The sequence below is a fragment of the Contarinia nasturtii genome, unplaced genomic scaffold (genome assembly GCF_009176525.2).
Source record: "Contarinia nasturtii isolate CC-2019 unplaced genomic scaffold, AAFC_CNas_1.1 Cnas_scaffold_533, whole genome shotgun sequence".
Lineage (NCBI taxonomy): Eukaryota > Metazoa > Arthropoda > Insecta > Diptera > Cecidomyiidae > Contarinia > Contarinia nasturtii.
In genome coordinates, this window is record NW_022197885.1 from 4,961,505 (window position 1) to 5,079,054 (window position 117,550).

The 117,550-nt window shown below is 33.8% G+C and overlaps 15 protein-coding genes and 3 non-coding genes across 25 annotated transcripts; 10 read left to right on the forward strand and 8 right to left on the reverse strand.

The window, feature by feature from the left end:
* Nucleotides 1-7,844: 7,844 nt before the first annotated feature.
* Nucleotides 7,845-9,348, forward strand: LOC116339567. Its single transcript, XM_031765521.1, has 5 exons — nt 7,845-7,957; nt 8,121-8,259; nt 8,453-8,732; nt 8,798-9,026; nt 9,110-9,348. The coding sequence occupies exons 2-5, from the start codon at nt 8,121-8,123 to the stop codon at nt 9,146-9,148; spliced, it is 687 nt and encodes a 228-aa protein (XP_031621381.1). The 5' UTR covers nt 7,845-7,957; the 3' UTR covers nt 9,149-9,348.
* A 1,067-nt stretch (nt 9,349-10,415) lies between these two features.
* Nucleotides 10,416-12,590, reverse strand: LOC116339774 (myogenesis-regulating glycosidase). The gene is made up of 2 exons (XM_031765812.1): nt 11,516-12,590; nt 10,416-11,440 (listed from the first exon to the last, which is right to left on the reverse strand). Exons 1-2 carry the CDS (start codon nt 12,550-12,552, stop codon nt 10,534-10,536), a joined length of 1,944 nt encoding a protein of 647 aa, XP_031621672.1. The 5' UTR covers nt 12,553-12,590; the 3' UTR covers nt 10,416-10,533.
* A 1,260-nt stretch (nt 12,591-13,850) lies between these two features.
* LOC116339540 (solute carrier family 35 member F6) lies at nt 13,851-16,294 on the reverse strand. Its single transcript, XM_031765478.1, has 6 exons — nt 15,995-16,294; nt 15,451-15,598; nt 15,274-15,364; nt 14,850-15,037; nt 14,639-14,780; nt 13,851-14,558 (listed from the first exon to the last, which is right to left on the reverse strand). Exons 1-6 carry the CDS (start codon nt 16,069-16,071, stop codon nt 14,062-14,064), a joined length of 1,143 nt encoding a protein of 380 aa, XP_031621338.1. The 5' UTR covers nt 16,072-16,294; the 3' UTR covers nt 13,851-14,061.
* A 179-nt stretch (nt 16,295-16,473) lies between these two features.
* LOC116339790 (MMS19 nucleotide excision repair protein homolog) lies at nt 16,474-20,040 on the forward strand. Its single transcript, XM_031765836.1, has 6 exons — nt 16,474-16,785; nt 16,854-17,237; nt 17,315-19,164; nt 19,230-19,475; nt 19,554-19,721; nt 19,787-20,040. Exons 1-6 carry the CDS (start codon nt 16,716-16,718, stop codon nt 19,970-19,972), a joined length of 2,904 nt encoding a protein of 967 aa, XP_031621696.1. The 5' UTR covers nt 16,474-16,715; the 3' UTR covers nt 19,973-20,040.
* A 747-nt stretch (nt 20,041-20,787) lies between these two features.
* On the forward strand, nt 20,788-26,178 carry LOC116339658 (dipeptidyl peptidase 9). Of its 4 annotated transcripts, none has more exons than XM_031765670.1 (9): nt 20,788-21,156; nt 22,109-22,460; nt 22,528-22,729; nt 22,823-22,933; nt 23,002-23,161; nt 23,233-24,470; nt 24,590-24,911; nt 24,985-25,078; nt 25,309-26,178. In XM_031765670.1, the coding sequence occupies exons 1-9, from the start codon at nt 21,015-21,017 to the stop codon at nt 25,511-25,513; spliced, it is 2,826 nt and encodes a 941-aa protein (XP_031621530.1). In that variant the 5' UTR covers nt 20,788-21,014; the 3' UTR covers nt 25,514-26,178. The 4 variants fall into 4 exon arrangements, with proteins under 4 accessions (XP_031621530.1, XP_031621533.1, XP_031621534.1 ...); XM_031765673.1 differs by having other exon boundaries at nt 21,045-21,267; nt 22,082-22,460; XM_031765674.1 differs by having other exon boundaries at nt 21,045-21,267.
* A 106-nt stretch (nt 26,179-26,284) lies between these two features.
* On the reverse strand, nt 26,285-41,460 carry LOC116339551 (tumor necrosis factor receptor superfamily member wengen). The gene is made up of 5 exons (XM_031765496.1): nt 40,596-41,460; nt 33,988-34,302; nt 33,680-33,872; nt 27,534-27,680; nt 26,285-26,834 (listed from the first exon to the last, which is right to left on the reverse strand). The coding sequence occupies exons 2-5, from the start codon at nt 34,297-34,299 to the stop codon at nt 26,620-26,622; spliced, it is 867 nt and encodes a 288-aa protein (XP_031621356.1). The 5' UTR covers nt 34,300-34,302; nt 40,596-41,460; the 3' UTR covers nt 26,285-26,619.
* Nucleotides 41,461-44,352: 2,892 nt separating this feature from the next.
* LOC116339773 (ecto-NOX disulfide-thiol exchanger 2) lies at nt 44,353-49,770 on the reverse strand. The gene is made up of 5 exons (XM_031765811.1): nt 49,609-49,770; nt 48,161-49,423; nt 46,346-46,452; nt 45,410-45,526; nt 44,353-45,323 (listed from the first exon to the last, which is right to left on the reverse strand). The coding sequence occupies exons 1-5, from the start codon at nt 49,655-49,657 to the stop codon at nt 44,607-44,609; spliced, it is 2,253 nt and encodes a 750-aa protein (XP_031621671.1). The 5' UTR covers nt 49,658-49,770; the 3' UTR covers nt 44,353-44,606.
* Nucleotides 49,771-50,867: 1,097 nt separating this feature from the next.
* LOC116339740 (60S ribosomal protein L13a) lies at nt 50,868-52,513 on the forward strand. Its single transcript, XM_031765774.1, has 4 exons — nt 50,868-50,969; nt 51,385-51,515; nt 51,658-51,767; nt 51,991-52,513. Exons 1-4 carry the CDS (start codon nt 50,949-50,951, stop codon nt 52,341-52,343), a joined length of 615 nt encoding a protein of 204 aa, XP_031621634.1. The 5' UTR covers nt 50,868-50,948; the 3' UTR covers nt 52,344-52,513.
* Nucleotides 52,514-53,966: 1,453 nt separating this feature from the next.
* LOC116339493 (proteasome assembly chaperone 2) lies at nt 53,967-55,054 on the reverse strand. Its single transcript, XM_031765396.1, has 3 exons — nt 54,940-55,054; nt 54,737-54,880; nt 53,967-54,675 (listed from the first exon to the last, which is right to left on the reverse strand). The coding sequence occupies exons 1-3, from the start codon at nt 54,943-54,945 to the stop codon at nt 54,058-54,060; spliced, it is 768 nt and encodes a 255-aa protein (XP_031621256.1). The 5' UTR covers nt 54,946-55,054; the 3' UTR covers nt 53,967-54,057.
* A 2,056-nt stretch (nt 55,055-57,110) lies between these two features.
* LOC116339607 (serine/threonine-protein kinase PAK 2-like) lies at nt 57,111-62,489 on the forward strand. 2 transcript variants are annotated; one of them, XM_031765584.1, is made up of 5 exons: nt 57,111-57,172; nt 58,137-59,145; nt 59,239-60,525; nt 60,599-60,672; nt 60,737-62,489. In XM_031765584.1, exons 2-5 carry the CDS (start codon nt 59,001-59,003, stop codon nt 61,016-61,018), a joined length of 1,788 nt encoding a protein of 595 aa, XP_031621444.1. In that variant the 5' UTR covers nt 57,111-57,172; nt 58,137-59,000; the 3' UTR covers nt 61,019-62,489. The 2 variants fall into 2 exon arrangements, with proteins under 2 accessions (XP_031621444.1, XP_031621443.1); XM_031765583.1 differs by lacking the exon at nt 57,111-57,172 and adding an exon at nt 57,227-57,559.
* Nucleotides 62,490-64,206: 1,717 nt separating this feature from the next.
* Trnag-gcc lies at nt 64,207-64,277 on the reverse strand. The gene has a single exon. It is a non-coding gene; the product is annotated as a tRNA-Gly (tRNA).
* A 414-nt stretch (nt 64,278-64,691) lies between these two features.
* On the forward strand, nt 64,692-64,762 carry Trnag-gcc. Its single transcript has one exon. It is a non-coding gene; the product is annotated as a tRNA-Gly (tRNA).
* A 326-nt stretch (nt 64,763-65,088) lies between these two features.
* Nucleotides 65,089-65,160, forward strand: Trnae-cuc. The gene has a single exon. It is a non-coding gene; the product is annotated as a tRNA-Glu (tRNA).
* A 1,392-nt stretch (nt 65,161-66,552) lies between these two features.
* Nucleotides 66,553-70,025, reverse strand: LOC116339394 (angiopoietin-2-like). 4 transcript variants are annotated; one of them, XM_031765242.1, is made up of 6 exons: nt 69,840-69,995; nt 69,072-69,204; nt 67,815-68,927; nt 67,525-67,720; nt 66,899-67,451; nt 66,553-66,839 (listed from the first exon to the last, which is right to left on the reverse strand). In XM_031765242.1, the coding sequence occupies exons 2-6, from the start codon at nt 69,102-69,104 to the stop codon at nt 66,647-66,649; spliced, it is 2,088 nt and encodes a 695-aa protein (XP_031621102.1). In that variant the 5' UTR covers nt 69,105-69,204; nt 69,840-69,995; the 3' UTR covers nt 66,553-66,646. The 4 variants fall into 4 exon arrangements, with proteins under 4 accessions (XP_031621102.1, XP_031621104.1, XP_031621103.1 ...); XM_031765244.1 differs by lacking the exons at nt 69,072-69,204; nt 69,840-69,995 and adding an exon at nt 70,007-70,025; XM_031765243.1 differs by lacking the exon at nt 69,072-69,204.
* A 316-nt stretch (nt 70,026-70,341) lies between these two features.
* LOC116339396 (fatty acyl-CoA reductase wat-like) lies at nt 70,342-73,617 on the forward strand. The gene is made up of 7 exons (XM_031765246.1): nt 70,342-70,757; nt 70,824-71,440; nt 71,668-71,718; nt 71,808-71,828; nt 71,969-72,154; nt 72,904-73,186; nt 73,267-73,617. Exons 1-7 carry the CDS (start codon nt 70,576-70,578, stop codon nt 73,508-73,510), a joined length of 1,584 nt encoding a protein of 527 aa, XP_031621106.1. The 5' UTR covers nt 70,342-70,575; the 3' UTR covers nt 73,511-73,617.
* Nucleotides 73,618-74,491: 874 nt separating this feature from the next.
* LOC116339395 (fatty acyl-CoA reductase wat-like) lies at nt 74,492-80,652 on the reverse strand. Its single transcript, XM_031765245.1, has 9 exons — nt 80,488-80,652; nt 77,488-77,732; nt 77,331-77,418; nt 76,732-77,248; nt 76,624-76,640; nt 76,476-76,518; nt 76,205-76,408; nt 75,845-76,133; nt 74,492-75,649 (listed from the first exon to the last, which is right to left on the reverse strand). Exons 2-9 carry the CDS (start codon nt 77,712-77,714, stop codon nt 75,397-75,399), a joined length of 1,638 nt encoding a protein of 545 aa, XP_031621105.1. The 5' UTR covers nt 77,715-77,732; nt 80,488-80,652; the 3' UTR covers nt 74,492-75,396.
* A 2,227-nt stretch (nt 80,653-82,879) lies between these two features.
* LOC116339652 (sodium-coupled monocarboxylate transporter 2-like) lies at nt 82,880-86,011 on the forward strand. Its single transcript, XM_031765664.1, has 9 exons — nt 82,880-83,222; nt 83,327-83,604; nt 83,852-83,919; nt 83,980-84,131; nt 84,520-84,660; nt 84,731-85,191; nt 85,255-85,283; nt 85,350-85,504; nt 85,578-86,011. The coding sequence occupies exons 1-9, from the start codon at nt 83,011-83,013 to the stop codon at nt 85,867-85,869; spliced, it is 1,788 nt and encodes a 595-aa protein (XP_031621524.1). The 5' UTR covers nt 82,880-83,010; the 3' UTR covers nt 85,870-86,011.
* Nucleotides 86,012-106,899: 20,888 nt separating this feature from the next.
* Nucleotides 106,900-107,747, forward strand: LOC116339731 (modifier of mdg4-like). The gene is made up of 2 exons (XM_031765765.1): nt 106,900-107,163; nt 107,254-107,747. The coding sequence occupies exons 1-2, from the start codon at nt 106,944-106,946 to the stop codon at nt 107,745-107,747; spliced, it is 714 nt and encodes a 237-aa protein (XP_031621625.1). The 5' UTR covers nt 106,900-106,943.
* Nucleotides 107,748-117,550: the final 9,803 nt, after the last annotated feature.

Consider the following 117,550-nt stretch of genomic DNA (forward strand, 5'->3'; position numbering starts at 1 on the left):
TCAAACTTGGAGAGTCAGTCATTCAAAAAAGGATATACATATACAGCTGTGAAATGCAATGATGCACAGCAATGAAACGACAACAACAATAACACATATTTTTACTCTCAAAATTTTGATGTCAAATGGTGTCGACATTGGTGACGGTATTTTGAAACAGACTGTGTAATCCATATTCATCGTATATGATCCTATGTAAAGTTCTATACTTGATCTAGTTCACATTGACGGTTCAAATCGTTTATGTCCACTAGCGAGGACATGGACTGTGTACACAGGACTGTGTAAACACGTGTTTCTTCTGTTACACGTACGTTGTAATGGACAAGTATAGTAACATGGCATCGTTCAAATAAATTTAAAAATTCGTCCACTCGTGTCGACACCATCTAGCACGGTAGTAGGGATTTCATTGCTGTGCAATAATGTGACACTGGTGTGATCAATTTGCTTATATTTGTTCGAAAAATATCTTAAAAATGACGAATGGACCGTTGCGACTCAACTGTTTTGTTTCCACGTGAAGCTGAATGAATGCACCAAATCTTTCCATAATTTTCTTTTCATTGTCGTTGCATTTGGTAAGTTCGCTGATATCTTTCAATTCTTGTTTAACATCATTGGCGAATGTCTTTAACATCAGACAAGATCCTACAAAAAGACTTACAAACAAAGTGCATAACAAGAATAAGTAATAGATGCCAGCACATTGAAGAGTATAAGCGACCAAATAACCGATCGGTGTTCGCCAATTGAATGGTTGCCTTGGAAAATTATTAAACAAGATAGAACTTAATACCAGTCACGGTGTGAACAAAAATAATAATTATAGATAAAATGGAGTTGGCGAAAACGTAAGACTTACAATACATCATATGGTAATTTATAGTCTTCGGTGTCAAGCCCTTTAGCAAAATAGGTATATATGACAATAAGAAAAATCGGCGACATCTGACATATGAACGTTGCTTGAAGAAGTAAAATTAAATTTTTTGGAAGTTTTTCGATTTTTTCAATCGAATTTGTAAAATGTTCCACTGATGACACATTTTGCGAACCTAACATCAATGAAATATTTAATTTAGTCGTTATTAAAATAACAGAGAGTAATTCTTTAGCATATTTATAAAGGAATTCTCACGTTTTTCAATGGCGTCTTCGAAATTTTTAAATATTTTGAATATTTTTTCAGCTTTTCCAATAAATATAATGAAACATACAAAAACCATTATCATGGTTGAAGAAATATATGACGACATTGCATATTCGGTAAAGGTTTTCGCCCCAAACATGAAAAATGTGGTTGTTGACATGGGAAATTGAAAACTAAGAAGGATACCAACGATCGTTTTAATATTGAACCATTGAAACTTTTGAAATGACTGTGATCCATTCAGTCCAATTAAATTAGACAATTCCCGAACTTTTAGAAAGCTTTTCATTTTTAAGGAGCAATGTTAAAGTTAATATTTATAAAAAACTGAAGAAGAAATAGAAACACTCTTTGGACTCTTATTCACTATGAGTTGTTCGAATTACTTCTGATGTTACCATTAAACTAAGACAAGAATTTCAAAGAGCGGTCAATTTATGTTGTGCAATGTAAAATTAACATATTAATAATTTAATGAGAACATCAGCCTTTTACGGGGATTTTTTAACATAGGCGCTTAGTACATTCAAAAGTGGGCCTTCAGATATTCAACTAATGAATTTCATTCGATTTAAATTTATATATTCATTACCTCACCGTAGATTCTTACCACAAAAAGTTTTAATATTAAAAATTAATTGCTTTCATAGTTTTCAAATATTTCGTTTTATATTGAGACTGCTTATTGTCAAGCGAAACTACATTACTGAGCCGAATTCCTTAATAAAACATATTTTTGGAATTTAAATTTTAATTCAAAATCCGGTAATGGCGAAATATTAATTGGAACTCAATTGATTTTTGGTTACATCTTGACTTTGAAATCCCCGCTTAAATTTATGACCGAAACTACTTGAATTCGTTTTTTAACAAAAATTCGTCAACACTTTTATTTACTTCAATTTGGTTTGCATAAAAGGATAAATGTAGTGAAAATGCGTTTTCATACGAAATTTCCTTTTTTTCAATCACGATTGATCTCCAAATCCCCATTAAAAACCAATTTTTATCAATTTATTGAGCAATTGTTTGTGTTCTGGTAAACAAAATGATATTTAATTTTAACCCTCCTAGGTATAATTAGAAATAAAAACAATATAGTATAGTTACGGTCTAATAGACCGTTCATACAAAATACAGGGAAACCAAACAAAAACCAAAACAAAATCACACATTTTTTCAAATTTTTGCATTTTTTTTTAAATAAAAACATTGAAAAAGGCTTGAAAGTTGAAAATTGAAAAGATTTCAAGAAAATAATTAATTTGAATCATCAGAATAATTTACATGAGAGCGTTTTTTTTTCGCATTTTGCACACAAAACAGCGATTTTCGAATGTTCGCCGCATACATTTTTATTGCATTTGTCGCAACATGTTTTGGTGTTACGATTGATTGAACTTGGACATAAAATCAAATGCTCACAAAATTCTTTGAAAGCCGACTGATTAGATGCATTCATGCCGCGCGCTGTTCGCCGTACGATATGATCGTAAACTAAACCTTCATACAATTCGATCAAAAATGTCTTGCGTTGAAATGCATACTGTTCATGCGTGATATCGTGACTTGGTGTTGTAAAGAACAAATGCTGCAACACCACATACGTTGATGAGATTCATGAAGAATGAAAATGGCCATCGATTGGATCCACGTTGACATGAGTATGAATGGCACATTTGATCCCTAGTTTGATCCAAAACATCCACACCGCCTTTCGTGCTATTGTAGACTACAGATCGATTTTTCTCTGACAGACATTTTGTTGAAATAATAATATGATGTACGCGATAAACAAGAATGATTCAAATTGATTTTTCTTGAGAATTTCAACCTATCTTCTCGTTTTCCAATTTAATTTTTCATTTTTATTAAACGGATATCATAAATTTTCACCAACTTAATTTGTGAAAATGCTTGATTATGTGTTTCCCATACATTTTGTATGGACGGTCTAAGAGACCGTAACTATACGATCAAGTTAGGATTTTCGTCTTTCTGGTTTTTTTTTTACAGAACAGTTTCAGGATTTTAAATGTTAATTTCAATATTTATCCATTATTCTCGTAAAAAGGCGAAAATTTGATGGCAATTGGTCGACGTGTTTCAATTTTATGAGATTTTTTTTTAAGTTTTCGGTCCAAAAGACCGTTACTATACCTAGGAGGGTTAATGGAAGTTTCACAAATGTGTTGAAAGTTTATTCAAAGTACATTCAAGTATAGTTTTTTGCAAGTTTATCATTTATACATAAATATTAATAAAACCATATAATGTCTAGAAATATGTTATTGAATTAGAATAGTGATGCTATTGATTAACTCAGTTGAACTTTCGAAGAACAGTGTAATATGAGTAACCAACGTTGACTATCTGTTTGAACGATGGTTAAGTGTGTATTAATTTCAATTCAAACTCATTCATAGTTATCGATATTACCGTTTTAAATGTGACGTGTGTACATGGAATATTTCCAAATGTTGTAATTTCAACTGGATCTAGAGCATCAATTAGAACGATCGGCAAAATGCGTTGAACTTCATATGGAAACGAATTCCATTCACATTGATAAATCTCGTCACCCAGATTTTCAAAGGCAGTTTTTATTTCTTCACCGGGATAACAATATAGGAATAAAACAGCAATTGTCCAATATAGTTCCCAGCAAACAGCTATGAGTGCTGACCAATTTATAGGGTCTTGCATCTGAAATGTTAAACAAAAAAAAATTACATTTTTAATATTGAAATTTCAAAAGTCAACTCAACCAATTCGATATGAATTTGAAGCAGTGTGCCGCAGACAGTTACAATTCCCCATATAAAGTATGCCATAAGTATATACTCAAAGATGTCATTAAACTCCGATACAAATCTAATAAATGACGAAATATAATTAAAAATTGAAAGAAATTCATCGTAGCAATAAAATTCAAAAATCTTTCAATCGATCCAACTGATTTTTGCTTGACCTTTTTTTAGGTTTATCAAAATAAGAAATGAAATTTCACTCAACCGTTTTATCTCCACGTGAAGCTGTATGAATGCACCAAATCTTTCCATAATTTTTCTCTTGTTGACGTTGGAATTGCTAAGTTCGCTGATATCTTTCAGTTCTTGTTTAACATCATTGGCAAATGCCTTTATCATCAGACAAGACCCGGCGAAAACGCTTGAGTATAACGTGCATAACATGAATAAATAAAAAATGCCAGCACATTGTAAAGTGTAAGCGATCAAATATCCGATCGGTGTTCGCCAATTGAATGGTAGCCTTTTAAAGAAAAAGAAAAAACTTAACAATACTAGTTGATTGAACAAAAAAATAATTAATGTGTATACAACAGTGTATACGAAAACGTGAGACTTACAACACATCATATGGTAATTTAAAGCCTTCAGTGTCAAGCCCTTTAGTAAAATAAGTGTACACAACAAAAAGAAAAATCGGTAACATCTGGCATATAAACGTTGCTTGAAGAAGCAATGTCAAACTTTGTGAAATTTTTTCGATTTTTTCAATCGAATCTGTAAAATATTCCGCTGATGATGCATTTTGCAAGCCTGAAACGATCAACGAAATTTTTATGTTAGAACAAAGAATATTTTTTTTAGAATATCTTTGATTTAATTATTACGTTTTTCAATGGCATTTTCGAAATTTTTAAACATTTTGAATATATTTGTGACTTTTCCAATAAATAAAATCAAAGCTACACAAATAGTTATCATAGTTGAGGAAATATAAGACGACATCGCAAATTGAGTAAAGTTTTTGGCTCCAAAAAGGAGAAATGTGGTTGTAGACATTGGAAATTGAAAACTGAAAAATACGCCAATGATCGTTTTAATATTGAACCAATGATACTTTCGAAGTTCCTGCGACCCATTCAGTCCGATAAAATTGCACATTTCGCGAACTTTTTGAAAAGTTTTCATTGTGAGCACTTGGTTTTTTTTAAGAAACAATATTTAATTTGATAATTATCAAATACTAATGAAGAAATGGGAATATTCTTTGGCTACCACACGAAAATCAAAAGTTTACAATAGCTTTGGTTTTTTTAATCCTTGTTACGATTCAAATGCTATCACCAAACTGAACGAGAGTTCCGTAGGGTGTTCAATTTATATTGTGCAGTGTAAAACATTTATAATTTAATAAGGACATGTGATTTCCAAGCGATTATACCTTTATTCATTCAAAAGCTGTTTAGGTAACGTGTAATCATATTAATATTCGAGTTGATTTCCCACTCATTAATTCCAACTCATCTATTCTAATAGATTTATTATATTCATTGATTGCCTTTTACTGTTTGTAGTATACGTCCTCAGCAGTGGTTCGAGGGCTCTGATTACACCTCCCTGAGGAAGTGTTACTCTCTAAGAATTTTCAAAGGATTCTTTTCATTTTCCCAGAGTTTTTGATTTCAAAAGTGAAAAACTTTTTTTGCTCTTCAGTTTATTTTGATGGGAGAAAATCTTCCGATTTGCTGTTTTTTTTAGCGGAATCAAAACCCCATTTTTTACGCTACATAGAATTGGATTTTTCGCCTCTCGATTTTTTCACTTTCAATTAAAAATCCCCCTAAATTTGTACCTTGAGGACGTATGCTTAATAGTAGTAGCAAAAAAGGTTGTATGCAATATTAAAAATTAACAAATTATTGATTTCATAGTTTCCAATATTTCTAATTTGTTTTCAATGTGTACAAAAAACTTATGAATAATATATTTTATAACATTGGGAAAATTCCATTTGATTTCCTCATGATTTGAAATTACGGCTGCTTTCTTATTTTTTTTTAAACTGTAAATTCATCATTCATTTGATTTATTATTTGAAAATGGTATTTTGTCGTATTCCATTAATCATCATTTGTTGCAGTTGTGAATGGTTGAAAACTTGTTTATATTTGTGTGTATTATGTGTGTGGGTTTGCCGTGAATATTGTATGGATGTCATTTCGCTTGAAACTCAAAAATTTCCGTTTGATTCAAACAAATGACGTTCTATACATTTGGATCAGTGGATGCTTGTGTGATTTCAAAGGATACGAAAGTCGCTCAGATTTGGAACCAAAGAACACTAACGGTTACTAGTCTTCTTGCTGTGAAAAAGATGTAAGTTTTGTTATTTTTTCCTTCTTTGCAACGGTCTTTCTTTTTTCATTTGTGAATTTTACAGTGAACCAACAAACCGTGTTGCATAGGGATGGGGTTATAATCTATGGTCTCAAATCGGCCACAAGAAAATTTAACAATCAGATAACGCTGAATACGATATCAATCATCTTTGTCGATACTTATTAACGTATATTATAATGATGACATTGCATGGCACGATGTTGCTGGTTACCACGAAAAACTAGTTATTTACGGAGATTCCGATAATCTTTTAAACTATGTATTTATCATATAAAATACTATATATACTTAACATTTTACTTCCTTGTTATTCACCGCAAATTCTATCTAAATCCGTTTGATAATTAACTTGTTTTTTATTTGTGTTTTGCATATTTAATTTATTATGGATCTAAATATTGGAATACATACTACGAAAAGCTTGTGTGTAGCAACGCCGTAGCATTATCAAATTTATTGAAAAGGTTCTGCGTCGATAAGTTTATGTTTGGTAATACCAATTTCATTAATCTTTGAAAGTGAAAACTGGCAAGTAACTAACATTACGACATTGCAAAAGATAAATATAAAATGACAAGCGACGCGAACCAAAAAAGCATATGAAATTACTTTATCAGAACTTTTTATGAGTGCCTATCTCATATTATATTTGACACCTACAATTTCTGAGGCTCCGATATATTCCGAGTTTTTAACGGATGGGCTGAGTGCGCCTCAATAGCCTCGTAAACGCTGGTTTGTAGGAGTCAAGTATGTGCTAATTTTCTCAATGTCTGTCCATAGATCTGTGGTTTTTAAGTATAACTCGAAAGAATCTTTAAAATTGTTCAATTACAATAAAAGATATACCGATTCAAATGTTAATGACATTTCTAAAAAAAACATGATATATCTTTTTTAAATGTTGCTTCCTGTACGGCGAGAACGTTGTATAGATTCGTAAAAGAATGTAGACCGTTTATGGAGTGTATTCTATTAGAAGACACAATGAGATATAAATATCGATGATTTTATGATGTCAAGGTCTCCGCTCTGATCAACCATTCATCGAATGAGTCCAATTAAAAATCAAAAACAACAAAAAATAAAAAAAAAATCCTAGACATCAGCTGATATGACGTTGCACCTCTGAATAGTTTGAAATCATTTATGTGTGTACTCAAAAAAATACTCAATGTTGCAAATTCATCACGTGATGTGGAATGGTCTTATGATTTAGACAAATACAAATGAGTGATGAGACTTTTTTGGCGCTTACGCAGAAACACATGAATAATATTAGTATTCTTTCCATGGGGTTTATTCAGATTTTAATAATAAAGATTTTATTATTCGCATTATCTACTAGATTTGTGTATTTTTTTCACTTGGCAAAACTAGAAATCAGTAATTAATATCTGTATGATTGAAATGTTAGTTAATCCCCTCGATTCACTTTGATGTTTTTAGACAATAATTTCAACATGAATTTCTTTCGATAAGACTTTGTCAAACTGATCCCCACTTTGGTGTATGTCTGCGCATAAAATTTCGGTTTCTTTGGATTTGAAAATATAACAGGAAAATCAGTTGAGTGTACGACAGCAATCGAAACGAATTCAGTTCGTAAAGAAGCCAAATTCACTGTGCATATTATTTAATTCTCAGTGACAAGGTGAAAACTAGTGAAATAAATTTGATTTTTTTTGGTTCTACTTCGTTTAATTTTTGAATTAAATGTACATGTTAAAAAAATAAATTTAAAAATTTTAAGTTATGATGTGATTTTTTTTGAAATCGCGAATTAAATTAATCAAAAGCATTATTTCCATTTGCAGATGAAGGTAGTGTTGGTGATAGCTGCATTTTGTGTAGCTGTGTGTCTCGGTCAAAATTCCACCGATTCGGAAGTTCGTTCTAAAAGACAAACAAAGGGACGATTCTTATCGTTCCCAGTACCACAAAAGTGTGCCAGTCGTAAGTTTTTATTAAATAATTTATGTCATAAATTTTTTGTGTCGTAATTTCGCTGAATTCGAACTTGAAACCGGTTGATGAGGTGAAATCGTCCGAAAATTCAAATATTTGAAATATTTCACATGCATATGCTATGCGTGTCTTTTAATTATTAACATAATCAAATACAATTTTATCTTCCGCTGTCAAATAGGTCCAAGACAATTCCAATATGGTGGCAGATATTACTTCTTGAGTAATGCTCGTGTCGACTGGTTGGATGCGCGTAATTTATGTCGTGAATATTGTATGGATGCCGTATCGCTTGAAACTGAACACAAGAATAACTATATCAATAATTTGATTCGAGCGTATAACGTTCCATACATCTGGACATCGGGTCGTTTGTGCGATTTCAAAGGATGCGCTGGTCGTGCATACTTGGAGCCACGACAATATCACGGATGGTTCTGGTCGGCTAACCAGCAAAGAATGTAAGTCATTTTATGTTTATTTTTCTTGATAGCTTTTCATACATTTTTTTTATTGATTTTTGCAGTGCACCAACCTACCGTATACCACCTGGCTTTAGATACAATCCATGGAGTCAAACTGGTCACAAAAGAAGCCCACAACCAGACAACGCTGAATTCGACATCAATCAAACAATTGAATCATGCTTGTCCATACTTAACAATGTTTATAACGATGGCATTAATTGGCACGACGTCGCATGCTATCACAAAAAACCAGTTATTTGCGAAGATTCTCCGGAATTATTGAACTATGTATGTATTTTATCATGTGAACTACGACATACTAACTCTTTATTCATCACTTATATGTTTCTTGTTAATTTGTACTTTCACAGGTGGCCTACACAAATCCAAGTCTTCGCTTCTATTTATAATCATTGAATTCGTCTGATTTTTTTTGCTACGAGACTTTGGAAACGTGAACGGAATCGTGAGAAGAAACAATTTTTGAATGAATGTGTGATTAACCCAAATACAACACATAAACTACAACAATTAAAAAAAAAAAACAAATCAATCAAAGCTATTGTAAAAAATTCAAATAAAAAAAATGAAGCAATCTTTTTATATCAGAGCCAAAGTAACTATTATTATTATTTATGATGGAAGTAACATTTTCACTTGAACCGTCAAATTCAATTTGTTGGTCAAACAAAAAGTGAAATTGATCGGATAAATCGTCGTATGTTCTGTGCATATTCAGTTGACGGTGCTTTTTTGGTGCTGACACAGAGAATGACATTAATCCGATTCTAAAATTTGGTTAAAAACTTGTTATAATACATTAGATATTCAATTCATGGAATGTTAAAGTTGTAAAATCATAATAAAATTAAAATTATAATTTTGGCGATTGCTTTCGCTTTTTCGCTCGTTTTTAATACTGACGTCATTTAATTCTATTACTACTTTAATGAATTTATTCCATTAAAAAAAGAATAGAAAGAAAGAAGTAAAAAAGAAATATGAATAAAAACAGCCGGTGCTGATACATACTTGAACGGGACTTGTTCAACGGGTTTTGTTTTTTGCGTGATCATTGAAAAATTGTTTAGCGATGTTTGGCATTTGATATCAACCATAAGTGGCATACGTGACGCAGAGTTTGATTAATGTAGATTTAAAATCAAATTTCATAGTTTTTAATTATTTTTTATAATTTTTATTATTATTTTTTGCTTCCAAGTGAATTGTTAAAATACCAATCCTCGTTTCATGAATGTCTCTTGTATAAATACCAGCAATGGTATTGGTCGTAGGCTATGTAACATTTCATGCATATACCCGTGTTTCTGATTCTCTTTGATATTATGTATGATATACATAATTGTTTATATCCGTGAAAATTTATTCAAATGACTGGAATTTAAGTCGGAGATTATTGAAATTTCAATGTTTGGACAGTGTAAAATATTTTTTGTGAACTTAGTCACTCTAAGTCTATTCGTACCAAACCATCACAAAAAATGGTGTCGATTCGTATCTAAAAAAAATAACTATGGGAGATTTAGAGGGATAAGACACTCAATGATTGTTGACATTATTTGACTTTATTTGTCGCTTACAAAACAAGCCTCTTCACATTTTCTTTATCAGTAGCTTGGACAAGCCTTCGAAAATATCAGAATAATGATAGATAAATTTTATTGTGTGAGTTTCAAGTGGTTCTTTTATTTGCTTTTTTTAATTGAAATGTTTGATTTATAAAAAATAATTGGAGTGAACAATTTTTCAAATACATATATCTATGATACTTTCCCTATGATTTTTGTCTTATAAAATATGGCAAAACATCAATTGGTGCGGGATACTCCATTAACCAAATTGGTCCATCGTAAGTTTTGTTTAGATTTGGATCAAACCAGTTCCCCTTTGGCAAGTATATATGTCGGAAATCTTCGCCCTTATTTATGACCGGCGCTGCCAATATTCGTTTTCCCAACAAAAATTCGTCGCTAATGCCCAATGCAACTTGATCGTTTGGATCTAACCACCAAATAGGCGGATTTACTGGTTCTCCCAATTCGACTGCTTTTTCAAACGCCTTCATAATTTCGTCGGTGTATTCAGCGTGTAAATTCGTAAATTTACGACAGATTTCGATTGTGTTATTCGAATAGTCCCATGGTACGTATGAATACTGCAAACTAGGCATAAAAACGTTCGCCTGAAGCCATCGTACAAACAATTCCTCAGATGGAGCACCTTGATAACCATTTCCACCAATCATATCCGGCAGAATGAATCCATAGCCCACCAAATTCATTTGAAGCAACGATGTGATTAAAGTGGGCAGACCATTTCTGTATGTCCACTCGGAATCCTTGTCGATGAAACGAACAAAAATTGGCAAATCTTGTGTGCCTTGACCACTTCGCACTTCGACAATCGGACCAAATTTGCTCACGGCGCGAACGTATGTCTTTGTTATGGCCAGTGGATGATCTTCCAAGTCTGTATTCAATTTGGGATCCTTTGGCGACCATGAAGTTTCGCCTGCATCGAATTTAAAGCTATCAATGCCCGCTTCTTCTTCCAAAGTTTTTAATCGGTCTTGGTACCATTTGACAGCATCGGGATTTGTGAAATCAATGTATGCAGCATCATCTACTTTACTGTTCCACCACGTAGTATCTGGATTATCTTCATAGTTCACCACTAAGTATCTATATTAAAGTAAGCATTTATTTTTGATACATATAAAATTCGATTCAGAACTTGAATTAGAAATGTATAATTACCCTTTTTCTTTTGCTTCTGAATACCACGGGTCACAGCCTTTGTTGATGAACGGATGAATCCAAAGTGTTACCCGAAAACCTCGTTCTCTTAAATTATCAGTGAGTTGTCGAATGTTTGGAAATTTACTCTCTCTAAATGTAAGAGCCCCATAACAAATCTCCCAATCGTCGTCAATTTCCAGTTGGCTATTGTTAAATCCATATTGTTCAATTTCGGAAGCAAATAGCTTGACTGTTTCTTCGGTAATATTTGCTTTGTATCTTGCCCATGTCGACCAAATGGGATGTTCAACCATTCGACGGTCAGCAACTGCCGTTGGTTTTTTCAAAAATAATTCGACGGCTTTTCTCTGTGCTTTTTTAGCATTTTTACCAAAGCCCAAATTGTATTTGAAATCAATTGTTTCTCTTCGGGTATTATATGGCAATTCATTTTTAACGCTAAAACAGAGCTTGTTTCCGTTTACATTTTGATCCAAAAACAGTGGCACTGTATCATCGATATAAATGAAACCGCCTTCTGAATTCAACCAATATCGCTCGGCCACGCCGACATTATCAAGCTGTTTTGGAACGTACGAATAATCTTCAAATCGAAGCTTCTCAACTGGCCAGTATTGATAAAAGATCTGCGGTCCACCAAACCACGAAATTTTACCCGTCACCAATTCAACGCAATGACTGTCTTTTTGGTTTTTTTGCAAAACACTGGAAACCTTGACCAATGTAAAATCGTCGCTATCTTCGACAATTTTAAATTCAACGTCGCGATTCAGCCCGTGCAAGACAAATCCATTGTTTGTTTCAGTTTTTGAGAAATTTTTTCCAAAATTTTCACCCAAATGAACGCGTTGAATAGTACGACCGAATTTTTGAACTGTATACACTGTATTTTGTTGAATATTATCGACTTTAATGATAAAATCACTTGAAGTAATATATTCAAATGAATAATAAGAATAAATGGTTTCGTACTGTTTTGATAAAGAAACAGTAGTGCACAGCACAACTAAAAGTAACCGTATGCTTTGACACATGCTTACAGTTATCGAATGCAGTCTATACAAACTCTGACAATCACTGCGGACGGCAGTTGTTTTATACAAGAGAGATTGTTGACATTATCTCATGTTTTTAAACACATTAACTGATTAGCAGGCGTTTTGTTCGTCTTATCAAAAAACACTATGTCCGCAATGAAAAAAAATATCTTTAATTATCAAAAAATACTTCATTGGGATTGGGACATTTTTTCGAATATCAATATAAATAAAACTCTTGAGATTGGAACACAAATAAATCAAATGGCAAGCGATTATATTCCACAATACATGAATGAATTCAAATAAACAATTTTTCAATTACAACTTATGGCGTCAAAATCACAATACAGTTCGATTTTACAAATTGGGATCATACAATGTACATGGATAGATACACAGATGACTGATTCGTCTAACGTGTTTGCTAATTTGTTTTTAATTTTAGCCGCCAACCCGCAACATACATGCATACAAACTTTCGGTTTTGTAAAACTTCGATCAATAAATCCCGCGACTGACATATAGGTGGCACTAACTAAAAATTCATATGGTTTTTCATGTCATTTCGATCATTTGTTTACATTCGTATGGCCAAGTAAGCTATACCTCCTACGCATATGTTTGTTCGACTGGACCATCGACGACAGTCGAACAGAAACCCTTGGTTTGCTGACGACAATCTATCGATGGTGTCGCCCAAACGCGTTTATATGGCGGTAGGTTGTTGCACCGTATATGCCGTTATGGATTTAACTATAAAGAGTCTCTAAGCACTGTGCAGAGGGACGCAAGAGTATAGCCTATACACTATATATTATATATCTTCATAAGATATTGAAACAATATGCCGAAAATCATTGATTTCTGAGAATAAAAAGTATTATTTTTGAAACCTCGAAAAATGGTATTTTACGCCATTTTGTATGAAAAATACATAGGTGGTCTCAAACTTTTGCACGGCACTGTATATATAATACAGTGAGACGTCCAATCAAGTTCCCCCAATAGTATATGCATTTCAGAAGCTATTTCAGAAGACAATGTTCTAGTGAATTATAACAAGTCGCAAAGTGAAAAATGTGGTTTGTGTAATTTTGAGTTCGCTCATTTAAAAGAGGTGCTTACACCAGAAAACATAAAAAAATTCAAAAAATTATTCTCGACGAACGAAAAGTTGCATTTTTTTTTCATGCGGTATGGGTCGCCCACTACATTCCCGAATCTTTTATATTGTAGATAAATTAAAAAATATATAATAATTATTAAGAGGATATATAAAAATTCATTTTAAATTTATTAGAAGCGAATTGAATTTTTTTATTGAAAATTGTCAAAATAAATCACAATTGGTTTAAAATAACAACAAATTTGACATGTCACAATTGAAAATCAAGTACAAAAATATGAGAAGACTTTGTTTTTTTTTTTTCAGAATAGTTCAGACTTTGTTTTTTTTTTTAATTAAATCGAGATATTTCATCTAATAAAAAACATGTCTTAAGCTTAAGCGGAAGTATCATCGGCGGGTCGGTTGACAATTACATTCGTTTCATTGACGATGTTACCGTAGTCACGACGTGTGAACATATCACAAATTTTACGATATGTTTGAATCACAAGCACATTATTGTACAGACACATGCCGAACAAAAGGAAAGTAAAGCCGCTCAATTGTAAAAATTGGAACTGCTGCCAACCGATGGCCATCGACACTACCCAAATCACCATTGTACGAACGGAATCCAAAACCATACGGGTTGTGGCCGAAATCTCTTTTGTCACACTGATGCCAGCATAATTGAAGAATGCAATTGATACTACTGTACCCAAAATCGATACCAAAATTTGCCAACTATTTCTGATTTGAATGAGGGCGTCAAAAACATTTTCCAATGAACCGGTTGTATTGTTAGTGAACGGTGGGCCGACTTTGATATAGTAGAAAGGTACCAATAGTGCGCCAAGTGTTGCAAAACCAAACAAACCTTCGTATCCAACAGCTGGAAATGTATACAAACAAAAATACGAGGAGTTATATAGAATGATTTTTCACGTAACATTTTTAACGTCAAATAATTACCTTGCAAAGCCGGGATATCCATACCAGCAACGTATTTCTCCTCATAAACCATTTGAACAGCAGTTATAACTTGCGCAGCCAAAATTAACAAATCACCGGTGATAATGTCATTTCGTGATTTACCAGAATCACCAGATTCCAACTATATTCGAAATATCAATATTAAATTTAGATTCAAGCATAATAGTTGTGAAAAAAATATATGTATTACCATATCGGCCATGCCAACCATTGCCAAACCAACGACAATGATAAAGATACCGGTCCATTCACGTGCAATAAGGCGACGCTGCAAGAATGCCACACTCAACAATGCGACAAAAATGATAACAGCACCACGGAACATTTGAAAACTCGACGCAAATGTTAAATTCAAACCAATATACATGAGTGACGTACCTAATGCATAAAAATCAGTCATATAAGTAACATGTGATAATGTAGTTGAAAAAAAAAATCCATAACAAAAAATGTGCACTTCGAATTGCATTGAAAGGAATGAATCACTACTAAATGGAATTGTTATTTTAATTTGTTTTTTGCTTCCTTGATGAATCATCATTGATGATACGTATCAAGTTCCATTTAAATTAATGAATTAGATAATTAGCAACTCAAATTTTGCATGTACATACCAACCATATCACAAATAGCTGGAACGTAAAGGGTAAAAGCACTGAATTCTCTTGCTCCTTTGGTCAATGTATTCTGATCTTCTGAACCATTCTATTTAAATAAACGACATGAATATCAAAAATAAAGAAGTATTTTTAACAAATATTTTTCGACATTAATTTGTAACAAATACTTACACGATTGCGACGCAAACTATAGTAGACCGCTTTGAATGTGAGCAAACAGAGAAATTCACCTAAGAACATGGCACATGCTTGAACAAACGGATGTTTAAATTCTTTTTTTACACCACTTGAATCTTCTGATTCCAATGTATCAGCCCATCTGAAATCATCACCAATACCAAAAAATTAAATGAAAATCGCCATATATTCTGAATGGACATCAAATGGATATGAATGGCATGTAAATTAAAATATCAACAAATAGGGGCTAACAAGATATGCTGGCAATTAGTCATATTCTCCGCGTAATCAAAAACCGACGCAAGAAGAAAAAAAGTGCCTTTTGCAAGGGAAAAATTTACAAGGCATGCAATTTTTGATCGAAGTAATGTAATGATATAAATATCGAGCAGATCTTTTATTTATTTTATTCATTGCCACCACTTGATTCATTTGTATATGGTACTTAAAATGTTATTAACTCCCGGAGAAATATATGATAAGAAATCTCAGCTCATCGCAATATGATAATTATTATTAAAAAAAAAATACTCACTTTGTGCTGAGTGTATTAATACTGCCTGTTGTTATTTGCAACAATGCTAAGAATATTTGATAGTTTGTAAATGCCATCACACAAATTATATTTTTCTCACACAAAAAATCAAAAATTTTATCACGCAAAAGTGATCCGCCTTAAAACGTTACCAAATCGTGTGATGCTTTGGTTCGGAGTTCAGTCAATAGAAAAAAAAAACAAATACAGTGAACGAAACAAAAAAAAAACAGAAGCTCAAATAAACACACAAAAGAGATAGAAACAACAACAGACGAACGCAGAATGAGTTGCAACTGTTACGAATGGCAGTGATACAGTGTGAAACTAATGAATTAGGAGCACCAATGACACACCGAATACATTCAGTTGACGGCATTGAATGCATTAAACGCACTCACCATCAAACAATAAAAACCTTGTCACAATCGAACAGTGTAAAACTGTCATACACACATATGGACTGACAGTTGATCGTTTGGCATTATTTGAACACATGTGAATGAACGAAGTCAAAGTCAAACGAACTCACACATACACGCAATCGAAAACATTGCCATACCGAATAAAGAATTTCTTTGCTTTGTTTTCGTTTTAACCTGACAAAAAGCAGTTTAGATTCGAGATATTGATTAAAGTGCGAAACGTTTAGATAATTCTAAGAAAAATTGAAAAAAAAACTAAAATTTATTTTGGGTGAAAAAGTGTTTTAACCAATAAAATGAAGGATATTGAGAGCTGCTTGGAAAATGACGAAATCATCACATCTTCTGCAACAGAATTTGCAAATGGTTTGGATTACAATTTTTCTTTATTTAAATGTCATGCGAAAGTCAAAGTGGTCATTTTTATTGTACAGATATCGGCGGGAAGAGGCTTGATTTGAATGGTTTCATCGAAGCATTGGGGCCATTTTTAACATCAACCGATGTTGGTATTCGAGAAAAAACAATGCGCTTGCTGTCGGCCACTCTGGCCAATTTACCAACAGACTTTCTAAATCCGGTCCAACTCAATTTTGTAACAACATTTTACTGTGATCGCTTGAAAGACCATCATTCGGTGGTGCCGAGAACATTGTCGGGCATCGAGGCTCTGACCAAAATGAACAATTTGCCAGATGAATGCGCAGCCCGATTACTACAAGCCATGTTCCAGAATGTTGCGTGTCAAAGTCAAGTCAAGGGTGATCGAACCACGATTTTCAATATTATTTCAAGCCTTTGTAAAACCAAAACGAAAGGTAAATTATTTTTCAATTAATTTCAATTTTTTTGAAGAAAAAAAAATCATGTAATTTTTTTTCTTTCACACACATAGAACTATTGAGTATGGGACCTGATTTCGTATATGGTTTCATAAATGCAATGGACGGTGAACGTGATCCTCGCATTTTGCTATTTTTGTTCGATTTCATTCCGACATTTTTGGAAACATTTCCATTGGACCATTTGAATGAAGAAACATTCGAAGTGATTGCATGTTACTTTCCCATTGATTTCAATCCATCGCCAAATGATGTCGGCGTTATAACACGTGATCAATTGGCTGAAAAACTTGCCAACTGTCTCTGTTCGCACGAATCGTTCACAGAGGATTGCATCAATTTGCTAATCGAAAAGATGGACAGTCAATTGAATGTCGCCAAATTGGATTCATTGTACTTATTATCAAAGGCGTCACAGAAATTCCAACCAGCTGCAATTGAAAAACAATTTCCAGATATTTGGAAAGCATTGAAGAATGAATTACTACCGGGCAGTAGTAAGGATATAACGATAGCAACACTAGATGCATTGCAAGTGCTTTTAGTGAGTCTGGCCAAGGATGAAACGGTTATAACAAACGTACTTACAGTCATTGTGTCGACGATTTTACCATCACTGTCGGATGTGAACAGTCATCTCTTCGCTCCATCGGCCGCCATAGCTTTAAAATGTGTTGAAACAAGTAAATTTTCGGCCAAAATTGTGACCAAGAAATGTCTTCCAGCATTTTTACTTCAAATTAACAAAAACAATGCCGAACAACAGATACAAAGAGGTACACTACTAGAACTATCCGCTCAGCTAATCGCAATTTGCATTGAAAACGAAGTGGTTAATGAAATCGATACAAAACTCCTGGAAACAGCTCAATTTGAATTCATCAATTGCTTGGTACCGCGAACGGGGGACAGTGAGAAATTGATAAAAATCGCTTTGCAGGCGCTGGCATTGACCGCACCGATAGTTGTCGATTCAAATCGTACGCTCGTTTATCGTGCTCTAAATTCGTACATGCTAGAAGTGAACGCCGTAAATGCAACGCCGATAAATTGTAGCAATGTTTTGAGTGCATTTGCCGCACGATATCCAGATGAAGTATCGACTGAAATTGTGAATCATATTCTTAACATCGATTATATTGCACAGAAACTCGAGCCGGCCGCTATTGCTGAATTGTTTGAAAATCTGTGCTGTTTGATTGCAATTCGAAAATTCCGCGAAGAAATTTTACAATTTTTATTTCACAACATTTTCGAACAAGATGCTTCGAAGATTGAATATCGAAATCAAATCCGTTTGATTGGTGTACGTGTCTTGCGTCACATTCTTGAAGATGATCAAAATGAAACACTTCACGAGGAAATGTACACAAAGTACAATGTTTTTGATCGATTCCTTGAATTGATACATTCCAAGCAATTGGATGAAACAAATGCCGACACACTCACCGGCACCGATGACTTTCTTTATGAAATGTCGCAAATTTTACGAATCGTCATCAAAGACCTGGACGCGGCAACGCAAAAGCAACTCGTTGAAAAGTACTTGACATCGCTTAAATTGCAATTGAAATGCGATTTGTATTTTGCATTGGGTTTGCTGGGTTACTTAGAGGAAACTGTTGACTTGGAAAATCATTTTGAACGTCTCGTTGACGAGCTCACACAATTGTCATTGAAGACTGACGACGAAGCGATGACGAAGATAAGCAATCAATTGCTATGCAGTCTGTTTAATAAGTGTCCGGATACAGAGCACAGCACGGGCATACTGAAAAAAATCCTGAAACTTATCAAAGACGAACTGAAAACACACAACAAGAAGGCAGTCGAAGTGTTGTCATGGATTTCAAAAGGTCTCTTGACTCGCGGCCATACCGAAGCATCCGAAATTATTGATACGGTACTTTTTATTGAATTCTACTCATTCTCAATCAATTTTTCAATTTTTTGTTTATTGGTTTGCAGTTAATCGAACTATTGGAGCATCCAACACTTTCTGAAGCGGCCGTGGCGGCCTTTGACGTAATTTCAATTGAATTTCCTCAATTGCATTTGCCTGTTATAAAGCATCTTTTCAAGCAAAAACTGTTTCAACTTTGTTTGAAAGGATTATGGCATAAATTGGAATCATATTCCGAAAAACATTTATCGGCATTTGTATTCATACTGAAGCTGACGCCGCATCAGGTGCTCAAGAACGAAATACAAAAGGTGAACAAAAATATTATTATCTCATCTCTTATATATTGTGATAATTTTGTGTTAACATCAATGTAAAATACATTTCAGATTGGTCCAGTTTTGCTGAATTGTCTTAATTTGAAGGGAACCAAATCGATACTAGCAACTTTGGCTATTATTAAGCGTTTTGTTACCGAACAAAATGAATTTTTCCGTGATCATCTACAAAATATGATTCCGCAATGCCTCAAATTGACCACTTCTAAAGAATCGATGGTAGGAATACTGAAATCGAAATTTACCCGTTTTTGTTTCAACACTTTGTTTTGTTTCTCTTTTAGAATATTCGTGTCGATGCGATAAGTATTCTGTCATCCATAGCCAATTATCCGACATTCGTGGTTTTGCCGTTTGTACAAGATGTTTTAATTGGTTTGCAGCCAGCACTCGATGATCATAAGCGCTGCGTTCGTGGTGCGGCCGTTACTGCACGTAATAAATGGTTTATGGTGGGAGCCGAAGAATAGATTTAAGCGATTCAAATACATTTGTTGGGAAAATCCAAAGAATAAATCAATTTTATATTTCAATGTAATATCTATTGCCTTTTTCAGCTATTTCGTTATAAAATTCGACTTCCCTTTCTTCTTTGATTATCTCTCTTGGTTTTCACAAATTACTTTTCTTCGCAAATCTAGGATTGTCCCAATGAAAATAAATCGCTATCAAAATACCGATAATTAAAAAACAAATATGGGCTCTACGTGTTAAGAGGAAATTTATCTAAGTACAATCCATCCAAATAAAAAATTATTAACAAATACCACCAAAAATGTATGTTTTGTTAAAAGTTCAATGCACAGATTCTTTCTAATAAGATATCTTTGGATAAAAGATAAGATATGAAGTTAAATGATTAAAATGCAATAAAAATTCATTTTAATTATATTTATTACATTAGACTCTATTAAATTCGCAAATTAGAAGATAACTGTCCCTGGCCCAATTAAAGTTTTTGAGAATTTTGATTCCAAAGGTTTTATAAAATGTTATATAGTTGTTTTCATTAACAAAATAAAGCGCCATAAACAAAACGAAATATTCAAATATAATTAGAAAATTAGCAATTAAACTTAGTTTTGATAAATTAAGAAAAGAAAACTGAAAATACAGCAAATTACACATAAAATGTGCAAATTTCAAATGTTCAATCGATTCAAAACAAATGTCATGAAACGCATCCATTGCCGGACTTGACGCGTGTTCAATATATATTGTACAAATACATGTAGACGTTTGTTTCTGGTACACACACATATCATCATCTGATTGGTGTTCTCTCTCTTTTGCTCCGAAATCACATTTGCCATTTCAATTTGGATTCGGTGCGGTGAACTAAATATAAAGCAATTGAGAACGGATTTTCATTTGGGCGAATAGAAACGACGACAACAAATCGAGCAACAAAAAAGATAATATTGTTTTGATAGTGGTCGATGCATTGTCGTGTGTTGATGTTTAGCAATCAAAACAATACTCGAATTCAAAACATTTTGCGATCAAAATTGCATGACGACTACCAAGATTTCATCATTTCGAAAGTCATCGACACACCAAAACAACAACAACAACAACAACAGTAACAAAAATACAATAAGCAACAGCAACCGTAACCAGAGAAAAGAGAAAGAAACAGCGAAACGACACCAAGGTGCAGTAATAAAAAGAATTTAAAGATATCGTCATCGCGTCATACATTTTTTTGTTTTCGATTGGTGCTTGTCATTCGCCAGAATAGCACAATCAGACGCCGCCGAAAAAAGTAATTATGAGATAAATTCATTACCAATATGATAAACGCGTCTTTGGCTTTCATTTGACCCAGTGCATAGTCGAATTTTGTATTTGCATTCCGAACCGTAATCATTTTATACGCGCGACGGTGTTTGAGTGTTTGAACCTATATACATATATAGATGTACAATTGTACATATTGCGGTTGTTCATTAGAACCCTGATGTCATGTCGTTGTACAAACAAAGTGCATGAAAATAATTGTGTGAAAGATTTTCAATTTTCTAGTTTGTCATTGCCGTTCTGCCGATGTGCATACATTCTACATATGTTTAAAGTGAAAAATTGCGATGACATTATATCAATGATTTAAACAGATATTTGCAACACAAAATTGGAAACATTGAACGCGCGCGTATTTCATTTCCACGCCGCAATTACATTAAATTGTGAAAATTTATGGTGAATTTATCGCTCATTGCAACAGAATTACTTCGGAATTTGCATTTTCTGCATAAATTGGTTTCAGGTTTTTTTCTCTTGCCATTCTTTCTTTAAATGTCGTTTTCAATAAATAGCTGAATGTTCAATCAATAAAAGTAAACAACATGTTGGAGCGAACAACAACAACAACAACAAAAAAAGAAAAACACAATTGCCATAATAAAAATGCCGTTAAAGCGAACCAATTGAAGAGTGAACGAACGGTAGTGTCAAAATTGAAGTGTCATTCTGGACACCCTTTTTGATGTAGAATAGGGAAAAAAAAGAGTCGACATTCATTGTGATTGGATGGAGCCAAAGAGCAATTGAAATTCGAATGTCATGTTTTTTTCCTCAAGTGAATTTATCTTGGTTTGATTTTTTAGGACCCGTTATGGATACAAATGTTACGGCAAGTACAAGTATTTGGCAGAATCATTGTAATGGAAGTCCATCGTCACAATCAACATCAGTACAACAAGCAACCGATATGGAACCAATTCCACGCAAAAAAACCTGGTCAGAATTAAAAGAGTCGGTCACCGAATTGCGAAAACAATTATCAAGACTATCCACGATGGTGCCGATGAACATACAATTTCGTAAATTGAGCGATGGACGTGTACGGATTTATTTTCTGGGTGCACCGCCCAACGGATGGGAAACGACATTACTTTGCACTGACATTACGCCCAATATGTTGTCATCAGAATCAAACGATGATTTACACAATCTGAGGTACTTACGAATGGTATATTTTATGGATTTATTTACTTATTTCTTATTATTCATTTTCTTTCAATAGATTACATTGGCAATTATTGCTCGAGCCATCAATTCCCAATTTGGCATCGAATAATTCGTGTGTTAGAGCTTTTCAATTGTTATTGGAACGAAAACGACTGTCAACATTTGGAATAACATCATATGAACTGCATAAAAAAAGTGGTCGCATGATTTTTCCCGCATCCAGCTCTCTATTCCAATGCCTTGACACCGGCTACAATGTAAATATTACGAATTTCCGTACCGCTTTCAAGTAATTTCATTCCGTTGTTTTAAATTAATGTGATTCGATTATTTGATTTTTATATTGACAGTCGAGTCCCTTGTATCCATCGGAGTTAGTGCAATTACGTGGCGCTCTCGATCCACAAATTTGTCCAGATAATTCAGAAGTCGTGGCATACATTTCATCGGGTGATATTTGGGTAAATAAAAAATATACTTTGCCATTTTATTCAACAAAATGTTCCATTTCATTTTGATTGTCGCGCAGGTAATAAACATGGTTAGCGGACACAATATACGTTTAACAAATGCACACGATGAAAATAAATCGTTCAGTGATAATCCTCTCAGTGCTGGTGTTCCATCGTATGTAATGCAAGAGGAATTCAGTCGATATCAAGGTTTTTGGTGGCAACCGAATAGCGATGGTAATTTCCAACACCCCCCAGAATAATTGCACATTATTAAGAAAATATTTTCTTTACTCATTTTCACACAGATGGTATATTTCGAATTCTGTACGAAGAGGTTGACGAAAGTGATGTGCTGTTGTTCAAGTTTCCATCATCACAACCGGTTGGCATTGATTATGAAGAGTATCGGTTTCCCCGTGCAGGTTCACCAAATGCCAAATCAAAATTGAAATTAGTTCAATTCGAACTGTCGGAAACGCTTCAAATCGAAAATGTTTGCATAAAAGACCTACAACATCCGCTCACCTATCATATACCTTGGTTGGAATACATTGTACGCGTTGGTTGGATGCCAGATTCACAGCATATATGGGCACAATTGTTAAATCGTCAACAGAATCGTTTGGATTTAATTGTGATACCGTTGAAAAATTTCTCCGATGTTTGCAACAGCAACAGTAATAGCACAGAAACAACATCACCGAATGGTTCGGCCATCGTGGAGCATAGCTGGCAATCCAGCCTAACCAAACAATCGGCACCGATTCAAGTAATTTGGTCACAAGTAGCAAGTACCTGGATAAATGTTAACGACATACTCGAATTCATTGAAGTAACTGACACACAAGTCACATTTATTTGGGCATCGGAAGAAACTGGCTTCAGACATTTGTATTTGGTGACATCACTTTTACAACAGCAGCAGCAGCAGTCAGAATCGAATCAATCCAAAAATGGAATGGTGAACAGCGGTGACAATATGAAACAAGCGCTATGGGAACCATGTATTATTTCGAAAGTAGCGCTCACCTCAGGCGAATGGGAAGTGTTGGGTCGCAATTTATGGTACGATCGTAAAAAGAAATTAGTGTATTTTTTAGGTTTACGTGAAACACCGTTGGAGAAACATTTGTATGTGGTTAGCCTATCACAACCGAATCATATTCGTTTGCTTACGAAACCAGGAAATTCGTATGCAGTTGAATTCAACGATGAGTGCAACATTATTGTGCAAACATATTGCAATATTCATCAATTGCCCACGTGTGGTGTATTTGAAGTTTGTGATACAAATGATATGCAAGGCGAAATCGTTGAAAACATTGAACTACGATTACTTGGATACCTATTTGAGGGTGGCATTCCAAGTACGGTACAATTACAGAAATTCAGTCCATCCATTTATAGTCGACAATTACAGTCAGGCGAACAAATATATGCAATGGTATTTAAACCACACAACTATAAACCGGGTCAACGATATCCAACCGTCGTAAACGTATACGGGGGACCAGAAGTCCAAACGGTTAACAATACATTTAAGGTAGATTCATCATTGTTTTCAATACGTTTTTTATGATACAAATGTGTCATTTTTGTAAGAATAAGCATTGTTAACGATGAATAATTTTTTATCACATTTATAATCTTTATTACTCTCAGGGAATGCGTCAGTTGAGAATGCACATGTTGGCCGCACAAGGTTATTGCGTTGTTTGCATCGATTCAAGAGGATCGAGGCATCGGGGAGTTGAATTTGAATCTCATTTATGGCGACGCATGGGCTCTGTTGAACTAGCAGATCAAGTTGAAATACTGACACGTTTGGTGAATGACTTGGGATACATTGATATTGACCGTGTGGCTATACATGGTTGGTCATACGGAGGTTATCTAAGTTTGATGGGATTAATTCAGTATCCATCCATTTTCAAATTGGCCATTGCCGGAGCGCCAGTGACCAACTGGGAATTGTATGACACGGGTAAATACGGCAAATGCAAATTTAACCACATTTATCATGAATATCATGACCATTGCTTTTCATTGGAAAACAGGCTACACTGAACGCTACATGGATTTGCCAGAACATAACAAAGAGGGCTATGCAAACGGTTCGGTATTGAGCTATATTAATCAATTTCCAGACGAGTAAGTGGAACAACAAATGTATAAATGAACGACAGTAAATCTTTATAGTCATTTTTATTACGTACTGAGTAGCGAAAAAGAACATGAACTCAAAAATTATTTTATATTCAACGACTGTAAAGGTTTACTCGAATGTCTACTTTTTTCATAAATTAATTTATCCTCGATAACGAATTCGACAAAAAAAAACCTCTTTTTTAATGATAAATTTAAAAATGTCTCCATTACAGCGATAATCGACTGTTGATCATTCATGGTTTAATCGATGAAAATGTACATTTCTATCACACATCTGAGCTTATCAATCTCCTCATCAAAGCCAATAAACCGTATCAACTGCAAGTTTATCCACGTGAACGGCACTCGCTGCGTAATTTGGAAGCGAGCAAACACTATGAGACGACATTACTTTCGTTTCTGCAAAATAATTTATAAATCCATTTATATATCTTTTCACACTAATCAGCGCCTTATTTACACGTTATGTGCTATCGTTTTACCCTTTATATATATTGCCTTCGTTCTATAGACATGCATACGAGATTTAAATACAGCTCAATCATTTTATTTTAAACTAAGTTCACAATAATCGCTAATATTTTCTCAAATTATTTCACTTTTAAAATTCGAACATCATCTTCATTTAACGTTAAAATAACTTCCTTTAGTTTAGATATTAAATATTCGTAAAAAAAGCAATACTGTGCAAAAATGACACAAATGTTGATAAGAATTTTTTTTCTTTTTAAACTTTTTCTGTGAGTTGATTTTGTTCGCGTCTTTAAAAAAAATCTCGATTGTTGACCTGAGGTGTAGTGTGTTAGATTTTTTCAGCCCAATAAGTAAGATAAATAACATGTATTGAAAGAATAAAATATAAAAAAAATATTAGGGAATAGCTTTTTGAAAAATTGAAGCGGGATTGTTCTTTTTTTCAATTAAAAAGAAGTATGATGAAGACAGTAATTATTTATTGAAGAAAACAAATAAAACGATTTGATCGGAGAGTCCAAAGTTCACATATACTACAAACCATGTATTCAATATATTTCGGAACAAATACAATAAACTCCATTTCTATATTTTGCGTTTGAGAGAAATTTTTTGTAAATATTATTTGAAATAAAAAGAAAGAGAAAAAAAAACAAAAATGATAAATAAATTTGAGATGGAATCAAAAGTATTCGATTTTATTATTTTAAAAATTCATATAACATCAATTTTTGTTTTATTTAATTAATAGCTCGTATGGATAATAATACATTTGTCAAGCACTGTTTTTTTGCACGTACACAACTATACTATATGTTAAAATATTATGAAGGGAAATCTCTGATTTGCATTTTGTACAATGTGATGATTATTATATATGTTACATTTTTTATTTGGTTCTTCATCTTATTCTTTCGAAAAATTGGACGCTAAATAATATACAACGAGATTTGTATTGGTATTATGTGGTTGCCATTTCATTTTCTCGCTCGGCTGAATAACGAATGACAATTTTACACACACGCACACAAACCAAACAAACGGACGTTTTATGTGATCATATACAATTCGGATGTGACACAATTATTTTGGTGCATTGGTTCGATGTAACAATTGCCACGACCTTTCTTTTGCACCGCATCATCTTCAATCGGTCGCTCTTTGATTGTGCTTGTATCAAGTTCAACTTTTTGTTGTTCGATTTGTTGTTGCTTTTTCGGATTTGTTTTAATCAACGGTTTTGGCATTGGCGCACCATCAGTATCTAATGAAAAAACGAAAATAAATAAGAAAAAAAAATCAGTATACATATTGAACAAGAGAGAGTTTTCGTTAAAATATAAATTCAAACGAAGCCGACCGGCTTAAGGCCATTCATTTTTTACTTTCGATTGTAGCGCACCAATAAAAAGGGTGCTTCTTCAAAAATGCTCCAATTAAAAATGCATGTACCGTAAACTAAATTCGAAGTTTTTTTGTAAAACTTTAAACGATCCAGAAAAATGTAGGTGCTCCTATTCTGTAAAAGCCTAAGCAAGAAGCCTTCGACTATCATTTAAAAATTGGCCAAAATTAATCAGTCTACAAAATTATGGCGATGGAATGCAATAAATGAATAAGTAAATTTTCAATGAATTTTCAACGATTGGTGCGTTGTAAATATATGGGCTATTAATAGAAATAAGTCGAGTGCTTAAAGAAAGCAGATCTATCGTAAAAACGACATTAGACAATTTTATTGCTACAAAATTACTTTCTACTCGTACTATTTCGATTGCATCGAACTATCATAAAATTGTATATACATTGTACAAAAAGTCATCCATTCCATTTGAATGAAACTATTTTCGGGTTTGCCATAAAAAAAAACATTTGCCTAAACTATCAATGTGGCCATAAAATTGTAGTTGGCTTCGTTTTTTATTATCTAATAAAATAATGATCGAAGTAAATCAACACTTACTTAGTAATTCTTCGAAATAAATGCATTGCAAATCGAATGGATTTGTAATTTTATCTTTTTTTGCCTCTTCCAATACAACTCGGCCGTTGTCATCATTCCGAATATCGATGATTGTGTGCATCAATCGTGATGATAACTCTTCCGCTTCTGAAAATAGAAAATAAAATATATGGTTTAGTAATCGATTTGATGTTGAAATTAAATTTGTCACTGTCAAGAGTCAAATGCAATCAGTAAATGTGTAACAAATCGTTTTCCTAATTTCAAGCGATACAATTCATTTGTCATGTCTGGAGTGTGAAGGAATGGATTTTGGCGCGCAAACTGAATGCACACATTTTTTGATTTAGCCGAAAAATGATTAAATTACATGCATGCATTGAAAGCATCACATGGAGAGAGAGAGAGAGAGAGAGAGAGAGTCATCAGAGGCCGACCCAAATGAAAAACAAAAACAAAAGTATCATATTAAAATTTAGTACGCTTAAGCGATTTTCCATTTTGTTCTCGGTCATCATTATCTACTGTTGCACATGAAGATGATTTAGGAGTGCTCCTTTTCTTCTTTTTCAACCTCTCTCTTCTTCTTCTTCTTCTTCTTTTTCTGTGTCTCTTATTTTTGCATCCTAACTGACGTTATTTTTAGGAGTTTCATGTGTATTTTTACAATGTTTGCCTGCTGTTATGAATTGTCGTTTGCCTGCGTTCGGTGTTTAGGGATTCTGTTTTCCATCGATTTTCTTCTCTTTTCATTTACATTTTTCATTCTTTCTCATTGCGAAAAAAAACCCGCTCAGTTCAGAATGATTTTAAAAATATACCATGTCAAATATTGTAAATAGCAGAGAAGCGATGCAAGTTTTTCCAAACCGAATGAAAAAAAAAAAAAAAAACAGGGAGAAGAGCAACAACGACAAGTCGTTTGCAAACAGTTGGATACATAAGTCAAGTGCCATGTCTGCCATATCTGCGTTCGCCATACATTTGGATTCGTTCACATTTATGAGGACATATGTGCAACATCAACAGATGCACACACCACACAATCGTTTATAAACATTGCATGCGGAAAATCACGTATGTATAATAAGATGCATACGAAATAAACTGGCCATTTTATGCGACAACGGCACAATTTGCAAACGTAATGCCTTTTTTTTACTTCGCTCGAAAGTTATTCAGCTCACGATCGTTTTGAAAATGATTCTATTTTTAAGGAAAACAAGACAAGCATAAATCACGTGCAAATCGTATATACCTTTTAAAAGGTCAAATTTGAAAGTAATTTTTTCTACAATATAGTACGATATAGTGACATTTTTTTTTTTTTTCAAAGAATTAACATCGAATCCTAATGAATTGGTTTTTTCATTCAATGATTTTAAACCAATTTAAAGATGGCTATTGTGTTTAAACGACAGATAATATTTTGATAGTATTCCCCTATATTGAACGGGAGTCAAATCAATCTGTCGAATGGCTTCAATAAAGACATCGAATGAAGTACATAATGAATAATCAGTTTTATAGCCGCAGCGAATGTCATTTCAGTATTATGACTTTGTCTTTGGTGCATTTGATCATGGTGAAAAACAAGTCAATGAAACATAATCTTGGCCACGTTGACCCGAAACTGTGCAGAGTGATGCGTATTTCATCTTTTTTTGTTCGTTTCTCGATCTCTACATTTCATTTGATTAAGATGATGGTACTTCATATCGTTTTTATTATTTTATTTTTTACTTTCCTGAAATGCGAACAAAGAACTTTGTTCAAACAATGTGATGCTTGTTGTGCCTAATTCATGCGATTCAATCTTGTAAACGAAGATCGACTTTATTTTATCAATTTAATAAACTTACAAGTGTCTGTGATTTTTTTTCTTCGGTGAATGCGATTTCAACATATACTAATTTATTGTACTACACCATGGAACGATGCATACAACATTGACCGATTCGAATTGAAAGAGAAAAAAAACTGTAGAGATGTGTATGAAACACACATAAATCATTCAATCGTCTTCAGTTCAACTCAACGCTTAAGTGGATAATCGCGTACAATAACATAAAAATGACTCAAGAACCATGCCGGGCGACACAAGGATAAAGAGAGAAAGACGAAAAGGCAGACATTGAGAAAGAGAGAGTAAAAAAAGAATCTCCCATAGCAGAAAAAAAATTATTGAAGAGGCAAACATGGATTTTATGCTGTTAATGTCATAACAAGCCGTACATTTTTGCCTGTATCGTTCATCTTTATAGAATGGCCGCGTAATCACAAGTCAACGGGGTAAAAACAAAACAACTTGCTTCTAAAGCAAATCAATGAAAAAAAAACATCAGTCAGTTCAGCGGTCCTTTGTGAAACTCCCATTTTAAATAAGATATTTTGTTTTAAAACGAAGCCGTTGCTTGCAAATGATTCCGTTAGCAAAAGAGATAACGATGAACACGCCTCAATTTTTTGTGTTCATCTCTCTTTAGTGAAAATTAGCGAGATTTTGTTGGAAATATCAAAGAGCGTTCCGTTATCGCTCATCGAACAAAATAACAACAACGTCCGAAACGAAAAATCAAAACCCGCGCTGAAGCAATAATGATGCGCAGCAATTTATGACAGATTTATCATGTTGGGTTAGCCTTGTTCTCACATATGTATATGGAATTTTGATGTTTATGAACGAAAATTGGCTTCATTAAGCCATTCACTCGGCATGACCCCATGCGAATTCAGAGATACTTCACAATCGAATGTGTTTCGAGTTTAACATAAAAATCACCGAATTCCCAAGAACAAAAATATCCTAATGATAATCTGATGATCGTCGTTTTGTGCAGGAGAAGAAAAAAACGAGACACATGTTTGCCACTTTGCCGAAATACCATCATTTAATTAATGAATATGCCCAGTTTCGGTGTTAGCATTCTGAGAACATTTTTCATTTCATTTTTTCCAAAACGGTTGACAAACTTGATAATCATTAACGGTTCGTTGCCTTTAGGCTCTGCGATGAAAATAAAACTAAAGGATATCATATGGATTTGGTTTCGGTAAAGAGAGAAAATAAATACCTCTTCATTAGTTAAATTTCTCTCTCTATCTCCGTTTTAATGGAGAACGAGAGATGTTTTCAATTATGACTGTATTATGAAATGGGAGGTGATCGTTAGTTAAAATGAATGCTTAATATATATTGGTGGTATACGTGGTAAAATGTTGTATTTCCAAAGTATATTTAATGTAAAACAAGTGGGTGCATATTCTCTCAATTGGTGATCATTGACAACGTTATCGATCCGTACATGCTATGCCAACGAAGGAAATGTGATTCACATAAATTATCAATTTCACTTGAAAATTTGTGTGTTCCAACACAACTAGGCCACTTTAAATGTAATTTAAGTTCGTTACTCGTTTGAAACGGTTACATTTTTTTCCTGTAGAATTAATTCAATTATGTTCATTAGATTAAAAAAAATACCAACAGAACCAACAAAGTACGATAAAATATAATTGGAATATACCCTTGAGACTTTTTTCTGGGATTTTTTTTTATTTATGTACGTTGGTTATTTAGGGTTTTATTCAGAACAAAAAACTATTCCTTGCCAATAGATTTCTTATTTCGAAGTCAGAAAAAAATACGTTTAAAAATGCGCAGTTCAGACAAAATTCATCGAAATATGTTCAACAGATTCGATCAATTCTTGTAGCCAGTCGAATTTTACGATGGCGACTAAGTAGTACCATTACCACTGTTAAAGTTAGTTAGTTTTTAGAAGAAAAAAAAAACACCATAAATGAAAACAAAGGATCAGAGAAGAACAAAACATGCACTTGTTATACGAACAGTGTCGTTACTTTGTTTAAAATATGGTTAAACGAGCGCATATGGCAAATTCAGTGCAGTAAGAAGCATGCGACACCAGATTGGGATAAAGTTCAATTTTTTTTTTTTCATTCTAAAAAAGGTCTCTTCTCGAGAGTAATCGCATATAAAATGACTGTGCAGCACACTTTCTCTGTCCGAAATGAATGGCTTTTAAATCGACGCCAACGAGAGAATGAATAACAACAGCAGCATTCTCGCTGAAAGAATTATGCATTCATATTTACATGAACAGTTCATAAACGAAATTTATGACTTCAGTCTCACTTTGAAATTTGTTCTTTGTTTTCATTTTCGTTCTCCATTACAAACAAACATTAAGAAACAAATAGCCCCGAATATTAATTCAAGTTGACGAGTTCAAATAAATACAATAATTGACTTGGGTTAAATCATAACAACCGTAAAAATTCGCTTAAAATTTTGTTTGATTTCATTTTTATTAACCGGGTTAATTATATCAAAACAGTAGAAACTTCAAACGGCTGGAAAATGGATAAAAATAGAATAATTCGTTTGAAAAATTACCGTGGCACATGAAACAAGTAAGATGATAACGATCAAAGGGATCGCAGTTGAGTTAAAGCTCAAAAGGGTGTTGATTAAAAATGAGCTTCATTTAAATACACATTTGTTGTTTTTTTTCCTCATTTTCCGTTCTAAATCGGTCTATTCTGAGCATTTTGAGCGTTGTGCCATTCAAATTTAGGAGACGTGTGGTAAAAGATCCAACATAAAAATGTAACATTTTATGTAAATATGTTGAGTGAAATGTAAAGCGATCAATGCTTTTGAAATCGACAATTTTCTGTCTTTAAAACAAATTATAATTGTTATTTTGTCGTGTATTTAAGATAAAAAATGTGTTTTTCGTTAGAATTTCGTGAAGTAGAAAAAGTAACGATGTGTCGAGGCTCGAGGGGGAGAAAGCAATCGATTGTAAATGTCCAACGATGTTAAAACAAAAAAAAAGTGAATTCATAATAATAATCAAACACATGCTATACAAAAATGTTGTTTTTTTATTTCGTTTCACTTCAAAAATCCAACATCTGTAATGCACTCTTCTTACGATTATGACACAACCCAATACTACCCAAAAAAAAAAACATTCAAAAGAAGGAAAAAAAAATTGAACGCGGAACGCGATTCTCGCCTCCAACATTTTAGTAATAATGACGTCGTGCATTGACATCGCTCAAATTTACGAGTTTCTTTTCATTTTTGAACATCTATGAAACGTGTACGGTTTTGTTTTTATTTCATCTCTTTCAACGTACGACATACAATGTTTTAATTTTCTGTTATATTTTCTCTCTTTCTTTTGCCTACTAAAAGTGTGTGCACACCGCGGAATGAATTTGTTTTTCGCACGATTTGATTCGTCTGTCTGTGGTGGAGCATGCATTTAGTCGTGTGTCGAAGCGATGATAATAACTGTCATTTCAGAATGAAACACAGACGACATTTTTAGAGCATTTTCATTTTGTTCGTTTCTCGTGTCGATTCGGATATGTCGTGTTGGTGTTGCGATTACTGTTGCGCAAGCCACTAAAAACAACATGCAGTCGAACGAATCTTTTTTCGCTTATTTTTATATGCACACGCACTCAATATAACCGTATTAATTTGTAAGTCGCGCTCTTAATCACAACCGAGCGAGCCTCTCTTTTCACACACAAAAATCGTGTTAAATTTGTTTTTTTGTCGTTTCGAATTTATTTCGAAGCACATTTCTTGTCTACTGAAAATTGTTTTCACACACCATTTTAAGACAATAAATTTGTTCGGCCACATTGTTTGAATACCTGATTTATTTCGGAGAGTCTACTAGCGAGTGTGGAATGTTAAAGACAAACAAAAAAATGCACTTGGTTTTAGTGATGGATTTAAAGAAGAATTCTGGCGCTTACTTCATCGAATACAATGGGCCGAAAATCGGATTTCGTGGATTCTTTTATAGAATATTAATCACTTGTTTTAAACATAAAAAATATAAAACCATTTAAATTATGATTCTAATAGCTAATCAAAATGTTATAAAAGGAAGAAGACCTGTTTGAAGGGCCATGAGCTTCTTTTTAATGGTTTTTTTATCTATCGTTTTGAATATTCAATTTGGATAATGTACACTTGAACATTTGACTTGATTGTGAGAATTCGATGCGATGAGAAACATCGTCAGACGAACGTTTTTAATTTTTCGATTTTTAAATGAACTTCCGCAATTAAAAAAAATCAACTCTTGTCTTACCTGCATTATATCTTCGTTCCATTTGTTCGAGCTTTTTCCAGTAATGTGAATGTTGCCAGTAAATGCATGCGGCAACAATAAAAAAGAGTAAACACATCAAACCAGCCAAAGCAAGTGATAGTGATTGCCAGTCCCACATTAACATTGCGGCAGTTGATTTTTCAATGACTCCCAAGTGCTGACGATTTTCAATCTGATGACAAATATGCAATACATAAATTATTTGTTCACTTGATCGCTTTCACTGTGTGTCGTATCTTAAATCGACCGGAAAAGGAATTGAAAAACTTGAGAATGGAAAAACTTACTTGTTTATGGTGAGCAGCAGAGGCAGCCGCTGTTAGCCAGTCCAGTTCCAAATCGACGTCTTTAAGTGTACCACAAAATGTGTCCGAATATTTTTGACAGGGTCTCAATACAATCGATTGGCTTGCGTCACAAACTGTGCACGGTATGCATTCACCAATTTGATCTTGCCACCAATGGTGTTCGTCGCAAAATGCATCGATCAACTGAATGCTCATCAATAGGATTAGTAAATAAATAAGAAATTTGTTGTTTGCACTTGACAACGACGATGGCGACAATAACAGCAACTCAGACATCGATCGACTGTACATAATCTGTATTCGGAACCAAACGAAAGAGGAAATAAAGAAAGATATAAAAAACCAAGCACACACACACACCGAGAATTTATTAATGTTTGTATTTGCAAAGTATTGCGTATTTTAACAGCAAAATGACATGCGATGATTTGTATACATCAAAACATTTCAAACCTTTTGTTTGCGTTTTACACAACTCATTATAATTGACAGTAAACAAAGAAAATCAATCGAAAAGGAATATTCAAAGAGAGAACGTCACTTGTCAACAGTGAACACAAAAAGAGAAAGAGAAAAATGAAAAGCTTAATTATAAAAACTTCCGATCATAATCAATCGAATTAAATGTCAACATGTTGCCCAACAGGCCATTTCAACATATGTATATTCAATTTTCAATTCGAATAACAAACAATTATCATCATATTGGCTTGCATAGAATTGTAAGCATTTGTTTTTGTACGCGATAGCTGTACAACTTAAAAGGTACACTGGAGAAGTGGCCGATGGCTTCATTCAGTTTTTTTTTAGCATTTGTCAATGTATCGTTCTTTTTTTCTTTATTTTAATCGATTTTCGTTTGATGATGCGTATAATTGTTTTTTCCGGTTTTGCCATTCAATGTTTCGCTCTTTGAATGGACAATTCCATAATTATCCATATGCACGCGTACACTCAAACCATTACTATAAGCCGAATAAGTGATAGAAAATGATTTCAGAACAATATTTAAATATGAATAATTCATGACGCAGGAAAAGTGCGTTCATTTTTTTGATAATAAAACACCAATTAAAAATCCATAGACAGTTTTAAACAATCAAATCGTTCTTAGATGGTTTTACCAGTGTAACCTGCCAAAGAGTTTGTTGAACCAACGGATAACATGCCATAAATGGATGCAGTGTGGGAAAATTCAATTCGATCGAAGAACCGTTAATGTTTTACTTCCGTATTTGAATGCATTTTTAATTTATTTTTTTTCGTTTGGACAGATTTACTATTTCGAAAACTTGTCCGTAATAGTTGTCCAAAGCATTGACGAGGTTGGAACAATCAATTAAAGAACGAATTTGATGGCTTTTTTTTGGAGAATATAATTGGGTATTCCAAATAGAAATATTTGGAAATATGAGAATACCCGCATTCATTTTAAAGGGACAAAAAATCATTAGTGAGAAGAAAAGAATCATTTTTTTCTGGTTATGAGATGTAAATCATCATTAGTGAAAAAAAAATGTGAAAAAGATGCGAAGAATCGGCATCGAATTACAATAGAGACATCGAGGGCTGTTGTAATTCACACCAAATCATGTAATTCCTGATATTTGAATCGCCTTGATGTTTGACGAAAGGAAAGAAGTTCTTTTTTTAACGAATTCACCGAAAAAAAGGGCTCCACCGGAATTAAATTCCACGAAAATCGACGCGGGATCTTTAAATCACCGAAATTCAAATTTGAATTGGTGACAGGATCGTGACAACTTATCAAACACAAAAATTACCACATCAAACAGGATTTAGATATTCGTATAAGAGTCTAACATCCCTTTTCTTCTTCTTCTTGATCGTTTTTCCTTCGTCAAACCGATCAAAAAGTACTCACCGATTCCAAATGTGAAATCCTCGGATTTGATTTTTATTCAAGACAAAAAAACAAGAAGAAAATAATCAATGCAAGGGAGATTGAATTGAAATGCGTGCGATGTGTCTCTGTTCACGTACACCTCGTATGCACAAAAAAAGCTGAAATAAATTATGCATTCAAATGATCTTCGTTGACGAGTAAAAGCCACGTAGAACAAATCGAATTAATTAAATATGCACGAGACAATACGTATTGAATTCCTTTGATGGAAGTTGGTAGTGTGTGAACATAACGTGCATTGCCAACTAAATCCAATCTACTCGTTACTATGTTCACTGTTGCGATTGTCCACTCTCTCTCCCTCACCATTTTTTTTTCTTTTCTTTCAATGAGGTTCTTAATTTCTCAATCCGGAAAATATTTTGTTTCGACAATATTCACGGCAACAGAAGCTTGTGTGGGTTGCTCTAAGCACTGAATTCCGACTCTAATCGTGCAAACGACACAAAAGAATGAATTGAAGCATTTTTATTGAGATCAAAGATGCAATAAAGTGAGTCAAGTGCATTTCAAATGGATACTACGTATGGAGTTTTGTTTTTCTAAAATCATACTTTCGAATGGAAAAGCAATTTTTCTCTTTCACATCCAGTTCTTTTTATGAATAAAGTGGATTATAAATAGAAATTTAGCAAATTGATTACATTAAGCAAATGGTGAGCCCATTCAAATTAATTTTCGATGCGAAAAATGAGAACATCAACCGAGTAACTTCAATGCCATGGCAAACAAGCAAATTAAACTCGATCTTAAAATGAAAAACTCCTTTTCATTATTTCATATTCGCCTTCGTTTTATTTTTTTCGCAACGACTGTAGTTGGCTGAATGGCTATATATTTCATGCCGCCAAAATGGGGCCGTAAATTTGGCTTTAATAATGCGTAACCTTCGGCTGCTTCGACGAAATACAAAGGCCTTCATTGTAAATTCACAAAAACGAATTTAAATCGAACGATTCACTTTGGGAATAAATTAAAGCATTTGAAATGAAAAGAATTGTTTTGTCGCCTGATTCGATACACTCTAAATTGGATAATGAAGCGTCATGATGTTTGGGCAAGCGTTTTGAGTCGAATGCGCTTCAAGTCGCCGCATAGTTTTATGTGTTTGTTTTGTATGGCGTTTTCTTCGAAACGGGAGTGATTTTTTTTTAAACAAAAACTTATGATTGGCGCGCGAAATATAAAAATGCGGCGTATCACTTTTGAAAGACGTTTATGAGATCATATCTTGTTTAGTTTGTGTGTTTTTTTTATCTGTTCCAGCATTTCGTTCGCCCCAAAACATTGTTTATGCATTATGAAACTTATGTAATGCCTAACTCAATGCTGATTTTCAAGTCAGACAGAGAGATGACGCCGCACGTCCACTTTTTTCGGATCTTGAAATTGTCTGTTTATGAAAAAAAGGCGGAAAATCACTAAGCGATGAAAGTGTAAAGACCTTTTTCTGGCAAAATCCGCAGATGTTTGCAATATTGTCATAAAACATATATCCTTAACAAAACACTGAAGAAGCCAACTGTTGAACTATCATATACACATTGAGGAGGCTTCTTTGAATGGAATATACAACAAATGACCGTTTATGTCTTGATAACCCAAAAAAAGAGAGAATCAGTTTGGCATGTAAATAGCAACCAGTTTCAATCAGTTCTAAATGCGTTGTGCAACAACAATCGTGCATTCCAAAGCATACTACCGAACAGCTACTGACTGAAATTTTTTCGCCTTTGTTGATACGCAAAAATGCGATTATATTTCAAATTCAAGTCATATTTTAAGATCCAATATTGGTTGTTGTTGCAATGAGGCCATTTCATATGTTGCTATATATATTTCTTTTTCAGACGCTAATTTTTAAAATCAAATCGCAAATAGCTTGAGCACAATTTCAATTCGAAACACGTATCGATTTATTGATACAAAATTTAAAATGAAATTCAGCATGGAACATATCACCCACACGTTTGACTATTTCATTTTCAACGATCCAAATCCATCCATTGCGCGCAACACACACATGATAGACATAAATTATAACGACCACTTGAATTGCTTTTTTCCATCCTTCATAAAATAAAAACACGATTGTATTGTTTATTTGACATTGTTTATCAGATCCTTCTGTTTCACACCTTCGTAAAATTGTGCATTGCAATAAATGCCATACTGATTCCAGGTAGAGAAAGGTACTTTTTGGTAGATGTCTTATCTACTTTCTTCAAATTGATTGCAATCAATGCGGTTTCCAAATGCTACAGACTTTTCATAAATATTTACCAATAAATTGTCAATCGATGGTTTATTCCATAATTCGATGTGGGAGTGAATATAGTATCACGAATAAATGTTAGCTTAATATATCACAAAAAAGGACTGTAAATATTCACAAGAAGTGAAATCCCGTGTAAACAATATTTTTTCAGTACAAACAGATCGACGAAAAGGGAGGAGAAAAAAACTCACAGGGATCAGTGAAATCTAGTATTTTCTTGACTGAAGCAACAACAAAAAAAAAGTAGTTGCGTTTGTCTGACACAAACCAAATGCTATTTTCCAATGTGAGAAAATGTTTGACGTACGTGTAAAAGTTGGATCGTATTCACTCGGAAAACTTATGATAAACATAAATAAGTGCGAAAATAAACTCTTCGCAATTTCAAATATATATTCTTTATGCGAAACAAAACTCTCGTCGAATAGAATACGGCGAACAGCAGCCAATTGCCAAGAAAATTGCTTTTCAATGTTGTTCGATACTCAATCGAACCGATTTTCAACGAGAATAGAAAATTGAAAATGTTTTTCGTTGTTTTTTTTTTCTCTCAAAAGTTATTTTTAAACTCACCAGTTGCGAACTTTGATTTTTCAAGAAAAACTTTTTTTGTCTTCATAAATTTTCATTTTCAAACGCGAACGAATAAAGAAAACATTAGTTCAGCACATTTTGAACGATTTGATGAATGTTACGCTTTTTTTACGAGAAACAACGAACCATTTTGAATGAAAATTAAATTTTATGACAGCCATTTAAGACTAAATTATTATTGCGAAAAATGAATAATGCAGTGTGGTAACCTCTTGCCTCTTGCGATTTATTTTTTGTTTTGCATTTAGCCGAGGTGATTCGTTGTTTCTGTCGAAAAATGGATTTTCGTTCGAATTTTGTGTGAAATGTGATGGTTTCCTCGACATCGCAGTCTATCACACGTTTCGAGCATTTTTGTTACTTTTGTCTATACAAACCGAAAAATATAAACAAAAATCAGAAATCTGAATCTGATGTAGGTGGATCATGTTCGTGCGTCGAGAGAAATATAAACATACACACTATGCGCACATAGCATTAGCAAATGACAGCCCCGAATTTTCAACGAGCATTGCAATAACAAAATGTTGGAAAAATTGAGACACAAATATGAATCTAGCCAAAGGATGACGTATTTTTTTTTTCTTTGGTTGAACACCCGTCGTGCAGGTCATGAGGCTTTTGTAGATAAATTGGAGATTTTCTCTCTACCTCTCGGTTGTTCCTACATTTTCGTCGTTGTTATTGTTGTTGTTTGGGTTTCTTTTAGCTCGGAATTTATGATTATGATTTTATGATACGTTTTTATGACAAGCGTATGATATCACACATCATTTCAACTGATTTACAACATGCTGCTGTTTAATCTGCTGATTATTTAAAGAAATTTCAAATTCAAACACAAATCTAGCCTGTCTAATCTCTATAAAATTGTTGTTTTTTTTTACGATGGCAGAAGCAAATGAGAAAGAAATGTTATCTGAGTGAAAAAATCAAGAATAAAAAATCCTCTCTATATATATTTTTGGCAACATAAAACGAACATTGGTAGTCGAAACATATAAAAAACCGTATTTTATTTGATGTTTTGACAAAGCAGATGTGATCATTATTCAAATTGAGTGACCGCAAATGTGTTTGCTAAATGTTCGAATAAAATGTAAAATAGGGTAGCCAATTACACGTCGGTTGACTTTTTGCTATCAAACTATAAATTTAAGTAAATCGCTTGATTTATTTTGTGGTGCGTTGTTGCATTTGAAGTGCAGTTTCAACATTCATGCGTGAATTCACTCGTAACCTGTATTCATTGCGGGTAAAATGCAACTCAACGAGACCACAACAAGTCTCATCGCCCATATGCAGGAATATTGAGCACTAAAAACTAAAACGAATTAATGTTTCTCTATCATTTGTTTTACGATCACGTGCACAGTAGCATATAATCGGCTCATAGAAATGTTTTAAACCACAATCACGTTTCAAATATGTTGAAATGCTATTATTATGCGACCGCCAGCCAGCATATCAAATTCACCACAACAAACGAGAGATAGATTTTTGGATGGCATCGGAAGTTGTGGAATTGAATGTATAAATATAAAAAAAAAGAAAATGTATTCTCTTCGGTTGTGGCTCGTTTCTTGCTTGTGGTTGTCACAAAGGCAGAACATGTTTTACGACTTTTCCATTTCGTTAATTCGATTACGATAAAGACGAGTGTTGTCGACACTTTTTCTCATGCTTGCATCTGATTATCCCTTTTGATTGATTTAAAATTCGACGAAGAGGAAGAAGATTTGAAAGAAAGTCAAAAGAAAAACAAAAAACACAACGGATGTTACTTACCAATGATTTAACTTCTTCTACGGATATCGAGACAGTAGCTCAATGTTTATCAATTTTCGATCTAGGTTGAGGATCGCACGTGTGATCAATTCATTCTCCTGGATTCAGGTAAATACTCAAATTCACTCTGCACACAATTCGTATTTGTTTTCAATCAATTCACGCTCTTATCACATTTAAAGTCGTGAGCTCATTCTCTTATGGACAAATTAATGTTCATGTGATTTAAATGTTTTTAATTGTTTTACGATTGTTTCACTGTGATTTCTAATTAAGAGACGAAATAAAATGATTTAGCCTTCAGTTCGAATTTAAAAGCGTTGCTGCGTTGATGAGTTAATTCAAAATCCAGTTCAAATGTTGGAATTTATGGCGCACTTTAACCGACTTAAGCGATATCAATCTCACATTCATCAAAAAAAAAATTCCACTCGGACATAAAATGCACTTTACTTCTCTCCGTCCAAATGCGTATCTAATTTATTAATAGTTTCTCTTTTTTTCGTTAAGCCAAACGAGAAAATTCTTTAAAATGTCCGAATTCACTCTTGAAACTGTTAAAAAAAACACTTTTTTCTGTCCGTAAAATGTGAATCTAAACCTCCCGGCAAATGTACGGATAAAACACATGTATTTTTATAACACTCGGTGTGCCCAAAGAGGATGAAAAATTATCAAGCGTTGCAAATTTGTTGGGCAAAAAAAGCAGTGATCTAAACAATATCGTTACTAGTTTTCTGACACAAAAAAAACAAGACGAATAAACACTCATAAAAATTCGTTTTAAGCAGCACATATGCCACACGACCGCTCTCGCAGGATATCAAATCTCAACTGTTTACACATGCTTCTACTGTCGACAGTGTACACTGTTTGACTTGAGCTCTCAACGCATATTTTTCTTGTGTTGCGCTCTTCGTTCATTTATGCTTCGTTGCTTCGCTTGTGCGCGATCATCAACGAGCATGCGCTTCTAGTTCTATTCTATGTACGGAACGTAAACATGAATGAATTTATTGTTGTGGATGATCGTGTGCTCAACAGCAATGACTAGAGAGAAGAAAAAAACCATGATGTACGCGGAAATTACTATGATCTACGTACAAAATTGCGAATTGTAAAATTGACCAGTTCAATTATATCAATCTAAATCTTTCATCACTTGCATTGCGGCAACCAATGCAAGTCCATTTCGTCTTTTTTTGTTGTTTTTGGTTCGAGAACTTGATGAACAGTTTAAATTCCATTTGAGACAGATGTCGAGCCAAATATCAACACCGACTATCGAAAGTTCACATTTTTGTTACGCGATCTCGGATTCGGTGTAAAAACATCATATTTATCAGACGATGGGTCGGTAGGTGCATCTCTGCACCACATTCTCTGTGGCTGTGTTCAATTTGTTGCATCAAATTCATTCGTAGTATATTTTAAGAAAAGTCAAACAAAATCCAACCAAAACAAATCAAACAAAATTACTGAATATCTAAACAATCAACACAGATTTTTCTGTTGTTTTGAATTAGATACGATGAATGATTTGAGAAGAGCTCGTGCTAATACATCACAGCACCGAACCACGCAATTGAATCAAATCCAAAAACAGACGACTTACGAGCTCGAAATTTATGTGAAACACATACAATGTGCGTGCAATGAGAGCTATACTGCATGTTGATTTCGATTGAGATTCTGTTTGCGCAATTGAATACTTTTCTTTCAACTGTGTGTGCATTTCATTTGAACAGTCGTTACGTTTTCTTTTGGTTTCGAAAAATGTAATTGTATTTCTTCTTCTCTTTGCTCAAAAGGTTGATTTTTATTTGTATTTCAAATACAAAATGCGTACGCATGTGCAAGTACAACAGCGAATAACGTACGCTCATATAATCATAATTTCCATGGTGAGTTCATAAAAATAGTGCATTAAAAACAACACCAGGCAATTGTAATTTGTTTCGTGTATTTTACGTAAACAGATGTGCGGGATGTGGTTGTTGCAGCAATCGGTGAGCTACATAAATTCAGTTGAATCAACATGAAGAAAATTGAGAGTGAAGCGTGCGCGTTGCTACACATGTACACCCATTCAACGGAGGCTGTGTGCAATATAATTTTTGCAAATAAAAAGATTTTTCATGCGGTGGAGTTCTACAACGAAACTAAAAAAAAGTCACCATTTTCATTGCATATTTCACATTGCAAACTGATCGGCGGTAATTTACGACAATGCCGATTGAAAGATCTACCATCATTTTGAAAAAAAGTCATCGTTCGATGGATTAATTTGTATTTTGGTGCTTGCATCGAAAGTGCAACGAGATTTATGAGACGTAATGAATGAATTACCATATCTCTTTTTTACATCTCAAGTGTATCAATTGAGTTCAGAGGAACCGCCTTTCTTCCGCGGAAATCATAGTTCAATTGAAAAGCTAAATAACGCCGATTGAGTGTTTATTCCGGTAGTTCTTTATCTAAATCTTGAAGAAAAACGAACAAAAATCGAACGATTTTAAATCACTTGAGATGAGAACTATTTCAATAAATCATCTACAAAAATGATAATAAACACAAATGATTGAAATAGCATGCATTTAATGAGAAATAAAGGACGAATTTGAAAAAAACAACAACATGCTTACACGATGGAAATCGAGCATAACATGTAAATTACACTTAAAAGGAACATGCTGTAGTGTTGTTGTTTTTCTACCGTTTCGCGTTTCACCGTATTTTGATTTTCGTCATTGGTTTTGTTGTTGTCTTTTCTGCATTGAATTTCCGTTGGAACGGAATTTGCCCATCTGTTTTTCGAAATGTGACTTGCACATCTTTCCAATTCCATCATCGTGTAATATATTATATAAGATCACCATTTGGCCATTCAATTTATACACCCATACGGCGCACATACGTGACAAAAGTGTCAGTGCATACGAGCAATGATTTTTATTTGGCTTGAAGAAAAACGATATGGCTTGTGCCAACAACTTTATATTGATGGAGATGAAAAAAAAACAATCCAGCACTAAAATAACAAACCACCAAAAAAAAGTTTGATATCGCACCGCAAAGGAAGCGAAAATATTTTGGAATTTGCCGGTATTCCTTTAAAACACACCAAACCAAAACAAACACCATTCGTAATGCATTTCAAATCGGGAGAAAGAGGCGTTGGGGAGAGAAAGAGACGTTGAAAATCGCTTGCGCACAACCATTTGATGATGTTTTTTTTGTTCCATGTTTCATGTCGATTTTTTGGAGAGAAATCAACGGTTTTTTTCTTCGTAGATGAAAACATACATATCCGGTTGTGAAGTATACTTTCGAAATATCGTACATACCGATCGTGTGTCGTTCATTTTATTCTAATAAATTTATGACGCTCTGTGAGTCTATGACACAAGTCACACTTGCGCCTGTTTTTAAAAAAAATTACCTTTTATAACGTTATGTCATACCAGATCATCGGAATGTTAACTAGATTTGATTGCGGAAATCACTAGGGAACATGTACTATTCGATGTAAGACAAGAACCTACCAGAAATGCACCGCACGTGATCCAATTAGGTGAGAGAAATATGATGGATTACCGTCATTCTGATCTAATTTCGAATATCATATGTTATGGTTTCTTTCTAAATGAGGGTCGAATGATAAATTACATCGATTTCCGTTAATATTTCAATTAAAGTTTTTTATTTATTTGCCAAAAAAGGAACTAGACGAAAAAAAAAATTCTGATCATATATGCGATCACAAAAATGCTTAATGTGTGACAAGTTTTAGCTGTGGTGAATGTGGGAACGATGAACAAAACGAGATTTAACAATATTCCTAAATAAATATATAAATATAATAAATTTTTTGAAATTGTGTAAAATTGATTTGGTGTCGATAGTTTGTTTGTTTGTTTGAAAAAATTAATTCCATTAGTTTTGTTGAAAAAATTGATGTGAAAACTAAGGTGGATCAAAAAGCACAAATTGACTATTATGAATTGTTATCTAATCATGTATTACAATTGTCGACGAATTTGTCAGATCAAATCCACAAAATTTCCATTTTCGTTCGACAGCTATTGGCGGCTCATCAGCATTTGGCTGACTATCCATTTCGATGAATACGCTCTTATAGCGACGCAAAATGTTTTCAACATCTTTGTCGTGTATCGGCATCGAAACTTGTTGAACATACGTTATAATATTTTCCAGACTAGCACCGAACGGATGTACAACAAGAAATGACGAAATCAATCCAATTAAACGCGCCGCATCCACGTCAATCATTTGATGATTGTCGTCGTCGTTTATATTTTCATTTTCAACCGATTCCGATGGTTTCACACCAATGGTATATTTAGAATCAATGAGTTTTGATGGTTTTTCCGGCACATCACAATCACCATCATCAACATAGACTACGTCTTTATCACTAACACTCGATTTGGAAGCATGATCGGTTGAGATTGAGGTAACTGGACCCTTTGATGCTTCTACAATTCGAGTTTTTAACAGCAATTCCTTAACATTTGCTTGCTTCAATTTATCTTCCAATTCGCTGATTTTTGTGAGATTCTCTTTTTCTTTGGTTTTATTTTCAAGCAATTGCGTTTGAAGATTACGTATTGTCTCGTGCAACACTTTTAGCTGCTGTTCTCTTACATCTAAGGCTTTCGAGCTATGTGCATAGGCCATTGTATCAGACTTTTTACTTTCATTTTCCTGAAATCGAACATTTCGATTAGAATTCCTATCCGTTTTTATTTTGCACATTTGATTTTTTGTTACTTTTTTTGTGTTTACCGTACCTTGGAACTGTTTTTTGGTCGTTTACCGTAGCGTAAGCTAGCTGCATCGTCTTCGTCAGACATGTCCATTTCATCCGTGTCATGGCTTTCAAGTGATTCCAGGGGCACTTGTATTTCCTGTTTTATGATCACGAACAAGAAAATAAAGCACCAAATTAATCAAATTGCTTTCGAATCGGAATGAATTTTGCATTTTTGGCAAGAGAATTTTTAATTTGGGCTAAAACGGAAATTTTTCATTTTGAAAAGTTGAATATTTGTGTTCGATCAACGAATATTTGGATCAAATTACTTTTTTGTTTGTGCTTAATTTCAAAATATGCGATAAAAAAATCGCAAAAATTTCCTTAAATTTAAAGAAGAATACATTCAATATTTCAATAATTGTCTAATTTGCACGAGCAAAAAAAAATGAATCAAAGCTGCTGTTTGGAGCTGTATCAACAGGATACTAATTCAAAACTTACCTTGAAATTTAAATTTTTTTTTTGTTAATTTGGATTTAAAAAAGTATGAAAAACAAATCGCTATTTATATGTTTTTTTTTTTTCGGAAATAGACTGAGGTAATAGAATACAATAAATGAAAGCAATTTTTTTTAACTATTCAAATAGGACTACGTGCATGGCAAAAAAGCAGCCCGAATTTTGTACTGATTTTTTTTTTTTTTGTTTCAAAGTCTACGTTTAATATCATTGTTTTTGACTATGAAATGAATGCACAAACACACAAAAAAATATTTAAATTCAACTACGATCAAAGTATATTTCAAGCACTATTTATTTATCGCTAATTGTTGTTGGTGAATGAAAGTGATGAATGTTTGAGATTTGAAAAAAAAAAAAAAATGACAAACGAAAAATGATGATGAAAATGAAATCGAAAAAGAGTGAGCAAATAAAAATGAAGATAGTTGTTGGTGTTTTGTGTACATACCAGTGATTGTTTCTTCCACACATCGATATTCTTTCGCTGAGCTTTCGTAAAATGATCCCAGACCTTCTTGTGACTAGCGGCCCCAAACACTCTTTCTAATGTTAATTCTATTTAATTGACCAAAATATCAATATTTGATTTATGGTTGTGTTTGTGTTGTAACTCTTTCGATTTGAGAGACTAGACCCATAATGCATATATGTATTTGTTTATTCATTCGTTTTTTTAGGTTTTTTTTTTGGTTGTTTACAATTCATAAAATGTATTAAATATTTCGATAAATTACATGTCTTTTTGTAAAACAAAAAATAAAAATAAAAACATTTAAAAAAAACAACAAAAATTCTTTGGCTTAACAGACATAAAATTGTTAAATCAAAATCGTTTGAATGAAAAAGTCGCACTTTTCACGACTGGAAGCGATGTCGCTGTCCATCGTAGAAAGTTTGATGTCTTTCATATCCCAGATGTAAAAAAAAAATCAAATTAGCATCATTCAAAAGCATTAATACGATGTGTGAAATATTTCAAGAAATTCAGCTTTGGCAGGTCAACAACGAAAGCAAATGTTCAGAAAAACCGCAAAGCATTGATACGTTTGACAAAAAGGCAAGTGATGAACACAAAGCGATATTGCACGTGTATTGATGGGCACGACTGGGCAAACAGCCTTTTGCAAATGCATTTCAACAACAATCATCATAAAAACTTACGACACAAAGAACATTTACGCCAAATCAATAGTTTTGATTGCATCAGTCGTATCCATCAAATGTACACTGCAGCATTTTACCACACCGTTTGACTACATGTCAAATTCACATTACAAGTCATGAACAATTCGTGACTGCAAATATTTACCGACCCCTTTAATTTATTGCCCACTAATAAGCCAGCACCTCCAAAAATTTATTACAAAAAGAAACCAATGACTGAAACACATCTACAACTTGGTGTTTTTATGATTACACAAAAATACATATTAAACTGAATCGCAATGTGATTTGTACGTGATGTGAAAACTAACTGAGATCTAAACTTAAGAAAAATATGAAATAACTGAGAAAAAAAGAGCGGTGTATCCCCATTGCGCCATTTATTTTTAGGAAATTATGCGTTACCTTTTCAAACTATTGCAAATACATGTTCAATCCAGATGTAAAGAGACGATTTTGGATCGTGTGCGATTTTTGAGTCTTTTTTTTAATTCAATGTACGTGAAAATGTAATTTTGTGTTTGTGTGTGTTTATATGTGTGAGAAAGAGATATATAGAAAAAAGAGTATTGTGGTGTTCAAACGAAGACAATAAACCAAAGAACTTTCCAAGGAAATGTGAGTGGTTGAAAAAAAAGGGGAAGGGTCTGTTTTGTAGAAAAAGTTTTATTTTCTTTTTCAATTTTGTATACGTGTGTGTGTGTTTGTGTTTTTTAATTAGGTGCATAAACTAAATGATCGAATTGATTTATTATTAGCATGCATTAGCTCCTTTCATTTGTTCCTCGTCCAATGAGCGTGACCTCATTGCAGAGGTCAATATACTCATCAATAAAATGTGTTTGATTTGTAGTTGTTGTTTCATTCAAAAAAAAAAAATCCTCACCTGATAACTACATAAAGGAGCTCATGTTTGCTTATATTCTGTGTAATGTGTATGTTGAGCTTGTACTCAATTATCGAAACGATTCTAACATTTTAATTTACAGTTAAAAACAACCACGCATACACACGCTACACTGATTCATTCAAATAACATCGCAACGAAAAAAAAAGAGAGAATAAACTCAAATAAATTTAGATGAATTGTAATACTTACGTTGTGTTGACAAATTTTGCATTTGCTTGCGATGAATTTCTTTGGCTTTGTTCAATTCATCTTCGTACACTGATTTTTCGCTCAATAATCGACGAATATGAGCATTTGTACTCTGAATCATCGAATAAAATGTATTTGAATTTTTCTTATTGCAATCGCCCCGTTCAAGCCATGTTATAAATATTTGCACTGCTTTCGAAAATGTGTCATCTTGTTTGAGTTTTTCAGCAATCGCGGCGGCTTCATGTTCGCTAAAGTAAACAATCGGTGGCGATAACTTTGAACGATCACGTTCAAGACGTTCGCGATGTCTTTGCTCACGTTGCCATTGTCGTTGTTTGCACTCAAATTCGTATTGATCGTCTCTGGCTTGTGCAAAGTCCACATGTAAACGTCCACAATTCGGTGAGTCTGTTAGATTATTGATGCGAATACGATAACCGCTTAAGTAAATAGCCGAGTCAACCGATGCTTCAAACACGAATCGAATGTGACAGAAATTCTTTTTCGATAAACGTAATGTGGTTATTTCACCGCATCGTTCAAACACATCTTTAATTATCTCTTCGCTGATGTTCTCCGGCAAGCCACCAACGAATACCGTTCGACAGCCGCTCGGACGTTCGCGTGTCGATGGCGGCGGTGCATTTGGATTCGGTGGCAGTAGCACACACGATTTACATGTTATCGTTTCTTTAACAATGCCAGACGAATTGGTGGATGACAATGTTGTTGAGATTGCCGATGTGGTATTTGTATCGCTTAAATTAGCCGTTGATACGGTTGATGTTTGTACGGATTGTAATTGATTGAGAAGGGAAAATTGTGGGAGTGTTTGTACTATAGATGATGCATCACGCACCATATTCATAACACCAGGCATCATCATAAGATTTTGTGATGGAATTCCCATATTGTACATTATATCACATGGATTAAATGTTGAATAATTCTTTTCGCAATTCTCATCGATTTTACGAACACTTTGTGTTGATGCCAAACTCAATTCACTGCCAGACGGACTTTGAATGAACGACTGTGTATCACGTTCATCGTTCAATGTTTCCAAATCCATTGGGCCAGAACCGATTTGACAAAGTTTCGTTGTTGTTCGATTGAATTCCAAGGCATTTTCGGCTAGTGCTGTTGTTGCCGCAGCTGCTGCATTGTGCGCGGAAAATAAACCAGCTGTAACAGCTTGATTGGCTGCCGCCAAAGTTGGAAGAAAATGATTTCCATTTGCCAAATTGGTTAGCAACGGCACTGAAACAAAAATAAGAATACACACAATATGATAAACGTCGTGTTAAATGAGGTACATTTTGTTTAATCAATAAATCATTGAGCGTACAAAGCCAATTATACTTAATTATCATTTCCTTTGGCATTTGAGATAGTGACTTTTTTTCGCTCCTCAAAATGAATTTAACAAGATGATTTTCACTTACGCATTGCTGGCAATGCATTGTTTGCTATTGTCGGATAGTTATACGACATGTTTTAAATGAGATCTTTTAAATATTTTTTAGTTTTTTGGTCATCGTCATTCTTTTGCCTTTGCAAATTTTTTGTCTGCACTGTCACTGCACAAATTTTTCGTTCTGTTTTTTATTTCTATTTTTGTTCTAATTGTTCGATTGACAAAACACATGACAGTTGTTATGACAGTATACTGTTATTGGCCCCCTGGCGTTAGTATTATGTAGTCTGATTTGAATTCAATTACAATTTCTGTTGACATCCAAATTGCAAACATTTAACACATTTTTATAGAATTTAGAATCTTATATTCGATATTTCATTGGAGAACGAAATTATCACATTTCTCATACTAAATCTGAAATCGGAAAGCTGAATGTTGAACTTTACATGAAATTTATGCAAACTATAGGTGATTTCTTGGCAAAACTTTGAAGTTTCTTTCTCTTTTTGGGAATCAGTGTCCGTGAAATTGAAACATTTCCTTTGGAAAATGTTGTGGACATTTCTTTTTCGCTCAAATTTAGATATAATCGACCTCGACATACCCTGCTCACATTTGGCAAACTGAATCGGGTTGAGTTTGGTTTTCATGCTGTAGGCAAATGCCGCCTTGCATTTCAGGTTTTTTTTTAATTTAACATATATTATAAATGAAACATGATATAATTGTGTGTTCTTTCCACATTGTTTGGAAAAATTAATTTTCAAAATACGCATGAAACTGTTAAACATTGATATTAGTTGTAAGGACAAGCTATAAATCCGTAAAAATGGTATAATTTTTATGGTTGAAAAAAGTAATATTGTATCGAATAGTCGAAGCTCCAAAAATTCCAATTCATGAAATGAAATAATAAAAATGTTCAATCATTTTCGGTTTTTTTTTCAAACCTGTCCGTATTTTCAATTCAACAAACATAGATGACATATACAAACGATAACATGATCCCTCTGGTGTTAGTAGTTTGAAGTATTCTAGTTTGAATGAATTTGAATTGAAATAATTGAATTTTAAATAATTTCTGTATCAATAGTTCGTCTTATTTGTAGAAAAAATGTTAAAATGCAAAAACTTAAATTTCTATGCAAAAATCTCTAAAAATAATTAAATATTTATACCAAATTCGCCTATTTCGCGGCACATTTTCAAATGGTCAGCTGTACACTTGGCAATGTGGTTGCTTCAAACGCATCCATTGTTGACAGGTCGCAAATATCATGGTTCGCCATATTGAATCGGCTATATTTCCGGCTTCATAAGTCTTTTTCGCCTTTCAACCATTCTTTTTGTATTTGCTGCGTAAACATGCCAGGTTTAAACAATAAGGTGAGTCGTGAAATAAATCGAAAAAATACCGAAAAATTGTGAAAAATTGATTAAAAACGCTCATTAAGTGTACAATAATCATCAATCAAGTGAAGAAAATAAAAAAATCCAAAAAAATTTATCGAATTTTTTGAAAAATGTTCGGTGCTAAAATACCATTAGACAATGCCTTGCACGTGTATATAGTGTGCTGAACGAATACGATTTCATTGATATGCGGTTTGACTGAAATCATTTGCCTATCAAATAAGAATTGAATTTGGATAAAATTTTGTTTTTAATTTTAAACCCGAATAAGTTGAACTTTTATTTTCTTCACATTGAATTATGATGTTGGAGAAAAAATCGCGTTTTTTGTGCAATGCAAACATAACCTCAACATATTCTAAAATGAAATTTTGTATGAATTTTGCAGGCAGTAATCATTGACGGTCGTGGCCACTTGGTCGGACGTCTTGCTTCAGTAGTTGCCAAAAACCTTTTGCAAGGTGGCAAAGTCGTCGTTGTACGATGCGAAGAATTGACTCTTTCCGGTCACTTCTATAGGTATGTACGATTTTTGCACCGTTTTTTTTCAACGCAGTTTTATGTTTTGCATGACGTTTGTCGTTGTGCATGGAATTTCACCATATCAGTACTTGAATTGCATCATGCTAATCCATTTATTTTTCTTCTTCTTCAATTTCAGAAATAAAATCAAGTATTTGAACTACTTGCGCAAGCGATGCAACGTTAACCCAGCTCGCGGACCATTCCACTTCAGAGCTCCATGCCGTATCTTCTTCAAGGCTGTCCGAGGTATACATTCGAAATAGATTTAATTGTTTTGTGCATTTACCAGTGAAGTTTTCTTTTTGGTGATGATTACACTTTCTTACCTACATTATATGATTTGTATGTGATATGACAACTTAATGCATCTGATAGATTCTAACCTCATTTCAATACTATGTTTTTTTGCCGTTATATCGTTGTTCTAATAAATGTTGTGTTTTTCTTTTCATTTTGTGCATCGTTTTAGGAATGATCCCACACAAGACTCTCCGCGGTCAAGCCGCATTGAAGCGTTTGCGTGTGTTTGACGGTATTCCACCAGCATACGAGAAGAAACGTCGTGTCTGTGTTCCAACTGCCCTTAGAGTGTTGTGCTTGCGATCAGATCGCAAATACTGCAAAATTGGCCGTTTGTCACATGAAGTCGGTTGGCAATACCAAGATGTTGTCAAGAACTTGGAACGTAAACGTAAGGCTAAGTTGGCACTTCATCTTAAACAAATGAAAGTCAACAATAAATTGACGAAACTAGCACGCAAAAACATCGAAAAAGTTGCTGCTCCACACACCGCCGTCATCCGATCATTGGGCTATCAATAAACCAGTTTAACAGCACTTAATCTTAACATCAACATTAAGTTTGGCAGTTTTTATTAAAAACAACAACAACAACATAAAACAATTCCCAGATACGAATTGATTACATTGAAATAATGTAACTGTTAATTCTGTTTTGAAAGAATAAAACCAATTGTGAAGAAGACTATACGAAAATTTGTTTTTGTTTTGTTTAAACCAGTTGGATTGGCAAATCGGCGCAAAAATTCATTGAACCTTTTCTTTTGTTTTTGTTTTCATTACTTATGTTTTTATTTACTTTCTTCTTAGGCGCATTCTTGTTTATTTGGTTTGTATACTTTTTCAACAAATTTCGATCACAATGAATGTGAATATTTGCCCATCTTTAATCCATGCAAGATAATGGTTCTATACCAAAACTGAAATCAAAAATCATGTAAATCGAAAGAAACTAACTCCGACATCGATTTTGTTTCACATCTATGCTTTATTCAAAATTAATTCAATGTTGGTCTCTGACTTGGTATTTTCAGTTTTTCTTATAGTCTATGTAAAAGAAATCCATACATTTTCTTTATTATTCTTCTTTATAAAGAATTTCATTTTCTTTATTATTCTTCATATATGCTTCTGATAATTTTATCTTAAAATAAAATACTGGCAAGTACTTGTCAATTAATTAGTTTTAAAAAAGATCATTCAATGCCTTACAATAATTATGTTGCAAAAGAGGTTTGTATTATTCCATGAACTCAATTTGATTAATTCTGTATTTGCCGGTTTTTCCATCGTCAAATTTGAGAGTGAACATGCGATTTTTTTCAATCGAATCAATTATTGCTGTTGAGCCGCAATGTAAACCAACCAAAACGCGAACCATTTTTCCGAGTTTTCTATTATCGTTCAGCCGCTGCGGTTCGATAGCAAATGATACCATGTCATTTTTGTTTTCCAAGTGCTCGTCATTTTTGGCACTGTGGACGTCTGGCTTCACCGCATTGCTGTCAACACTGTGTGAAATGTTCAGAATATTTGGGCTGTGTTGACCGTTCGTATTGTTTAGATTGTCAAACTTTTTGCGTACATCTCTACAAATGTCGTGGATTTGAAACGTCAAATGGTTGCTGGTTTGCATGTCCAATCCATCATATGTATCGCGTAGAAAATCAACGAGCCGATCAACCTTTTCGATTTTTTGTGTGATTGGCGAATACAATGCATCCAATATTTTATTCACACGATCACATCGTTCATTCAGTGGTGTTTTATTTAACTTGGCCTCAACAAGTTTTCCAATTTGCTTAAATGATTCTTCGTTCATTTCTTGTATCAAATTATCCATTCCGAATTGAAAATTTTAACACGATGAAAATTGAGAACTCTTTCACAATCAGTGCTTAACAATACGTTCAGTTTTGTTGTCCTTCGCTCAATGTGTTTCAGTCTACAGTTTAATGTCAAAATGTGCCTGTATATTGTTATGCGATTAAGTTTCAATATTGTTTATTTAATTTGTATGTGTTGGTGCCAGTCCTAAAAATATGTCCTTTGACTTTTTTGCAGACAGAATTTTGACGTTTGATTTTTTTTTTGCATTTTTAGAAAATAGAAAAAATTAAAATTTAAATTAATAGAACAAAAATCTGAAAAAAATAATAATCTGAAAATTGGTTCCACCATAATTTTATTAATCGAAAAAGCTGTAAAAAAAAACAGAAATATTAACCAAATTCACTTAATATAATTGTTCGGTTGGGTCATTGCCGAACATGGCATTCCACGAACATGGCGACACCAATTTAAAGCCACCTTGGTCCGAACTTTGTGCCAAAATTCCACCGAGAAGTGAATTCAAATGATAAACCATTTCAGCTGCATCATTTCTATTATCACCTTCTGCTGTGTACTTGAAGAATATACAACTGGACACCGATTCGCCGATTTGTTTGTACAATTTCAATGCAAATCCGCCGCCGTGAATAATTTTGTTATTTTCATCCCATTTGATCCAACTGCCATTTTCAAGCTGCGCCTTGCATTCTTTTTGACATTGATTATTAGCCAAATACATGAATTTCGTCGTTCCAATTGCATGTTGCTCGTGTGAAAACATTCCAGTTAAAATGACGATTTGTTGCACCTGTTGATCTTTCAGGAGCTCAATCAATTCGCCAAAAAACGCCGTTAGACATTTGCCTGCCACGAGCGGCGATCGTAGTTGAAAGCATGCCAAGCGTTTTGCTTCACTAACAAATAGTTCACAGGCAGTTGTTATGTTTGCAGACGGTGATGAGGCATCCGATACCGTTTTGTGGTCAAACGCACGTGGACCTAGTATTGGAATTATCGCCGTCTGAAAATAATAGGAACGACTTTAGAAATCGGACAAGATGAATGAATCCAATTGTACTCACATGCCATACGGTGGCAACCTTTTTCATTTCTAATGTGGATATCAGAAAATCAACAGCCAATTGAGCCACATTTCCCACACATACACTTGGAAACACAACTGAATATCCATTCAAGTTGATTTTCTCATCAAACACAAATGTTTTCTGAAAATTGATAAAGTTTTTATGAAAAATTCTCTTTAAGGGGCAAAAAAATCTCTTACCTGCATTTTTACAGTCGTTTTTTCTTCTCTCGATTGTTTTTATTTGAAATGTTTGCGTATTATTCGTCTTCGCCGGTTTTACAATGACTTGACATTTCATATGAACAGTCAAACGCAAATACATTTGAAATGATTTGTCAATGGTTGGCAGCATTGCGCATTCATTTGAAGAGAAGGTTATGTCGTTGAAAATATATGAAATTTTTTTCGATAAAATTGTAAAAATATCGACCGTGTCCCATTTGAAATTGGGAGTCCAGTAAAAAATCATGAAATTTTCAAAATATCATTTATTTTTTACAAACAAAAAGTGGAACAAGGTAGATGGAATTCAAATTCGAGTCTCAGAATTTCATGGCAACGAAGCATAGTAATAAAAATTAATTGTATTGGAAGTATAAATTAAAACGTAAGGATTTTTCACTGAAATTAGGCATTTATTTCAAGAGAATGGTACACATTTTTTTATTCAAAGTATTGTCCTTCGCTAGCCACTACTTTTTCCCATTTTCCAGGCAATTCATGGATTCCGTGCCAAAAAAATGGTTGTTGTTTTGAACGAAACCACGAACCGACCCAATTTGCGATTTCCTCCGAAGAAGTGAAGCGTTTGCCTGCCAATTCGTTTTGCATCGCTCGAAACAAGTAGTAATCAGAAGGAGCAATGTCTGGTGAATACGGCGGGTGGGGTAAGACTTCCCACTTAGTTGTTTCGAAGTATTGTTTGACGACATTCGCAACATGTGGCCGAGCATTGCCATGAAGAAGAATTAACCGGTTGTGTTTTTCCCTCCATTCTTTTCGATCTTTGTCCAATGCTCGCTCCAATCGCATCAGTTGTAGTCGATAGCGATCTTCTGTGACTGTTTCACCCGGTTCCAGCAGCTCATAATACACGATACCCTTTTGATCCCACCAAACACAGAGCATTACCTTGAAACCATGAATATCTTCCTTTGCTTGCGATGGTCCTGGTTCGCCGCGTCGAACGTATGATTTTTTTCGCTTTGGGTTATCGTAGTGGATCCACTTTTCATCGCCCGTAACAATTCGATCCAAAAATGACTCGCTTTTTTGTCTTGCGAGCAGCATTTCACAGATGGTAAAACGCCTTTCAACATCTCTCGGTTTCAATTCGTGCGGCAACCAGTTTCCAAATTTTTGGATGAACCCTAATGCTTTTAAACGTTGTGAAATGGTTGCTTGAGTTACTCCCAATGATTTAGCGAGTTCTCCTTGCGTTTGGCATGGATCTTCATTGAGTAACAATTCCAATTCTTCATCCTCAAATTTTTTCGGCTGGCCTGGACGCTCTTTGTCTTCCGTGTCAAAATCACCACTTCTGAATCTTCTAAACCATTTTTCACATACACTTATTGAAATTGAATATTTGGGATACGTTTCCGACAACAAACGATGACATTCAGCAGCACTTTTCTTTTGATTAAAGTACAAAAGCATTTCTTCCCGCAAATGCTGTTTTGTTGGAACGTAATTCGACATTTTAATCGCAATAAAAAACTTGTGTGTGCAGAATTGTTTTCACTTTGACAGATCGAATTTAGTAAATTTTTTGACGCTCTTTAAGATACAACAGCTTTCACTGTCCAAACAATTGCATGTGTGATAGATATGAAGTTAGATACGAATCCTTACGTTTTAATTTATACTTCCAATATTAAAAATTGATACGTGATTTTCGATCAAATTTTTTTCTGTTTGAAGAATGAACTTTTGAGTCGCACATTCCTTTGGTCGCCACTATCAATTCTATTTGATATTTTTCAATATATGATTGATATGCGATCGAGTTCAATTGACAATTTCAATGCGATGGTATTTTAAACAGTTGGTACTTGATGCATTATGCATACATGCACATGTGTGTTTGTGTGTATAAACAAATCAAGCGTTACGCATGTGTGAGTATATGCTATCGAACGCATGTATGTGTGTATTGGTTGTCTCGAGTGACTCATTCATTTACAAGAATTGCCGTGTCACAGTAGTTATTATCGTCGCATATAGTGTTGCTCAAAAATCGAATAAAATGCCAGTATGTTACCGACGCACACATGCAAACACCAAAATTCCATTCAAAGTTGAATTTCCATGCACGATCAAGGCAGACACATACACAAACGCACAAATAAAAATAAAACAAGAAAAAAACAACTAGCACGATTGGCCGTTGAAATGAAGCGTTGTGGAGACAGAGCAACGATAGATATAGGTTTGTGTTTTTTTTCTCTTGTCTGTGAGTTGAATTTATCAATTGGCAGCAGCGATTGTGTATCGTTTGTCTTGATGCCTTGATGTGTGAGTCAAACACACTATATACATTGTTCTGTGTTGTTCAGTCAATATGTTCATGTCTTATGTTCAGTTTCGTTTGTTGAGGGCAACAGAGCCATTTCATATTCATCATAACTTCGTGCATTTTTGATATTATTATTTAATTAAAAAGTGTAATTTTTTGTTGGTCGTTTGGTTATTATTTGGTTCGTGTTTGATAGACGATCTCGAGTTGCGATGACATATTTTTGTGTACATTAAATTTCTATCAAGATGAATATTGTGCTGTTGTAGGTGCCACTCCTTTGTTGGATGATTTATTTCGGTATGTTTTTCCACAGTCGCTGCTCTGATTTTTTTTCCCTTCATGTTGTTGTTTTTATTTTTTTTTCGTTTGTTCGATGTTTGTCGTCGTTGGATAAGTTGATTTGTTGTGAGTTTTGAATCATAATTTTTCGTTACATTGGAACTTGAAGTGCGTGTTGCGAATAAATTTGGCATTTTTAATTCTATGTCGACCGTATTTCGAGTGGCACTAAGCCAAAGTGAATATTTGCATAAACGTTCGTTTCATTCTCGCGTTCGTTGAGCATTATGTGCGAGAGTCGTTGTGTGTCACGTTCAATGGACTATTCAAGACAAGAAACTGAAGCACTTCAATTACATAGACATTCGATTCATTCATTCATTTAAGAATTTCTTCCTTTTCGATGTCGACTCACACATAAAATACTCGTCAGTTTTATGATTATTTTATTTTGCGCGTCCAGTTTTTGTCGTCATCGTTGTCTGTTTTGTTTTGTGTTGTTTTTTTTATTAATGCTTGTGCAATTCATTTGACGCTTGATTTTAATTCCGTCTTGTTTCTTTTCATTAATTATTCTTTCTTTCATTTGAACTAGATAATGAATTTCGAGTAATGATGTTAAAAACGAAGTTCAGCTGTGTTTCGCGTGTGTTTATATGCATCGAGAAGCATCAGTAGCTGTAGTTGCGGCAACGAATCAATTATACAATTTAACCTGAAACGCGTAGAAGCATACATACCATTCGAACAAGAAAAAGAACGTGAAAAAGCGTCAAGCTACCAAGATAGACAGTGACAGAAAGTGAGAGAGACAGAGACAGAGACATTGACACATACACACATATACAATCGCATATCAACAACAGTCAAAGCAGAAAGAGAAATAAGTGCGAAGATCGACAACGATTTGCATTACGGAATTGGGATTTTTTTTTGATTTTATTTTATTCTCTTCTTCTTCTTCTTCGGTTTTCTCTGCTAACTGGCTGGCTGGTTTATATCAGTACGACTCATCATAACATTATACTTATCATACATTAGTGATTTTAATTTAATTCGTTGATTTGAATGTTATTGTGCTGTTTTTTTTCTCTCTCTCATAAATTTCATGTGTGTGTGTTTAGTTTCGTTTCGTTTTCGGTGCAGTGTTGAATGTTTATGCTGTTTAATCAGCAGCGAAAAATCGAAAAACATAAAACAATTATCAAATTGAAGAAAAATATTTATTTAAAAAATAAAATAAATCCACAAATTAAAACCTGAATCGACAAAAAAACCAACCGACCGAAACCGAAAAACTTATGAATACACAATTCAAGTGAAAGTTTAAGTGGCTGGTGCGCGCATTGTTGCTACATTTTCACAATCTGCTGCGATATCGAAAGAGTGGCATACAAAAAAAGAGAGAAATAAATATAGTGTAGATTGAAGTTATTAGATATTGCACAAGATCAGCACAATGACGTCATTTCAAGGTCTGAAGGGACTGTTTGGCAGCAAAAAATCGGGTTCGCACAATAATCGACACATTGCCGAAATTGGAACACCGACAAATGTTGTGCATGACATACATGTTGGAAAGAATGCACATGGCGAACTCGAAGGTAATTTATATAATTTAAAGTGACAACAACCGGCATTGCAAACCGTTTTTATCAACTCTTTCTTTTCTTCTTCTTCTTTCTGAATACGATTAGGTTTGCCAAAGGCCTGGGTTCGCATTATGAATTCACAAATCACACAAGATGAACAACAAAAGAATCCAGATGCAGCCTATCAAGCGTTAAAATTCTACAATTTTTCGATATCGATGAAAAAACGTGATGAAGCAATTTTCAAGCCATTCGTCACCGAAGCGGACATTGAAGATGAATCGAAAGATTTAGATAATTATGTAAAAATTGGCAAAGTGCATACGAGTCATGATTCATTCGAAAGCAGTGAATCAGAGAAGGAATCGAATTCATCATCATCGGAACCGGCACCGCCACCATTGCCAGCCAAAAAATCCACCGCCGGACTACCGCCAAAGCCAAAAATTATGCCAAAACCGAAACACATTCAAATGAATAACAAACTAAATCAAGCCATGCACGATTTGCGTGTCATTTCCGAATTACAAAAATCCAAACAATTACTTGCCCAGCAACAAAAACATCAAAAACATGAGTCAACCATTATACTACCGGCAAAAGATGAACATCACAATAAAACCGAAAGTGGATTTGATGTGGAACGACCACAAACAACCATAATCAATGTACAAGATTCAAATTCAAATAATAATTATGAAAAAACATCGGTGTTGGATATCGAACAAGAATTAAAATGTATTGATGATATTTTAGCAATATCCGATAATATTGAACCGGAAAATTTTTCGCCAAATGAAGATGATCAATTAATATTACGGCGAAAAGATGTGGTGCGTCAACCGAAATCCGACGAAGAGGTGTACGATGAATTACGAAAAATTTGCAATTTAGAAGATCCAACATTACGGTATGAAACGAAATTGGAAGTTGGCAAAGGTGCATCGGGTGTTGTGTTCATTGCATTGGATTTAAAAACCGAACAAAAGGTCGCAATCAAAACGATCGACCTGAAAAATCAATCATCGAAAGAGTTAATTTTGAATGAAATTCGGGTATTGAAAGATTTCAATCATAGGAATTTAGTGAACTTCCTTGACGCGTACTTCCTTGAAGGTGAAAATCATTTATGGGTGGTCTTGGAATACATGGACGGCGGACCATTGACCGATGTTGTTACCGAAACAATTATGAAAGAACGACAAATTGCAGCTGTATGCCGAGAAGTATTGAATGCCATTTGCTTTCTACACGGACGTGGTATTATTCATCGTGACATCAAATCGGACAATGTGCTGCTTGGTATAGATGGTTCGGTTAAAGTGACTGACTTTGGATTCTGTGCCAACATTGAAGGTGACGAAAAACGACAAACAATGGTTGGAACACCATGTAAGTATATATATATTTCCAAAACATGTGTCGGAACGATTAATCACCTTTTACTTTTTTATCGATCAATTAGATTGGATGGCTCCAGAAGTGGTGACACGTAAAAAGTATGGCAAAAAAGTGGACATCTGGTCAATTGGCATAATGGCAAGTTTTGCTTTACTTCAAGTTGATAATATATAAATTAACATTTATTAATTGTCAATTTCAGGCAATAGAAATGATCGAAGGCCAGCCACCATATTTGAATCAAACACCGTTGCGTGCACTATATTTGATTACGGCCAATGGTCGACCGGAGATAAATAGCTGGTCAAAATTATCACCAAAACTACAAGACTTTTTGGATCAATGCCTGCAAGTGGAAGTTGATAAACGAGCAACCGCCGAAGAACTGCTAAAACATCCATTCCTCGATGATTGTAGTGAACTTCGTACATTAACACCATTGATCAAGGCGGCTCGTCGCATCTTAAAACGTGATGACATTTAAGATAACCATGAATAACACTATAAATTCAACAAAAAAACATGAAAACTATAGCTAAATGCACACTCACACGCATACATACAATACAATTTTATACAAATTACCAAAACCGGTTCGATGCTCATCGGTAAATTAGAAAGAAATAGCTCACAAACAGAGAGAAAACATAGAAGTTTGTTAGTATTATAAAGAAAAATTAAGTGCACGTTTCTGTTTTCGAAATTATTGTTATTATTTGCTTTTGGCTGGAATTTTCGATTACATTTTTTTACACCTTCAAAAACATACATTTTAATGAGATATAGAGAAATTAAACGAAACAAGTAAAACAGGCATTGCAACGAAATACAAACAGACGCAATACAGGAATAAAAAAGGATAAATTTTCGTGTTGATGGCTGTGAAAACAACGACGAAAAAAAATGGAAGAAGAATAGAAAAGTATTATCACAGAGACAAGTGACAAAAACAAACATTTTTTTTTATTAATTCATTGCTATTCATCGAATGTAAATTAAAATTCTGCGCTTTAATTGATTTATGGGAGTTTTAATAATTTAAACTATGCCGCAGAAAATTCGCTTCAAAGATTGTGAATTGTGCCTTTTTAAAATTCAACAATTTTTTTTTTGTATTCGTTTTATCTCGTTTTTAGTTTGCTATTTTTGGCTTTTATGAAGCAACAATTGATGTGTTTATTTGTATGTGTGAATGTTGTTGCGATTGGTATTGTCATGTGAAATGAAACAGTATGCTTGGAATAGTCATAAGATGTGTGGTTGGAAAAGACAAGTCATTATTATATTAGAATAATTATCATATTGAAAATAAGCTTGAAAATTGTCAAGAAATTCATTTTATCAAGTCAAATGAAGCACGTGCATTGTTGCCTATCAATATAAATTTAATATCTTTGAACACCCGAAAATCGGCACATGCAACGAAATGTTCTAATTTGCATTTTATTTCATTCATTTAGTTCAATCGCTCAATTGTATATTTTCTTTATATTTAGCAAAAGGTTTTATTTCCATTCTTTTTATTCCTATTTTTCCCCCCTTTCATCATTTTCGTACATTCGATTCATTTTAGACTTTTCCATTAGATATTAAAATTGTTGATATTTTTGCCTTTAATTTATTTCTATGAAATGCATCAAATCAAAATGAAAATTTTGCTGATTAATTTTGGATACGAAATCACAGGTGCAGTCAATGAATTTCCCTGATTCGGTTCGATGTTACGGTTTTTTTCTTTGGTCAATCCAAAATTATTATTAATTCTTTTTTAGTGCAAACAGTACGAACACAAAATAATATAAATCAAGTACAATTTGATGCAAATAAAGGCAAACGAAAAACAGAGAAGATAAGCATTTTTTTGTATAAGAGAATTCTTTCAATTGAAAGCGTATGTGTATTGTCGACTGAATCGACTGAATTTGATTGAACAAAAAAATATATAAAAAAAAAAACGAAAAATTAAATGAAATTGCCGTGTTTTAACTACAAAATAACAGAGGAAAGCAAATACAGTGTGGGAAATAATTCTAAATCAAACAAAAACCCTCTAGTTTACTGATTGAATTGTAATTAATTGTGCTGCTGTTATGATGAAATCACAATAACATGACAAACAAAGCCGATATATATTTTTCACAAGCGAACCGTAGAAATTATTGTAATTTTTCTGCTCTTCCCAGTGATGATCATGATGATAGCTGTATGAACGCAGGAAACAAACACCTGATCAAACACATTGCAGCTTCACACAAGTCATACATTGCATTTTGTGCCTTTGTATTTCCATCGACAGCATTTACATACATTTTTTGTATTGTATTTTATACATTTACTACATTTACAATGTTTTTTGACGATGATGTTTTTTGACGAATTTTTCGAACAATTTTGCTCTATTGCAAAGAAGAATTAACAAAAAAAAATACAACTACATTTAAGCCAAATATAGACGTGGATACGCCAATCATATTCTCTATCGGTGATAAATGACCGAATACATAAAATACATACAAAAATTAATGAGAAAACTCTTGATCAAATTGAATGCATGCAAAAGACCAATTTACGCACTTATTAGATGAGGCAAATAATTAGGCATTTGATATTATGCCGCCCTCCGGACAAATTATTATAAACAATTTTAGCGATTTTTTGATATTTTGTGGCCAGAATAAATTAATATAATTTATGGAATGAAGCACTCAGCTATCATGTTTAATGAATTTAGTGTGAGAATTTTAAATTCATAAATATAAGATACAAGTATTGATTTGTCAATTTTTTTTTATTGCATAAACTAGGAGATTAGCTGAATGTGTATAAATTTTAATGTCTTTTAAATTTAAAAGGAATTAAAGGAACAATATCATAGTTCTTGAAATAAATGAAGAAAAAATCAGAAAAACAACGATGACTTTTTTTGTGTTTTTTTATTTTGATTTTTGACACCAGCCATAATACTAAACAGACTCATATTAGACTTTTTTCCCCTTGAATTATTATTATTCATGAACTGAATGTTTACTAATGCCGATGCGTCATATCAGGTCAAATTCGGCTCAAATTTCTGCAAACTCATTTCGGTATAATTATAACTACTAACAATAATCAGAATTACGGTTTTGCCATATGACTCACTCGTGACGTATGATTTACTTGGATATAACATGGGTATGGTTGCGCTTCAAATTGTTCAGCAAATCTCATATTCATTCTCCGGCTATATCCCACTTATTTGAGTTTTTTTAAATAGTTGTTTACTATTGTTCTCAATAGGTTATGCTAAATATTTATGGAAGCATTCTTATCTTTTGAACACTGCTATGAACTTCAACTGAAAATGGTCATGTGTCAAAGAACAGATGAGTACATATATGGTAATCTTTAGAAAGTCCGAAAAAAACTATAATACTATGATACCGCAACGCATACGTTGCACGGAAATGTGATAAGTATAATGTCGTTGTGATAAACCAAACATGGAAAATGCCGTTTGAACAAATACGACATCCGAAAATTCTTATTTCGAATATTGAAAATATTTCAATGCCTTCAGGAACTAATTATGAATAATGAAAATAAAAAAAAAAAACAGTCGAATGGAATGCTCTCCGACAATAGACGGATAACTCTTTGAAATGAATTGTTTGAAAACGAAAAAAATATTATTGCATCGGCCGGGAATCGAACCCGGGTCGCCCGCGTGGCAGGCGAGCATTCTACCACTGAACCACCGATGCTTGTGATAGAAACACCATTCATTATCAACAAGTCACCGAATATGATCAATAGAATAGCTAACACATGCCTGCCATTCTCTTGATTTTAATCATCTTCATAGCAACAGACGCTGCTATTATCAACGCGTGCTTCTACGTGATCGATGCTCACTATTTCAACAATTCATGTAGAGGACTGGATGACGTTTAAGTCTTTCGAAGAGGCAAACAACGACATTCTCTTTAGACAAAATACTAATTAAAATTTAAATATTGCATATTGACAATATTACCGTTTACTTTGTTCGTCAGCCGTTTGTGTAAGTGGCATTTAAAATGGTTTGTCATTATTTCAGTTAAAATTATTTCTCATGCAATAAAAGGCCAGGGAGAATCTTCGAAATACCGCGATAAATAATGTTTAGTATATCACAAGCATCGGTGGTTCAGTGGTAGAATGCTCGCCTGCCACGCGGGCGACCCGGGTTCGATTCCCGGCCGATGCAGTAATATTTTTTTGCTTTTCTTCATTTTATTTTTAGACCTTTCACGGATGTAATTATTATATTCAATTTTTATGTTGGACTGTTTTTTCTTATGGCTTTTCTATGTACCAATGGAAATTTCAACACATATTAATTTTGCATAAAACGTTAGATGTGTTTGATGCGAAACCATTGCTATAGCTTCAATGTTTTTATACGTAGCAGAATTGTTGTAATTCAATACGAATGGCAAACAGAAAACATCATCTGGTCTAAAATGTAAAAGTCAATATGAAAACAGCTGATCACAGTGATATATGAATGCGTTAAGTGGCTTAAAACTTGTCTCCTCTATGGTCTAGTGGCTAGGATATCTCGCTCTCACCGAGAAGGCCCGGGTTCGATTCCCGGTAGGGGAAATTTTTTTTTGTTTACATGTGAGATTTTTTTAAAATTATTTTTTAAACCTCTTATTCAAAAATTAAAAAAAAAATTAAATATAAATAAATAAATTGAATTTAAAAATGTGTTTGTTTTTGTTATTACAGAAAACGAATTCTGATATGAGAAGATTTTGAATGAAATTCGTAAGTGTTCTATTTTTGTTGATATTATAAACGTTTAGACACTGCTGTGTCAAAACTTTTAGGTTTCATCTTAAAATGAGTGGTTCAACACACTCAATTTAGATTAAAAAAATGTTTTCTTTGTGCATAAAGAAGTAGGAATAAAACTGTAGTCAGAAATCAAAATATATTCATTTTCGCATTAATTCTTACCAATGTTCTCAGTGTTGGCGATTTGAGCAAGCAAAAGCAACAGACAACAATAAAAATATTTGTCTGCTGTAAATTTCGATTGAATAATTCAGAAAATACAACAGCGCTGAAAATTCAATTGAAAAGAATTCGTTTTGCCAAAGTTTGCATAAATTCCATTTTTTATAATAAATAAAGTGTAAAAATGTCATTATTTGCGTATTTAATGCGTATTTTATTTGTAATACTTGTTACCAAATACATTCAAAATACTTATTAGAAAATGTCAAGCTTTCTACGATAACTTTTATCTTATATTCAATTAAAGTGATAATTTCGGATTTTTAGTTCATTGAGACATAATATGGACTCTCCGAAGTAATCCGCGAGTGCTGGGTCATGGGTATTCGGGATCAGTTGGTGTGTCTACTATAACTTCAGGAGGCACAAAAATTGGTTGATCTCCATCATCGCCATCATCGCCATCATCCTCGTCATCATCTATGTTTAAATCTGTGTCAGTCTGATCATCTTCATCAAAATCTGAATAATTTACAAGTCAAGAAAGTTAGATCAATTTTGAAAAATAATTGAACTAAACCTTCGCTAAGCACAGTCGAATATGAAAGAAACATCAAGAAAATTATAATAAATGTCTTCATTTTAGTGTATTCATCGATTAACAGAATTGAACTGACATCTTGGCGACTATAGCCCATTTATATATACTTAAAAAATAAAAATCTAGCAAAAAATCAGACTTGCATTGACTTCCAAAATTTCTTGAACATATTTATTATATTTAATTATAATAAAACTAAAACAAAAATCCGATACGTCGGTGAATGCACTTGGTCTGTTCATATGTATAATTGTTTTCAATATTTTGTGATAATTTTTGTATATGAAATTAAGAACTTTGCATTTATTTATATAATTCAGTGTAAATCGTAATGTTAAGGAACTTCTCATTTGTTTCAAAGTAAATTTGAAATAAATCGACAAATAAACAATTCTTATAACTTATGACTGGATTCAATGTTTATTGTTATTGCTTGTACAAAATAAAAAAAAACTATCAATTGCACATATATTAAAATGCTTATATTTAGATTTTGCTTATAAATTGAATCGTGCGCTATAAATCTTATGGATCATCTTGTGGTTTCATATTGGAATTATCGTGTGATGTACTTGGTGACCAAACCACCTTTGGTCGAATCATCATTTTGGTTGACTTAAGTGAGTAATCTCCGAGCCATTTCTCCCAAATAATACCAACATAATTATTATTCAAAGGATTAAATCGATAAACACCATTCAGGTTGGCTTCGATGCAGCTAAAATATTTAAGATTAAAAATCAGTTTGAATTAAATTCAATTGCAAAGTGACAATACTTATTAAACCACCATCCGCTGGCATAGGATTGTGAACATGAACAACACTTTTGACGTCCATCGATGCCGGTCTTGTCGTTTTGTTGATCGAAAGTGCTGAAATCTTGATTGTGATGGTATGCCATTGCGTCCAAACTCTTATCGCTTCCATTAAAACCACTAACAAATAAATTATATCGATTGTCTTCCGAATCAACGCGAAATATTTCATAACGAAATTCAGTTGAACGATTGTCCCACGTGCCCAATACGATTTTCAATTCCATGTCATCGTCGTATGTGAGTTTATGTAAAAGATCATTGCCATACCAAAAGTCACCGCTTAAATTACCAAAGCCAATTTTATAGTCATTCCAAGAGCGATTAAAGTTCTCCGGCATTGAAATGCCATTGAAATGACCTCTTGATTGAATAACAGTCCAAGCCAAACCAATTTTATCGAATGAACAGAGCCGCTCCGAAAATCCGTTTGCGATTTTAAAACGATGAATTTCATCGCCACTTTCTAAATTTGTAAGTGCATGACATCCGTTGCGTGTTGGTTGACCGTATTCTGTGCACAAAATCAATTTAATGAATCATAGATGTGAAGAAAAATGCTCGAATTGTCCCATATAAATATTTACTTGCACTGACTTGTGTGCCGCTCTTAATTGCACTGTAATCCAACTCAACATCCGTTTGGTGGTTATCCAAATTTGGCATCGAATTGTAAATGCGGTCTTGTCTATTGCCATGTTGTATCACATCCGCCGAATGGTTTGAAGTTTTCAAATGAAATGCATTTTCAATGATGCCCTGGTTTCGTTTGGACCGATTTCTCTGCGAATGAGAAAATTAAATTGAATTGAATTCAGGTCAAACGTAATAAATTTGCATGTCAATTCTGAGTCATCATCGTCGTAAGTTAACTTACCATATTTGTCATTCGTTTGCGTTTGCGAATGAATTTTCCATTTGAAGTGGATAATTTTCTGTCATCGTTCAAATGCAATAATGTCGATGGCATTTCGGGGGTAGTTTTTAGTTGAGACTCTGTTATCACATCACTTGAGTTCAATTCATTTGCATCTTTTGATATAGTTGTGCTATTTACACGTTTTGAAAATTGTATGTTATCATCCTTGGAGTCTTGTTTTATCGTATCGTTAGTATTTCGTTGATTAAAATAATTTGCGTCAAAGAATTGGATCAATTGTGATTGCATATTCCCAAGTCGATTTAAAATATCACTACTCTCCAATCGATTCAATTCGGCAAAACTATGAACGAATCCAACTAATTGCTCAATTTTCGATTCAACATTTCGAAATTGTTCATCATTTTCCGATGGTGTGTCCTTGTCCGGTTTTTTATTTCGATTCGTTTGCGTGGTGCATTTTCTCTGTTCCAGCACTAATTCATCGATTCGTGCATGCAATTGTTGCACAGAGACTTCCAATCGATCTAATTTACCATTTATTGATTGACTTCCGAAAATTGCCTCTTGAATCACTTGTAATTTTTGTTCGGCCGCATTTTGATGATTCATTATTTGATCGATGTCATGATTTAAAATCTCAAGAGTATTCAGTTTGTCTTTCAAATTGTTCAATTTCGTTGTTAAAAATGTCATTTCGCTGCCATAAATGTTTGTGTATCTTTCCATTTTTTCGTTGAATGAGCCAAGAGTCATTTCCAATGTGTCAACGGCACGTTTCATCGACTGATAACCATTATCTGGAGATGTGAGATCCGTCATTTTTTGTTTCATATCATCGTTGATTGGCTCTTTCGTAATTTCACTTAATGTGCTTGGGCGTACCGTGACTGACGACGGCAATGTCGACGAAAATGGCAACGACGATGACGAAAATTGCGATTGTGACGAAAATACGAACGGCGATGATACTTCATTTGGCGGCACATTGTATAGCATTTTTTCATTATTGTTGCCCATAATTTCTTGGAAATGGATGTGCACCCCCGGTTTTTGACCGTCATTCATTGAAACCACCATGTCAAAGACGAGCACCAACAATACGGTCACCTATTAAAATCAATCGATAAAACACAAACAAAAGAATATTACAAATGGTCTTTGGGTTTTGAGACTCATTAAAACTTCGTGAATGGCAACAAGTGTTGGTAAAACTGTTTTTACATTGAACAACTGCACCAGTTGATACATTACCCACAACATTTTTCCATGCAAAAAACAACACATTTCAAATGCACACTGATTGCTCCTTATTGCTAGTGATGTTCAAACAATAATTAATACATAATACACAGACTAATTGCACTGACGCAAAACCGTAAGTCGACTGAAATTTACAACGAAATGCTTCAATTGATTACGATTTCAGTGGAAGAGAAATTAACTCCGAACTCATGATTTCGAATAAAAAAAAATAGGAGTGTAATTGAATTTCGATTCTTTCTCTGAAACGTTCTGGCATTCGTAACAGGAAAGAGATACAAGACATGTAATCAGTTCTCTCAATTTATTATCAGTACAATACTTTTATTCTATTAATAATTTCGGTACGTTTCGTGCATGTGAAAAATGGAAGCGATACGATAATTTCAATAAGAAACTTTCACGCACATATTCAATTGCGTATCGACAGATTGATGTGTGAGCATTGATAAGAACTTTATACATTCTTTTCGGTGAGTTCTTTGAAACAAATTCAGGTCAATGTAATTGAGCAATGCTTTCATCTCTGATTGAAATGAGAAATATCTGATTTTTAATTGAATTAATTTTCTGTGAAACAAAAATCAACCATTACATTCAACATCGATTTTAAACTGTTGCAAACACTGTCTGTTTCATTAGAGAAGATCTCCAATTTTTTGTGTAATATAAACTTATTCATTTGAATTTGATGGAAAAAACGCCCAACGAATGCGTAGTAAAATCATTCAATTTTTTTTTATTCAAACGAACACACACCAAAATAATTTGCTGTCCAAAGCCATGATTTTGAAAACACCATTAATTGAATCAAATCGAATTGGAAACAGAGCAAAAAGTAACCATTTCCAACAAAATTCCATGCACAGTCATTAAAATTCAATGAATTTGATGGATCTTCTGATTGGTGTTTTTTTTATGTGCACCTCAATGTCCACTTCGATTTTCGCTTGTTAACTATTCATTTTGATTGCACTCGGAACGAAGTGCGTAAAAAAAACGAACAACAAATTATTTATGTAAATTAAATAAAATTCAGTGTCACTTTGGATCGCATGTCACAACTGATATTGGTTGAAATTTCATTGTCATTTGAAATGGAAAAATGTTGAAAACAATATAAATCGAAAATGAAAGGCAACCGAATAGATTAAATATGCATTGAACAGAATAAAATGGCGAAAAGAACTGATAACATTTACATTTTCGAACAAAAAGGGGTTACAATGCCAAAAGGCTTGAAACCGAAATTAATTTCAATGTTGATTGCCATTTGATTACAAACCACCACACCAGTTCACCAGAAATTGCTCGAAATCTGACACATTATTTACTTCCTTTATTTTTGTTGTGTCACCAAAAACAGGAGGATAAATTATTTTTTGCTCAACATCATCAGGCATCACAATTTAAAATAAAAAATTTGCTTTAAACTACAAGTGAATAAGTGATTTTTGAAGTTGTCAATTTTTAAAAAGTGAAAAATACATTAACGATGAATCCAAATGAAGTGATTACAACCAATTCGGATTTCGCTGAATTGACTGAACGTGAATACGTTGTTTATCCATCGATACCAAGAGATTCACCAATAACTGAATTTTATGCTGGAAAAACGGTGTTTTTAACGGGACCGACTGGATTCTTGGGTCAGCTTTTGCTCGAAAAATTGCTACGGTAAATGTGTGATTTTCACAAAGAAATAGCAAATGATTCAAGTGAAGAAAAAAAATTCAATTTTAGGATAGGCACAAAACACATATATGTGTTGATGCGTTCGAAAAAGAATCGCGATTCGCGTGAACGACTTGAAAAAGTGTGCAGAGGACCAGTGTTTCAGCATTTACATAAACATGTACCAAACTTTTTGGATCGAATCGAAATTATTACGGGTGATTTGAGTCAACGACAACTTGGCATTCACGACAATGCAATTTTAACGAAACTCAAAGAAAATGTTGAAATCGTAATTCATGCTGCTGCCGATGTTCGTTTTAACGAACCATTGTACAATCTAATATGGTGCAATTTGGTGGGAACACGGGATTTACTTGAATTATCAACGAAAATGAAAAAGTTACAGGTATTCGTGTACATGTCAACGGCATTTTCCAACACAAAGGCGAATTCAAAGAACCATATGAAGGAAGAATTTTATGAACCGCCGATGAATGCTGATATTTTAATCGATTTCGTTGTAATGCATCAATCGGAAAGTGATAAAGAAATGCTGAATATAATTGCACCAAATTTAATTGAACCGTGGCCCAATAATTACACATTTTCAAAAGCACTGAGCGAATCAATGGTTCGACGATACGGCATCCATTTTCCAATTGCAGTGATTCGACCAACTATTGGTAATGCCAACATTTATTTGTTGTTAAAATACTAATTAGTGTGTTGACTTGTGTATTCAATATTCAATAGAAATTCAAATGCGAATCAATTGACTATGGAAATATGTGTGAAATTTCACACGTTTGAGCACTTCTCGAGTCAACGCGTCGTTTCAACTTTCAGGATGAACTATTGTTTTTCGTCTTCTCTGATTTCCATTTATAAATTTTTCTCAAACTTTTCACAGTAATCTCAACTTTCGCCGACCCAATTGTTGCATGGACGAATTCGTACGGAGGTAGGTTCAAATTAATTCAGAAAACTTTTAAGTTTACACTTCAAATGTTTCTATTCGTTTTATGTACGCTACAATTCACCGAAATATAGGAATGAATGGTGTTGTGGCAGGTGAGTTTTTGATCGTTTAGCACATCATGTATAGATACGTGCATTTAGTTTTCGGTTACATTTGAAATGCGGTCATGATTTATTTAGTAGATGAAATGTTATTTGTGCTTAAAATGCTTTTCATAAAATAATAATTGTAGGCATTGGCGGTGGTCTGCTGCGAAATTTATTTTATAAAAGCGTCGAGTTGAACATCGTGTGTGCTGATTTTTGTACAAATGGCGCTCTTGCAATTGCATGGCATACATTCAATGAATACGGACGTACACAATTCGAGGCGAAAATCTATCATATTAATCGCGTTAGCGATTCAGCATTGATATTTGGTAAGTTTTTTTTTGGTGTCACATTTATTTGAACGCACACGCATCAGCGATAGACAAAAACCGAAATTAGAAATGAGCGATAGAAAATATGAAGTATATTTCAATGTATTAATATCGGAATATTGCTAAATTGGTATGCCGAGAAATTGTGCATTTTTGGTTGATTGCATTACGTACATCGCATCATATCGTTGCTTTCAATTTGCAAATTGTTGTTCATCTGGTGACGAATTCGCATTTAATATTTTCATGTCTGGCTTTCGGAAAATGCAAATGCACAAAACAAATGTGAATGTTGATACACGAACGGTTAAATAGTACATGATAATCCTGTTGAATATTGTATGGCAAAAGTGGTGCATCCGATTATGATATCCTAAAATATCGTGTATGCCGTTTGGTTTGTGTACGGTTTCAAGTCAAATAACATGATAATTGTTGTGTGCCATTTGCCAAACTCATTTTCTAAACGAATTACGAATTGCATGCGCAATGCGCAACTTGTCTCATATTTATTGCACGACACACATTCAGAATTTTATATGCCAATTTGTGTTCACACACCAAACACACACGGCAATCGAGACTTATTATGGTTGAGATGAAAAAAATGACTTTGAATTGTTTTCAATAATGAAATGTCCCACATTTTTTTTCTTCTGTACAGAACAATAGCCATTTAATAATTATGCGATGATGTCACCAGTTTATGTGAATTTTATATTTGTTTTGTGGTTATTTGTTTTCAGATAATACTGTGAGTTATTTAGTGGAATGTGGCCGAAAATTGGTAGCTCCAATGAACTGCGTATGGTATCCCGTTTGTCAAAAGACCTACAGTGATTTGCACGATAACTTACTCATCATACTCTATCAAGCGATCCCGTCGATGATTATGGACCTATTCATTAAATCAAAGTACAAGTTAACACCAATTGTTCGTAAGATGTTGATGTTTTCCGATGTCATCAAATTTTTCATTCATAATGAGTTTGTGTTTGATAACGACAATCTATTTAACGTAATAGATAGGTAAATTGAACTTTTTCTTTTGTATCGCCTTCACAATCAGTTTCCGGCAATCGATTTATTTACCCTTTTTTGCGCTATAGGATGACGGAATATGATCGAAAATATTATATTTGTGATCCGCGCATTGTTGACTGGAAAAAATACTACGTTATCTATGTGATTGGCGCTCGTAAACATTTATTGGACGATTCATTCGATAACTATAAACAAGCGTATAAACGTATGCATCTCCTGAAATACTTACACTATTCAGTTAAATACACATTTATTGCGGTCATTTTGTTTATTTTTTACAAACTATTCTTGAAAAAGTACCTAATGTAAGACAATAAATTAATGGTGTAGATAGAGAATTTGCAAAAAGGAATGTCACCTTGTATTAGCAATTAATTAATTTTTATAAAATAAAGCATTCAAGGCAGATGGAAGAACTACTACTCAATTGAAATGTGTTTTATTTGATTGAAAAAAAAGTGCTCAAAATTGAGTGAATTTCTTGACACTCAAAATTGAGTGAAATTTTATGCGATTACTGTTTGTTCGCAAATCCACTTCCTGAGGCAAAAAAAACTGTACAGTAAACAGGTCCACGGGCAATGGTCCAAGGCCGTCGTACTAATGATAAATATACTTCGACACTGTTTTGAATTCGATAGGCAAAAATTACGTTTGCTGAGATGAAACATGCGACTTCTGTTTGTTGTTGGTCTGTGTAAATCGTTCAAACGCTGCTTATCAGTGGCACGACATTGTTTATGAGTTTTTAACACTTCATTTGTAATTGCTGTGCTACCACGTACAAATATATAATGAGAGTAAAACTTTCTTCGCCATTCATTCCAAGCTGCGGTAGACTCAGTCAAGCTCAGTTCAGAATATTCAAACCGTATATCGATATAAAAAAAGTATTGAACCACACACTTTAATTGGCAAACAGAAAGGAAGATCAAAATCAACTACGATGTATTTTCGTGTGAGTTCAGTTTTATTGATTGTTTGCGTGTTTGTGATTGCTGTGCACCATGAGACGGAGGCAAAACCGATTCTGGAATTCTTCTTTGACAACAATTCAAACTTTGGAAATAACTATCAACATCGTCATCGTGCGCACGTAAAACAACCGCAAGCACCAAGACCGGTTGGTGGAAAGGAGCGGTATAAGCAAATTTGCAATGTGATCCATGGCATCAACGACTGTTACGCCTGATGAAAACGATTCACATCTCATCTACTATAAAATACCTGTTAAGCTAGATGTTTAAAAACAAATTGTTTCATCGAACTTGAATAAAAGCAATACCGTGATTGTTTTTGTAAATATAAGCAATATGATCGTGTTTATTTGTTTGTTTTTTTTATTTGAACCCAATGATGACTAATATAACTTAATTTGTGTCACAAGTTGATTAGATGTGAAACCATGTTACTTTTAAATGTGCATGTGATTGTGTGTATGTCTCGGTTGAAATGCGATATGTCTCGATTTAATTCTGTGATTGCATTTTTTTTCGTGTGTTCACTGTTTTGATTTAAATGAGTCCAAGTTTAAACATTATAATAGCCGAATTTAAACAGATATTATGACACACACATAATTACCGGAATGAATAATTAAATTATGTTGTCGTGCATTTTTTGTGCAATAATTTGGAATCCGTTAGTTTCGATGATGCACACTAACACACAAAAAAAAAAAAAAGAAATTCCAATCGAAATGAAATATAAAAAAAAAGTTGACAAATAATAAACTTTTGGCTGAACACTCATCGCATTTCAACTGAACACAAACACGCATACACGCACATGCATTTACAATATTCAAAACATTTACATGATTTTAATTGAATGTTTATTGAGTTTTTGCGGTATATGGTCAGATTTTATTCACAAAACGATACCAAAAACACAAAACACGATTTATTATTTCAACATAATGCCCGTAATAATAGAGAGAAGAAAAAAAAAGAGTGACGATACATGGTGCATGAGTGTGGACTGTGGATATTGAGCGAGAGAAAGAGAAAGAAAAGGATACAAATCGGTTTGTGAAGCGAACAGAACACAATTATGCTTAACAATGGAAATTATTGTAATTAATTAACTGAACAAATGCGGTTACAATATAACCAACATGATGGAGAAGCGTACAAGCATTTAAATGTTCGTTACGTTCTTTCTCTCGCTTTATCCACATACACAAAAAGCACATATCATAAAAGTAGATTCAGTAACCTTTTCAATACATACGCATACAGTATCAGGACTAAAATGGTAATGAATGAATATTTTAGTGTGTAGTGAATGTATTTTAATTTGCGTAATTTCAATTTCGATTTTGGAAACGTTTCTAATGGATCCATAAGCACATAGACACGCATTCCGGCAAAGTATGCATAAATGAATTTATGCCATTCAAAATTACGCGAATCGGATGGGAATAGTTTTTTATCCACGTCCGTCATGCTGTTGTTGTTGTTGTTATTGTTGTTTTTACGCAGTAACCGCACCGTGATATCGAACAAATTTGAAACGAAAGAATAAAACAAAAACGAAATCAAACTTAAAACCATAAATTAACTAGTTCAAATGTGAAGAACAATGTAAAACGTGTGCACATTATCAATATGTAAAACAGTAGGTAAGTGCCATTTAACATACCGGTCGTAAACTTCTCGCACGACATTCGTATTGTCAAAGTGTATGCGCTTGCTCATGAAAAATGAGATAACGTTTTTCATCGATTTGATTTTACGTGAAACGGCCAACAATCGAATTTTTTCTGGATTAAAAAAGTCCATGAAATAGCACGGTAGCGCCTGTAGAAATAGTGTTGCCAACGAATCTTGCCATCCATAATGCGTGAACGTAATAACCGGATAATAAATGCATTTCATCGAATGCAATAGCTCATAACGGCGAAGTGTAATCGCATCTCGTCCCAATTGTTCTAAAATTTCAGGTAAAATGCACAAGATTGAAGGCAATGCGAACAAGAACAGAAAAATGTGTTATAAAAACCTGATGTTAGCATAAAGCCTTTGCTTGAACAATGAAACACTTCTGCTTCAGGTATCTGCTTATGAGATCTATGCTTCTCGTTGCATAGATGAATTGCCGCAAGCGTTGTATTTACCACGAAATCCGCACAAATGATATCGATGACAAAATCATATTCAACATGCAAATGACGCAAAAATCCCACGCCAATACCAACACACAAACCTGCATTATGACACAAATTAAATGAAATTATGAAATATACAATTTACTTCTTGTTATTATAAAATACCATTTATGCCAGTTATATTGTTCGTCCATCCGGGTACTGGATCCTGCAGAGAAAAAAATTCGTAAAGTTAATGGAAGGCCGAAACATTTCCTGAAAATTTTGATATCTTCGCGAAATGTTCCGGCATTCAAGTCAATGACCTAATTACCTGATACGTGGATACAACTGTAGAAAAAAATAACAATCAATTAACGTATTATATATACAAAGTTAACGACTTAATTAGCAAACAATAGCAAAAAAATATATCACATACTAATTGATGGCCGAATAACAATGGTTGGAAAATGAACACTGTAACGTTTCACCAAACTCTCGCTGAGTGCTTTCGTATAGGTGTAACTGTTCGGCCAAGGATTCATGATCTGCTGTTCAAGTATATCAATAATTTCCTTATCGGCAGCGCTTTTACAACGGTCCAACATCTTTAGCCAGAATTCCGGTTCCATTGGTGGATCATAAAATTTTTCATCAACCACATCGCGTGGACAATGTGAATAGGCCGTTGAAATGTATGCAAATACTTCTAAACGTTTCATTCGTTTGGCAATTTCCAATATATCTCTCGTACCACGAACATTCGATTCCACCAATTCAAGCAACGGAATATTGAAACGAACATCGGCCGCTGCATGAATTACAACTTCAACCTCATTACACATTATATCCACATCTTCCGGCGAGATGCCAGCGCCCACCATTTTTAAATCACCGGTTATCACACTGATTCGATCATGAAAATTCGGATCCATATCGCGTAGACGTTGATATACCTACGAAAAAACACACACACACATAGAGATACGATGCGATTTAATGACAAATCATCGGCGAATTCTGTTCAAAATGAATTACCGGTCCGGAGCAGATGTTCCGTACACGTTCTTCCGGCGTTAGATTCTTTTTTGGTCGCAACAAACAATAAATTCGACTAACACCGATTCTACCAAAGGAACGTATGGAATTTTATGGTCATTCATTGGATGAACATTTTAAAAATCAAATATTTTACCGTAGTAATTTTTCGATGTAAAGTTGTCCCAGAAACCCAGCACCGCCCGTTAAAAAAACACATTTTCCTTTGAAGAATTGCACAATCGTTGATTTTTCATAGATATCATCTTCGAAATCCATTTTCAAAATATTGGTTCGACGCACACATGCTTCAAACTCCTCTTCAACCGTTTCCGGCTTCTTTTCACGTATCACCAATTCTTCCAATGTCACATCCTTGGTCATTGTGGCACTTTAGTTTCACTTTATTTCCAAAAAAAAAAGATAAACGATAAAGCAAACAAAAAAGTGATTACACAAAATGTGGTCAAGCGTTTTCTACACGAGTCTAACTGTCTGAATTCACGTTCGTTATGGTTCGATGCCAATTGATCGGAGTTGAATTGGAAACTAATTTATCGGACTCACGTAACGATAATGAATCTAGAAAGTCATTGCTATGGCCATTCGAAATGGTGGTAGCAAATGAGCGGTTTGATTCAAATTAATCGATTTAACGTTGACACCAAAGTCAAATGAGTCAATAAATTACGATTTGTTTCTTTTGAGCTTTGTGTTTTGAACTCAATTTTTTTTCATTCAATTATTGTTGTATGCGACAGAAATTCTGGTCGCTTTTGAGCATTTACTTTGTTTATTATTATTATTATTATTTTTATTTTGCGATATTTCAAAATTGAAAAAAAATGTCTCGTTAAAATGGAACCAGAGTGTCAGTGTTGATGAATTTGAAGAGAAACTACGAACGGTTGAATGGGCGCGGGGTGGGGGAAAGTGTGTAATGTGTAACATTGATCGTGCAATTGCAACATAGTATACAATAAAAGCATTTTTTATAAAAATTATTCAAAAAAACGTACAAATTAATCAGAAAACCTATTAGCGAAATCAAATCGACGCGTGAATATTGTCGACTATTCACTATGCATAAATACATTTTTATCGTTCTGTTGCTAATGAATCAATGCGCATATAATTTCACAGCGAATCACATTTGTCTTGTTTTTAGTTGGTTTGAACGCTCACAAAGACAGTTTTGTTTGTTGCCACTTTCATTCAATCGCACGTGCACATACATAGCCGAAGCGAATGTGGTGGTAGTGTGGCGCATGGCTCACTCATAATTATTTATATTCCCGGTCGATTGCCCTAGTGAATGAGCAATTTTTCACAATTATTTTCTCGTTTTTTTCTTTTCTGGTTCAACTGTAAATGGTCATTTCATATATACATTCGACGATCTATTCATGTTTCCGCATTCTATGTGTTAATTTGTTCGAGAACGGCTGGAAAAAAATTTGCAACGATTTTTATCAAATACAACTGAACACAAACAATGTAATTTATTAAATATCAAGTTTCCGGGTGAAAACAACAACAACAATTGGTATGAACAACAAGAATGTGCTACAAAAACGAATAAAAAAAGTACTCTGCATGGATATCACAACTGAAAATGTTCAACGCGAAAAAAACCTTTTGGCATAACGCACAAAAAAGTGCGATATTAACATCTCTATTGATTCCGTATCGAGTGAATAGTATTCTGTATACTGAATACATGTATTATATATTTATATTCCAACCTTTTTTCCAGCACAAACATTCATTTTCACGTGCAGCATTCATACAAAAAAAAAACGAAGAGAAACGAACAACGTCAAAAAATACGTATAAATTTTATTAATATTGAATTGGTGCAATCGAATGAAATTGCAGCAAACCAAATGTAAACAAACAGCGAAATAAAAAAAAAATTCAGAAAAAATAGGTTGCAAGTGTCCCCATAAATATCGATGGAATCATACATTATATGTTGCATAACATTCACCGACTTTAATATTTATTTATTTTTTGTAACTTTTCTCTTTCTCCCGTGGTGTGCGTTTTTGCGTACGCACATAAAATGAACCAATTACTAGCTATCTGATGTGCTCGATATCTGTGTGGTAATTGTGTCAGAATAGTCGACAATTAAATTCATTTCAGTGACCATTGCATATGCAAGTGACGGCCAAACTTTTTTTTTCTACCACTCAAATAACTGATTATATAACGATTGTATCTCTTTCATTCTTTTAGAAAGCCTTCTCTGCCCTTTTCCCAGTTCATTTTTTAATGGGATTTTTTGTGATAAAAAAAGAGTACCATTAAATAATCGTTTTCCCATATCCTAAATCTGATGCAAAAACCATGTACAATCGTTAATCAAGTACAGGCAAAAGAAGTTATTTTGTTATAATTGCGATTCTGACAACATGAAAGAAACAAAAAACAACAACAACAATAACGGTAAAAAAAAACCTGAACACGATATCCGACTTAAGGCTTGAAGGTAAAAAAATGCCACTGGATGAAAAAAGTACGATTAAAAAATGAGCGACTAAAAGTTCTCGGTTGACTGCAAATGTCGAGTATTTGTTTTTTTTGTTCTACGGACGTTAAATGGATAGAATGTTGTAGGAAAAAAACCAAACTCGGATAATCGTCTTTCATGTTCCTTGGTCCGTGTTCGGTTGTCCGGCGATGCATATGAAAAGAAGCTTGAACGAATGGAATGTTTTGAAAGGGATGATGAGATGAGCGAACATATAAAAAAATAGCAACAACACAAAGTTCCATCATAATCTTAATGATTCCGCTTTAAGCACGCTCGCGATTTCATTATAATGGAGTAACTCAGGTTGTATGCTGATGCGGCCGAAGTGAACAAAACACGACATGGATCTCAATTTTATTATCTATTTAATTATGGCACACCATATAACTAACGCATTATTACAATTATCGTGCTTTTTATGCCCAATAATAGACATTCTCTTGATAAAAATGGTTCCGTTCTCTTTTCCACACTTTTATTTACGTTGCGGACGATTTTCACTTTCATAAAATGCAAAGGTCGCTCATTTTAAACTTTTACGGTAAATATAAATAAAATTTGGTGGTGTGTGCGTGTGTGTATGAAATGTTAATCGTAAATATTTGTTTACTGACTTACGTAATATGCAAAAAAAGGCCCAACAATTTTGCACTGAATGTAAGTACGACAAATTTCTTTAGAAGATTTTTCACTATGGTTGTACACTGTTTGATATCCAATTGTTTAATGGTATTGTTTTTGTGAAGGTCCACAAAATTGAACACCACATTCTACATAGGTAATTATATATATTTTTGGTCAGCATCGTGACAAAGTCTCCGTATTTGTTGTCGTTGCAACGCAACACAAAATGCCAATATAATTATCAACAAAAAGGTAAGATTTTTGTTCATAATATTGTCTCTTTTTTTCACGACGTAAAACAACGAGTGACCGACACAAAGTGGTTAGGTTACATTTAAATTTGGATACAATCAAATTCTGGCGTGTGTAAATCGTAAAAATCCAGTTGAAAGTGGAGACGGAATTTTTTTTCTGAGAACAAGTTTTATGTGAATAAAAATAGAATTTCAAAATTATTGAGTTGTACAACTCCAAGCTATTTTATTAATTAAAGTCACATGACCACTGATGCTTCTTAGCATATCCACATTTGAATACGGTCGCGAGCGCACACATACACAAAGCAGAAAAAACTAGAGAGTCAATTATTAGTTATTTGTCTAACGGAGATATTTTGTAGATTAATGTTGTTCGTAAGTCGTGTTCATTTAGCAAATAAGCTCAAATGAATGATGATAAATAACATCTGATGAATTTTAACATTCATTAGTTCCAATAATAATGATTACAGCATTATTGATAGTTATCTATGACTTCGCCCTCATAAGAAAAAGACAAGAAGTTGAATAGTTTCGCATAAAATTGATTGTCAATGTTGAAACTGATAATCAGTCGATTACGCTTCACCTCTGTTTGCTTCGACCACACATTGGAAGATCTTATTTGTGGTTACTGTTTGATTTCATTTTCAGACGGGAATGCCATATGTGAAAGAAACGGTATATGCAACACTATCACGGTTTTTCAGTCAAGTTCAAAGCATTTGATTGTTTACCTAAAGTGCTTGAGATAATGCAGTGATTTATAACGAACAATTGATGAAATTGTAATGCACGAGACAAATGCTGTGATTGTTGTAATAAAAAAAATCACGCGATTTGAATTGGATTTTATGTCTAACTGTAAGTAATAAACAGTGTATACCAATTTCATTGACAAATGAATCAAATCAAATTGAGATTATTTGTAAATATTCATATTTCGAAACACTTCCATCGATTTTCATTTTTGACATTTTTATCATGTTGATTGCCATTTACATAAATAAAAATAATTGAAAAAAGTGTTAAAACTTATTCATAATAATGAACAGCAAAATGGTAAAACAACAGACTAGTGTAGTCATCCCTGCCCAATTGTTTGTAATTCTGCTTTTTCCTCCTAAATGCACGTAACAAAATGCTACCTACAAATATGTATGTATATTACTTTTAATTTTATATGACTTTTCTATTTTGTTCAATATGTTTTGTTTTTATATAAACTGAAAACAAATATTCAATAAATATTTTTGTCAAATTCATTCCATTTGCAACGCAATTACATACACACAGAGCCAACAATTTGGTTTGTGCGAAAAAAAATTCAATCATACGTGACTACAAACACAAATTTAAGGAACTTTTGATGAGAGAATAATGTTCCGCTTGGTTCTAGAATAGCCGAACATGAACCCGGATGAAAATATAAACAAACAGGTATGAATGAAACAATTATTCATGCTAAACAATTAAAATGGGCAACTATGAGCGAATATTATTTTCGAAACAATTGAAAAGACTGAAAAATTGACAGAAATGAATTGAACAAAATTGATGAATTAAATTACTGCATTGCGTAAATTTTCCCATTGATGAAAACCAATTTAAAACCCATTTGTTTAAAAAAATCTATCATAACGACTTTTTTGAATTAAAGGTCAGAACATCGAATACAATTCAGCCAAACCAAGTGTTCGAAATCATCGTTCAAGAGCGAGCCAGTACAACTAGTTTTTTTTCCCTGCTTCGTTTTTGTCTTGTTTCGTTTTTTCAAAAGCAGTGCTCTATGTTCGTATTGTGCACTTGGATAGACAGTCGGGTATCAATTCTGGTTTGAAAACTCACGTGACTCTTAAACATAATATATTGAATTTTTTTTGAATATGATCACAACAAACGGCACACATTTGTTGGTATAACGTGCCATGTATAATGAAAAAAAGCGATAGCTTTTTTTCGTCATTTTTTTTCCTTTTCGTAATCACTTTTCGCTTGTCTGTTTAAAATTTGCAAAACTTTGAATGTGAATCGAACGAGTGGAATTTCATGTGTATTGGTTGTTTTAGATGAGCATTCTGTTAACGGAGATATATTTATAAATTATGGTCCTCAGTCGATCAGAGCACCTTTCACTAAACAGTTTACTTCTTAGCAGTTTTCACATCAATATCATATATTGATTTGCAAGCATTAATTATCATCTTAGATTTAAACTAATTATATCGTGTGAAAATAACAACTTTCCGGCGTAAAAAATATGAATCAAACAAACTCAATGAATGAAGCTGTTTCGTCGTTTGTTCAATTTACGCAGATCGATTATGCGATCATTTTTTCATTACTATCATTCTCATTATTAATTGGCATAGTTATCGGATTTTTTTGTAATGGTGGACGGACGACGGAAGATTTTTTATTTGGTAGCTTTAAAATGAAAAGCCTTCCGGTGGCTCTGTCATTGATAGCCAGGTGATTCGAGTGTTTTTTTTTCAAATGCATCCGATGGATTTTTTATTCGATTTGGAATTTTCTGAAGTGACAGTTAATGTAATAATGTGTGATTTATTTTGCAGTCAAATTTCACCGCTGGTTATTCTAACAATGCCGGTGGAAATTTATTCATATGGATGGCAATATATGTTGTTTATACCAACACTTTTTCTAGTTATGTTTGCATTGTGTTACATATTTTTACCGATTTTATATCAAAACAAATTGGACAACTGCTATACGTATTTAGATTTGCGGTTCGGCCCATTGGCCCGTAACATCAACATCGTTGCATTTACAATAAATAATTTTTTATATTTACCTGTGATAATGTACATACCATCATGTGCATTTGCTGAACGTAAGTTTCATTTGAGTTATTAAGAAATATTCGACACCCATCAATAGGAGCCGTACCGAATTACAAACAAACAGAAATTCATCGTTTTGTTGTATTCGAACCACGTCAATTGTTGTGTTTGTGCAAAAAACCACATTATATATGGTTAATATTCTTACTACGTGTAGAAACGATGATTTGCTGTTTTGTGAAACTACTTATTACTTTTTTTGTCTCTTTTTCAATCTCTAATGTGTCTCTATTTCAGTGTCTCAATTCGATGTGCATGTGGTGAATGTGATAGTATGTTATATTTGCGTTTTGTATACGGCTCTAGTAAGTGAGATTAGTGTCAAAATAATTGTTGGTGTGTATTGTTAAAATGTTTGATTCCAGGGTGGCTTAAAAGCAATCATTTCAATTGGATGTGTGCATGCAATAATTTTGACATTATCAATTGTTGCTATTGCATCGCTCGGAGTTTATCATGTGGGATTGGATGAGATATGGAGCCGATCTGTAGTTGGAGGTCGAATCGATACACCTGAGTAAGATTTTTTTGTTTGTTTTAAATTTTATTTATCATCAGACTTTAGTAACGTTAGCAGATTCAACTCAGGAAGCTAATGCCAGGCACTAAAATGAAGTGAAAACAATAGAATTGTTATGATTATAAAAACACTTGCTATCACTATAACAATCAGTTGTATTGTTTTCACTTCATTTCAGCGCCTGACGTTAGCTGCCTGAAAATATCTCAATATCATGTCTGGCTGCAATTGTGTGAGTGAGATACATATAAAACAAGAAGAATCAATACTGACAACACGCCGCTTCATCTCCATGTAAAAAAAATGCTTTCACCATAGTAAAGTATTTGAGTAAAAACTTCAACTTCAATTTATTAAAATTTGTGGTATTTCGCCGTGAAAATAGTTTATCTGTGAATTTGACGACGCGAACAACTTTATGGAATCTCTCAATCAGTACATTTTTGGTGTGGGTTGCACATTTAGCCTTCAGTCAGAATAACATTCAGCGAATTGTTTCGTTGCCAACGTTGCAGGATGCAAGAAGGTCTGTGCGCATATTTTCTATTATGACATTCCAGAAAATGTTTTAATTCTTCGAGTTTTCGGTTTCTTAGGACAGTTGTGATATTATTTACTGGCGTTGCGGTAATGTTGTTCATAAATTGTGGCATTGGCTTGATTATGTGGGCTTTTTACTATCATTGTGATCCGGTTAAAGCCGGCATTCTACCAAACTATGACAAATTATTGCCGCAATTTGCACAAAGCATTGCTGTCAACATAGCTGGCATGCCCGGCCTATTTGTTGCCTCTTTATTTTGTGCATCGTTCAGCGTTTGTGCGCCCATGTTACACTCATTATCTGGCATTTTGTACAGAGACTGTATTCGCCCATTGAATTTGTTTGCCGACAATGATGCCAACGCCAATCTTGTGATGCGTATATTAATCTTTGCCATTGGATCATGGTGTGCGATGAGCAGCACATTGGTGGAAACATTTCATTCAGCTTTTCATGTTTTAAATGCTGTCACCAGCATGACAACGGGAGCTAAAGTTGGTGTATTCACAATGGGTTCGCTAAGATTTCATTCTTTTTGCTTTCATTTTTATGTAATTTAATCGTTTTGCGGTATAGGTTTATTTTGGCCTTGGACAAATATTAATGTAAGTTCTTTTCATCAATTTTTTTAATACTTTGTTATGTAAATCTAAAGAAAACTCTTTCAACAGGGCCTTTTAACGGGAACGATATTAAGCATGTGTGTTGTATTTTCTTTGATTGTTAATGCTCAATATCATATGGCAACAGGTGAACTTCAACACACTATAATGCCAACATCAATCGATGGATGCCATAGTGAAAATTTAACACGTGTTCAATCATTGTAAGTGTGTTACATGCATTTCATTTGAAATTTTCCAAAGAAAAATCGATGAAATGTTGGCTCTTCCTTTCAGTCCGGAAGAGATACTTTACGGTGAAGCCGACGAAGAGTTTGGACTCCATGATATTTCATCCCATTGGTATACTTTGATTGGAGTAATTTGCGTATGGATACCAGGCGTATCAATCTCTTATCTTACTGGCGGTCGTGATTTAAGCAATTTCAATTTTCAACTCGTTTCGCCTCTGATCCACAGATGGATTCCCAAAAAATGTTTACATACTAAACTAAAAGTGATTAGCATTGTAAATGACAATGATGAAAAACACACGTTAACCAAAAGAAATACACATATAATTCAATGAAAGTTTGAATGAATTACCAAATTGTGTACAAATTGATATACGAATTTAAAATTATTATAAATGATATGTGCATGTTTATAATATAAAATACTAGCCATACAGATTCTTTTACAAATATGTGATTTTTACTCGCGAGCTAATGACGGGCAATGTAACATAACTTAAAACGATTCATTCGTTTTTGTTATCGTACAATAAAAATTTTGAATGTGAGATATGTTGAAAAATATATAACAAATCCACTCTTTTCGAACGTTTTTTTCTCTCATATTTCACCAATTTAAGTTTTCTTTGATATCCATATTATATGAGGCATTATAACTATGTTAGACCTTGATGGACCATGATTTCCGACCTCCGACATTTTAGTAGGAAGACCATGATCTGCTCGTCCAATCTGCTTCAAAATGGATGGATGTCACGCAAGGGTGAGGGATATACCTTTCCAGCCATGAAAAGAATTGTGAAGCTCCTTGCTTTAAAATGCATCAGTCACCTTCATAGTTGTCCACAATAGGATGTTCAAATGTCTATATAAGCTCTTCTGGTTGTTCATAAAAGTCATCGTAAAGTACATGCCAGCGATTCATGTCCATATCAATCACTGTAAATCTTCATCAGAATAAAAGTGCACCATGGTCAATAAAATGTCGATTAATCGTTTTCTATACGAATCGATCCAATGGAAATATTTGAGCTTGTCAATAGATGCTGCAACAGATTATGTCAAAATGAGCGAAAAGTATGTTCAATATACGCTATGGTGAACGCTATATAGATGGAAAACATTCGCATTAAGTCAAAGTGGCAATATTATTGTTGATGAAAATAATATAATAATGTTCAAATAATGCGTCAATCAATATGAGAATTTACTTAATTTCCAGTATAATGTAGTCGCTCATGGCAGTGTCATCATCATAAATGGAATAGACTCTCGAATACTGTATTTGTTAATAATAATTCAATGAATAAATATGAAATATAGAATATCATGATTTATGTTGGACTATATCATTGCATCAGAGATTTGAAGGTTCGGAGATAAGTTATTATAATTTATTGAGATGGACTAACCCGATAAATCAAATTAACTGTTGATAGACGCAAAAGGCGAATATGCCCTATCATCATCGCTCATCAGATAGCTGATTTTAACGAAGTAAAAATAAATACTATCCGGTGTATGTTTACCTATCTTTATTCTGTTCTCGCTTTCAATTCTGATTAAGAGTAAATATAATTCACACTAGTGAAATTAATAAATTGAAGTGAAGGGGCTTTTAAAATAAATTTCCAAAACTCTGAATTCGATTTTGTCGAAGTTTTGTATGTAGTGTACTCGCCCCGAAGGCGATATTGGTGTTATGTATTAATTCCACATCACATCTTCCAATGCAATTTCAATATACATTAAATTTAACAGAAGAAGAAAAAAAAGGAGTAATAATCGTATCGAAACAGTGGCTGGCATTTCATCCATCACAAAGTTGAAACACGTACCAAAAACCTTCTATATAAAACTAAAACTATGTTAGTTATTTTGGTATACTGTTTGCGTTGCGGCGGATGAACGTTGCACGTGCATTTATTTGGACGTATGAAACACTTGCAAAACTTTAGCAAAAGTATAATGGTGTATATTGAGCAGTAGTTTGAGAGATGGCTCCGTTGACGTCGACTCCTGTCGAACAAAACTTTGTGAACATGACTTTTTTTTGTTGTTGCTTTGGCATCTTTTACTGAGATATGACTCGTTCAGTTTTTTTTTCTTTTACTACCCGTTCCAAATTTGTACACGTATTCCTTTTTGGTGGGTGGATGTGTTTTTTTGGTCCGTTCTTTTGCCTTGTTTGTCACATAAAACAATTTTTTGTGTTCGTTCTCTTTTGCGGTGTTTGTTTCTTCAGCGAAAATAGTTAACTTTCTTCGAGTCAGAGTTTGTGTGTCGCGTTCTCTCTTGGCACTTCAGTTATAAATACATATTTCTCCTTAGAGAATTATCAAGTTATGCACTAAGCTATATAACATACATCAACCAAAAGAAAAGAAAAGGGAATAATATATTTTATGTGCATTGACAAAACAAAGAGAAGAAATATTTACAAGTTGGGTACGGCGCATTGTTGCTGGCATTAAAAGCAGTAACAATAAAGCTGTTGAAAGTTACTCATGAAGAAGCGAACTGCACAAAAAAAAATCGAAGTAACACACATACACTATCTTTCTTTTTGAAATCGGCGTTTGGTGATTTGAATCATGTTATAGTTGCAACGCAAATGAAATAGCACAGCTCAACATGAGCATTATATTCAAAAACTTTGTTTTGCCAACAACAAAAATCTGAAACACTCCATTTAACTTTATCGGTAATCAAATTTATGAGTACATAAACGTCATCGATCTTAAATTTATTTAAACACAAAAAATTTCCACTCAACGGGCAAGAAGGGCTTTGACACACATATACACAAAAAAATTCGCTTACTTCGTACTATGATTTATTTTGCATTTTTCGAGATATTATACTTCATCTGTAAATGATTTAATCTACACCATATGGATTTCCAGCAAATATTTGAGTATTTCCGATTATTTTCTCGGTATTTCACATATAGGAAATAATATTTATTTCTCTTACGGCAAAGCCAAACAATTAAATGAAGAATCTATCCCATTGTATCGTATTTCACATGTAAATTTCTTATAATTAGAACGTAATTTCCATGAATTAGATATGGAAGAAATGTGCTGCAGCTCATAAGAAGAGCACATTTCAAATGCATCATTGCAGTAACAGTTGCATAGGAAAGCAATGCACCGTGGGATTCCATGTATGATTAAGTGCATGAATGAATTAAAATATTAAGTAAATATTACCTTTTCGGCATGTAAGCACACATTAAATAGCAAAAGTGTGTAGACGAGTTAAGCTTTTCAGCACAGTAATTATTGTCATTGTGAATGAAGTAAAATGTGTGTAATATTTTATGAATGACATTGCGTCATATATTCTGACATTTATGAGCTCATGACATTTGGTAAAAGAGAAATCACAACACCATTGATACAATGACGAGTAAATACTATTTGCCAAACAGCCGTATGAATGAGTTGTTATGTTTTTCATAACATGTCTCAACATGTCAAAAGTTTGAATGCACCATCGTCAGAAATAACCAGTAAGTCGCTCTAATGTTTTAAAACTTCGGACTTTTGGTTGACCCCAACATATTTGGACTGGATTTTTGTAAGTCGAAAAATACATTTTGACTGTATTCAAACTGTTGACCTGTGGTGTATGTACAGCATCCAACATTGCTACGTGCACTATCTCCTATATAAAATACACACTGCTGTGTGCACATAGTAATGTTGGATGCTGTACAATTTCCACGAATCACTACTTGATGACGATTAATTTTTCAGTCTCATTCTGTCTCAGTCATTTTTCGGAAAATTTTTGCGTGACAAAAAACCGGACGCAAAATGATGAATCAAAGCTGGTAGCTCATTACTGTTTGATAAGATTTTTTATCGCGTTGCCATTTGTTATCATTTCTCAATCATTAGTAATGATTTATTACAAATTCAGTTTATCCTTTCAGCTTAATTTGATTATTAAACTTCTTTTACGCTCCTTTTTTCGTCTAATTTCATTTCGATTTTCATGTCTACCCAGTGTCTGCAACGTTTTAAAAAATTATTTCATTTTTGTTTAATAAGACATATTGATGTTTAGATATTTTAGAAATCTGTACAAATTTTCGGGATGTATGCCTTACAACTTACATTTGGGCGTATAAATACTTTTTTTGTCCGAATTTCAATTTATTTATTTTTCTGCTTTTACATATAATAAAGTTCATTCGGAAGCACATCGTGAACCGATGAATAATAAATGATGTCGGCGTTGTTGGCATTGCAACCGTCATCCAACCACTTAAAATCTACCCCTAAAAGCATCTTGCAAAGAGACGAAATTGAAATGTCTACTCTAGCTATTCAATAAATTACTGCTTCTATCTTATCATCCATTTGCTGGAGGTATTTTGATGCAATTCAAGTGCGAATAAATAATAAATTATACGGTAAAATCTACAAGCATTTCATCTCTGCATTTGAATAAATGTATATGCGAAAGACAGTGGATGAAACGACGTCAATCTCTCTCTCTCTCTCTCTCTCTCTCTCATTCTGTGTGTGTAAAGTGTTTTTGTGTGAATTATGTGAACCGCTCTGTAAATCGACGCAAATGAGTAAATCTGTCGTAAATGTGTGACAGTCGATCATGGTAGATAGTTTTATTTTTACCACATAATACTAATTGAACCATTTGCTTCGATGAGCAAGACAACATAGATATGCTCTTGAATGTTTCGTGTGCATTGAGTGGTTTTGCTCCTTTTGGATTGGATCAATCTTAACATAATTCAACCTGTATATTTGTGCATAAACAAAAATTTGCGTGTCACTACATTACCAACTTATTAGTGGCATTTTCGTTGATTATTCCTCTCCACTCTGTGGGATGAGAAGATGTTTGCTCATCATCAAATCGTTTTATCAATTCAAATGTAGTATTCATCGTTTGAAGACAAGAATGCTGGTTTTCATTTCGTTTGAATGTGTTCGGTGCGTCAATTTATGCAAGGTTGGAAATAAATATTTAAGTGAAAATTGGCTCTAAGAACATCAACACATACGCATCAAATGGCTGAATATCAATTTGAATAGAATATTTGCCTCTTTCGCTAGCTGACACATTATTTTAGCCGGTTATATAGAAGAAAATGATGATTCAGTAATGCACTCACTTGCAATCCCACATCGGATAATTGAGTAATAAAGATAACGATAAAGCAAATACACTTTGTCGTTGTCGCATGCTTTGCATCATTTTGGTCTTGTATTTAGAGGGTTCGACTATAGCGCACGCCAAAATTCAACCAACCAAATTGAAACGAAGGCATAAAGAACATTTTTTTTCTCTTCAATCTTGATAAATATCTCTTTACATAAGACGGAGGGAGAGAGCGAGTGAAAGACATAAAAAAAAGAAATTTTCCAGATCAGTGTCATCATCACCGTTGGTAGAAGCAACTCTATCTATGTAAAATGTACATGTATTAAAATGGAGGGGATTCAGATAATTATCTATTCATAATAATGCATGTATTCGCGATTGTATGCGATATGTGAAATATGTCTCGTATAAAATTTAACCACCCGTAATCATTGCACTTGGCTTTCAACACGAAATGGGATTGACTCGGCGACAAGCTAACGCATGAATAAAGATCGTTCTGATATCTCTGAATCGCTACAAAAAAAAGCAACAACAACGAAAATATACGACGATGAGCAAAAGCTGTAACTACTATAGGGTAACATCTATTGTTGACACGACAGAACAGCGTCCCACATTCAAACACACATACACTTTCAAATGTTGATTATTACATACACGAAGAATTTACAAGAAACTTTCAAATATATTCTTTCGACATTCAAACACAATGGATCCTATGAGATACAGTAAAAATGTATGTTCATATTTATGAAAGCAAAAATAAAGGAAAAACTCGTGTTTTCCTATAATCTTTGCTTTTGGTTGAAGTCAAACCGTTTGTAAAGAATTGCAACCAATTTGCTTGTACGTTGTCACAGTGATGACGTGAAATAAAATGTTATCTATGGTGCCGTTGTACTACGTAGCATGCCAAGAGAGGAATATGCTTCAACATGTTGATCAAATGAATGAAAAGAAAAAACGAGAGCGTAAGAGAGAGAGAAAAAGAGAGAGTAAAAAAATCGTTTTGTTTTCATTTTACCGTTCTTTTTATTATCGCCGTTGTTTTGTCAAAGCGTCTATCGTGCATACAAATACACAAATAGACCGAATACTTACGAAACTCAAGGCAAAAGAAATGGTTCTACCTTTGGTTTCGTACTGATTCTGCATATTTCCGCACACATTCCTAAATCAAGTGTGGTGTTCAGTTGGTAAATGTGTAGGCTTTTATTAAAGAACAGTAACGCATCAAAACAAAAACTCATTTCATTTGTGTACACCCGTAGACATGGCGATGGATGCCATTCACTATGAATGACTGAATGAAGACGAGCTCATGCTTATTTTGCCTTTAACAACATTTGACGAGACACTGGAACGAAAATAAGCACGACTACCGTAGAAAAATTCACGGGTGTCAATGCGCAAACGCATTCCTATACACTTCCCGTCAAAAAGAAAATGACTACCCCTCAAAAATGTGGAGACTTTTTGCCCCGCACTTCAATGAAATCGGAAAATTGTATTGGAATGGATTCCGATTCACTGGAACTGATTCGAGGGAAACTTTGCGCATTTCGAACGCGATTCTGCAGGTATAATGTAAGCGGAGTGGCAACTGTGTCCACAGTGCTTCCACGAATTTTGAGTTAAATTCATTCATTCAGCTCAACTGCATTGCGTATTTTACTCAATGGAAAGGAAAATTTCAAATTATATACTTGATTTTATCGGCAATGGTTTTTAACATCTTGATACATCGGCATACATATAGATGTATCTCCACACTTTATGTTTATACATTTACAACATTACATGAAACTGTTGATCTTTTGTTCTTGCTTCAATTTAAAGTTTCTATAGAATGCCTTCAATGTTTTACATCGTTATCATGGAAATAATTTTTCGCACAATTTTAATCTTAATCATTAATAATATTATTTAAAAAAAAAAGTTTTCGTTTAAGTTTTTGTGATGATTGCATCTTCAAAGTTTGCGAAAATTTGGTGTATTCGGTCGTAAATTCTCTGTTTAGTCAAGGAATTGCAACGATATTGTTGAATTTTCTGAAATTAAGGATTTTTGCTCTTGAAAGAGTTTATAATTTTACATTATTGAGGCATTTGTCGAAGAAATTATGTGAAAATGATTCGTGTGAATCGCGGTATCTGTACTTTTAGCATCAAGGTAAACTTGAATGCATTTTAATTAATACATTGCTGAAAATAAGTTTTTCGAACTACGAAATTTGCAACAGTGTATCGAATACAATGTTGAATGTGCTACAACTCAAAAAAGTCTCATACAGAGTTTGTATCAAAAGCAATACTTCATTAATTTGCTCTCAATTTTCCGTGTTTTTTTGTTGCTGAAAGTGGCTCACGTTTCGCCTTTCATGCCAATTCACACACTGAATTCGGTCATGGGTGTGAGCGGTGTGCATGAGCGTGTCTGTGTGAATGTGCTTGTGTGTAAAACTGAACTCAGCTTAATTAACGTTTAAACCATCTGCTTTTCATTTGCATCACTCTGCATTGACATTGTTCACTGTGATGAAACCAATGCATGTTTAAGCTTGGCTTTTGTTGCTGTTACTATAATTTTTACACTTCCCATTTCATATCGATTTTCAAAGTGTGTGTGTATGTGTGTATATGAAACAATATAGTATAAAATGTGAATACAAAGATGATTGCCATGCCACACCATGTTCATTTCCCGTCTGAACCTGAAACTCAAAACTCTCGCTCTACTCTCTATCTCTCTCTGTGTCTCTTTTTCATACACTCTTTTGTTCGCTCCAACTCTCTTTCTGAATTTGTTTGTTTCGCGACTTCGTTGTGTAATTTAGCGCGAATCTTTTTTCCACTCGAACAGGCGGAATACTCCGTAGAGAGAATCATGCTCACTGGTACAGTTTTTCTTGTTTATGTTTATTATTTGTTGTTCGTTTAATGTTGTATTCGCTATGTGTATGTATCTTTTGGCTTGTTTTTTGCTCTCCCAACTGATTACAAATGCACTGAAACCGCTCACTCTCTCTTTCCGATGAAAATATTTATTCACACACAAAAAAAGACGGGAAGCAAGCGCAAGCAAAACGAAATAAAATAGTAATGAGCATCAGCAGTTCACACGCAGTGACGTGAATACAAACCACACAAATTACATGCGAAAATCAATGAAATTAAGAAAAATGAATGTTTCTGTAAAATTACGCGAAATTGAATTTTCGGGCAAACTACATAAAGGAAACGAATTGCAACACAGACCGCATGAAGCCGAACACTACCGAATACTACAATGGTAACATTGCGAATCATTTTTATCTGTTTGACACACGCTATCAAGCTCTGTTTTTCAATGCTCAACTTTTAAAGCTCCCGGGAAATTTCGGAAATTGTTATCCATTTCACAGCGCATATTTGCAGGCAATATTTACATCAACGATTTTTATCGGTGCAGTTTTTTTTCTTGTGGTTGCTCTTTTTGATTGTTCAAATAATCCATTTTTCATACAATTTAACATACGAATCACGTGATGTATTGATTTTAAGAAAATGATACAACATTTCCAATTTGAAAACCAATCTTTTATTTTGTCAGTCAAATCTCGATCTCATTACAAGAATGTATACCCAAAAGGGAACGCTCGTATTCAAATGAATTTGAACTTTTAAAAGAATGAAAACTAGTTACATTCTTATTAATTGTTGAATAAAAAGAGTAATATTGCCTCTAGACCAAAAATGAATTCCTGTAATGTAATATCAATGCAATAGCATATTAATTGACTGCCGGAAAGCTTACAAATGTAAATTGAAAATGTTGTTTGTCAGAAACATTTTTAATGAATATTTTTACAATGACATGAATGAACACAAAAAAAAAATAGAAATGTGATTGAGTTGTGAACAATTTTGATGTAATTATAATGACCTTTTATTCTTTTGTTGTTGAAAATTCATTAAGTTTTCATTTAACACGGTTTGACTCTCTTTTTCTGTTCTTTTGGCGAACCTTAAGAATTTCTTTTGTACGCTTCCCTGTACAATTTTTAAGACTCATAAAAACGGAATTGAGTGTGCGTCGGTGCATAAGAAAAAGGCATGACATCCCATAAAAAATCCATATGGTGAACTTTTTTATTGTCTCTTTTCTCAAAACAGAACATATTCCATTTGAATAAATTCTTTGAAAATTCCATTGGATTAAAAGCTTTTTACGATAGAAACTAATTAAACTAAACGTGCGCACGATTCTCGGTATACGGCTTCTTGTTTTTATGTTGAAATCTGAATGCTGAAATGAATATAAACTCACAAAACTAATTGCCAGTTGGAATTGTTATTGAGTTTTTTTTTCTTCTTCTTTGTCAATTTTAAATGTTGAATTCTTTGCTTCAAGATGCGAATGGTATCAAACGACAAACGATGACAAAAGCATTCCAAAAGTAATTGAGTTTCGACCCACGTCGATTTTCCATTTCCATTTCCTGGTTCTTACATCAATTCTATCAAGCAATTCGATTCTCATGTGAATGCGAATATGTGTATTTGAAATCATTCAAAAAAAAGAAGCGTCGAATGTAAAAAATATTCGGTGACCGAGAAAAAAGCGAAGATTTTGAGCATGACAAAATGAAAATGATTTGCACAATTCACATTTCTATAAAATTGAAGGTGAAAATAATACGGAACTGTGTACACTTTTACGATGAAATAACACAAAAAGTCCGATGCGAATGAAACGACACTTGACATAGTCAAGCACAACCAACTGAGTGAAATTGTAATTGGATGTGCGCAAATTAAACGAGAATCGGGCAAAAGAGAGCATTTTACCAGCTCACTGTTGCTGTCACCTGCTGGGTACAGCGTAGGAAGAGAGAATTGTAGAAAAAACTTATTCTCGGCATGAAGGTTATCCGTTGCCACAGTGTTCGTAGGTCTTGCTCGATATTTAAATAATTTGGAATGAATTTTCCAGCATCATCCACCGAAGCGTAATTAATCAAATTATAGCTGCACATACACCCGTTTTGCTCGTCGTCCATCGCACGACACTCGCACCAATTCTAATACCCGAGAGAGAGAGAGAGAGAGAGAGAGAGAGAGAGAGAGATGGGGTTAAAAAAATAAACCGTTACACTCGATTGAGGTAACATTTACAACAAAATGGCCAGACATACGGAACAAATACGATTGCGAAACGACTTTCAAAAGTTCAAAATCGTTAGAGTCACTTGAATACAGTGAATGAGCGTTTAATTGTGTTGATTGTAGATTGTGTGGGTTAATAAAGTTGACTGTATGAAAATCCACCATTTCTATCGTTCGCACCAAACATGAACGATGACGAAGCGAAGAGACAAACTGACTAGAAGTAAGCATTTTTTCGCTCTCATTGAGCGCACTTATTTTGTGGCACAGATAAAGTTAACAAATGACGTTTTTTTCCGCTGCTGTTGTTCTGTTGTTGTTATCATCGTTACCTCTTTTTTTCTCTACAATTTTTCGCTCTCAATGCACTAAATTATTGTGATTCGTCACTTGCTGTTGCTGGCCGCATTTTTTCTATCTCGCTTCGCTCTTTATTGTTGTCAACATTTCCTTCTCTCTATTCATGTTTTTGTCGTTAAGAAGTTTTTCCTCAATTTTATCTCTTGAGTTTCTTTTTTTATCTTTTGTCCAATGGAGAATGGCAAATTTAAAGCTGGATGGAATACCGAGAATTTGACAACAAATTTCACTTCACAGTGACAAAAAGAAAGAATTAAATTTGAATTCATTGCGACTTTTTTGAAAGAAAAAAAAAATTAAATCTACTGAAAAGTTTGTTAACCTAATTGCACAAAGTGGTAGATGAATTTTCATTTTGTGATAGTTACTTTTTTTCATCATCTTTGCGCTCGTTCTAAAGGGCACAAAATGACTGGTTTAGAAAGTTTTCAAGGAATAAATTGCATTTAGCAAAGCGAATAATTTAAATGGGGTATTTACAACAGCTTGGGATGTTAAGCATGAGAATACAACAATTATATTTTATACATTTCTTATCGGAGCGAATAATGCTCTTCAACCCTTTTCGAATGAATACCATCTAGGCACTTGTAATGCTCCATTTTTACTTTTGCGCACACCTAGTGTAGGGAAGGTATTGTATTAGGCCAAAAAATTAAAGTCATCCCAAAACATGTTTTCTATGCATATTTAATGTAGAAAACACGATTGGAGATGATTTTGGGGCATATTAATGTGCGTCGCTGTGTGTGATGTGTCCTGTGTCCTGTGTCCTGTAGCGTGTTGCCAAAATTTGTTAACTCGATAAATCTTTTTCCAAAAACTCAATTCAAATTCTGACTTTGCAGGATGATTTGGGACTACTAGGAGACGTGCTGATTAGTTTTTGAACAATATTTGTTGACCGGTGTAATTTTTTCGGGGTCCGAATGGACACAATCCATACATTTTACTTTTTTGATCATTTTTCAACCATTTTGGTGACACGATGGTTTCGTGCTCAGAAATGAAATTCAAAATCTGACTTTACGGGATGATTGGGCGTTACGAGGAATAGATCTGGTCAAATTTTCAACGACATTGATTGATCGATGTAAAACTTAGACTGTGAAGAGGCACTTATCAGAAAAATGCCTTAAAATGATATTCTTTCAATTTGAACGCTGAAAGACTGTGAAGTGGGGGTTTTTTGGCACGAGAAACCCGAATCTGATGTTAGTTTTAAGATGCAATCAATTTTTCACAGACTTTTCATACAAAAATCGAAAAAAAATCATTTTTGTATGAAAGACTTGCCTTTGCGGTACTGTAATGATGTGAAACTTTGAACAGGCTATTTTTTGGATTGATATTTCTTTAGACTTAGTATGATTATTTATTTTGATAAGAAAATAATATTCACAAGTTTTCACGGTAATTTAAGTTACTGCAACCATACATAGACCATCATTTCTGTTTATTCCCAAAATTTCGGTTCCATGCGGAAAAGTCAGCTTGCGTACGTAAGCCTCTTTATTTTTAGCTCGTTAGTAATGTAACATAGAGAACATTTGTATACCTCAAACATAGTCAAGAGAGATAGTTAGTCAAGTAAATAAAAATAGGATACGCCCAGATTGCCAGCACACAAGGAAACGAATGTAAAATTCATTAATGGGATTCGCAATCTGAACGAATAAATGGTCTTACTTGAAATAAAATAAATCCCAACAAGAGTTACAATTTTCCAACACTGCGAATAATTTTTCATTTTGATTTTTATGAAAAATATATAGATTTTTTTCCAGTCGAAGATTTCCACATGAAAGATGAAGAAAACACACATTTATAATGGTAAAAAATTGTCGTTGAAAATTGACATGATCATTGGATTATCACGGTTGCACTTATTTTCACTTGAACGCACACAACAATGACCATATTACGAAATAATGAATCTAATGGAAACATGAAAATTGCACGACACAAAAAAACTCCGAATAGATGCTTTGTAAAATGAAAGTTGAATACGCTCGACGATTGCTCGTGTTGCAAGATTTACTTTGAGTCACTTTAACCTTGACCCCCATAACAAGTGCCTGACCGATGCGAGGGCTTTTCTGCAAATTCAATCATAAATCAAGATATCTATTCAGACGAAAAATCGTTAGTTTTCTTCTAGATTTGAGAAAAGGCAAAAAGAAGCCAAGCCTTTGATGCTGAAACAGATTGTACAAAAAAAAACACTTTACGAAGCATCAAAGGTTTCTGCTCTATGTACAACGGCATCGTATTGAACCAGCACACCATTACTCATTTTCCTTTGTGGAAAACCTTTTATATATGAATCATACGAGAAATCATACATCAAACGTGAACCTCTTCAGTCGATGAAAACGAACAAGTGGCACAGACTCTTGTGGATAATTTATTGATGTCGGCATAACAAATAACCTAAGTGTAAGACTGAATGTCGATTCTATGCATCGATAGATCTGGTTCGACGCAAAATAAATGCAACACACATTGTTTTCATCATGCACACATGTTATCAACGCTGTCAATTGTGTTCGCATCTTAGCTCATTCGCACAATGCACCCAACCACTGATAATGAACGAAGTGATATATTGTCGATTTCATTTTCGCTTCTAGTGCTTTACTCAACGAACCAAAACGATAAAGCCCCCGCAACCGATAAATGTCTGCACGAGATTTTTTTCCAATTGCTCTTTGTGTGTTTTTTTCTGCTTTTCTTTTGCGAACAATGTTGTCCGTGTTTTAATGGTCAAATGAACGCCAGCTAAATGAAATTCCATTGCAAAGCTGAAAAACACAATGAGAAATCAGCCTCGAAAAAAAAACCCAACAACAACTTAAACACAACACAACACAAGAATAAAAATTAAATCAGTATCACCAAAACGACAAGATTCCTTACAAAAGGAAACATGCTTCAAATCAATCGACAGAGTTATCGCCGTAAATCTTCTTTTTTGTACCATTCGGACTCAAGTTTAAGGTTTCTTTTATTTACTCTATTTGTCAGAACGTTGAACGTCTTCAATGAACCGAACTGCTGACCCAAAATGATTCAAATCAACGCAGCACTTCCACATTTTGTCAACACACTACTAACACATTGAACGGTATCGTCGATGTCGCATCGGAAACGACAATACGAATGAAACAAACAGAAAAAAGCAGCTCTTGTCTAATCAACACATTTCACTTAATTCAATTGGGCAAATAAAAGAGAGAAAAACAAACGAATTTGGAACATTGAGTTGGTTCGGTTAACTTAAAAAAACACTGATTGCGAGCGTTGAATTTATTTCTATTATGCTATGCTCTTGTTCTTGTTTCGGTTGTTTAAGCAGTTAATTTAAAACAAGAGGAAATTCCATTGCAAATCCCGTCCAAGATGTTGTTCAATGAAGTGTTTTACGCATTTTCATTTAAAAAGACCACTTGGTCATCCTTGAATGGTGAATTTTGTTATTTGCTTTTCTGTAAATAAATAATGCCATTTTTATTTGATTGTCATGTAAAAACAAACCACTTTGACCATTGAACAGTTTTCAAGCACCAAGAAAAAAACGAAGCCGTAAAAACGACCTACAAGTTCACGACCGATAAATTAGACGGTGTACGTTTTGTTGTAGAGAGATGAACCCCAACAACAATCCCTCTTTATCTGACACCATGCGTTCAATCATATAACCAATCCGATGCGATAATAAAATGCGAGCGAGAAATAAGAGTAATAGAGAGAAAGAGATAGAGAGAGAAAGGAAGAGTGAGAGAAAAAGAAAACAAACAAAATCTCATGTCAGACAGAGAAAGAGAGAGAGACTGATGAATCGACAAGATTCGGTGAACCATTATGATGACCTTATCACGTTCGTATGTGAGTGAGAGTAGTAGTGATAGTTGTAAAAGCAACCACTTTCTATCGTAAATGAAGAAGCGAGGGCTGCTGTTCTACAAATATGCGTGTGATCGGATTGAGTGTTGTTTCAGCTATCGATGTATGTTCAGAGGAAATATATCTGCTGCTGCTATTTTTTTTCGTCTTCATTTTGATGTGGTTTTAGGGTTGTGGTTATGCTTCAGCCATTTTCTTATGGCTTTGAAATTAAATTGACCTCTGTGCAAATTCAGTAACAGCAATAACACCAGACCGTTGACAAATTGTAACGGCCACAAAGGGAATAGTGAAATGACCTTAGATTTGGCAATAAAACTAAAACCAACATCAATCTATTGATTGTGGTTTTCTTGTATGTACATTTGTTATTTTCTACTTTGTTTCGATGTGATGATGACGATGATGATGATGATGACCAGAATTCATGCTGATCTGCTGAATGAGCGAACAAGTCTTATAATTTAAGAGGTATCAAACGGAATATTTTTACTGCTCTAACCCAATTTTCGTTTTATTTCAATCATATTGCTCTTGAAAACATGTTTGCATGCATGCTCGTCTTTTTCATACCATGAACATGGAACTCGTACACACACACATATCACAGTTCAAATTTTTATACCTTAATTTCGATTCGAATGGTACTCGACATGAGTCATGACATGCTCTCAACCGTGCCTAACACCGTAAAAATCCCGTTATTTGTTTGCTTAAGCTTGTGTAGTGTTTAGCAGTTGCTTCAATTTGTTCCTAAGAAAAAACCTTTTTCACATCACCAAAACAAAAGTTCTTTTCGAAAGTTTTGTGCTACATAAACCAAACGATTGCAAACTGCACCTACCACATACACACACGAGTGTTTAAATTGTGTGCAAGTATTTATTTGTTCACTTAAGCTTTTGTTGAAAATTGCATGACGCTCATACTATGTAATTCTATGTGAAAAAATGTGTGTTCGGGTGTTGATTTCATTTTTCATTGTATATCGTGGTTGAAATGAATACATTTCCCATGCAATTTTCATTACCGCCAGCAAAACTATACTGAGTTGTACCGGTGAAATGTTTAACCCTTCGCATACTCTCTCACTCTACACACACACTCACAAAACTTTTTGAAAAATTGAAAAATAAAGTGAAACAAAAGATCCAAATAAAGCGATGTGAAAATTAGAAGTTTGCACATTTTATCATGGAAAATTGTTTTTCACCTCGTTTTTCCTCACAACCACTGGTTCGTTTGTTCTTTATCTTTTGTTCGGTTTGCTCCATTGTTTTATATTTACGTACAAAGTGCAGTAATTACAATGCGGTTTGATTGCATTGCGCACAGTGTAAAAATAGTTTTGCCTTTGGCCCGTTTTGCGTTTTATTTCATGTGTTCATTTTCTTGTGGCAATTGTTTCAATTTTAAGTCCTTTTTTCTCTGGCTTTTTTCACTCTTCATTTGATTTTATTTCATTTCATTTGGTTTTCTTTGGTCAAGGTGATTTTTATTTGTTCACAGGCCAAGTAATCTATTTCGCTTTGCACGCGGATCACTTCGTTTGATTGCAATTCATGTAATGTTCATTTGGAAAAGTTCCGAACCGACAAAGCGCTCACTATTACCTATTTTCAACACCCGGTTTTCATGTATTCAATTCTTTTTTGTCTCTCTATCTCTCTGTGAGCACAGAAAAAACTATGCATTCCTTCAACGTTCTTTTGATGTCTGTCTTCATGTGTGTTTGTGTTGACCATCGTGTTAGTTTATTCATTCATGAGCTTGGAAAAAAATCTTCTTTTTTAGTTGTTGTCCTTATGTTTGGATAAGCTTGTTCGATCGGATCAGATTGGGTCGAATGGGGCAAGTTTTGCCGACTAATAGCATCTCGTTGTGCTTGAAATGTGATTTAAAAACAAAATAAAAGCAAAAACATGAGAAAAATGAAGCGAAAAACAAGAAAAGGAATAAGAACACACAAAAAAATCCAGCAAGTTTTGTTTCTACTTTTGTCATTTATACGACAATTCTTTTAGTTGCAATCACTTTTGTGGTTGAAATTGAATTTTCCATTGCCCATTCCTCTTCGTTCCTCAATCGCATCAAAAATAGATCTGGCAATGTCTTCACTGTAATTCCTATAACGAATTTAGTCTTACAATTCGCCGAAGCTTTATATTTCTTATATGGTCTTATATGAATGCCTCAGAATAAATGCTGAACTTTACTACCAAAAATAAAAATGTAAACGAGTTTTCAGGTTTTGAGTTGAAGAAATCTATACTTTATTTATGTTGTCTTATTAGAGAAAAACAAGCATTGTCGTTTGCACATCAGAGCCACTAATACAAATACACATTCCTTTTTGTTAACGCTGCGTTGATAATACCACGATAATTCCAATGTTCAAAGGAAAAGTGTTTTTACGAGGGTTGCTCCATAATTTTTTTTAAAAACATATATAACACAGTTGTTTTTTGTCGAAAATGGTTTTATTGTTTTTCAAAATATTCCCCGAGATGATCGATACACTTTTGCATTCGATGAAACCATTTGTCATAGCATTCGTGCCACTCCGAAACTGATATCTCCAAAACGTGTGTTTTGAACGCTTCAACTGCTTCTTCTGGTGTCGAAAATCGTTGACCACGTAGTTTTTTCTTCACGCTTGGGAACAAAAAAAAGTCATTGGGTGCCAGGTCAGGACTGTACGGTGGATGACCCATCAGTTCGATGTTTTGACCGGTCAAAAATCGAGTAGTTTGAAAAGATGTGTGAGAGCTCGCATTATCGTGATGAAGAATTATTTTGCGACGGTGGTTGTTTTTTCTTATTTCACCAAACACTTCGGGCAAACAAATGGTGGTATACCAATCAGAATTGACGGTCTTACGATCCTCTAGTGGAACGGTTGCCACATGACCACTTCTCCCGAAAAAACAGGCGACCATTCGCTTCGAAGTGCTTCTTGCTCGAACAAATTTCGTTGGGTTATCTTCATTTTGGAAGACCCATACAGTCGACTGCTGTTTCGTTTCGGGCTCATAGGCATATATCCACGATTCGTCACCAGTGACGATTTTATTAACGTCTTTTGAAGCACCACGATTGAATTTCTTGAGCATTTCTTTACACCAACTCACACGAGCCATTTTTTGTTCATCGGTCAATTTATGTGGGATCCAACGAGAGCAAATCTTTTTTACGGCTAAATGTTCATGCAAAATTGTATGTATGCTGTGGGATGAAATGCCCAAAGATGCCTCAATCTCACGGTAGGTCACATGACGATCTTCCATAATCAGTTTTCTGACAGCATCGATGTTTTGTGGCACAACAGCCGATTTTGGACGACCTGTATGAAACTCGTCTTTGAGCGAACTACGACCGCAACGGAATTCTCGGTACCAGTTATAAATTGTCTGAAGGGTTGGTGCTTCATTGCCAAAGGCCAAATGAAGTCGATCGAAACACTGTTGTTGAGATAATTTACTTCGAAAATCGTAGTAAATCATTTTACGAAAATCTTCACGTGTAAAATTCATTTTTTTGTTGAGTCGCAGTTTACCAGTCACTGTAAACAATACAAATAGCGTTCGTACGACAAAAGGTTCAGGGCACGAATACATACCAAAACATCAAACTTTACGAATATGACAATGGTTTACATCGGGCAACACTATAAGTACCATTTTAAAAAAAATTATGGAGCAACCTACGTATGCTCGACGAATTAAAAATGTGACTTCCATGAACAACTAATGTCCAGCATTTATTCTGAGAAGGTCATATGTAATATGGTTTAGGTGAGCGTACACCGTACACCGTACTTGCATTCCGATTGGGGTGAGCGAGTGAGCGTAAACGCATACAAACATACACTAGCATCCATTTGTTACAAAGTTTATGTTCGTTAAACTCTTAAAAAATATACTCGAAAAAACGTTGGAAGTAAGCAAAATCTTGGTAATAAAAAAACTGCAGCAACGGAGATTCGGAAAAATAGCATTAAACATCGAATGACGTTATTATGAGAAAAATTGTGAAAAATGCACAATACAAAAGTTAGATTAAATCAGAAAGAGAAAACAGAACCGAAAAAAATGCAACAATAATCTCTCGTTCTATCTGAGCGTGTATATAGAAAGTACGCTGTTGTATGTGGTAGAAAACAATGGGGCGAAAAGTATTGAAAATTGTGAATTTATATGATGGTTTGCTTATGGGGACCTCATTGACGACTTTAACAGCGGAGATGAAAAAATGCACTTGAACGAAAACTAAAGCTGTGTACAACTTTTATCTGGCAAAAAAGTTTTGAACTTGTTTTCAAATAAATCGCTTGCACCGTTACCATGATTATAGTCAAGATAGCGAGAGAAATGAAGATCCTTACCCGTCCTTACCACAGTGCAAAATAATGTCATTGTTCAGTTTCTTATTATTTTTAGTATGCGCGCAGTATGCGAGTATCTGCTGCTCATTTATTTTATCACATTTCGCTGTGAGCCACTTTCTCGCTCTCGCTCTCGCCCGCCTTCAACTTTAGTTACACGGAAAATGTTGGATGATATTCCCATCGCAAAAATTTATAAAATAATCCACGGCTTACATTGGCTTTTATTCACTACCACGTCATCTGCAATCAATCCACTTGCATTTCAACACTGAGTGGTTTTTGCCATGCTTCATATTCACGAGTGTATACACGTGCAAAACGCCACGTCATCAGCAAACACTTCAAAATCTCTTTAAATTGAACCAATGACGGTTCATCACAACAACATTGCATCACTCTTACCGCTAATAGATAATAATAATTCAGCAGATGTATGAATTCCAGTATTACACAAATCTCCTCGAATTTTTTAATGTGTTTCTATCACATTGACTAAATCTACTGATTGCGTTCCCAAAATCTGACGATTAATAAATTTAATTAGTATACACATGTGCATCTATTATGAACAATTATGAAAGTTGTTTATTATTCACTTTTCAGATATCGGCGGAAAAAATCGATTGTGATTTTTGGCTAAAAAAAGTCAATGGATTACATTTCGATGACAATTCCCATATGAAACTGTTTTCAACATTTCGTTTATTTTGTGCATGTGTTTTGCGTGTTTTGTGTGCTTTTCCATGAAAATTGAGAAAAAATGATAAAAAATACATTTGTTAAAGATCAACCTGATTCTGATATATCAATGAAAAACAAACTTAAAAATTCCAAGTATAGCATATGGTTTTTTTTTATTCCTATAGAAATTATATATATGTATAAATCTATTGAATAAATCGAGAAGAGAGTATGTTATAGCTGAGTAATGTCTGAATAAAAACATATTTAATCGCCTCTCGATATTTTCAATAGAAACGTAAATGTTCAAATGACAAAAAAATGTTTTGGAAAACTCGGTTTATTACAGATTCATTTGTTTCCAAACCGAAAAAATTAGGTCAATATAGTTGCTGAATTTGTTTCCATACTATACCAATATTAGTGATGCAATCGATACCCAATTTAGGTGCATAAATAAAAACGCATTGATTTTTTTTTTCATATTTTGTGTCGAAATGAAGTTCAAAATGACTGTATTTATTTAGAATGGTGCACATTTTGTGGTGTATGCAGAAATAATAGGCTTCATTTGTATCAAATTTCAAGCGTTACAAAAACTGATAATTTTCAGTATTTGTCGATGAGATTGAAAATTGTTTAAAAAAATTCAAATGCCGCCTTCACTTATGAACGTTTTGTTCATTCTCAATAACTCAAATATGTATTTTTTTGCAAATATTCAGCTTAGTTCTTTTTAATTTGCGATTTAAATGAAAACATTATCCAACAATATCATTCTGAAATATGAAACTCATCAAATAATTATTGGAAATCTGTATGAAAGCGTAAATTAATATGGTGTGTTAATTGATAGCATTATGAATAAATAAAATCGTATATGAAGGAAGGAAGTTATAAAATAATCTACAGTCCATATTGGCTTTTATTTACTACCAAATCGTCTGCAATCGATCCGATTTCTTTTCAATACACACAAAAAACTCCTAACCTCAGTATGAAACGATTTTGACATTTTGAATTGTACATATTTTGTACATTTTTCTACAATATACTTCGTTATAATAATATGGATAGTTAAAAAGTTGGCCATTATCGGCGAATTCAAAAACTGCTATAAAAATTGGACTGGGTAAAATTTGAGTACTCGATTGAAATTTTGCAAATCTAAATACAGATTTGAATTGTACATATTTTGTACATTTTTATACAATATACGTTGTTATGATAATATGGATGATTAAAAAGTTGCCCATTCGCGGCGAATTCAAAAACTGCTATAAAAATTGGACTGGGTGAAATTTGGGTAGTACGAACGACGCCGAGGCTATTCAATCCGACGCTGACCGGTCTCCGACCGGTTCGGCTCGGATCGGATCGGAGTTCGGTACCTTTTCGGTGATCGGAATTCGGACCAAATTTCATAAAAAAATTATTTGAGTGAGAAAAAAATGATGATTAAATTTTTTTTCGAAAAATACATTCAATTTTTTAAACAAAAATGTTTGATTTATTTTTTTGAAAAAAAATGTTTCATTTTCCTATACAAAATATATGTAAACCGATGTGAACAAAAAAACACGGTGAGAAAATAAAAATCCAATAGATGGCACCATAGAAGTTTATTCGAATTTTGTTTCAACAGAACTGTCAATATTGAGTCTTTATTATTTGTTGCTAACTCATAGAGTATAGTCGCAATATTAATTATAATTGTTATAAACTCCCGAACAGAAATATTTGAACATTAAAAGTACAAAACAAACAACAAAACAAAACAACCATGGAGTACGGTGCAAACGAACAGTATTCTTTACGTTGGAAACATTTCAACGAAAATATTTCAAGTGGTTTGTATCAATCACAGCGGCAAGGTGATTTTGTCGATATAACATTAGCCGTCGAAGGGCACACGATGCAAGTACATCGTTTGGTTATGTCAGTATGTTCGCCATACTTTCAAAAAATGTTGACAATAATGCCGGCCAATTATCATCCATTCGGTAGGTGTTTAGTAACTTTAGCTGTTTACTGTTTAGAAATTCTAAAATTCGTTTCAACATTTTCATTGTTTATTTCATTCTAAAAATCAGTACTTCTGAAGGATGTATCATACGGTGTGCTCGAAAAATTGATTGAATTCATATACAACGGTGAGGTTACTGTGGATAAAGAAATTTTGGCTGAATTCATGAGCACAGGTGAAGCGCTACAGATCAAAGGTCTTGTAGACAATGATGATTGGCAGCGTCATGTTGATACGTCGACAAAAAATGTTCAAAAGCAACAGTCGTCCACAGTGCAACAACAACAACAACAAAACGCCAATATCATGAGAAATAGTGCGTCACAGTTGACACGATCGCCAATGACTTCAAACCAAACTTTCATACCAACCAGAGCTGCTCCAACATCAAGAAATGTTGACCAACTCCAACATTGTCGCGCCTTGCAACAACGAAACGCTGATCTTATGGCAAAACATGCATCGTATTTGGCACAGTCGACTAAATGTGAACAGTTCGAACTGACAAACAAATACAAAACAGACGGTACAACAATTCTAAAAACGTGTGCATGGTTTTAGAATTTTGTGCATTACATATTGTGAACCGTTCACTATAGTACCATATGCTTTGTATAGTATAGAGTTTATAGTGCATGCTAGTCTTTTTAGTAGAGCTTATCCAACTAATTTTGGTATATTTTTTTCAGATTAAATACAACGTCGAAAAACTGTTTAACGAAGAAAAGCTAAAATTGATAACACAAATTAAGGTTGCTCTGGAAATATCCATTATATGTATCGCCGTTGATATGTGGCAAGACGATGTGAACAAAATTCACTATTTGGGAATGAATGCTCATTATTTGCAACGCGACGCTAAAAATAAATTGATTCTTGTCTCAAAAGTGATGGCGCTTAGATCATTCGATGCTGAAGAACGCAAGACATCCAACAACATCAATAGAGCGGTCTTGGCTATTATTCACGAATACGAGTTACATTCAAATCTCGATTCAATCGTTTTCATTACCCAATGGGTACACGATGATAATTTCTCAAATCTGATGGTTGATTTGAATTGTACATATTTTGTACATTGAACGACGTATACACTGGAGGTGTACGAAATTTAAAAAAAAAAATCCGTAAATCGAACTTTTTTGATTTTTGAACTTTTGGCTCCAGATAGTGACCCGATGAAAATTTTTCAAATCTGATGGGTGATTTGAATTGTACATATTTTGTACATTTTAACGACGTATAACTTTGGTGTTGTACAAATTCGGGTAAACATTTTCCGGGTTTTGATATTTTCAATTTTTAAAAATCCAAATTCTGAAATTTTTTTGTTGGTACATAATCATAAAAATTGTTGTACATAATTGTACATAATTAGTACATTTTAGTAGTATATACGATTTTTCGAAAATTGACATCGACCGGAAATTGACTACCTATCCACATATACTAAATATGATAGCATTATAAATAATTTAAGCAAACATTTTAGTTTGATAAACAAAGCATTTCTGCCAAAGGCAAACCATGCGAAACTGAAAACTGCATCCAAATGCGTGCTTGACTTGCTTGTCCATTTGAATGATGTTTGCACTTCAGTTGATTACATTTGTAATTTGCGTTAGATTATAACTCTTTAAATCATGGCTCACTATTTATAGCTGCAATATTTTTTTCGAAAACGCCGCATACTTTCCCAAGATAGATAATTTCTTTTGAGTTTTTTTCTTGGTTTTCTTTTGAAAATAAGCACATTACTCTCGCTTGCGCTAGTGAAGATGCTTTGAGCAGAAAAATAGTACTCTTCTGTGCGTCAATCGAATATTAGAGAAATAATGGTGTATTGTGGCTAGAAAATGATGGACGGTGTCAAATTCTGACAATCACATCCATTTTATGTATGTCATTTGAGTCCCCAAAATGACTGATAGCAACCCACTTTTCACAATGTTCATCAGTGTTTTTGATGATACATCAAACCAAATAAATGAAGAACAAAGAAAACGTGAGATAGGTGTCATATGCAGTATGGTGCATGTAACTCGCCTCTATCAAGACTTAAGTACATGTCTATGTGCAAAAAATAAAATTACTTGCTTCATTGTGCTATTATGCGAGCGGTACGATTGAAAGGCTTCCCAACTATTGGGTTGATATATCGTACAAGCAATCGGCAATTCTCTAGTTTTTCATTGACGTCATTTCGGTTGTTTATTTGCTACTTCAATTACATAGAAAACGACGATGGGAAATGCACATCAGAAGCAATAGCAACAAAAACACAACCAAGAAAATCAGCAAAAACACTCAAGATGAAAACTTTGCTCGTATTCTATCTCATGCTGGTGTTTATGTTTTAATCACGAGTTTTTGTTTGTCCATAAAGTAACAGAAGTGCAGAGTTACACAAAATGCCACTTTTGACCGTACAAACAGCAATCGTAATATTTCAAGTGTGTTTTGTGCCATCGCTTGCACGACATAAGAGCGTGTAATAATATTTTAGTCATTTGCTTTTGAGCACCAGTACGAGAGAGAGCGGGAGCAAAAGACTATAGTGTGCAGCATTACACAAAAAACAGAACGACAAATATCTCCACAGTGAGAAATCTAAATATTGCGATGTAACGATACATTTAAGGGATGTAGTTGCATGTTCTCTCTCTTTCTCTCTCTAAGTTTCTAGATTGAACAAACTACTGGCAACTAAGAAAGTGTAAGTTTATCGAGTGAAAATGTCTGTAATAATTGTGGTAAACACGAAGAAAATTATTGCATTTGAACTATGCTTTTTACCGTGTTTGATGGCCTTGTATTGATATCAGTCGGTCGAGATGCAATTCCCTTCGGGATGTTAAATGACTTCGTTCTGTTTTTATTATCGTAACAAACGGAGTCTGAACACGTAAAAGAACACTCAACGCTTACCATGACGTGTTCGAATTGAAGAAATTGCGTATTAAATGAAAACCATCGGAACAGATTTTTTCGTCGTGTTTCTCCTTATTTCAGCATGACTGAAATCATTTGTAAATGGGTTTATGTTATATCGAAAGACATTTTTGCTTCGTAAGTTACGAACTACACAGACTGGGGCGACACATTTTTTTCTGTCATTCGTTTGAATCAAATATACCAAACTTTTTGCGTCTACTGTGTTTCCTTATTTATTGTCAAAGGCGCTATGGTTGAATCGGTCGAAAACATAAGATACAGTCGAAAAGGGTGTGCAATAATTTGAAAATTTACATTATACTAACGATCCCAATGGTCGTTTCGCAAAGTGTCAGAGAAAAAAACGTGATACAAGGAGTTACATATTCGTTACTATGGTTTTATCACAGTTCACCAGTTGTGAATCACAACCAATTCCACATAAATATGTATATTAGATGCATTTTTATTTTTTTAGGCCAACGCCAAAAATGCAATAAAAGCAAGTCTCGTGTCGCTGCCATTCAAGCGTATCCAAAGCGAGCCATAAACAATCAGTACAAATAACAAAACGAACCATTTGTTCATGAATTTTATCTTTGGGCCATTTTTTTCATACTCGCATGAATTTTCAAAGAAAATTGAGACTAAGAAAAGCTTTACATGACACTTTTGACATCAGAAACGTTGACGTCAGAATAAGATTTCATATTCCTTTTTCTCTCTCTGTCTGACAATTTTCGTAGCGACGATTTCACATTGTGCAAAATTTCGAGTTTGAAATGAATCGTTATTATGCTTATTTTGTTTCGTAACAATGTGCAATTTAATAACTTAAATTGGCCTTTACAAAACTTTTAAAATGGAAATGTAACAAAATTCTGGAAGAAGAAGAAGTTTTTTTATTTCATTTCATGCTTTTTTCTGTTTCTTGCTCATTCTCGCCAGGAACGGTGAAAAACTACTGGAAACTAGAAAATGGTCGTCACAAGCAAACGCGTACAATTAAATATTCTCTTCTGTTTTTCACCATTTTCATGGTTACTTACGTTCCCCATGCAGAGAATACAGAGGGTAAAAAGGCGAGCAAAAGCGAGCATCCATCCCATCTTTTGCCACTAATTGCATTTAGCGGTTATCCGGGATAAGCAAGTTGTGCGCAAATTTGATAAAATTCTATTTCAGTTCGAATTAAAGTTTTTTTCTCTTAATTTCTTCGATGGTACGCTGCTCAAACACACTGTGTGCATCTACCACTGGACCACATTCATGCGAACCAAAACATCAAATTCACTGACTATGTAAATTGGATTTAATCTCTTTTTTATGGCAACTTTTTATCCCAACGATTCTTGCTATTCCAAGAATTTTGGATTGACTTAAAATTAAAATGCTAAGTAGTAAACAAATTGCCCCATTTATAAATTATTACCATAAATTTCCATAGCAAAAATATTGTGAAATGTTTTCTATTCGCATACTCTACGGTCCCAAATCAAATCGCGTTCAAAATGTTATTGTTATCGAAGCCTATCCGCGTTGGTGTACGGTTCATAAATTTTCAACAGAGTCTTCCATTTCGATGATTTATTATTTATTGATGTGTACACATCGAAATATTCGTGAATTTTGACGATACCAAGCACCGAATAAAATGAATTTGATTAAAAAGTTTTATGGTTATTTTATTTACATATTTGATCATCGTTGTTAGAAATCGTTCGCTGTGCGTAGCATCAGAAGTGCTGGAAAAGCCGCATTCACACGACCTTAACCGGCAATTGTGCATTTTTTATTCGACGCAAAATGAAAGAGAGGGCATGAGAGAGAGAGAGAGAGAGAGGGACAAAGACCACAAGTGTTGCACATGCTACTGACATACGAACGACACAAAAGACGTCTTTATCGATGTTATTAAGAGTGGCTGTATAATCATCATTGAACAAATGAACTAATTTTATTCGCAACTGGTGCTTTTCTCTGTCATTTGCCGAAAACATTTTGACTCGGTGGCCCACGTTCATCATTATACATCATGTTCATTCAGCCCATCAACACTGAAATTGTTTATGTATTCTACTAAGTGTATATAAATTGCAAATCATAATCCGATTGGTACGAAACAGTCTGATAGCAATTAAGAACCCGTGAAAAGGAACAACCGCCACAAACAGATACGAATAATCATCGGGCCATCAAAGGTGGAGTGAAAAAAAGAGCAACAACTTCGTCTGTCTGAAGAATATAATACATTTATTTACATCAAAAGAGAATTTCATTTGTTATATTTCGTTGTGATGCATACAGGATGGCTAGGCCATGGCATCCAAAAGAACAATGTTCATTTTCATTGTTAGTATAAAGACATGCACACAAATCAAGCAACCGAATTAAATTACCAAATATAAAAGGCAATGGAATGAACATTGGCCAAAGCATATTTGTCGACAATTAAGTTATGAGAACTTATTACGACCATACGGTACACGCACTGGAAAGAGAGCACCAACCAAAAATCGTGAAATCCAGCATTGTAAACGGGAGAATAAAAGACCAGACCAATATAATCTACAAACAAAAGAGAATAGAAAAAGAAAGAAAAGATAGAGAGAGACTGAGAGAGCAAAAAACACAACTCGACTGACTGAATTGGAAGAATAAATGACGGAATGAGATAAAAATCGCACCAATAATGTTTCATACAATGCAGTGAACTGCTCTGATTGTTTTCAGTCAATCATTATTCATTATTATGTGGCGTCCCCTAAGATACCACACACTGAACTCCAACTGACTGTGTAGACAGTAGAGAGACAGTAGGTTCGATGGTGCGCCACTTGCAAATGCACAATGGTTAGTTAAAAAAACACATATTACAAGCATAAAGTGTTTCCATATGTTGGGTTCATATTCTTTATTATTGCCAGGCAAATGTGTCGCTGCTCATTTTCGATGAGAAACGAAATTGACGGGACCATATGTGTTTGCTGCATATTGGATATGTGATTGTGTGCTCGTCACTTGGCCATTTGCTAACATGGTGCACAGTGCTTCTGTCGAACATAAAACGAATCGAAAAGTAAAAGAATTCGAGAATGAGAAAAAACTGCGTCAACACTGCGTCCAGCAGCAATTCCACAAAAAAAGAGGAGGAAAAAGAAGCCAAATACAAGAATCGTAATAAAATTTCGGTGCCATTTGTGCCTTTATTTGACAATTGGTAATGTGTTTGGCTGTCGCTTCTGTTGCGCTTTTCATAGGCAATCAAACTAAAGAAAATCACGTATTTTGACCATAAAATGTGAGTTTGTCAAACTTAAAGCATGGAGCATACAACAACAACAAAAAAGAATGTTGTTCTAATAATGTTTTCAAAGAAACACACACTGAGTGCACATGTGATGTGTGAGTTTGTTTCGATTGTGTGTTGAAAATTTCGCATATCCAATTTGTGATTGTTTTGTTCCTGCCATTTCGCGCGACTCACACTCAAACGTTCTCGGTTGCACGTTGGAGCACATCGAGAGTGTGCCGCAAATCAAATGAAATACATGACCACATTATCAGTGGGAATCGCCTTGTTTCCACTTTAACAGTAGCAACAGTGGCACAAGCAATAATAACAAACGTAACACAACCACCGCCGCCAACAACGACACAGAGAAATGAACGCGACACACAACTGTTTCACATATAAGAGAACTTTAATTACGAAAATTTTGCCAGAATAATATTGATATACGGTTTTTGATAAATGTATCGCCATTGCTGTGTGCACTTGCCATTTGTTTATTGTGTCGGTAAAAGCGGTCGTGCAGAATTCATTGCAGAAATAATACCAACGAATCGCACATGCAGAGCATACAATTCCTCCTACGCCATTCATGTTTTATTATATAAGTTTTATTATTAAATTTTAAGCCACAAATTGTATATTGCCTATCTCAATTGTGCCAAGGCACAACAACTTGATGTAGGGCCAAACAATGAAGTGTGCACGCCAACACAAACAACCAGCCACCCACCCAATCCACACCATTCGGAATAAAGTGCTTAGCGTTCATAAGTTTTTAAGTTTTGTTTTGATTCAAAAGACAACAATTTAATCTCTTAAGGATTTGAAGGGATTTCGCCAGTGTTTTAATGTCAACATCTGCATATTTCATGCGGCGTACCAAACTTTAATATTTTATGAGCATCGGATCTTAAAGCATCGATTTGTATACATTTTAATGAATGCCAATGAATTGAGTTGTTGATGTGTCCACTTTATGTTGAATCCTCAACGGTAATGGTCTTACCAAATGGCGTGATATAGCTTCGTGGAAATCGGAGAGTTCATGGGACATTAACTTTATTTTAACTCGTCAAATAGTTTTATTGAACTTAAATGACTTTGCATTATTCAAATGGCATTGCCGTTCTATTGACTTGACAACGTTTTAACGCCATTGATTTGGTTTAATGCCTTTTTGAACAAATACACACTTTCAATAAAATGATCTCATAAATTTGTTTACATACCATTCTGCCATTATCAATTAGATTTTGTAATTTACATCCCATAAGGGTTTTCTTCAGTTTTTGAATTTCAAACATTTTTTGTACATAATCCTTAGTTTTTGAGATATGACCCATTGAAAACACAAATACATATTAAATATGAAAAATATTCGGTGATTAAAATGTCATGGTCATCAAAAATTGGTCAACAACTTCGCTTAACAAATAAATTTCATTTCGAATCGAGATATGAACTTTGATATTTGGAATGATTAAAATGACAAATTAAACGTATTTCAGTAGCTTTTAAATAATAAACAGGCACATCAATTTTAATTCATGATTGTAAACGGTCTGGTAATGCATTTGTGGTATGCACTTTTGCGACTCGTAAGAGTATGGGATTTTTAGTATATCGAATCTTTCTGACCACATATTAGAAATGTTGCTTTATAAAATAGTAATATATTGACTTTCAGATCAACTAGAAAAATTGCTAAGATGTCTACAAATATATATCATTTAAGCAAATTGGAGTATCATTTTATTGAGTTTCGATGGTATTTATTTGAGCTAAAAATTCATCAACAAAAATGTTCAAATGAGTCGAAAATTCATTAGTTTGCCATTTAAACAAAATATTTCGTATAAACCGAAATCGGTTGTTTGCCCCAAATTTATCACACAACAATTTATTTACATTGATTTCTCGGTTCATCATACCACTGCACATAATGAATTTCGCTTAAGTATTCTTCAATCGAATGTTTTCCATTCGTCGCAATCAATGGTTGACTGCCAGCAATTTTTACCACTTTTGGCAAGCAACGAAACGGCAGCGCAAACATTAAATTCAATTTGCTAAAAGCCGTTTGTGAAACAAATTCCCAATAATGGCATTTTGTTTGACAAAATGGCTGGTCCGGCGGTGAGTTTGTCGATTCCACTGAATGGCATGGTCAAAAAATGTGTAAAATTCGTTATTGAGTCTACAGCTATAGTCCATAAATGATCAATTTGTTAGGAATTTATTGCAATACTGAATCGAAATGCGCTTTTGCGACCAATTCTCCATCAAAGTCAATGCGAAACCGAAACTGTCAAACATTTTTGGCTCGTTTCCAATGTAAATTAAAAGTAATTTCGTGTGAATTTAATGTATTCATTTAAATGAATAGAATTCATGTAATGCCAATCAATTTGAAAATATTCATTTTAAATCGCATTTCAACTGGATGATTATAAATTATAATTTATAATCATTGTCAAAATTGGTCTTTTTTTGAAAGTATCTTTTGTACTTTGCTCTCTGCTCACCGACATGACAAAAACACGATGGAGATGTTTTACAAAAAAAAAAGAATCCGAGTAAAATTATGCGAATGTTGGGAACGGTGATAAAAACCGAATACCAAGTGGAAAAGGTTTTTTGGTATTTTTTACTCTTAATTCTGGTTAACGGATCTTTTTTTTTATATTTTCATTCATCGCATGCTTTTATAATGGGAATCCAGGCTATTTTGATGTTTAGGCTATGATGTTTGTTTACGGGTTTTTCTGATGGTGAAAATGCATGGAAAATTCGGCAGCTTTTTTGTTTCATAAAGTCGTTGTGTTTTTATACGAAAATGTTTGAGATTCAAGTGAAATCCAACAATCTTGTAACAAAAACAACGTTGGTTTTGGGTCTTTCGATTTGGTCACTTTACAAGTGAGGCGAACCAAATTGTGTTAACGTTCTACAGTATTACTCGTAAAGATTTTTTGATTTTTTTTTAATTTGCCGTTATTTATTTAACTTTTTGCTCTAATTTCCGACTAATTTGATTCGGGTAAACTTCGAATGTAAAATATCATAAAAAAATACGACTGTAGCGTTTATAAATAAAACAAAAGAAAATAATGATTATACTTATTTGAACAACTGACAGTCGGATCATCATCCCATTCAAATTTGTTTGTGTATTCAATTAATGGAGCTGCTTGTTTACACAATCCTCACCGTGTTCTATTGTATTCGAGCATATTCGAGTATTCACTTTAACGGGAACATCGAAATTCCCACACAAAATGTAAGCAAATAAAATCGACAAGAAATAAAACAGACCACAAATTTATTGTTTAAATAAAATCCTATTACTAACTAACGATTCTCTTTCAATATTGTATTTCTTTATTTAATATTTACTTTGTTGTACACCTATCATTGTTTTATCCTCTTCTCTCGCTTTCACTCGTTGAAAGTGGCAGTTGTTTATCATCTTATTTTCTGTTTGCAAAATTGCAATGCCATTTCAGAATTGCTTCTAAATTATTGAAACAATATCATGATTGAAGTGCACTCATAGAAATGACTATCACAAACAGATGTCTTCTTCATCAAATACTTAATGCCATATTGAGTTTAAACAATACGTAAGAAGTACACCGAATTTATTACGTTGTCATTTGTCTATGTACGGTTATCAATAAAAACCAAATGCGATAGAAAGCTTAGTGTTTCTGTTGCTTTTAAAGTGTCGTTTCGAAGAAAATTCTTGTATTTCGTTATGAAAAAAGACATTGTTTGTCGCTGTGTTATTTATTTATTGTCTTTTTTTTTATTGAATCGACATTTGACGCCTAATTTGAATCGTGTCTGAGAACATATAATTATGGGAAATCTGCAGCAACTCATCGACAATATTTTTTATTGTCTTTCTCTCCTACTACGGCAATATTTGATTTGTCGTATCCATTTATCGAATCGGAACAAAGAGATGGCAAATTCATTATTTATATTGATTAGGTTTTCATTATTATCGTTAAATTGATTTATTGACTAGCTGGGCGCCGATATTCGTCTGATTTTATCTACAACATACATGGGCATGGTCAAAAATTAAGAGGGGGGTTCATCCACCAATGGAAGGACCCTAGAAAAAAAA

What these genes read in the sequence shown, in the direction of transcription:
- LOC116339567 (XM_031765521.1), top strand. Translation starts at nt 8,121, where the DNA reads ATGAAGGTAGTGTTGGTGATAGCTGCATTTTGTGTAGCTGTGTGTCTC. An exon ending in ACCACAAAAGTGTGCCAGTC is followed by an intron (nt 8,260 to 8,452) that starts GTAAGTTTTTAT and finishes GCTGTCAAATAG; the next exon opens with GTCCAAGACAATTCCAATAT. An exon ending in TCGGCTAACCAGCAAAGAAT is followed by an intron (nt 8,733 to 8,797) that starts GTAAGTCATTTT and finishes TGATTTTTGCAG; the next exon opens with TGCACCAACCTACCGTATAC.
- LOC116339774 (XM_031765812.1), bottom strand. Translation starts at nt 12,552, where the DNA reads ATGTGTCAAAGCATACGGTTACTTTTAGTTGTGCTGTGCACTACTGTT. An exon ending in TCAGAAGCAAAAGAAAAAGG is followed by an intron (nt 11,441 to 11,515) that starts GTAATTATACAT and finishes ACTTTAATATAG; the next exon opens with ATACTTAGTGGTGAACTATG.
- LOC116339540 (XM_031765478.1), bottom strand. Translation starts at nt 16,071, where the DNA reads ATGGCATTTACAAACTATCAAATATTCTTAGCATTGTTGCAAATAACA. An exon ending in ATTAATACACTCAGCACAAA is followed by an intron (nt 15,599 to 15,994) that starts GTGAGTATTTTT and finishes TGATGATTTCAG; the next exon opens with ATGGGCTGATACATTGGAAT. An exon ending in GGATATCCCGGCTTTGCAAG is followed by an intron (nt 14,559 to 14,638) that starts GTAATTATTTGA and finishes ATACATTTCCAG; the next exon opens with CTGTTGGATACGAAGGTTTG.
- LOC116339790 (XM_031765836.1), top strand. Translation starts at nt 16,716, where the DNA reads ATGAAGGATATTGAGAGCTGCTTGGAAAATGACGAAATCATCACATCT. An exon ending in TGCAACAGAATTTGCAAATG is followed by an intron (nt 16,786 to 16,853) that starts GTTTGGATTACA and finishes TTTATTGTACAG; the next exon opens with ATATCGGCGGGAAGAGGCTT. An exon ending in CCACTTCTAAAGAATCGATG is followed by an intron (nt 19,722 to 19,786) that starts GTAGGAATACTG and finishes TTTCTCTTTTAG; the next exon opens with AATATTCGTGTCGATGCGAT.
- LOC116339658 (XM_031765670.1), top strand. Translation starts at nt 21,015, where the DNA reads ATGACGACTACCAAGATTTCATCATTTCGAAAGTCATCGACACACCAA. An exon ending in GTGGCAACCGAATAGCGATG is followed by an intron (nt 23,162 to 23,232) that starts GTAATTTCCAAC and finishes ATTTTCACACAG; the next exon opens with ATGGTATATTTCGAATTCTG. An exon ending in ATTAATCAATTTCCAGACGA is followed by an intron (nt 25,079 to 25,308) that starts GTAAGTGGAACA and finishes TCTCCATTACAG; the next exon opens with CGATAATCGACTGTTGATCA.
- LOC116339551 (XM_031765496.1), bottom strand. Translation starts at nt 34,299, where the DNA reads ATGTACAGTCGATCGATGTCTGAGTTGCTGTTATTGTCGCCATCGTCG. An exon ending in CTGCTGCTCACCATAAACAA is followed by an intron (nt 33,873 to 33,987) that starts GTAAGTTTTTCC and finishes ATTTGTCATCAG; the next exon opens with ATTGAAAATCGTCAGCACTT. An exon ending in TTATTTCGAAGAATTACTAA is followed by an intron (nt 26,835 to 27,533) that starts GTAAGTGTTGAT and finishes TTTTTTCATTAG; the next exon opens with ATACTGATGGTGCGCCAATG.
- LOC116339773 (XM_031765811.1), bottom strand. Translation starts at nt 49,657, where the DNA reads ATGTCGTATAACTATCCGACAATAGCAAACAATGCATTGCCAGCAATG. An exon ending in TGTGGAAGAAACAATCACTG is followed by an intron (nt 45,527 to 46,345) that starts GTATGTACACAA and finishes ATCATAAAACAG; the next exon opens with GAAATACAAGTGCCCCTGGA. An exon ending in GACCAAAAAACAGTTCCAAG is followed by an intron (nt 45,324 to 45,409) that starts GTACGGTAAACA and finishes GTTCGATTTCAG; the next exon opens with GAAAATGAAAGTAAAAAGTC.
- LOC116339740 (XM_031765774.1), top strand. Translation starts at nt 50,949, where the DNA reads ATGCCAGGTTTAAACAATAAG. An exon ending in CTTTCCGGTCACTTCTATAG is followed by an intron (nt 51,516 to 51,657) that starts GTATGTACGATT and finishes CTTCAATTTCAG; the next exon opens with AAATAAAATCAAGTATTTGA. An exon ending in CTTCTTCAAGGCTGTCCGAG is followed by an intron (nt 51,768 to 51,990) that starts GTATACATTCGA and finishes GCATCGTTTTAG; the next exon opens with GAATGATCCCACACAAGACT.
- LOC116339493 (XM_031765396.1), bottom strand. An exon ending in AGGTTGCCACCGTATGGCAT is followed by an intron (nt 54,676 to 54,736) that starts GTGAGTACAATT and finishes TATTATTTTCAG; the next exon opens with ACGGCGATAATTCCAATACT.
- LOC116339607 (XM_031765584.1), top strand. Translation starts at nt 59,001, where the DNA reads ATGACGTCATTTCAAGGTCTGAAGGGACTGTTTGGCAGCAAAAAATCG. An exon ending in TGCACATGGCGAACTCGAAG is followed by an intron (nt 59,146 to 59,238) that starts GTAATTTATATA and finishes GAATACGATTAG; the next exon opens with GTTTGCCAAAGGCCTGGGTT. An exon ending in TCTGGTCAATTGGCATAATG is followed by an intron (nt 60,673 to 60,736) that starts GCAAGTTTTGCT and finishes TGTCAATTTCAG; the next exon opens with GCAATAGAAATGATCGAAGG.
- LOC116339394 (XM_031765242.1), bottom strand. Translation starts at nt 69,104, where the DNA reads ATGTGTTGTTTTTTGCATGGAAAAATGTTGTGG. An exon ending in TGCATGGAAAAATGTTGTGG is followed by an intron (nt 68,928 to 69,071) that starts GTAATGTATCAA and finishes TGATTTTAATAG; the next exon opens with GTGACCGTATTGTTGGTGCT. An exon ending in CGGCACACAAGTCAGTGCAA is followed by an intron (nt 67,452 to 67,524) that starts GTAAATATTTAT and finishes TTTTGTGCACAG; the next exon opens with AATACGGTCAACCAACACGC.
- LOC116339396 (XM_031765246.1), top strand. Translation starts at nt 70,576, where the DNA reads ATGAATCCAAATGAAGTGATTACAACCAATTCGGATTTCGCTGAATTG. An exon ending in TTGCTCGAAAAATTGCTACG is followed by an intron (nt 70,758 to 70,823) that starts GTAAATGTGTGA and finishes ATTCAATTTTAG; the next exon opens with GATAGGCACAAAACACATAT. An exon ending in CGATTCAGCATTGATATTTG is followed by an intron (nt 72,155 to 72,903) that starts GTAAGTTTTTTT and finishes ATTTGTTTTCAG; the next exon opens with ATAATACTGTGAGTTATTTA.
- LOC116339395 (XM_031765245.1), bottom strand. Translation starts at nt 77,714, where the DNA reads ATGACCAAGGATGTGACATTGGAAGAATTGGTGATACGTGAAAAGAAG. An exon ending in GGAACATCTGCTCCGGACCG is followed by an intron (nt 77,249 to 77,330) that starts GTAATTCATTTT and finishes GTTTTTTCGTAG; the next exon opens with GTATATCAACGTCTACGCGA. An exon ending in AGGCTTTATGCTAACATCAG is followed by an intron (nt 76,134 to 76,204) that starts GTTTTTATAACA and finishes CTGAAATTTTAG; the next exon opens with AACAATTGGGACGAGATGCG.
- LOC116339652 (XM_031765664.1), top strand. Translation starts at nt 83,011, where the DNA reads ATGAATCAAACAAACTCAATGAATGAAGCTGTTTCGTCGTTTGTTCAA. An exon ending in ACGTTGCAGGATGCAAGAAG is followed by an intron (nt 84,661 to 84,730) that starts GTCTGTGCGCAT and finishes TCGGTTTCTTAG; the next exon opens with GACAGTTGTGATATTATTTA. An exon ending in AGTTGGTGTATTCACAATGG is followed by an intron (nt 85,192 to 85,254) that starts GTTCGCTAAGAT and finishes TTTGCGGTATAG; the next exon opens with GTTTATTTTGGCCTTGGACA.
- LOC116339731 (XM_031765765.1), top strand. Translation starts at nt 106,944, where the DNA reads ATGGAGTACGGTGCAAACGAACAGTATTCTTTACGTTGGAAACATTTC. An exon ending in GGCCAATTATCATCCATTCG is followed by an intron (nt 107,164 to 107,253) that starts GTAGGTGTTTAG and finishes TCTAAAAATCAG; the next exon opens with TACTTCTGAAGGATGTATCA.